Source organism: Labrus bergylta, chromosome 12 (genome assembly GCF_963930695.1).
Source record: "Labrus bergylta chromosome 12, fLabBer1.1, whole genome shotgun sequence".
Taxonomy (NCBI): domain Eukaryota; kingdom Metazoa; phylum Chordata; class Actinopteri; order Labriformes; family Labridae; genus Labrus; species Labrus bergylta.
The window spans coordinates 5,247,394-5,378,491 of record NC_089206.1 but is presented as its reverse complement, the minus strand read 5'-3'; the positions used below and the strand labels follow the sequence as shown (position 1 = coordinate 5,378,491).

At 41.4% G+C, this 131,098-nt stretch overlaps 5 protein-coding genes across 18 annotated transcripts in view; 4 read left to right on the top strand and 1 right to left on the bottom strand.

The window, feature by feature from the left end:
• Nucleotides 1-25,036: 25,036 nt before the first annotated feature.
• On the top strand, nt 25,037-38,016 carry klhl21 (kelch-like family member 21). 4 transcript variants are annotated; one of them, XM_020651354.3, is made up of 5 exons: nt 25,037-25,194; nt 32,404-33,486; nt 34,868-35,273; nt 35,909-35,981; nt 36,160-38,016. In XM_020651354.3, exons 2-5 carry the CDS (start codon nt 32,460-32,462, stop codon nt 36,493-36,495), a joined length of 1,842 nt encoding a protein of 613 aa, XP_020507010.1. In that variant the 5' UTR covers nt 25,037-25,194; nt 32,404-32,459; the 3' UTR covers nt 36,496-38,016. The 4 variants fall into 4 exon arrangements, with proteins under 4 accessions (XP_020507010.1, XP_065817043.1, XP_020507011.1 ...); XM_065960971.1 differs by lacking the exon at nt 25,037-25,194 and adding an exon at nt 31,629-31,786; XM_020651355.3 differs by lacking the exon at nt 25,037-25,194 and adding an exon at nt 31,726-31,879.
• Nucleotides 38,017-38,180: 164 nt separating this feature from the next.
• Nucleotides 38,181-43,603, bottom strand: zbtb48 (zinc finger and BTB domain containing 48). Of its 5 annotated transcripts, none has more exons than XM_065960967.1 (11): nt 43,275-43,603; nt 42,125-42,852; nt 41,701-42,023; nt 41,516-41,621; nt 41,310-41,402; nt 41,113-41,199; nt 40,838-40,992; nt 40,323-40,459; nt 40,072-40,236; nt 39,877-39,965; nt 38,181-39,407 (listed from the first exon to the last, which is right to left on the bottom strand). In XM_065960967.1, exons 2-11 carry the CDS (start codon nt 42,827-42,829, stop codon nt 38,988-38,990), a joined length of 2,280 nt encoding a protein of 759 aa, XP_065817039.1. In that variant the 5' UTR covers nt 42,830-42,852; nt 43,275-43,603; the 3' UTR covers nt 38,181-38,987. The 5 variants fall into 5 exon arrangements, with proteins under 5 accessions (XP_065817039.1, XP_065817040.1, XP_065817038.1 ...); XM_065960968.1 differs by having other exon boundaries at nt 42,125-42,849; XM_065960966.1 differs by having other exon boundaries at nt 43,384-43,603.
• Nucleotides 43,604-43,678: 75 nt separating this feature from the next.
• nol9 (nucleolar protein 9) lies at nt 43,679-51,053 on the top strand. Its single transcript, XM_020651362.3, has 13 exons — nt 43,679-44,018; nt 44,699-45,241; nt 45,587-45,797; nt 45,979-46,109; nt 46,600-46,735; nt 47,378-47,474; nt 47,752-47,849; nt 47,978-48,145; nt 48,250-48,502; nt 48,757-48,871; nt 49,492-49,666; nt 50,308-50,441; nt 50,565-51,053. The coding sequence occupies exons 2-13, from the start codon at nt 44,753-44,755 to the stop codon at nt 50,679-50,681; spliced, it is 2,124 nt and encodes a 707-aa protein (XP_020507018.2). The 5' UTR covers nt 43,679-44,018; nt 44,699-44,752; the 3' UTR covers nt 50,682-51,053.
• A 3,564-nt stretch (nt 51,054-54,617) lies between these two features.
• plekhg5b (pleckstrin homology domain containing, family G (with RhoGef domain) member 5b) lies at nt 54,618-124,680 on the top strand. 7 transcript variants are annotated; one of them, XM_065961195.1, is made up of 22 exons: nt 54,618-54,737; nt 72,153-72,229; nt 97,179-97,320; nt 97,860-97,889; nt 98,686-98,785; nt 99,013-99,073; nt 99,383-99,474; nt 99,563-99,699; nt 101,363-101,529; nt 114,761-114,946; nt 116,162-116,335; nt 117,887-117,985; nt 118,128-118,328; nt 118,779-118,889; nt 118,994-119,143; nt 119,235-119,372; nt 119,459-119,578; nt 119,735-119,867; nt 120,144-120,259; nt 120,357-120,517; nt 121,366-122,358; nt 123,288-124,680. In XM_065961195.1, the coding sequence occupies exons 1-22, from the start codon at nt 54,656-54,658 to the stop codon at nt 123,295-123,297; spliced, it is 3,480 nt and encodes a 1,159-aa protein (XP_065817267.1). In that variant the 5' UTR covers nt 54,618-54,655; the 3' UTR covers nt 123,298-124,680. The 7 variants fall into 7 exon arrangements, with proteins under 7 accessions (XP_065817267.1, XP_029136498.2, XP_065817265.1 ...); XM_065961193.1 differs by lacking the exon at nt 54,618-54,737 and adding an exon at nt 62,694-63,533; XM_029280665.2 differs by lacking the exon at nt 97,860-97,889.
• A 5,776-nt stretch (nt 124,681-130,456) lies between these two features.
• The window catches only part of LOC109996991 (ankyrin repeat domain-containing protein SOWAHC), a 23,200-nt gene continuing 22,558 nt past the window's right edge, over nt 130,457-131,098 (top strand). Inside the window, exon 1 of the mRNA XM_065961372.1 lies at nt 130,457-130,748. Within this exon, the coding sequence (XP_065817444.1) occupies nt 130,616-130,748 (133 nt within the window). The 5' untranslated portion in view covers nt 130,457-130,615. The remainder of the gene's footprint in view (nt 130,749-131,098) is intronic.

Below are 131,098 nucleotides of genomic sequence, written 5' to 3'. Positions count from 1 at the left end.
TGCTGCTTTGAAGCTACAATACAACAGATGAAGAGATGATCTGTGAACAAATAGATCTGCCAGTGAGTATTACACAAGAGCCTGAAGGATTTTATAATAGCATATACACACATGCTTAAAAAAATACTTAACAGAGCGATATCACAATGTTTTTCAATGAGCCTGAGCACACAACGCGGTGCTAAGCGAGGGTGACATCACCCCGCAGCGTGGACGAGGCTCAGTGTAATTATTGCGTGTCCAGGTGAAATATGCAGAGCTGTGTCTCATCCAAACATGTCCTGAATGTCACTGAGACGACGTGTTTAACTGAGGTGCTGTCAACACGACCCAAGAGCGATAGAGTCCACCAGAGTCAATTCTCATCGTCCGCTATCATGCATATCATATTCCATATGCATGTAAATGACATCAGCCTTTTTTCCTAATAAATATTCTTTACAGGTCAACACAATGCACACTCAATATGAAGTAGAGATTTAAAGTGCTTTTCATGGATTATGGGATTCAAAGACATGGGAGAAATCATCATGTCTGTCTTTGATAGATAGCACTGTTTGGTGTTTTATAGTTTTCAGGGTGTCTGCAGGGTTGAATGTTAACTCTTTAGAGACCTTTTTTTAAAAGCACATACAGTGCTATACTTGACTGCATTGAACACGGACGTATAGGCCGTGTCTGAAATCACCCACTACTCTCTATGAAGTGCATTTGCCGTTTTGTGGCGGCTGTCCTCTAAGTGGCAGTCCGGGTTCAAATCCGACCTGTGGCTGCTGTCATGGATGTCATACCCCACTTTCTCTCTCTCTCTCTCTCTCTCTACCTGATTTTTGACTCTAGCCACTGACCGTTCTCTAAATAAATGCATTACAACCTCAAAAAAATCTTAAAAAAGCAAATAAAATAGAATTGACTGAATTTGCAGAGGTGACTTCTAGAAGACGGCTGGAAGCAACCACCTGTTAAACAAAGCAACAAAACCCAAAATGCTGTAATCATGCTTATTTTTACTGTAAAGTTGTTATTTTTAAGATAGGGCTAATGGGTATTGACTCGCTTTTGGATTCAGCCTCCAGTGGCCACTTGGGGAACTGCATTTGTTGGCACATCTGCTTTGGCTTCATTTTTCCAGCCACTGAAGTTCTTCTTGGTGAAACTCAGCAAATGTTGGCAAGCAGCTGAGGAAAAAAAGTTTTCAAGTACGATGGGAACCAGTTCCATCGATTTAGTGGAGAGCTATGTATTGTTCTATTTATTTCTGTTTCTCAGTACATTCCAGTGTGAGAGAAAATCTTTACCAGGGCTGTGTATGGATTCATATCTTCAGACATATTAATATTAACATCATACTGAAGTGTCTTCAAGGTCTGGTATACAACAGGTCATGGGGTAAACAACAAGCAAAGTGCAGTAAACCAAGCTGGTCCCAAGAGCACCTGAACTCACTCAGTTATGCTCCATTTATTATTACACGCTGCAGGTCCCATCAGAAGAACACACCCTGAAACCACATTTCCCAGAAAGACTAAAAACAGAATTAGGTGTTCTCTCTTTCCAGTAAATGTTTGCAACATAAATATATCTGAGATTAATGTTTGATGCATACTTATTAAAAAAAAGGTCACATATTTGTGATTAGGTTAACATCCTCTTAGACAACGCTGAAGCCTCTTTGCCCTTTTGTTCTGCATTTTTAAATTACAAACTGCCTGATCCCTTTCCGACTGACTTGCCTATAATAACATTATATCAGCATTTCCGTAGTTAATGGAAGTTAATGGAAGAACCTGAATAAATAAAGAGTACAGGGACTTATAATCTTCGATCTCAGGACCTTTTCTTAGTGTCTGTTCCAAACGTCATAACTGAACTCAGGAAAAAGGCCTTTAAGTTTGCTGCTCCCTTTACTTGGAACGAATTACAAAAAGAGCTGAAACTTAATGAGCTTCTGAACTTGGATGCTTTTAAGAGGAAGTTAAATGACTTGGAGGCGGATACATCTGGCTGTAGATGTTCTTCCTGATGGATTCGTGGATGATTTTTGACAAACATTTGCTGTTCGGATTTGTTATTTGTGTCTTTTAATGTCTGATATATTTTGTATTTGAAATATTGGCTGATTGTTGTCCGTGTGAAACTCTGTTAATGTTTTGCTGCCTGTCTTGTCCAGGACACTCTTGAAAAAGAGATTTTTAATCTCAGTAAGTGTCTTTCCTGGTTAAATAAAAAAAAAAAGCATACTGGTAGGCATGCATAAAAGGATGAAACAACTACTCCCACACTAGCTTAACAATGAAAGGAAATATTATAATACTGAAGTAAATTCCCTATAGTTGTTAAGGTGTACTTAACAGCACTGATGGGACCTTGAGCTTCTTAGTAGCCTGAGAAAACTTGCTCTGGGTCTGATAGTGCTGACCGAAACTCTACTGAAAAGAAGTGAAAGACTTCCCAGAAACAATTCAATGGCACAACACGTCCATATTCTAGGTGTAAACACATATCTTGACCTGTCTGCAATTGGAAACAAAACCTTTCTGTATGTACCAGTTCTACCTACAACGAGGCAAAAGAAAACCTCTGACTTCCGGAAAACATTCAAACCCAATCTTTTTAGAGGGTGAAAGACCTGCAGAAAACCTGGGTCTTACCTGTGGAATACAAAGCAGCTGGTACCAGTGTTGATGAGATTATTGTGAGATGGCGTTACCTGCCAGGCTGTATCTGTCAGGAAGAGTTAAACACATTAACAGCACTTTAGGTTAGAAAATATGTCTGTCTTTGCGACCCAAAAAGTGTCTTGTTTTGGTTTCCACTGTAATTAAATGAAGCCATTCAGACAGCTGAGGTTGAGTGGATTGCACGGCTGATGATGACTGACAAAAAGCTTTTATAGGAAACTTTTTGGGAAATGCCTCTTTGCTTTGGTACCAAGAGTTCGATGCAAAGTTGAACACGACTCTCATGAAGAATAAGGTATTCACGGTTCCCTATATATTCCCGGTTCAGCTGTCCTCACCCCCCACAGTTTACGACATACGTAATACGGCAAAGAAGAGAAACTGTAACTGGAATTAAATTGTGTTGTCTGGCAGCCTTATTTAAAAATTAATCTGTGAACCTTTATCTGTCTGAATAGGTACTGCAGTAGTCCCTAATGACTCTCAGACACATCCAGATTTTCTGCACTTTTTTTTGATCCAGCAATTGTTTTGATCCAGCAGATGTCGCCCTTGAGCACCAGCATGAAACCAAAACAACTTGCGGTGCGTTGTTGTGTTAGCATGATAATGCTAGCGATCTTTATTATGCTCGTATCTTCACACTGCATGTAAATTTACCTGAAATGAGCGTGATCTAGAAACACAGTTAAGCAGTGAGTACAGTATGTTATTCTTCTTTTCTCTAGTCCCTCAATTAAACAACTTTTATACACGAGGGGAGGAGTCAGCCGGCCGTCCCGGCGATGTAAACAAACTGAAGATAGGACTCTGAAAACTCTGAAAGCATCACAGACAGTGGGACTCGGGTGTTACACCCATTGTAGACAGTCATGACTCACAGAGTTATTTTCAGAGGATAGACTTGATTTCTATTATATTTAAGTGTGAAAAATCGCATATTAAGCCTTTAAATGCACAGAAATAAAGTAGTCAACAAAACAAGAATTTGTTAAAAATCAGCATGCAATAGTTTTGTGAGGAAGAACTGTTCCAATTAGAAAATAGGTTGCTCACCAAACAGCTTTTACTGGAGTGGAAATCATCTCCTGAAGTCACATTTTGAAGTGTGCCACTATGCAACAATCCCAGAAAGTAGGTAAATTCTTCCTTTAACATTAAAAACAAACATATACTCTGACAGGTCGATCACAGCACAGCAGGGCTTACTGCTGCGTGTGCATTAGACTGTAGTTGGGTGCTATACTCGTCTAATCTGAAAGCAAATGAAGGCGGAGAAGATCAATGACGTCTTTGATCTATTGGAGATGGAGAGAGATGTAGGAGAAATGATCTGCTTTGAAAGTTGGACCCTAAAAGACAGTCAGATGTCTTAGGAGAATTTTAATGCCATATTTCCTTTTTATGCTCTTATTCCATTATGTTAATCCAGTTAGCTCTTCTTTCATATGGAATGCACTAAAGAAAATCACCTTGGCCCATGCATGCTCAGAGAAATCAGATTATTATTCTAATGTGTTTGGATATTGAAGAGACACATTTCCAACCCAAAACATCATTGCACCTTTCTAAACTGTAGTCTGTGTAAAGACGAATTCACAAACGTTTGACGGTAATCCAAGACGGGATAGACAGAAAGACTTTGCTTACACATTCAATCAATCAATCAATCAAACTTTATTTGTATAGCACTTTTCATACAACAAATGCATCCCAAAGTGCTTTACATCAACATAAATCAAACAGCAACAACATGACTCCCTCCCCCACCCCTATCCCACAATCCAAAAACTAAGATAAAAATAACTAGACAAGAACAGGTACTGAGGAAACGTTATCATTTATCATTATAATTCTTTAAACAGAAAGACTGTCTGCATAACCAGACCCCTGTTGAACAGCTATCTACTGAAACTGTGTTGGGCTTGGATAGTAGGATATAGGGAGATTAGCATTCTAACATGTTAGACTGAGACTACATTGTAAAAGCATGGCACCTCCTTTAATTAGCAGGTTAACATCTCCGCTCATGTGGCTGTAGACTCGATGGAGCTGTGGGATAACTCACAATATCTGTTTTGACATTTTCAAATACCAGCTACAAATTCTAGCTGTATATATTATGTGTCACTCGTGCTTGTCCAGGTTTACCCTTCAACCTGAGGATTCGGTGGTGGTGATGTTGTTGTTGTTTCTGCTCCATGCTTTTTGGCATTAGCTGCTTTTTGAAGCCGCTGTCAGCCAACAGCTACTCAGTATGGGAGAAGTGACTGAATCCTCTCTGTGAATCATTTCTGCTTGCAGGTGAGTGTGTGGTCAGCTGTTTACCATGGGGTGTTGAGTGAGATCAGATAGGGAGGCTGCCAGACAGAATCTGTTAAAAGATTCAGCTGCTGAGCGTCTGGTGGAGGACTCAGTTTGGAATCATTTCAGCTCTGACAAATATGCATCAATGGTTGAGTGGAAAAGATGAAAGAATGAAAAAGTAGATGAATTGGTTGGTTGTTTGTTCACTTTGATCCAGGCCTGGAAAATGACTTCCTCTATTGGATGGGTTTTCATTTTAATAAATTATACAGACATTCATGGTCTCCAGAGAACGGCGATTACTGGCTTTGGTTGTCGTCTGACCTTTGAGCATACATGTACTGTTGTCTTTTTACTAAATCATTACTGGATGGTTGCAACCAAACTTTGAAAAAGTATTTATTTTACTCAGAGGATTAATCCTAGTACATTGATAATCATCTGAGTTTTTCCTTCATATCCTCAGACTTTGTGATTATTCAGCAAAACAACTAAACAACTTTGGGTTTGCACTTTCTTTTAAAAGAACATTTATGGTTTGTACATGTTGTATCATACTGATTTTGGTGCACTTCTGTTAATTTGCAGATAATGTATGAACAACTATAGTATGGATTGCCTTAAACTTGAATATTCATGGTCTCAAGAGGACAAAGATGACTGCTTTGGCTTTGGTGTCCTCTGATTGAAGCATTCAGTTTGTGACTTTTGTCTTCCTCTTAAATATTGAGACAACCACTGAATGATTGCAATGAAATGTGGACAAATATCCATGTTGTCAGAGAATTCATCTTTTTGTTACTTCTGTAATCATCTGATTGTCCTCCATATCCTCCAATAGATCCGATTTTTCACTTATCCAGCAAAATAACTTGACAACTATGGGTCTTTGTTTTGCTTTTTTAAAATATCTTCCCACATGCTGTATCATACAGATTTTGGTGATCCTCTACTTACCTCAAATGCCAACACAATGTATGCTTTTGTGTCTTCCAAAAAAAATGCTCGAACAACTATTGGATATCTGTAAACCTTTGTTCAGACATTCATGGTCTCCAGAGGAAGACGATGACTGGCTTTGGTTGTCGTTTGGCCTTTTCACTTTAGCATTGAGGTTGAGGCTTTTAAACTGTAATATTGTGACAACTACGGGATGATTGCAATACAATTTGGAACAAATATTAATGTTTCTCAGAGGATGAACCCTAATTTTTTTGGTAATCCCTTTAATGCCATAACCAAGTATATTTTCATGGTTTTGTGAAAAATGTCTGAATAACCATTGGGTGGCTTACTTCCAAGTTAGCCATGCATTGGCTATGAGATACATGCATGCATGTAGTATGCAACTAGCTCATAGCCAAATGGAGATGATATAAAATCCATTTTCTCTCCAAAGATCAGTAGGCAAAACATGATTTTGTTTTCATTCTTTTACACCAAGAATCTAAGTCAAGAAGCTGCAGCATTCCCATAAACTAAATATTATATTATTGTTTTGTATTTTGGTGTATGAAGTCATGTTCTATGCTGTTCATACACATTGTTCAGAATAAATACTCCTTTTCTCGACTTATCCAAAGGACAAAGCAACTCTATACTGATTATCTCCCAAATCATGCAATTAAAGCCTTGTAAACTGAGACTGGAGATTTGGAGGCTTTCGCTTCATGAGCCCCAACATCCCACCCAAAGGACCCACTGCCCCAGGCTGCTTATTTACGGTCTGATGGGTGTGTAAGTTATTTAAGACATTTATATAGCCTCGTATTTAGCAGGTGCTGAAACACAGAGCCCGGAAATCACAGAGTAAATGAGCTGGTTTTCATTCCACAGGAGGAAATGTGATCCTGTCACCACGGCAACTGTACTCTGGGATGCAAGGGGGTTAACTGAATTAAATTCAAGAGGTTAAAGGCCTACAAGCAAAAGAAAATATTCAATATTGGATCAGCAAGGTGTCGGAAACATGGAGAATAACTGTCACAGAACTCAGACATTTATCCAAACTATGGTTCCAATTGGTTAAGGAACTTGAATAGCTTCAGACTTTACTTAAGTGCTATAAGAACAGTTAAGAGACGTAAAGACAATCTGAGCAATGGAAATCAGTGTGACTTGTTCCCACCCAAGGTTTCCTTTCCCTCCGACCTGATACATTCCGCCGAACCTCAGCTTCCCCAAGCATGAAATCATTCAGGCAGAATGATAGGATGTCTGGCTGAGGAGCGGTAGCGTGAGATTCGTTTCTGTTCAGATAAACACAGCCCTCACTGTTGTCTCAACAATCGAGAACACTTTCTATTTCAATATCAAAGTGTACAAGGCAGAAAATAATCACATGGAGAAGCAAACAGGTTCAGCAACCTCCCTAATTGCATTGGATATCTTCGTTGTCAGTCTGAAAGATATGGAAAAAAAGATTTTCTGTTTTGATGCGGCAGTGCCATCACAAACACTTTAAAATTATACCTTTAATGGTTTGTTTAATGGAATGGTTTCACAGTCACAACAAATCACAGGGAATAGACGGACAGAAAAACGAATACAAAGAGGAGTCATCAGGGCGAAAAAATAAAAATCAGGATGGCAGCTGTTCTGTAAACACCTTGCTGTGTAGTGAAGTCTTTATTTACACGATGAGGGAAGGCTGTAATTTCATCAGTTTTTTTATTTTACAACAGCATTACCAAAAGCACTTAACTTAAAAAAAGCGAGAGACAGAAGAGTGACATTAACCAATTTTTAAAAAAGGGATTAACCCAGATAGCATTAAGCTTGGCAATATTTCTGGTGTGGCTAATGTTGGCAGTGACTTACTAAACTTAGTAAAGAGAGACTTTTTGAAAGATGTTCCTTCATTCCTGTACCGATAAAATGCTTTGACAGATATGAGACCAGTTATCACGGCAAACCAACATGGCAAGCAAACGTGTTCAGAACTGAAAAGCCTCTGCATTTTTCTAATAAGCTTCAAGAGCAGAAACGTTGTAAAACTAGGATATATATCGAAGAAGCTTTTTGCAAAATGAAGAGAGGTCAGAAAGCAGAAAGGTTTTAAGATCGATGCAAAGCTGGTTAAACGCTAAAGCGACATGGCAACCTGCGTGCACATCGGTCTGAAAGGCGGCGGGGGGAGACAGCTCTCCCCAATGTTTTTGAATTTGGACAGCAGTACAAATTTTAAACACTTCATGTCAGAGATACATATTGCTCCTATAAAGGCTTTACACTTAAATGTAATATAAATCAAGTATATCCTCTGAAAATAACTCTGTGAGTCATGACTGTCTACAATGGGTGTAACACCCGAGTCCCACTGTCTGTGATGTTTTCAGAGTTTACCCAGTCCTATCTTCAGTTTGTTTACATCGCCAGAACAGCCGGTTGGCTCATCCCCTCGTGTATAAAAGTCGTTTAATTGAGGGACTAGAGAAAAGAAGAATAACATACTGTACTCACTGCTTAACTGTGTTTCTAGATCACGCTCATTTCAGGTAAATTTACATGCAGTGTGAAGATACGAGCATAATAAAGACCGCTAGCATTAGCATGCTAACACAACAATGCAGCGCGAGTTGTTTTGGTTTCATGCTGGTGCTCAAGGGCGACATCTGCTGGATCAAAAAATCACATACAGTATAAAGCCTTAAATGAACATACTGTATATTGAGACACATCAGTTTTCACAGTGCACTGACTTAAAATTAAAGTCGATTATTTCAAGAATAATTCTAACTCCTGATAGCTTGTCTATATCCATAACATTTTCCAAAAAGTCTTGTACAGTCAAATCCTTAAATTTTAAGCTGTAATCTCTCCTATGCACACCGCTCTCCCTGTCCTGCTGTTCAAGGCAGAGAGGCTTACTTCAGATCCTCTGAGTCTGTGCCTTTTCTCTGATGGCCAAGACTTTGGATCAGATCCATTTGAACTGCTAGCTTAGCCTCGGGAGGATGCAACAGAGGCAGCAGAAGTAGTGGAGAGTGACAGAGTAGTGGAGGTAAAGAAGTGGAGACAACACTGATCCACATACAGTAAACAAACAACAGTAGTAGAGCTATATGGAGCTAGTGTTTCTACCACTGCTTCTCTGGGTTGCACTGGTGCATCCTCCATTCTCATTGGCAACAGTTGACTTCTGTCAAGATTGTAGAAGTTAGGGGAAAATAGAGGTCAAAGATTTTCAGATAATCTTTTTAAGGTAAAGTGGTAAGAACTACTGACCTCCTCTGTAAATGGTTTGAGACATATAGAACCAGGATCAATAGACTGCACCTTAGTAATAAGTGGCCAAAGATATGTATGAACTATTACCTTCACCTTATATTTTCACTGATTACCATTTTACTATCAAGGATACAAGTGACCAGAGGTCTGAAGGTTATCCAGAGCATCCAACCAGTAGGAGACCCATAAAACACTGTAGTGGTTATCTCTCTCATCTGGTGTGGGAACACATCAGAATCCCCTTCGTCTAGTTTAACTTACTTATTGGCGGATTTGATTTTACGGAGTAAAGCCTTGAGCAGCTCGACTTTCAGGTTTACAAGATCATAGGAGAACAACGAGATCGCCCAGAAATAAAGAGAACAAAGTGCAAACAGCAGGTTACTTGGATGGATGGATGGATGGATGGATGGACGGATGGATGGATGGATGGATGGATGGATGGATGGATGGATGGATGGATGGATGGATGGACCATGCCTATGTTAAAGTAGAGTTAAGGACGTTGCTATTCTGTTGTGTAGGCTTAAATCCATTGTTAGATTTTAGTTATATTCATCAATACAAACAAAAAAAAAAGGATTCTGAATTCTGTGTTTTTCTTGCTTCAGGAATAAAACCCAGAAGCTGAAGTTTTACTCTGACTCTCTGATGGCTTACTAAAGACTCCCTAAGCATAAAATGTAGTCAAAGACCCCACTCTAAAAGGTTATTTCTGTGGCAAATTGTTCTTTGATTCGGGAGATTGAACTCAGTGGGTCCTTATTGAATCTTTTTAGAGGGAAACTTCTTAAGACTGTAGGATTAGTGTGTTCATGCAGCAATCCAGTAGGCCAGCCTCTGCAGTCAGTGCTCTTTGTTTCTCTAATAATCACTTGAGGCCCTCTCCTGCCCACCAACGCTCGGTAATCTCCATCCGTAATAACACAGCTGCCTCAGAAATGTGGCAGGAGGCAGGAGCCCCCCGAATCTAAGCGCCTTTGGTGAGAAGGAGGCAAAGCTGCTCTTCCAAGACAGGCTCCGAGGAGCATAAGGCTCTCCAGCCCTCCCAGGGTTTAATGTCTTATTATTTTCTGCACACAGCACCGAAATGAACAGTTTTGTCAGCAGGGACGCTTCTGTGTTGGTGTCACTTCCTCTTGACACAGAGAGGGAGGCAGCACGCTGACGAATGAGGGGAAACTGAAAAAAAACCTGTTTTCGATATAAGCTGTTCATTTAGTTGGCATCTTATATCTGAAGATTATTCTGGAGGATGCTGGTGAGGGATCAGTCATGTACTCAGTTCGAATTGAATTAGGCTGAGGATTGGGACTTGAAAACATAAAGCTAAATATAGCATTATCCAATTATTTCTTTCAGCTGCTGTCACTGTCCTGAGGTGTGTCATCGCATCTGTGCCGCCGCTACTGTTCTAACACTCTGACTTATTGAATTTTTTTTTGTTTCCCACAACACTGATGGATTAGGGCGGTTTCTTCATTATAACAACCTGAATCGTTAAAGTCTTGAAGGCCAGACTGACTGCATGTAACTGTATCCCCACATGGAGAAATCATGAAGGAGTCTGATCGGGTTGGATTGACGTCTGCGTGGTGAATTTATATTCATCACTACTCAACCATTTACAAGAAAGTACAACAAAGACCCCTACCTTTAGATATAAATATCACTTCCTCCAATAGTACTGGATTTGAAAGTGTCTAAATCCACACCAAACACAGGTTCTCCTATGTGAAAGAGAAGGGGCAACAACCTGCGGTGTTGAAAAACGTCCTTCACAAATTCATAGAATCATGACATTTTCTAAGAATTTTCCCTTAAAGTTAAGACCAGATCCTGGTGAAAATAAAACTGTATTCACAAAGAATCTTAGCCCTGAAGAAAGCTCCTAAGGTGAAAGACTGTAAGGAGTAGAGAAGAGGACTTTTGAAGGGGTTTAAGAGTTCCTCAAGCAGAGGAGAAAATGGCGGAAAGACAGAGATATGGGAGAGATGTTCTTCAAAAACTAAATGACAGTGAGTTAATTAAACGCTCCTGATTGGATCATGCAGGGATCGTGTTTCTCTCAGAGATGCGCTCACCTACCACTCGTGCACAATCAGAGGGAAGGAGGCTTTAATCTGCTGTAATTTATTTTCCCATACCCGCCTCTTGCTTTACGTTGCAACCCTGGCGCTTACTTTACTTCTAAAAATGATTTTACGCTCATCAACTAAATGAGCTACTTAAAGGCTTTTTATAGGCTATAGGCTTACCCGCAATCACAGAAATGGATTAAACCATATTCCCTTGTTAAAAGTACTAAAATTACCATCATGGCTAATGAACATGAGGCAACAAGTATCGCTATCATGATGTGAAGAGGCTTCTACACAAGTGGGAATGTGTGTTCAAACTTTTTGGCTTACAACTTTTTGCTTAAAATAGTGTTTGTAATTACAGTGTCAGCCTATTTTATGATTAGGATCAATTTTATTGTCTTATTGTGTCCATCATCACCAAATTAGAATTGTATTTATGTTCACTGCTCTCAATAATGTGGAATATGAAACAACAGGTCAAGCCCACCTCCTCACTAAGATAAAAGTTTATGTCCCTTCGTTGCTAAGAGTTGCTCTGAGGACGTTTATTAATCACTGCTATCAATATATTATTTATTAGAATTTTTTTGTGCTCTCCAAGGAATCCCCAGATTGGAAACCAACAGGGGGTTTCCAATCTGACTACGTCCTTGTTTTTTACAGTCTATAAACACACATGCTTTCCTAACCCTGTACAACGTCTCCTTTACCTTTTCAAAATGTAACCTTGAAAACTGTAAACATTGTTGATATGTTGGCCAGTAATTCTGGGTTTTTCATGCCTTTATTTGGTGAAAGGACAGTGGATAGAGTCAGAAATCGGGGGGGGGGGGGGGGGGGGGGGGGGGAATGACATGTGGAAAAGGAGCCACAGGTCGGACCCTAACCCAGGCCGCCCACTCAGAAGACCACAGCCTCTGCACATGGGGTGCGCCCACTAACCACTAATGGAGTGAGTCGTGTCTGACCATGCTTGAATAAATGAATGAATGTATGAATAAATGAAACCTTTATTGCCCCTAGGGGAACTGGACTTGCACCAAGAGCATAAAAACACAATAGAAACAAACACAGGACAGCACATTGCAAAATTGGGGAAAACAAAGTAAAATACAGCATCACATGATTAAATGAAGGATTTCAATAGCAAGTTTAATAAAGTTAAGATCACTAAGTTCACACTGTATGATCAGAGCTTATTAAGCAGCTGAAAACTGCATGGTACAATGGCTGTACCTGCGCCCTGAAATCAAGAGTTCATACCAAAGGGGGTGCAGGGGGTCCACTGAAATCTTGTTGGCTAAATTCAGGGTGTACTGGGCTTTCTCTCAGCGTGCCCTGTTGTTTACAGAGGAAATGCAGACTCAGAGAGCAGAACAAACAAGTAGCTGTGGGAGTGTCACCCACCTGGGGGAGGGGTTACTGCCCTTTGTGATGTCATGAAGGGAAAAACTGTAAACAGCCGGTTTGAGCACACATATTCTGAAAAGTGGAGCAGGCAAAAGACGAACTAGGGACACATATTAGTGTTATAAAAACACAGTAGAGTGTATTTTGCATAATACGTATGTGCCCTTTAAATGGTTTTAGTTCATCTTTATAAATATAATTATTTTTAACAGTATAATCAATTGTATTATTATGATAGGTAATTAATTTATTACGACTTCATGCGTAAATGAATTTTGAATGTAAGCACAGTGACAAAGAGCCTTTTTGGATAAATATTTTACTCATTTATATTCATTTTGGAGAGCTTTTTTGTTTTGCCTGGCCCATTGAAAGAGCATGGCATCTTTTAGGACCGTTGACTGACTGATTAGAGTGGACTTGGAGTGGACAAAATAATTGTGTGAGGCCAGATGACTAATGTGCACTCCAACACTCTCGTACTTAAAAGTCTTGCATGGTGGCGGGGATAATGAAAATCACTTTTCTGCACATAAGAGACTAGTTAGCATCCTCTTGTTATTTTGTGTGACTGTGTCACTCTGTGCTCTGAAGCCCTGGGCCATCTTGCACTCATGCATACATTGTGTGACAACGTGACTAATCGTGCCGAGTTCGGCAGGGAAACCTAAGCCAGCAGATGGATATGTGAGGATCTCTCAGCAGTGACTGGAGAAGTAACAGTTTATCACTTGAGTGAAAAAAGTAGACTGGTATAATGATTAATGAAACCACAACAACATTTCGCTGATGTCTTAGAAAAACTCTGTCTAGGAAACTCCAAACAATATATTTTTCAGGAGGATAAACGGCTTTGATGCCCTCTGTAATGGCAGCATAAACCACCACAGTCATTTTCAATTTGAATAACTGAGCGGCGGTGTGGAGAGGTTCACTGCAGATGCACAGAGAATAGAGGAGATTTTCTGAAAATACAACCTATATTTCTCTTAGTGTGCACTCAGCAAACGCAGATGTGCCAACAGAGGTAATATCCACAAGTCGTGTCCCCACTCATCAGAAGCATATGATTGGATTAGACTGCAGATTATCATGTAGGATGGGCGCACCAGGCGAGCACATAACCATGCCTTCAGAAATTATTAATCACAGAAAACCAAATCTAAAGTGTTTTGTTCCCCTGTGAATGCATCAGCAACTTAAAAAAAATAAAAATAAATCCTTACATATAAGCAAATATGCAACCGCAAGCACAGCACACCAAGACTGATGACTGGCTGTAGAAAATGTGCACTTTTGTGAATTCCTTAAAGACGTACCTTGCAATTTATTGTAAACAAACACAAAAAGAAAGACATTTCCATAACCTGCATTTATATCATCACTGAGACATGACAGGTTTTATAATTACCCTGCACAATTATGTTTTCTCGAGCAGAATCGCTTTAGAGCCAGGAAGACGACATCCGATAACGATCAAGACTCGCATATGACTGGCCATGAGTGTGATGTTATACTTTTCCAATTTAGTTGTTATCTCTCCTGGGAATGTAGTCATTGAGTCAATGACAAGAGAAGAAACGCTCAGAATGTGTCGATGTGTAATTTCAGCGTTAACCATGTATTACATATGAGTCATGGTCAGTGACAACACAATGTTTGACAAGGGGATTTTCAGCCACACACACACACACACACACACACACACACACACACACACACACACAGAGAGTGATAGCTGACTGAATGATGCTCTTCATGAACTTGGTTGACAGCACATAAACAGTGCAGCTTGGCTCATGCAACGTGGAACAACAAATAAAACGAGGCTCATGCGGATCATCTTGGAGCACAGGGGAGACTATTACGCCGCTCCAGCATGTCTCCATCAATACATGATAAACACAACAGCAGCTGCAAGACTTTCAACACTGAACACAAACTCTGCAGTGTTGGAGAAATGTGAAACAGTAGACTGAGTTGTACGTGTCGGACGTAACAGACTCCTAACTATGTAATTAAGTACGCACACAGTTTGCGTCTTATATCACTGGATGTTAGTTTCAATTCAAATTTGAAGAATACTTATTTCAGTTTCTGTTAACACCCTGTGATTGACTGGCCAACAATCCAGGTTGTACCCCGTCTTGCCAGATGACAGCTGGGATCAGCTTCAGCACCCCACGACCAGTACGGTTCTAGACCTCTTTTACTGAGGGGACCAAACTGGGGCCAGTTGTTTTGTCAGAGGGGAACATTAAACCCAGGTGAAAAATAGACAAAGATGATCACTTTAAAAAATATATATATATTATGCCAAATAATAGCGCACCTCATTAAATACCACAACATAAAATGTCATGATTTATATTTGTTTCAGTAACAGTATTTAATACTAGATTGTGAGTCGGGTTGTTAAATCAAATACTGTGTATGTGTTATTAGGGGGGGGCTCTTTCTTTTGGAGGGGTGGCCACAGGGGGGACCTGGACCCTGTTGGTCCCTGCCTAGAACTGCCCATGCCCACGACCCCGAACAGGAAAAGCAGTATAGATGATGGACGGATGGATGAACTTTTCTGAAATGTGGTTTGAATTTGATGTGGCTAAACTAAGCCTTTTATGGTGGAAATATTCAATTCCATCATCTAATCATGCGAAAAGTCAAACAGCAGCTACCCAGTGAGCATAAACTGAAATGAAACATTTAAATTTAGTTGGAAACAGGTTGTGGAATCGATTCGGACAGTCCTAGACCCTTTGTCTTTTCCAATCATTAAGGTGTCAGAAAACACTACTTTGTTTTATTATTTTGATAGTTTTTAAATTTTGCATTGAAAGGGTTGACACAAATGATGATTGTAGTGGCGTTCCTCCAAAACGATTTGGAAGCACTATGGTGAAATAACTTCCATGAAAAATCATAATTTCAACACATTGTGCCTTTCGTGCCCACTCTCCTCCAATTGGCTAGCTCTGTTTGCAGTCGCAGGGACATTTGAGTTTCTGTGTGGGTGTGTCCTTCATAAAGCTGCCAGTGCTCCATTCATTGCTCTAATATATCTGCAGAACCTGACGCCTGGTTCTGGCCAAGTCTCGCAAAATTCTTGTAATGTCTCGTTCAGAACAGCAGTCTGGGGAATACGGAAATGTGTATCTTGGGTTTCAAAAAACTGTTTTAGCCAAGGTTTAGTATGGACATCCAACATCGGAACATTATATGATGTATTTAAATAAGGATCAGCATGATAGATCTAAAAAATAAATAAAAGCAGATATGGAGCACACTGGTAAATACTGAGGGAAGCCGTTAACCTTCATAACTCAGAGTAACAAAAAGTTCTGACACTGAGCATGGGAGGAAGCGCTACATGTAAATGACACAGGCCCTTTAACGTCTTTTCAAAGTGAAAATGCCGACCGGGCATTCAACTGTTTACACTTAGGGTTAGCTTGGTCTGTTGTGCAGCCAGTTGCTGATCTATTTCTGATGGTGGATGTTGTTTGGGAGGTTTGAGCGCTGTACTAATACGTCCCTAGCTAGCGCTAACTTTTACAACAAATAGAAGCATCAATGCCACCTAAGTGCTTAATGTGATTGAGATAGCGAAGCATTTCCTATCCCAACACACACAACGTCAAACGGAGACGATTTATTTTCAGATGGCAGGGCTTCTGCTCCGTCCTCCGATTCTGAATCAGACGACCCAAACATAATGCTTCGGGATACAAAATGCTGAATGTAACATGTGCTGTTATTGTGTTCAGAGCCAACGAGATGTCAATCAAAATGCAATCTGCCACACCAACACAGAATAGAGAAATGGTCTAAAAAGCAAAATTGAATTTTAATCATGGTTCTGAAAGTTTTATTTTCTCCCAGATCTTTGTGAACACTTCATGAGGCTTTCAAAGTTGATGTCATATTTGATTTTTTAAATTATTATTTCAAGCCAATAATCCAGAGGGTTTAAACGTAGACCTGATGTTTTCATTATGAGAAGTAAATGAGCTGTCGATGCTCCTCTTTATGCCACGTCCATCAAACTAGTTATCCGGAGCAAATAAATGGATGTCCCAATGCAACAACTTCTTCAAACTCAAGTACAAGCAGAACGCCATCATTCAGCTGATATGAATGTGCCCAGGTGAATCTACTCAGTGCTGCAGACAGTCATGAAACACAAATTAAGAAGCATGAATAATCAGACTTTTAAAATAAACTTTAGTTTAACCAGCGTAAGCTTTGCATCCTGCCTCTCCGTCCTCAAATAATATGAGTTTGTTTGATGGTCTACTCTGCTAAAGTTTCTATTTTGCTTTTAACCAGATCCAAAAATAATACTCACACTTATTGGACAAGCCCGGGGCCGCCTTATTATTGAGCTCTTCAAAGCTGTCACCCCATCGAGAGGCACCGCTGTGCAACATTCGATGTGGAATTTAATTAACCAAAGCACATTGCGACCTTTGATATCACAGAACAACATAACAGGCTGGTCATTATCACGTGTTATATAACCGTGTTAAAAAATAAAAAATAAAAAATAAAATACATGTGCTCCTCATGCACCGCTCGGCTTTTTGGATTCAAACTTCTGCTCAACTTGACAGTTTTCCTTCATCAGCAGCTCTCCATGTTTATCACAAGTCTGGCTCTTTTTTTTCCCTCTGTGTTATTCCTCTTCATTTTTTCTCAAAGCCAACCCTCGGTCTCTATTGATCAAACTTCTTTAACGGGTGGTTTCTTTTGCTTCCCGTCTCCGGGGAGCTGTATCGACATTAAAAGCTGCAGTCTGTCTGTGTATCAATAATTTACACAGCGACTCTGCTGTTCACCCCCAAATATGCAACAAAGCACGACAACAACAACAAATGCTCATATCAATAACACAGCAGACTCTAACTGCCGCCCGGTCAATTTACTGCTGCGACGTAAGAGGGTTTAATGATCATAGTGTGGACCAACTTTTATGCACTTTACCTATAAATGATACAGAAATGAGTTGATTAATGCCTCATAAAATCAACTTGTTGTATTCCTGTTTGATTTACTCACATCAATCAATGCGTTTCATTATTTATAGGATATTTTTGATCCAAAGTGAAGTGTCCATGAATAATCATCTGAAGACTGAGTTAACTGATGCTTTTATTTAAAATGTATTTTATTTTTTATGTAATGTATTAACTTCCAGCTGAGCTGTTGCTTTTGAGAACATCTCATCGATCTTCTGTCGTTTCAGAGACGCTGTTCCTCTTCCAAGTTTTAACAGAATCACGATAAGAAGTCATATTAATAGAAAAAAATCTAATAATTGTCAGGGCCAATGAAAGACGTTTGATGCAGACGAGGAGCAGTCGTCCTCAAACATCACGCTGGTGCTCTGTTGAAGAGACAGACACCGGAGCTCTGCAGAACGTCAGCTGCTCATTTGTTTCTTTCATGTCTGTTTCCTGGACATGAGTTAGACGTCAACATTTTTGTCCAAAACAATTATTATTGCTTTTGAATTGACTATATGTCATCTCCTGTTCCCAGTCCCAGTGTGGACCATGTCTGGAATGGGTCTGGTAGCTGAAAAGGTGAACTGCCGAGGTGCCCTTGAGCAAGGCACCCAACCGCTAAAGGCTCAGACGCTCTTTCATGTGCAGCCCCCCGTCACTCTGATGTCTCTCCATCAGTGCACCTCCATAGGATCCTGTTAGTGCATGTGTGTGTATTTCAGCCTGTGTGTGTGTAGCATGTCTCAATAACAGAGTGTAAAAGTAATTTAAAATAAAATGTAATAAAACCAAATAAATGATCTTAAAAGCCTCCAGTGAGAGCAGCTCGTTCAGTTTCAGGTCTTTCTGTAATTGGTTTGAAGTAAAGGGAGCAGCAGACTTAAACACCTATTTCCACAGTAAAGTTCAGACTTTTGGACCAGTCAGTAAGATAAGTTCCTCTGGGGGGAGGGGAGGGGGGCAAAATCAACACAAAGCAAAAGTTCCTGACAGGAGCTTTAACAGCTTTACAGGTGGTTCAATTCCTCAGACCGGCAGGCTTCTTTTTCCAGCAGTGACTGCATACTCACTGAAATCTGCCTCCTTGGTTTTCAGAGTTTGCCTGTGGCATCCCCCCCTCCCCCCTCCCTCCTCCCTCCTCCCTGCAGAGGTGTATAAAATAGTAATGACTTTAAAATCAATTCTTAGGCTCACTGGTAACCAGTTTCGAGATTTAAGAACCGGGCCGATGTGGGCTGTCTTTGTAGTTTTGGTCAGAAGTCCTGCAGGTGAATTTTTTTTAAAAGTTTACAGGTGCCTGAAAGTCTTTTCACAAAGTCCTGGCAGAAGTTTTTGGAGTGAAATTGTTCTGGAGACAAAAGCATAAATTTTACAAATCTTGCTTTTCTCCCTGACTTTGGCTCAAATATTAAAGTGTTTATTTTAGTAAAACTATATTTTTTTATAACTTAGGTTGGAGTCAAATCAACTCCAAGGTTCTTCTACTCTGTCATGTCATTAATGTGTTTTCCTTTAGGGGGGCAGAAACCCTGAGCCTCGCATCTTTACTGCCAAATGAATGAATAAATAAATGTTTTAAACAAAAGTTGAAGTGTCTGACTGGAACAGGTAGAAGTGAAACTATATATCCCTTCCTCTTTCTCACTTTTCTTCTATTAATTCATACATTATTCCAAGAAACTCTCAGATTTATTTACAACTCATACAAACAAGTATCCCCATAATACACAAATACCAATCCCAGTGTATTTACGATCCTAACCAGTGTTACAAAATAAATAAGAATACCCCCAAAACAAACTTTCCTCTTCCATATACCTGCCAAAGACATCTGTTTTGTATTTTTTTTGTCTCAATTGATTTATATTTGTGATTTTTTCAGCTCCTCACCCGACCCAAACAATATGAACTTGTTTGCTCTTTGCTTATCCGCAGGTGTTTCAGCACATCCAGATATTTATTTGCATTGTGGTCAACGCTGGTGAAGAGAAAAAAAAAAACGGACGTCTGGCTTACAGAGCCGATTCTGATCCTGTGGAGAAATGAGTCCGGGGGGGGGGGGGGGGGGGGAGTGGGAGAGACTCCTGTTTGTGTTGGAGGAAAAAATGAACAATAAAAAGTGAAGCCTGAAGGTTGCTTGATTGAGCAGAGGACATTGATTCACATGAGTCAAGCGCCTAACCTTTTCTCTTGTATAGGCTCTGTGGACTCACTGAGCAGGGGATGTTGTGATTGTGACTCCAGATAGATGAAATCCCACTTTGCTCCACCCAGAAATCAATGTCTGACTTATGTGGTGCCACCTCAGATACTCCTCCTACCTCTGCTTTCAGACTCCTCTCCACTTCTGCCCCTCCCACTGAGAGATATCATTTGCATAATACTCTTCAGGAATAAAAGAAAATAGCTCCACAATGTTACAAAATCAGAACACAATGTGAGCTTTGTCTGTCTGTAATCCTAATTATAACACGTGTTTGCTTACTCAGTTATGCATCACTGAGACAAACCCAAATCAATGAGTAAGGATTTTACATGAATATCAATGGCTCCTAAATATTTACACTCACTAACAGGCTGGTGTTGCAATCAAGCAGATTCAGAAACTAGCAGTCTATTAATGTAATTAATAACCATAGTTTGCTTACATTTATGACTGTGACTAAATGTAAAAAAAATTGCATATGAAATATTTTTACACATCTGGAATTTGTATCTATGATGCTAACCCGGGAGATGTTCAATGATTTCTCACAAGTTTATCTTGAAGTATGTCACTTCACAAGTCATTATGTCTGTTATGTAGAGGACTTTTACGTTGCATTAGAGACAAGCGGCAACTTCAGGTCTTGAAAAATGAAGCCGATGTGGAAGTGTAAAATCCTGCAGTTTGTCGAGTGGTCCGCTTGAGGCTGGCTCGAAGAACCCCGGAAGTCACATACACACCCCTGTCAAAAAAAGCCAGTTTTTTTTACAGCAGTCCACGTGTTATCCATAGTTAGGCGTGTAGCTGACATGATTGACAGGTGGGCACGATGTAACGGTTTGTCAAAGAGGCTTAAAACCGGCCTCAGCTCCAGCTCTCAGCCTGTCGTTAGGTTGACTGAAAGTTAGGTTGAGACGGCGTTGTAGTAACAGATTAATATTTACAATCGGTTAGAGATGACACAACTGAGTGGCATGACATCAGTTAGCCTACATTAGCATAAACCAATAATTACCACTCAGCACTGCAGGAATAACTGTCCTACAGTAAGACATAGATTTCCCTGTTTGTACATATAGATGAAAAAAAGCTGCATCTACATTTTTAACTTTTACATAAAAACAGTCTTTTTCTCCTTGTTTTCATTCTTTAGGTTGAAATGGTACAGCCCAGGTTGAAACTATAGTAGGCAGGTAGAACTGTAGAAGGACTTTACAAAAACAGATCTGTTAAATAATAGATTTAGAAGTTGCTTCCAGATTGAGGCGTCAATCAAAAGCCTTTGCATACAGGAGACACTTCAGCTGCTGCTGTAGAGTCTGCAGGAAACAGACAGGCTGCGTGTGAAATCCTTGACAATACAAAAATACGTCTTCTTAATTTTTCAGAAGCAAAGTTTGTTTAGAGCCCAGAAACAAAGAAACCCAGAAGTGTTATAGTGCAAAGATCATCTCTTGTTAATTAGTTTTCCACAATTAATTAGGTCGATTGTTTTTTTAGTTTGTTATTGTGAGAGCCAGTGGTCTGCAGATTAGGAGCGTGGCTTTAACATAAAACCATAGAATGTCGCCATCTAGTGACTGAACATGTGTAAACATGCATTTTTCTCTCCAACATGCCTTGTGGTCCCCTTTCTCGTGGGTGGTCTTAGGGTGGAGTCGTAACATGGATTACACTGAGGAGAAGTGAAAATATTGTGTTGAATAGTATCTTTTACTGTAAAAAGCCAAAAACTTTGGGACCCGAAATGAGGAAAGTGGCTCCACTTGTTGATCAAGTTGACTTTATCTCTGCTCTGGTCAATTAATGTTGTGTTTGTTCTTGCTTCTTTTTTTTTACCAAAGCTGCCATTACTAATATTTTTTTCCAAGAACAAACAATGAAATAACAAAGTGTAAGTGATGTTAGTGGCATAGTTTCTTGTCAAAAAAAAAGTCATAAAAAGGGCTCTATTAAAAAACATTGTACACCTCTTCCCCAGCTCTAAACAACAAACAAAAAGGGGGCGGCTGTGGCTCAGTTGGTAGAGTCGGTCGTCTTTCAACCGGAAGGTTGGGGGTTAGATCCCCAGCTCCTGCAGCAACATGTCCGATGTGTCCTTGGGCAGGACACTTCACCCCAAGTTGCTCCCACTGCTTCATCGGCGGCTTATGAATGTGTATGAATCAGATATGTTACTTCTGATGGACACTTTACATAGCAGCCTCTACCATTAGTGTGTGAATGGATGGACATGACCTAGTGGAGCATTAAGGGACAAATATTTCCCTCAGAGTTGTGGGGAAATAAAAAAAAAAGGTTAGAGGAGAGTGACTAGTTTACATTCAACAAGTAGCCAGATAAACAATGAAAAGAAGGGATGATACTGCTCTGGTACAGATGGATGTTAGAGTTTTTAACCTTATTAACTTTTGAACATGGTGATAGTATGTCAGTGTTCTGTTTTTATCAATGCCTTCATTGTCCAAGCTAAAGATAAGCACCAGTTGTTTCCCTTCACTTCCAGTCTTATTTTAGTTTTTTTTTTTTTATGCACGCTAAGCTAATGTTTGCTACCTGTAAACATTTTGTCTTCAAAACTTTGCCTTACTTGAGTGTTTATTTGTCTCAATAGTGCATCCCTGTTCTGTTCAGGACATGTTGTGGGTCCTATTCCAAATGTGTCTAAATCCTAGTGAAAAACTCCTCACAGCTGCATAAGAACAATGTCACAGTGACCCCTTTAAAAGATGTCTGTCAGCAGCTCCCACATCTCCAGATATCCGCCTGAGGGACACAATGAGGGCGGACCGAGTTCAACTGCAGGTCACTCTTAATTACCCGGCGAAGGGGATTTTACTCTTTGTGTTACATTCTAGCCATCATCTCTTTCTTTCCTCCTCATTATCCCCCTCAGAGGGACGGACAGTAAAGGTATAGCTTAATGTATATATGTCCCTCGCTGGGATGAATTTTAAGCAGTTTTATTGAATTAAACATTGTAATAGCCTTAGGTGGATTTTCCCTGCCAGTGCTCTGCAGATTCAAATGGGGTGCAAATCAACTGAAAAAACACAATGGAACAGTTTGTACAGTCTGATGGGGATAGTCTGAATTTAAAGGTCAATTTCATATTCATATGTTGCAGCAGTTTTGTTGGTTTAGGCAATTAGAAATGGTTCACATTTTTAAAACTTCTATTATTGCAAACATCACATCATTCACAAGGTATATTTGCAAAAATAATTTGTTTCATTTCTCCTCAGGGAAAACATTTACTTTTTAAATATGGGCAGTAGAGAAAATAAGTCGGGTTTCACTTTAAATTAATTATCGACTAACACTGCAAGGCAGAGAGGACATCCTGGAAAGATTGACAGAGAAGAAGCATGCACAATACATTGAAACTGAAGCAGCCTGATTGTGTTCAACCTCCTTTTATCTAATTCTTTACACCTCAGTTTTTCTTGGACATCTCCAGCCTTTTTTTTTTTTTTATTAAACCTGGATTTTGACCCGTCTTTCTCTACAACATCACCACAAACAGATGTCTCTACATATAATTGTACAACTTGTGTTATCCTGTCTTTTGTGTTTTATTCATTAAAATTTTTTTTTATCTGAAATAAAATCCTGGTTCTCCTCAAACTTCCTTAAATTAAACAGTGATAAAACCGAGATCCTTCTCGTCGGCACTAAATCCATATTATCCAAAGTTGGCAGTTTCTCCCTCACTATTGACAGCTCCTCAGTTTCCCCTCCCCCTCAGGTTAAGAGTCTGGGTGTCATCCTCGACAGCACACTATCATTCAAATCCCACATCAATAACATTACCCGGTCTGCATACTTCCACTTACGAAACATCAACCGTCTCCGCCCCTCCCTCACCCCCCATACTGCCTCCATCCTTGTCCACAGCCTCGTCACCTCCCGTATTGATTATTGTAATTCTCTCCTCCTCAGCCTCCCTCATAAATCCTTCCAGAAGCTCCAACTGGTTCAAAACTCTGCTGCCCGTATTGTCACCAAAACCCCCTCATACCATCACATCACCCCCATCCTACAGCAACTCCACTGGCTCCCGGTGAAGCAAAGAATCATCTTCAAACTCCTCCTGTACACCTTCAAGGCCATCCACAACCTCGCCCCTCCATATCTGTCTGACCTCCTTCACATCGCCACTTCAGCCCGCTCCCTCAGATCCTCCTCCTCCATCCACCTCACCGTGCCCTTTGCCTGCCTCAGCACCATGGGGGGCTTTCAGCTGCTCTTCTCCCCAGCTCTGCAACTCTCTGCCACCTGACATTCTCAACATTGACTCTCTCCCCATCTTCAAATCCAGACTCAAAACCCATCTGTTCAAGATCGCCCACTCACTCTAACATTTTAACTGTAATTACACTGTCCACAATTCCATTTCTTTATTGTATGCTGTTTTTGTTATCCATCGCTGTTTTTAAAAATGTTGATTGTTGTACAGTGTCCTTGTGTGTCCTGAAAGGCGCTTATAAATAAAATTTATTATTATCATTATTATTATTAAAGATTATTTTAGTCATTGCTTATAGGACTACCCCTCAAAACAATATCCCCTCACTGTTTTTTTTTTTTTATGAAACAAGAGACTGACTTTGCATTTGTTGACCCTTGAAATATAAATGCCTAAAATGTTTGTTATATATTGAAGACAAGTAAAAGTACTTTCTTGAGCGGAGCCAGTTGTTTATAGACTTTTAATGAGATCTGCCAAATGTGCACAGGTTTTAAATGCTGCATTCAAGGACGACTTTTTTATTTAATGCACGCAAGATTTTTTTGTGCGTTTTAATTAGGCTATTATAATTTGTAACCATTGCTGTTTAAGATTTAGATGATTAAGACTCATCTACATGTATTTACAACAGTTTTTATTTCATTTTGTGTCATTGCTATGATTTTTAATACATATTATTCCGCTTATTAGTAGTAGTAATAGCAATGCTATAAATAGTTGTCATGTCATGGGGGCGGTTCGTGGCAGATGTGATATTCAAATTTAACATTAATGCAATGCGACATAATGTGTAGAGACACTGCTATGAGTCATGACTGTATATGTCCAACGACAACTTCGTATTTGCAAAAGATATTTCCGACAGCCCCTGAAGGCAGCCTTCATGACACTGCACGGTATCACTGCGCGGAGGAGGCCGAGCAGAACCGCGGCGTCAAACTTTAATTTCACCTCGATATGTGTGACGTTAACACGCGTTACTTGTTGAATCGTTACAATCCGTTGAAGTCACACACTGGTAAGTTGCTTTTAGCTTGATTTGGTCTGTTTTTAATGTCGTTAATTCTTCCGAACCGAGGGAGGACCACAGGGAAGGACGGTTAGCCGTAACGTTGTGTCCGATAAGAAGAATGACGTCACTAGCTTCATATAAACATGACGATTATTTTAATGTTTTTTTTAATTTTTATATTTGTTAAGTGTCAGTTTACCAGGAAGCTTACAAATACTTATTATGCTGTTGAGACAAATGTTTAGCAACTTCTCTCCAGCTAGCTTAAATCAACTTTCTGCTTTCGCGTAACCACGACAACCGTTGACGTATTACGTCGTTATGTGTGGTAAATACCAAAATACAGGCAGAGATAAACATTTGTCCCAACAGCGTAATAAATGATTTGTCCGCTTATTGGTATACTGACACTTGACAAATACCTGAGCTATATTGAATTGAATTTATTTATTTTAAATGGGGACAATGCAATTTAACATAATTTTAATACAAAGCATGAAACTGATGTGCTGCATAAAGAGTATTTGGTTATTGCTCATTTCCAATTTGTGTCCCCAGTTGGGCCTTTGTGTAAACAAACAGATTAAAATGTACAACATTCAGTTGCATAAAACCCCAGAACACGATATGAGGATACATTAAAATACATGTGCAACAATACAAATGCTATAAACCAGTTTAAAATAAAGTTTGAAGATACTATTTAAAAGTAGCATTTCACCTGTTTTGTAAAAGATTTTAAGTCTGAGATTAATTTGATTTCAGGTGTTTAATATGTTCCAGAGTTTGCAGCCTTTGATGGAGAAGGCTGATTGACCAAACGTAGATCTACCACGTTGTACGCTACAGTTTCCATTCACAGCGCTTCTCGTTCCCCTGTTTCCGTCCTGTCTTTGAACGCATCTGGAGAGAGGTTCACATTTAAATATGATCATTTTATGGCTTTGGAAAGAGAAGAGTGACACAGAGGCTTCCTTGTGCGGTGTTATGACCTGTATAATGCAAATGTTTATCATAGCCACTAAAACAGTTCTTCTTGTTGACAGGAGCAGGAATTAGAGGAATTCAGGGGCAGATGAATAAGCACATTGTTTTTGTATTTTATATTACCCCTGGTGAGACAGAACATGAAAGCCTCCTGGGTGCTACTAAAATGTATTCTGCTCTGCATTCCTAATACAGGATTAATGGACAATGCTGCTTCATTCATTTGGCAGTGTATCCAGACTGTAAGCTCAGTCATAAGAAGTTCTACATGACCCGACAAAGAGTTCACTGAGTTGGTCAAGGACAATTAAGCAGGGTGCGGTAGTGGAAAAGTAGAGCAGAGAGCTTTTATTTGAGTAAAAGCGGGATTAAGACAGCATGAAAATATTCCATCACAAATTGAAATTCCAACATGTGATGACTCTTTGGTTGTGTTGATTTTGGCGACTCCTGTGGACAAAGGGGGTACGCCTTCGCTGATTTTGTCCTGTATGTTTTCTGCAAGCGGCAACCTCCGATGTGGAAAAATGAATCCGATGCAGAAGTGCAAATCCTGCAGTTTGTCGAGTGTCCGCTTGAGGCTAGTTTAGGAAGTATTGGAAGTCACATACACACCGAGCCAAAAAATACAGTTTTTACACCAGAGATGAAAATGTTTACATCCTGGTACAAAGAACAAAATAATTTAGGGCTGATTAGCTCATGTCTCGATCGGCACACACTGTACGCGGTTGAATTTTTATATAATTCATCTGTTTTGATTTTATGAAGGATAAGCTCATAAACAATAAGGCGGGTAGTTGACATGATTGACAGGCAGGTGCAATGTTCCAGTTTGTCAACTGTTTGTATTCGGCTTAAAACCCACCTCAGCTCCAGCTAGTCACCAGCCAGCTTGTTGTTAGTTTGTCAATTGAAAGCTGTACTGTTTAATATAACTGATGATTTATCAAGTATGCAGGGTTTAAAATATTTCAAAAGGTGCTGAAATGAAGTCACTATAACTACATAAATACAAATTCAGTGGTTGTCTGATTTATGACAATGCGTTAGGGCTACATTATATGGAATAGGTTTTAATAGGCCTACATATCCACAGAAAGAAATTGAAAGAGTCATATTGATAAATATATCAAACCTGCGAGCAGTGTAATGACGGCTTTACTCTCTGTACATGGGGCGCCTGCTATTCCAACTGAGCTAAACTACACCCTATGAGGATATTTTATTTGTTGGAATATTGACTTCCGTCTGAAATACACAGAATTGACAGACTGCAGCACTACAGTATTTCATTTTAACTGTATTTTGTTAAAACAATTCAGCTTTATCAAACATTCTAAGTTAAGTAATTTAGATATTGCCCTTTGCTTTTTTACAATTTGGATGATCGTAACATGGATTGATGACGGCCCTTAAAATGAATCATATCAAACTAGTCACAAGATAAATGTGAGTGGCTTGTTTATGATAAAGAGGAAAGATAAACAAAAACATGTCAAACTAATCATTTCAGTGTTTCCCTAATGTTTGCTGTTGTTTGAAGTATTTTACAGATTTACAATGTGCAATCATTTCTTTAAGGACATGGTATGTGAAACATCCCTCCGTCCTCTTATCTGAGTATTGTTGCTGTCAGTATTTCAGGCCCTCCTCTTGTGGGGCATGAGTTGAGTGTGTTGGCGTGGTTGCCTTTTTATGGCCAGGCCAGCCTCAGCTGTGGGGAACCAGGGGTTTATGTCACCCCGCTCTGATGGTTGACTTGGCCCCAGCAGCCTGGAGCGACAGCAGAGAGACCAGCTGTCTCAGTGTTGATGTGAGACTACCCACTGCTGTGCTTGACCACACGAATCTAAGCACAGTTATCTTGCAGAATGAGCCGACATGGTTACAATTAAAGTCTGAATTATTCCACGTTGAAAGCATCTATTCATGTTCTACGTCATGTAGTCATTTGATATTCAAAGCTTTTTACATGCAAAGTAAATGATTGCCAATGATTAATAGCCAAGTTTCTGCAGGGTAATTCTGCAAACAGGGGAGCTATTCCGCAGCTATGATGAGTGATACCGAGGTGATATCAATTCAAAACAGTGTTGAAGTCCATATGTATGTAAATTGTCTCTGATGGTAATTGCAAATTTGCACCAGCAAGGGGCAACACTATCATTCAAACAGAGCGATACAGAGAAACACTAAACATCTTCATGTAAACCGAGCCTGTTGTTGATTTACCCTGTGTACATACACAGAACAGCTTGTGAATAAACACCGCCCAACTGAATACTTGAACTCCTGGACGCCAAGAGTGATTTCAAAGTCATCCTCGCTGTGTATAAATCTAGCGTTTATTTTTATTTAAAAGTTGAAAACTACATTTTCCAAGATAATGCTCATATTTTTCTATTTTCCCCCCAAAAAATCAAACATGTTAGACTTTCTGTCTCGGATGTGGCCTTGATTGCCGTTCGATATGACACACTACATATGTGGTAAAATTATTTATTTTCAGGGCTGACGACTCCTGGAACGGCCGGATCAGGCTATCATTGTGCTTATTACTTGTATTCTGACCTCCTTGGTAGCCTGTTAAAACATCACTGAACGTGGTCTTACATAATTTGTCTGTAGACTCTCTGTCTTGTTGTTGGATGTTTAAACTCTGATAAATTTGGCTCATTTGGTCACTGAAGGCTCACTACAGTATCTATTTACAAGTGTCTGTATGTAGTAAGCCTGCGGATACTCATGTTATGCAGTTCCAAAATACAGATACACATCATCAAATATTTCCAGGAATAGAAATAATCACTGACGATCATGTGGAGTTTAACCAAGGAAGGTACTCGAGTCCTCTACTGTGACTAACATCACTGTACCTCTCTGAGTGTTTTTCTCTAGAATATAATAACTGCAGGTCATGAGGTCATGAGCTCAGAGGAGCTGACAGGTTGATGTTGTTTTGGTACGTGATGAAAGGAGGGCATAGGGTCCCTTTCTCATACTGTATATGTCCTCCAGGTTGTGTCAGTCAGATGCTACCATACTGCTCTCTCTCTGGACTCCTCTCTCATAGCAGAAAGATTGTTTTCACCACGTCCCATCTCGGCCTTCCTGTATGGGTTTAAATTTCGGTCAACTATTTTTAGAGATGATTGTAAGTTTGTTCGATATTTCTCTGACTGTTGGATTTTTAAGATGCTAGGGCTGTCAAGTCACAATACCAAAACTTTAAACGTAGATATGACACTTGTAAGGATTAAACAACATCACTACCTGTTTCAATACCGAAGCATCCTATATTGGGTAATTTTTTTGTTTTAAACACACAAAAATTACAAGCAACTCCTGCACACCGAAACGTTGCCAGTGTATTTTTGCAACTAGAAAGTCTGTTCTCTCTCTTTTGCTCACGCCAGCTTTTGGTTCACAGTATGACTGAAGATCTTTGAGTTTTTTCAAGCATTTGTACTTTTTGATACTATCAATCGTTAAAATAAAAACAAGATTGTTTCATTTCAGAACACATGGTATCACAGTATTGAAGCACTTAAAATGTTGACAACCTCATGAGATGTTGGAAGATACTGAGAATTGTTCTAGGGCCTGAACGATAAGAAATGATTGGGTTCACTTCATACCGATATAAGGAAGAGAAAAAAATGTGATATTGATAACTCAGCTGATATCTTTCTTTGATCTATGTTCGATCTTTAGAGATAGATAGATGTAGATAAACATTTATTGCATTTATCCCTCATGCAGTTATCAAACTCTTGTGAAAAAGATAAAGAATGAAGACATGATGGTCACTCAACTGGAAAATAAGTGCATGTATGAGCATCACCGCTTGACGCTCTGGAGATTGATAGTGCTTGTTGTAATCCATAAATACAATTGTAATATAATGAAACTCAAATGAAATGCTATTTGACTGGTGAATACATTTATGTGTGATAAAATAGCCGATACGATAGTCCCTTTATATACTAATATCGGCCCATATTATCGGCTGGCCGATGAATCGGTCGGGCTCTACTTTGTTCCTTGTGAAAACTTGCTTGAGGACGAATGTTCTAGTTGAATGACTTTTATGAAAGAACATTTTGAGTATTTGTAACAAAGGCCAGTGGGAGTAAGAAATCAAATAGGCAACAGAGTAAAGGGGGAGCTTGTCCCGTCTATGTAAGGAAATGCTATTATCCCCTCTAGCGTCCACACAATCTCTTCCACAGAAGTTCAGATTTCTTTCTTGGAGCAGGTCTGGTTTTGAAGTCCTGTCTGCCCTTCAGGAGTTCAGCCTGATCCCTCGCAGAGCTGTGTGCACCGATGCATTGTTGAACCCTCATGAGGAATTTGTGTTAAGTCCTTTGGCTGGGGGACCTGCTGGGGGCTTTATAACAACCTTTAAGCAAATCTATGTAAGCAGATACCTGTGTATTTTGAGCTGGAGTGATCATCTCCAAATATTGTCAAGTGTTTGAGATAGGCCTTTAAATCAGGGTTGTACTAACTCAACTGCAACTTGTGTTTTTCAGTGTAATCACGTGTATCAAAGTGTGTCAAAGGGTGTCAAAGGTACTTCATGTGTCTTTCCTCCTGTTGACCCAAAAATCTTAAATCCAAAACCAACTTTACTAATAAAAGAGTCATGAATGACTTAAAATATACAGTCTAGGATTTTAAAAATATATTTTAAAAACCATTTCTTTGACCAAACTTAAGTAGTTTTTCCCAACAAATTTGAGTAAGAAACGAAAACTTCAGAGTCTGAACACAAATGTAGGAAAGACAGTAGGGTTATATGTAAGAAAATATTTAAATGAATAGCCATAGCAATGTCCCACAGTCTGAAGTGACATGCTGAGCCCAAACCCGAAAATACTCTGTTAGAAATTGCCTGTTTTTGTGTGATTTTTTTCTGATCATTTTCTTTACAAGTTTTCACCATCAAGCATTTTCAAACTACCTCCACACAAAAAGTAAGTAATAGTAATAGAGGTGAACTGGATTGTGAGTAGTTTCTGAGGTTTTTACCAAATATTTGGTGAAATTACTCATTACTGGCTGCCTAGGACTTCTATTTTTGTTGTCCCATTATCAAAACAGGTATTGATATAAATTAATCTTTACCAGTAATTAATCAGAGAATGAAATTCTGGTATTGTGACAACTCTTTGATACTTAAGACTGCAAAACATAAAAGTCGCTTGATTCGCCTGCAGTTATATTCACTAACCACCAACATTCATGACACCTGTGCGTCTTAAAGGCTCTATTTTTTACAGAATCATTTTTTTCTTTCTGCTTCTGACGCAGATTGCAGAAAGTCATGACAGTTGGTCTTGGCTCTGTGTTTTGGTATGTTTCTCTGCTGATGATGGTGAAGGGGCCCGGGCTCAGCTGGCTTCTCTCTCAAAGACCTCTTACTCACAATGACTGGCCACAGAGACATACCAGTGGGAGTGGAAGGGGGTTTATACTCTCCACAGAGCGTAAGCCCACGGCTTGTTAGGTGTCCTCCCCCCCCCTGCCAATACTGCCTGGAAATGGACACTGCGGGTGTATTTATAGCCCCTGAGCTCAAGCGAGCTCTCTTTCTTAAACACGAGTAAGGAGCTGGTCGTGTTCACCAGAGTTTTGTTGAGTATCGCTGTTGTATTTTCTAGACGCTGTTGTATTTTCCTGTAGAAGAGCTCGACAGGTAGGAAAAGGACTGTTTGGATTTATCAGTAAGCAGCTGTGTGTGATACTACTTAGAGGTATCGTTGTAGAGCTTTAAGACATGTGGCTCTAAGGTTGAAGATTTCAATTTGTTCATCTCTGCTGCGTTCATGTTGTTAACATGATCACAGCAATTTCAAAATACTTTAAGTAAAAGTGTGTAAGGATTCATGTTTGGGAATCGTACACATGCTACAATAGCTGTTACACTGAGTTGATTTTATTGAGTTTTTGAGAGACAGAAAATCGGTCAGTCTCTTTTTTTTTATTTGTAACTTTCACTATTCAAATCTTTTTCCTAAGCAGAAATGTCACGTTAACCTTTGATCTGTTTCTCAGTTTTGAAGGTTCGCTCCTTTTTTAGGGACCAAATGAAACTGATGTAATTTGACAAGATAATTTTTTATATCATTGACCAACAGTTGCTAGATTAGACAATAAAAAGCACATTTAGTTGTTAACTTGTTTGACTTGAATGTAATGTATGTTTCTGGTCTGTTCTAGATGAAAACTTCACTCTGATCACAACGACCAAATATTGAGACACCCAGAGAGGAGAGATGGAAAAACCAGTCCTGCAGACACAACCCTCCACCCTTCCTTTTTTCGACACAGCCCATGCCTTCAACCTGCTGCGGGGGATCCATGAGCTCCGCGCAGAACGCAAGTTTTTTGACGTGACTTTGTGTGCGGAGGGCCGCGAGTTCCACTGTCACCGCACAGTGTTGGCCGCTGCCAGCACTTACTTCAGAGCCATGTTTGCAGGAACTCTGAGGGAGAGCGCGATGGACCGGGTGGTTCTACACGAGGTGTCAGCGGAACTTTTAGGTCTGCTGGTGGACTTCTGCTACACGGGACGGGTCACAGTCACTCAGGACAACGTGGACGTCCTGCTGAAGACGGCTGATCTGTTTCAGTTTCCCTCCGTCAAAGAGGCCTGCTGTGCTTTTCTGGAGCAGCGGCTCGATGTTTCAAACTGCTTAGAGATCCAGGACTTTGCAGAGGCTTTTGCTTGCCGAGGGTTGGCGACCAGCGCTCGCCGCTTTGTCCTGAAAAACATAATGGAGCTGGCTAAAGGGACAGATTTTGAGCGATTGTCATGGAAGCGCCTCCTTGAGTTTGTGTCAGAGGATGAGCTCTGCGTGGACAAGGAGGAGACGGTATATCAGATCGCTGTGCGCTGGGTGAAGGCTGACCTCAAGCGGAGGCTGCACTACTGGCCTGAGCTCCTCCAGCAGGTCCGGCTCCCTTTTGTCAGGAGGTTCTTCCTGTTGGCCCACGTTGAAAGCGACCCGCTTGTTTACCTGTCGCCCACCTGCCTCCGCATGGTCAACGAAGCTCGCAGCTTCCAGTCCTGTGAGTACGACCGCCATGACCGGCCCTGCCACCGCATGAGGCCGCGACCGTCCACAGGACTGGCTGAGATTCTGGTGGTGGTTGGAGGCTGTGATCAGGACTGTGATGAGCTGGTCACGGTGGACTGTTACAACCCTCAGACTGGCCAGTGGCGTTACCTGGCTGAGTTCCCTGATCACCTGGGAGGAGGCTACAGTATAGCTGCCCTCGGAAGCGATATGTATGTCTCAGGTAAGAAGACCTTCAAACACTTCACTAACGAGGTTGTCAAAATTAAAACTATCTAACTTCTGTTCAATGATCAATAGTATCATAACGTACCTAGGCTTTAAATAACACTTCTGATCTTCTGGCATGTTTTGAACCTAAAGTTGCTGCATGAAAGGTAGAGAGAGAGAGGGGGGGGGGGGGGGGGGGGAGAGAGCATCTGATTTTTCACAGGTCTGCAAATACTGACATTTCTCCAGCCATTTTACCGTCTGATAAAGATGCAAAAGTCACGTTTATGCCTTTTAAAAACTGATAGAGAGCAGAGACGGTTACACTGTCTAAATTGCACTAATACAAATGTTATATATATTTGTGCAATTTCCAAAGGAGCTTGCTTGCAATTTCTGGTTATTAAAAACAAGAAATTACCCAATATTGTGTGCCTAGGACTTGTATTTTTGTTGCCATGGTATTGAAACTGTTGAACCAAAATCTTGTGTTTTCGGAGCTCTATCTGATGTCCGACCATTTGACGGAAAGACTTCATAAACAGACGGTGTGATGTGGGTAGAATAGTGTGTATATTAGATATAATGTAGTGTGAACGCTGCAGTCAGTAGATTTCCATTCGCGCTCCTTCACCTTATGAAACGTGCGTCAGGATTATAAATAAACTGCAGCCTCTGCGGCTCCATGTGGGAACAAGGCGAAGTGAGGCAGGACATGGTGTGCTGCCAAAGCACCACAGTGGTGTCATCACGAGCATCTTCATCACCAGCTGACTGGTCGATATATTTGAGAAATGGTCTTATTCTTTCAGTCAGAGCTTGAGTTACTTGCATGACAGCAAATTTAGCCGTGTTGTTAGCTCAGGGCTGCAGGGACAGAAATAACAGCAGAATTGCATAATGTTGAGAGGCAGACAACGTTTTTATATCCTTGGATACAATTTCATTCACAAAGATATGAGATACTTTTTATGCAACTGGGGAGGTTGAATTATACAATCGCTGCAGTTAGACAGATCTGCTGCTTTTATAGGCTCAAAACAGACGAGGTTTTCACAGATGTGTCGTGAAAGTCAGGGATATGGTTTAAGATGTTTTTACCCTGTTTTTAAACATGGAAGGCCCCATATTTTAACAAAACAATCATAATCATTTTTCTGTACGGGCCGATAAATCTTTTCAGAAGTGTTCAGGGATCCTTGTGTAGGTGGATTATCATTGTTTTGTGTTTTTTTATTTTTATGTGAGCTAGAAGATTGAAATACCTCCTGACACACTGAACCTGCTCCTTTGTTTTGTTTTTGATCTTATTGTACATCATGATGTCCGAAAACTCATAATAAGCATCTTCAAAGCGGCGTTCAGTTTTGACACACCATGTCTTTTACCTCCAGGTGGCTCTGATGGCTCTCGCCTCTACGACGGCGTGTGGCGCTATAAGTCCAGTGTGAACGAGTGGACGGAGGTGTCGCCCATGCTGAAGGCGCGCGAGTACCACAGCACCAGTGTGCTCAAAGGTCAGCTGTACGTCGTCGCTTCAGACAGCACCGAGCGATACGATCACGCTCTGGACTGCTGGGAGGCCTTACCGCCGATGCTTCACCCGATGGACAACTGCTCCACCACCACCTGCAGCGGACGCCTGTACGCCATTGGCTCTCTGACCGGAGAGGACACCATGGCCATCCAGGGCTACGACGCAGAAACAAACCGCTGGTCCATGGTGAGCTGTGGACAGATGCCACCCTGGTCCTTCACTCCAAAAACTGTGACCCTCAAGAGCCTCATCTACTTCATCAGGTGAGTTTAAGTTACAAGCTTTATTTACAATATACAGCTGTTCTCTTGAAATGCTACTTAATGAACATGAGGGAGAAAAGATGTTAAGAAATGGCGCTGCCAGCCTAATCCCCATGAAATAATGTACTATGTATTACATAAGTTAACATCTCAACATCATCTCAACATCATCCATAGGTTGTGATGAAGGAATCTTTACTGTGTCATGTTGTCAACTGTCATTCTGATGTTACACCACAAGAGGGCGCCATTGTACTCTCATCATAAACTTTCTTTTTTCAGTTTCCTAAGATGAGTACCGCTTATTAAAAAATAAGAGCACATTAAATGATTTGGTGCTTTAAAAATATAAAATAATTGTTGCCATGTTTCAATCATGTTAAGAAGGTGTGAGTCTTCAATGCAAAGGTTAGAAGTTACAAAAGTTATATAAAGTTCAATTCATTCCATATTTATGTGATTTATCATTACACACCTTTCTGCATGAGTTTGTAAAAATGACTGTAATATAGTTAGCTTTTTAAATACTTAAAAAATGTAGGATATGATTGATGATTTGAAAATCTTTTGTTCAGTAAAGTTAGCATGAACTCATTTTTGCCTGCAGTGTGACTCTGGTTTGTTTCTCTTTGTAGAGATGACTCGGCCGAGGTGGATGTTTATAATCCTCTGAAGAATGAGTGGGACAAAGTCAGTCCCATGACCCAGGTTTGTGTTTCACATATTGTCATTTGTTCGGTTACATGAAGGTGGAAAAATATTTTTAAAGCATTGTTGACAGGAAAATATTTTTGATAACAAAACCTTTGAGTTCTACATCTGACAAAAATTCCATTAATAAACAGAATTAGAAGAGAATTCAATCCTCTTTTTTCTCTCTCTGCAGGTCCATGTTGGAGGCAGCGTGGCCGTATTGGGGGGTAAAATCTACGTTTCTGGAGGTTATGACAACACGTTCGAGCTGTCAGATGTAGTCGAAGTCTACGACCCGAACACCCGTACGTGGACTCTTGCCGGGCGACTCCCTCAGCCGACGTTCTGGCACGGCAGCGTCAGCATCTTCCGCCAGTTCATGCCTCAGGTGTCCAGCGCCTTTGAACCCACAGAGATACCGGAGTCAAACGCCATCCACCTGCACCGGCACCAACGTCACCTAGCGCTCCAAAATCTCAACAACAATCTCAACCAGAACCAGAACCAGGACGTGAACCCGGCACACTGAAAGTCTGATGTCGTGTTCAGTCTCAGTTCTCTTTGTGTCATGACCTCAACGTAACGCTGAAGACTGAGCATGTACAAAGAGCTCCTTCTAATCCACCTGACTGTCAAGCTGATAATTCCTCTGAAGGAAGGTGTTCCTCAGCCCTGTTTGGGCTCAGTCCACGATGGATTCTGTAGACAAGTTTAGGGATCAGAGGCCATTCCTTGCCCTTGATCGATGGGTTAGGAACACAGGAAACATGGGAAGTTAACCAAACTAAACCTCCTCAGGGTTGAGTAATTCTTAATCAGAGCTCCTTAGTTCCAAGTGTTATCAGACCATTTAGGAAATCAAAAAGCGATAATGTCGGTTAAAAAAGCTAAACTAAACCATGAAGGCAGGGGTCTCTCTGCATATATTTCTCAAACGTATTATGAGAAGCACTCGTCCTCGTCTTGTTAATCAAAGGCTGGACTTACTGTGCGGTAGTGTAAAAGTCGAGGTGCAATCAGGAAAGAAGTCCTAAAGTTGGGGTGTCAGCTGGCAGTCGGCTGGTCAAGATGTTTGACATGCCAGAAATGCCCACGAGCGCTCCAGAGCAGTTTTCGGTGCCTTGCTGAAGGGCACCTCGGCAGTGCTCAGGAAGTGGACTGGCACCTCTCCAGCTACCAGGCCAATTTCCGGACTTGGTCGGGACTTGAACCGGCGACCCTCCGGTTCTAGTAGTTTGTTTGGCGTTTACAGCCCCACATGTCCTTTCTTTCCTTTCCTTAAACCATACCTGTGTTTTTGTTAATTTTGATAATTTAGTCCTCTAATGTTGGAGGTTTTAAAACAGTAAATCATAAACAATTTGTTTACATTGGAAGACATGGCAATCACAAACTGATATCCAGCATCATAAACACATTACTCAACAGGATGGGTCGTCTTCCTTGCTGATGATAATTAGGGCATCTCCTTGTGTCGCTCCAGACCTTTAAATCAGTCCACATCAACCTTTAGAACCACCAGAAGAATATGCATGAAGGACTTTGTCTAAGAGATGTATTTAAAGATGTTTTTACATATATTTATGGATATATATTTGTGCTGTGGTTGCTCAAGGTGTCCCAGATGCATCACAGATTAGTAACATACGGTCGTTGTTTGTGGCGCGTCACCGGTCAAAACTGGAAGTGCAAAAAAACATCTCAGTTTGTTGTCATGAAAAACTGTTTTTGCCTTAATGTTCATAATGTTTTACGTGTTGTTGCATCGATGTTTTCTTAGTTTTCATACAAGCTTTTGATTTAATTTTTGTAACTACAGTGATGATTAGCCGTGCATACTGTGTCTGTGCAGTGTTTACAGTGTGGGTGTCAGAAATGAAAACTGCAGGCAGAATCAGAGACTTTGATGAGCTGTTAGCATGTTGCTAATGTGTTTCTTATATTGGACCGTAGTTGCAGCAGAGTGCAAGGTTATTTTTTTTATAAATAGCATGAGTAAGCTGATGCGTTCACTTATAAATCTTTATCTTTTTAAACATACAATCACAAACCTGTGTGGCGTCTTATTTCATAGAAAGGATGTTGTGATGTCCAGAAACAAACTTTAAAGATACTGTCCGCTTTCTGTGAGGAGTTTTTAACAGGTTATAAAATAGCCCGATGTCAGTGCATCTTGATGACATGCAAAAGCAAACCAGACCATCAGGTGGATCATTGATTTCTTCTCTAAGGTCGTTTTATTATTCCCACTGCTGTCATTGGTTCAGTTTACAAAATGCTGTTGTTAACATGCAGAAAAGGGAAAATGTTTCACAGAGTTGGACGTTAGCTGGTTAAAGAGAACGATCAGAAAATAGATAACATACACAGGATGCCAAAAGACAGATGAGCAGCTTCCTGGGCTGTATGCACTGGACTCTTTCTTTGTTGTTAATCAATAAGGCTTGGTCGTGTCAGGAAACAGCGTGGAGCTTCTATAAAAATGTCACTTGGAAGTTTTTACTACTTTAAATGTAAAAACTGGTAACAAGAAATGTTTTAAAGCCAGGCGATCTCTTTCTGCGTGTCAAGCGTTTGTGCAAAGCTAAGCTAAGCTAACAGGCTTCTGGATGTACAGTAGGCTTGTGTTTAACAGAAGTGACATTTTTAGCATTTTGAAATATTTACCAGCAACTTTCCAGCACATTGGCACTTAGATACTTTCCAAAAGTAGGGCACATACTTCCAAAAACCAAAACCGAACACCAGTGAAGATCTGACTTCTTATTCCCCAGATTCAAGGTGATAAAAAGAAGCTGAATAAAAAAAAAAAAGAAACAGACATTTAAACATTCAAGCAGCCAGTCAGAAGCATGCAGTTCCATGTGGAGGAATTCATAGGTTTTTGTCTTGAAGCTTATTCTCTTCTCCTGATCTGTAAGGTCAAGGTTCAAATAACAAGTTTAGTGCTTCTTATGTAGGAAGGAAGTCTTCTCCGTCATTCTGAGCTGGTTGCACAGTCTCTGGTTGGTGCTTTGGTCATCAGGTCTTACTCTCTGATATGTTCTCAACCATTCCCTCCATATCCAACGTGGACTCGTACTCCTCACCGTCCAGCCGTGTTTGCTGCAACACTTCGGGCACAGAGAAACTGTCTGCTGCCTCCCCATGTCCAAGGTTCTGGTTTGACGCCTCCTCCTCCTCCTCCATCACCACCGCCTCCCTCGGCCCGATCACCACCCTCACGACGCAGCTGGAACTGAGACTGGAGTCTGCCGCTGGGTTGGAGGATTCCTGCACGTCGTCAGTCTCAGGGTTGTAGTCGGACTCCTCTGCCATCAGCGAGGGATCTTCTGAAGGACTTCCATCCACGTCCTGCACGATCACGTTCCTCAGCTTCCTCTGCCGCGGGTTGTAGTTCTCAGTGCGTTTGTGGATTTGAATGTGCCGTCGCAGGTGAGCCTGTAGCAGACCGTGTGAATAGATGGAGGGTTTGGAGAGAGTTATTTAAAAAAAAAAAAAAAAAAAGGAGTTGGAGAATTTTAGTTATGTAACAATAAACTCATAAACCGGATTAGTCAGCAATAAGGTCGTCAAGATCTTTGATACTGTGTTTTTATATTTTACATTCTACTAGTGTTTTAGTCAAGACCACACTAACCGAGACCAGAGTGCTCAGAGACATAGACAAGACCAAGACATTTAGGTATCGAGACCGAGTCAAGACAAAGGCAGACGACACAGAAGCATATAATCAGCTGATAAATGAAGAGAATTGTTTTGCAGAACAAGCCATTTGAAGATGTCACTTTGGGCTTTTAAGTTATTTTTTAATGTGTTTTCTGATATTTCACATATAAAACACACACAAAAAATAAATCTGGAAGTAAAAAAACACATCAAATGCAGATGGTGACTTCAGTGAGCGTACCTGCCGAGTGAACTTGTAGCCGCAGTCGACACACTCAAACTTCCTCATGCCTTTATGGCGACGCAGATGAACGCGGAGCTGCTCTTTGGCTGGTGAAGTAAAAATACAACAAACAGACAAATCACGTTTGGAAGTCTGAACCAATGCTTTTTTGTAAACTGATAATGAAATTGCTTCTTTTAACATCTCACTAACCTTTGAAGGTTTTGCCACATATTTGACAGCAGTGTGGGCGTCCTTCCTCGTGCTTGCTGGCTTTGTGTCGGAGGAGGGCTCCTTTCTCGGTGAAGCGCTGCTCACACACATCACAGCTGAAAGGACGCTCCCCGGTGTGTGTCCGGTTGTGTTTATCCAGACTGGCTGCAAGAAGAAAAAGTCAGTGATTTAAGTTATATCTGCGTCAGTCAACGACTAATAACTGCATCAGATCCTGAAGAATGGATCACCTTGTGTCCTGAAGGTTTTTCCACAGAGGTGACATTGGTACGGCCGCTCCCCGCTGTGTATGCGCAGATGCATGTTAAGGTTGTTCTTCTGGGAGAAGGCATGGCCGCACAAGGTACACACAAAAGGACGCTCATTCCTGTAAAGCAGAACCAGAGTTTAAAAAAAAAAAAAAGAAGCTGAATACAGGCTGTCACAGTGTGCTAAGAAAAAAGGATCTCTGAATTTATCCGTAGCTAAATTTATGAAGATCTAGTTCTGTTGGGTGTCTATAAATATGGACAGCATGTCTCCATCTCCATGAAGCCAAAATACCACAGTGATGTGCGCAGACATATTGTGTTGATGCTGTAATTTGGAGCTAGAGTCCTTCCCCTTTCGCTAACCCATCTGTTTACACATGAGGAGGGGTTTATGACCTATACTGAAGCCAGTCAGCAGGGGGAGCTCTGAATATTTTTATATAGTCTGTGTCTATGTCCCTGTAGTCTTGTCAAATAGAACATTTTTACACTACCTGTGAATGGCTTTAATATGCATCTGCAGGCCGTTTCGACTGGACGCTCGATGGCCACACTCCTCACACACAAACGGCTTCTCTCCCCGATGTTTGGCCGCTTCGTGCACACGCAGCTCTGACTTGGTGAGGAAGGTTTTAGGGCACTGGGGGCACTAAAAGTAAAAACGTTTGTTTATGACAGAATGGAAACCCACAGGCATGTACTTGGATACGAACGTGGCTTCATATGAAAACACAGGATATGTTACACAAAGACAGACATTAACACTCACTGCGTTTGGTTTGGGGTGACCGTGGACCTTCATCATGTGAGTCGTCAAGTTTTTCTTGTACATAAACTGTTCAGAACATGTTGAACACTGAAAGAAATGAAGCAATACGATAGAATATTTTAGAATAATTCTGTATTTGATGTATATATACATTCTGTGCTACGTTTCCTCAAAATTTGGAGAGATTTAGGCTTTACCTTGTAGGGCATATTTCCTGTGTGGCTGACTACGTGCACACGCAGCTCTTCTTTTCCATTAAAGGTTGCCGAGCACGTTACGCACGTATAGGTCTGTAGTTATATAACAGTTGATGATGTATTATATATTTTACTTCTGAGACGTCTTACTGCAGTGAACACAAATGTTATTTTCTTGTATTTCTTGTTTTCTCTTGTTTACTCACCTGCACTTTGGTACAGTCTCTGACCTCGTGTATCAAAAGATTCTCCTTTCTAAAGTACCTCTTTCCACATTTAAGACAACCAAAAGGCCTCTCCCCTGTATGCCGCCTGGGAAAACAAAAAACACATTGGCGCTATTTATCTGAACTAAAATTCAAATGAAAACACCGCAGACACATGTGCATACCTGTTGTGGACTTTAAGGTAGTATTTGCTCTTGAAGGATTTGTCACAGACGGGACACCGCACACAGTCCTTCTTGGAGTCTTCCTCCACCTCCTCGCCGTTCTCCTTTTTCTCGGTTTTACTCGTGGCCCTGCGTTTTCGGGGTGTTGACGTGGATGACGCTAAAGAACTTGGCTCTGCAACGGGGACGTACTCCTCATCTGTGTCCTCATTCAACTCCTCAAAATCCCCGACGTCCTCATCATCATCATCCTCCTCCTCTACTGCTCCCTCAGCGACCTGGCCAACGTCCCTTTCATTTAAGTCGATCTGAAGCTCTGTAACCTGCAAAAAGCACAAAGAAATGTTTGTTCTTGTAGTGACATATTGTAACTAATGCCTAACCTATGTAACACATTTTCCTACAAAATGTTCATGTATTCTACCTCAGTTTCAAGTTGCTGGTTTTGGTTTTCCACACCAACATCACCACTTTCTCTCTCCATGGGAACAACTGGAGCGTTCTTGCAGGCTTTTTCTAGGGTTGTATAATCAGTATGAGGACTTTCATCAGTCACCAGTCGCCTTGGACCCTTTACTAACCGACCAGAGCGTGTGGTAGTAGAAGCGGTGCTGGTGGTGCTTGAATTGGCTGCAACTGCAACAAAGCTGGGCTCTTCTTTTGTGATTATGGGCAAGTTCTCTTCTTTAACTAAACAAGACGAGGTTGAATCTGGTGCAGACTTTCTTGGCCGTCCTCTTTTTCGCTTCACCGGAGCAGCATCCCCAGATGATTCCTTAAACTGCTGACAGAGAGCGACTGCTTCTGGGACACACAGGCTGACCGCCGCACGCTGCACCTTGTCCAGGTTTTCAGCGTCCAGGGTAAGATTTCCAGTGTAGACAAAGTTCAGGAGCAGCTCCAGGCCATCGTTTGGGCACTCCTGAAGGCAGAGCTCCGTGCTCGGTGCAGAGGGCATGTTGGACTGCGGATGGAAAAGTTCACTGAAACATGACAGGATGTTGCGATGGGCCAGGTAGACCACTCCACCTCCCACATTCAACACTGCATCACAGAACTTCCCTACTGCCCTCTGCTGGTTCAGGGAGGATAGGACACGCTGTGCATGGCTGCTGTCTGCTGCAGACATCCCTCCTGTTTCTCTAATTGCTGCTGCAGAAGACACAGGAAAATGTGAATGTTTGTAAATCATTACTAGACTTTTTTCACTTAGCACTTCCATGCAACACTGTTTTTCGTAACCTTGAAGTAACTCTATCAATTATTATACTTTATGGCTTGGAATGCATGCCTTTTAACATGAATTGTTCTGTTGATTATGCAATAAAGCAATTATTTTTGTCTAGATAAGGTCACAAAATAGTGAATGTTCATAGTCTAGGAGTCCAAATAATTTGAAATGCCAAACGAATAGAATACATTTTGAGATTCAGCAACAGTCCAGGTACCCTTAACCTGCAGCACTCATGTAATTGAGTCCCAGTGTGCCTTGTTAATGTAATTTAAAGCTACGAATTCTTTAAACGCAGCCTCAAACCTTAAAATTTTAACATTTTGAAGAGATTAATACAAACCTGCATTATCCAGTTCTTTAAATTTAGTAAAAACATAAAGTAAAAAATATATTTTCCAGGAAGAAACACATTTCTCTAAGTTATTGCAAACCCCTTGCTATCTACGCACCTCGACGTTTATTTCTTAGCACACATTTTAAGACGCTCCCTTAGCGAGGTACGAACCGGACAGCTGCATCTTCAACACTCACATCTGCAGTCTCGATAAATAAATAAAAAAAAGACATTCACGCTCTCTTGTTGAAAACACCTGCTTCAAGCGTGCTGTAAATAATTTAAAAACGCAAAGCAGCTACAAGCTCCTTCTTTTCGTTTCTTGTAGGCCCCTAAAAAACTGTGAAAGGAAGTGACGCTAGTTACGCGACAGAACTCCGGAAAAGATTTTTGTTGACCATTATTTTACAGAAAAACTGAACGTCCATGACGTGAAGTTTATACCTGCAAAAATATTTATTAAACTCTTTATGGCCTTTTACTAATTTTAAATATACTGTATGATATGTTTAAATAGTTTCTTACTATTGTTTTATAATTTCTGGGTAAATAAACAAACTCCGGGTAACGCTATAGTCGACCATCTAGAAGCGGCGTCTGTTTGTGGCTCACACATGTAAAGCTAGCCTACTAGCTGGTAACAGTCGGGCCGCTTCTGAAACCTCATGTGGCAAAAGTGAACTAAATTAATTCAGTTTAATTTTTTAAGGTTGGTCTCTTGTGTTCTGCACTTTGTCTGCAGAGTTGGGGGTGAGTTTGTTTTCCCATTTTGTTGTGAAAGTGAAGAGTTCCGAACCTAACGCATTAGAAACATTGTTGCAGCTTTTCACCTGGAAACATTTAAATTAACTAAACTTACCTTTGATCTGCTATCTGATAATCAAGCTCCAAATGAATCTAATGGCACTGTGCAAAAATACTGGATGTTTATTCATTTGCATTCTTTAAATGGAAGAATTATACATTTTTTATTTATTTATTTGTTTGTTTGTTTGTTTGTTTGTTTGTTAGGGACAGTGCATATTAATGAACAGCTGTAAAAGATGCCAGATCATAGCAGAAGTGCGAGTTTCCATCTGTTGCCTCTAGGCAGGTAACAGAGAAATACAAACACAAAGGCACAAAGTGACACAAGACAGTAATAGAGGTTAAAGGTTAAAGGTGGTCACAGACTGTTTGAGGTGTGTTTTGAAGGTTGCATATGTTTGTGAGTCTCTTATTGTGAGTAATATTTACTTCCTTTTGACTGACAGATCAGTTTGAATGTAGTGCGTCTGTGTGGGACCTCACAGTCTCCTCTCGGGCTGTGGGCCCCCGGGGCCGATCCCACTGGCAGACTTCAGCTTTATGAAGTCCTTCAAAGGAGGAGGGAGCAAGTCCGTGCGTACATGTCCTCCCACTTACTATATTTTCTGCTTTTCTTTCTGCAGGCTCCCCCCCCCCTCGTTTACCTCCATAACCTACATGAACGATCATTACAAATCATGAAGGTGAGCAAACCCACGCAGGTAAAAGGCCAGGCGAAATCTCAGAAGTGGAAGGATGTGAGAGGCAAACGCAGCAGGCCTCCCATCACTTCCTCGGACCTCAACTCCAGTCCTGTCATGGCCAAGGTGATCCAGGAGCACCAGGCGGCCGCGGTGAAGAAGAAGAAGAAGAAGCCCTCCGTCAAGAGGTTGAGGAAGAAGGCAAAGGCCGTCTCGGAGTCCAAGAAGAAAAACAACACTCCTCAGCCTGGGTTGAAGAAGTCTCACGCTCAGGCTAACGGAAGCTCGGTGTCACCCGTGGAAAAGGAGTCGGATGACTTACGGGAGTGGAAGGAGTATTCCCAGTACTTTAATAGGAACGGTGTGGAGAGCTCAGGCGACGCGGAAGATGTAAGGCCGGGTAGGCTGGAGGGAGAGGCCCTTCATTACTGTGCAGAGAGAGACGATCGACAGAACCACACTGTCCTCGTCATGCAGGAGAATCAGGTACCAACGCTGAGTCGTCCAGTGTGTACACCAGTCTTATTACAGAACTGATCATGAGGTTTGAAGATGTGATCATTGTGTTATGGGCCCTCCTTTTATGTAGCTCTATTGTTTTTTATTCTGTTGTTTTAAGTGTATGTTTAAATGGTGTTGCATTGTGTTTTTTTAAAAATGCATATATTGCACACACCAGTCACACATTTCTGCCTTTGCATGAAAAGTATTTTCTCTTCTTTTCAATTCTATTCCAGGATATTTTTGTAACGATCTGGAAATAACTGAGACAAATATTTGCCGACTTTAGTCTGTTTCTTTTTCACTGACAGTGATGTTTCTTTCCTGCAGACGCTGTGTTTCCGTGGGAAGTGCTTGTTGACCAGTCTGTACGGTCGGGTGGAGGTGATGGGGTTCACCATTGAAGAAGGCCAGCAGTCCTATCCACTTTTCTCCCCAGCCTCACACTGTCCGCTGACTATTAGAGCTCTGGAAAGCTCTCATCGCGCCAGAAATGACAGAACTGACGCTTCAGTCATCCTAAGAAAGTATCTGTCATCAGGTAAAAGCAGCTCACCTGATGTGTTTGAAGACATTTGTTCGACTTTTACATTAGAGATTTGAAGCTGCAGGTCGGCAAAGCAATCCTGAGATGAGTATTTACAATCCTCTGCGATGTATATTTGTATATCTTTCTGTCCTTAAACCTTACTAAATGTCCTTTTTTTTTTTTTTTTTTGCAGCATCACAGAAGAAGTTGATGAAGCGAGTAAAGTCAAGCTCCTCCATCATTCTCCTGGAGCCCATGGAGACACCTCTCACTCGCTTTCTGTCGAGCTTCACTGACCATAGCGAATTGTTCAGCCCTACAATGGTGAGTGGACTGAGCGTTGTACATAATACTACAGTGGATTACCGTCCAATCACACTAAGGGTGGTTTCACATTACGGACCCAGGCCCAGATCCGAGTACTCTTGATCCCAAATTGTGGTTCATGTAATCAGTGCTCAAACATGGAAGAGGACCGCTATATGACAGAATTCTAAACAGCTCCCATTGTTTAAAAAAACTGCCGTATCCGCACCTCACGTTGACCTCTGAGCTGCAAGATAGATGAGGAAGTAGAAAGAGAGTGATTGTTGGCATCTCAGCACTATCCACACCATCCACAGTTAGGAGGATGGATTCAGCAAGCGAGTGGTTGCCATGATTGCTTCTTCTTCTTTCTGCTTCTTGGTGGGTTTGCAAACCAACTATGTGCACACTGCCACCTGCTGTTAGTAGTGAGTTTGGATTAGACTTTGAGCTCATTCCCAGTTGTGCATGTTTCTAACAGATTGTTTCCCTCCTTGGTTGTTTGTAGAGTGAACTCGTGTCAGCTGTTCTGGACACTCCGCTCAATGGTTTGGGCATGATTCCCCTGGTCAGCAACGTTGAAGGCCTGAAAATGTCAGAGAGCTACAGGGAGGCTCTCAATACAGTGGTCAACGCCTGCAACGGTAAGCAAGAAAGACACACACTTACATCTCATTTCAGTTTTTATATGTCCAAAAACATGTCTGCAGAAGCTTTAATGCTCACAGAGCGAGATGAAAGAGTCAATGTGATTCACTTCTCAACAAGCCTGTGACCAATAAGAAATGATAACTATTGGACATCTTGTCATTTTACTGAACACTTCCAAACATTATTAGCTATGCAGAAGAATTCAGTATTTAATATCGACTTATATATAACGATACTAATATAACATCCTCTAATGTTGCATCTCTCTCATCCATGTGCCACTTATTGCAGTTGAGTGGTTTGTTTTTATCTGTTTTTAATGGATAAAGATGTTGATGATGATGATAAAATAACCCCTACATTTTGAAAAACTTCATTCTGAGCTGAATAGTAAGATCTTTTCAATGAAAATAAATCCTTCACTGAATCAGCCTGCTCGAGAACAGACAACAATTTCTTTAATATATCACTCTCCTCACCATCATGTCTGCAGATTATCATTTAAGCATTGTGCCTGTTGCAGTGGGATTCCTGTCATGTTGCTCTAAAGAAGGCAACATTGTTATTTAATACCTGTGTGCTATAAAAGACAAGACACCACTCACATTTGATCCTCCCTTGTCTCACTCATTCAGGGGACTTTGATGGTTGTGCTGTTATCCTCGTATGTGGCACCAAAAATGTGGGCAAATCCACATTCATCCGCTTCCTCATCAACACCTTACTAAATCAGTAAGTCCTCATTCACACACATTGAATAAAAATCCAGATATTCTGTTGTTTCGTCATGATTATTTGCTAGATTATTCTCAGTAATGCATCACTTTTATCATGATCTCCTGAATATTCTCATCCCTGTGTCTTGACAGTCTTGGTAGCACCTACCTCCCTAACATTACAATAGAGGACATTCAGGAATTCTAGAAGTTATTCTGTCGAACATACGGGATGATAAAATCGTTTCTTGATAGGAAACCTAATGTACATGTGTGTGTGTTTGTGTCTGCAGCACCACCAGTGTAGATTATTTGGAAGGAGACATCGGTCAAACAGAGTTCACTCCTGCTGGCTGTCTGTCCATGTCGACTGTCAGAGAACCACTTCTGGGTATGTTTCTAGCCTCCCGGTCTTTACATCTCACTGTTTAATCTTGGATGATTTTCTTTGCTTGATATTTTTTTATTTCTAGGTGAACACAGACCCCCAAAGTAAACTCATAATGCGTTATTTTCCAGGTCCTCCTTTCACACATCAGCGCACACCAGAGCAGATGATCTACTTCGGTCAGTCTTCATGCGAGTCGGACCTAGACCGCTACCTGGAGTCCCTGAAGTCCCTGTGGCGAAGACGCCCCCTAAGCAGAGAGACTCCCATTATTATCAACACCATGGGCTGGGTCAAAGGTCAAGCTCAGGCTGCCCTCTGCTGCAGCAGTGAAACAATATCCTGAAATATAAATAGAACTCCTTTTAAACACTGAACTTGAGTTTTTGTCGGCTGTCTGCAGGATTTGGGTTTCAGCTGCTGGTGGACATGATCCGCTTCTTCCCAGTCTCACACCTGGTCCAACTCAGCCATGGGGGAACCACCCAGTGTCCCGTCCTCACTCCGGACTTTCTAAGGATGGCACACGGCTACCAGACACACCCACCTGCTCAGACCGCTCTGGACGAGTTTACAGAGAGCCACAGTCCCCCCAGGAGCTACACCCACCTTAACGTACAATCAGACTTTCAAGGAGTGGGTCGCCAAGGAACATCGTAAGTGCCCCTCCCTCAGCCTGAATTAACATCAACTTATTAAAACAGACCTAAAAGTGATGCCTCCTTTTAACCTAAAAGAGTGAACAAGACCATCAGCAACAAGATCCACCATTTCTATATGGTTACAGCAAAGAAATAAGAAGTACAGCTTTCTCCACTGGGGGGCGCCAAAAGTTCCTCACAGGAGTTTTAAATCCTAAAATATTTAATCCTAAACTTAATATGTACACCGTTTTCTTTGTTTTGAACAGGAAACACCAGCGCACCAATGAGCACAGAGAGCTTTCATTGCTGTCCTACCTGAGCCAGCTGCAGTCTGCTGACCCTGGACCAGTTAGACCTCTACACAGCCTCACCCCGTACCAGGTAAATGAGAGTGATTATGCTGCAGCTGTTTTGTTCTAATGAGCACCTAGGGCATTTTCTCCAGAATCTTAACTTTATTTTGATGATGCATTATGGACTGGGATCAAATTTAGAAGGTTAGAGGAATTTAGTGGGACATTAAACAGATATTTGGGGATGTGCCGAGGGACACTTTGAAAGTAATTATTACAAGTGCTCTACAAGCTGTTTCCATATATAGATCCAGATCATTTCTGGAGTATTTCAGGCAGACTGCCCCTGAAATCCTCCTGATCTGATTGTTTACACATGCACCTCACAGCGGGAGACTATCCCAGTCAGATGGGAGTGGGGGGAGTGGGGGGGGGGGGGGGGGATGTCCCATTGAAAACATGAAGTAAAAAGAACAACGCTGAAGTGTTGGACAAAGCAGCTTTTTTTTTTGTCCTTTGCCAAAAACATTCATCAACATCAGCTGTAAATTTAACTCTTCATTGCTCCTGGCTAAGAAAGACTCTTACTTGCATATTATATATTACTTGGGATAAAATCACATATGGTAATTTCTCTGTGTCTGTAGAAGCAACGTGTTAAAATGTGCTAATACGTTTTTTTTTTGCCTTCCTCTCTGTGATTTATAGGTGCCCCACACAGCGGTGGCTTTAGGTGTGACCCATTGTGAGATCACGCCCAGTCACATGTTTTATGCTGCTAATGCCAGTCTGGTTGGACTGTGCTGCCTAGGAGAGAAAATCACAAGCAGAGGAGGGCCAGTCGTGCTATCCCAAGCACCCATCTGCCCATGTGTAGGCTTTGGTACGTATACCACATGATCTTTGTGTCATTATCTTATACTTATCTGACCAAAGATGAAGGTATCACCGTGGTGAAAGAATGTTTTAGAGCTGTACAGAATGACCCAGTGTCTCCAGGATCCCCAAAAAGAACACAAGGGTCAAAGGTATAATATATGAAATTCTGAAAATCAGTATAGAAAAAATCAAATATATCGTATGTAAATATATTGTGGAGCAATAACTCTATAAAAAGAGGGTGAAGACAGGGACTCTGTATCTATGTAGAGACACAATGGGGGAGTTTCAAAGTAAGGGTACACCTGAAGGAGAAACAACAGGCTTTCCAAACTGAAGAAAATACATGTTGTGGTCTAAAAAAGAAAAAGTAGCTAACAACAGAATCAACTTTGAGATGCACGTTGTGGCTTGAAATTGATCGCAGAATCTTGTTTTCAGATGTTGATTAGCACTCGTCTGTGGCTCTCTCTGCCTCACAGGCACATGCATGTTGAAATAGGATGGGAGGTGTGGAGACGGGAGGGGAGGGGAGAGCTGTGTGTCCAAAGAGAGCATTTGTTTTGCACATTAAGCCTTTAAAGGGAACGGTGTCTGTTGGTGAACTGAAATGACAAAATCCAGCGTCATGTAAATGTGTTCTAGGTGTGCTTCGAGGTATTGACATGGAGCGAGGTCTGTACTTGTTGCTGACGCCTGTTGATCCCTCAATCCTCCGTAAGGTCAACTGTCTCCTACTGGGGTCGCTGTCACTGCCTTCCTGCATCATCACATCACAGGTCAGAAAAAAGATTTGCTCGTTCATGCACTGAAAACACGATAACTTTTCACTATATGATGTGATAAACAAACACAATCCAAAGCTTACTTTTCCCTTAATGTGCCTGTTGTCTGTGTTTCAGCCTGGCTTTGAAGGAGAGATGCCCTACATCACAACAGATTACAGTTTTGATCTCACTGGTGCAGGAAAGCTGCGAGTCTTCAAGGGAATGACAAGACAAAGTCAAATAGGGATGTGATTACTTTTTCTACTCGGCACCAGTTTGTTACCCTTCACCCTTCTATACTGGCCTCTCATGCACAAACCAGTCAGAGTTGGCCATTTAACATTCAGAACTGAGTTTGATTTCAAGGATCAGTCTGACAGCAAAAACATCACAGACTCTGCAGGAGGCTGACTTTCTGTTCCTGGACTAACTTGACATGTCTTACAACCTCCGTTTCATCTCATGGCCTCGTGACATTTTTTTGAATTTCACCGTTTTCCGTCTCATTGACAATAATATCACACTTTGTAGTTAAAGCTCTTGTTTCATGCCTCTTCTTTAGGAAGCATTCCAAAGCTGCAAAAAATACAAAAAAATAAAAAGCCACCAGAAATGAAAAGAGAATCGGCTTTTTCTTCAGACTTTGTGCTTTCCTCTCTCTGAATGTTAACTATGATATTAGCTTCAGTCTCATGGACGTTTTAATCGGGTACGCCTGTTGATTATTGCAGTGTAGTCGCTGACTTAAACAGTGGTTTGAACTTTTGTGACAGTCGTGTTATTTGCTAAATGCCCACTGCCAAGAAGTTTAATGCCGTTAAAGCTTTTGTTTTCAAATGTTTAAGTAAGCAAGTTTTGGATTTACAAAAGGAAGGAGCCCATCTAGTCAGTGTTTAGTTTCTATGACAAACATGCTACTGAGATGGCTCTGTATTTTTGCTGAGTAACGCTGTTATAAACTAGTGTTCTGACACTGGCAGGTCAATCAAGATGTTTTGTAAATATTTTTTAAATGTTTAAAATATCTTTAGGCTTATATTTGATATCAGTGACACGATTTGAATAATACTTTGTTTGCTTTCAATTTGACCTCAAGGTGGCAGCAGATGTATGTTTAGTTTTTTTTTTTTTTTTTTTAACAACAGCAGATGTTCGCTTAAAAAAAAAAAAAAAAAAAAAAAAAAAGCCTCCCAGGCAGGAAAAATGTAATAAAAACTCTTCAGACATTGGTCTGTAATACTGCACATCTTTAATGTTTCATATTGGTTTAAAAGCACAACAAGAAACAACCAACTCCATGTGAAGGGCTTGTTACTGCATGTAGACCTTTATACTTCCTAATGAACGACTGGAGGAGGACCAAGTTGTAAACATCCACTCCAGCAGTGAAGAATTGCTAATTTGTTAAGTGGTCTGTTTTAACATCCCTTCTCTCCCCCCCCCCCCCTTACTTGTCTTTGTTCGCTGCTCTCCCCCCCTCCTCTTTATTGAGGTTGGGAGCACACAAACACAACACGGCCACATTTTGGCAGAGTCATTGTTTTGGCTTTGTCAGGTCAGATGTTTTCCCCTAGACCTCGTGCAAACCAAAGAGAAATCCCTCTGTAGAGCTGCCAACAGTCTATACAAACCTGAATGGTCAGACATAACACACATCTGTGAAGTTATTTATTTCATAACAAGCATCGCAAAAACCACAGACTTTTGGAGTGAACGACATTTCCCCTTCCTCAATTTATCTGATGTTGCAGCCGTGTATTCGCAAACTCCAACTGAGCACTCAGATTATGTCATAAAGAGACGGTTAACCTTTCATCAAAGTAAGGAGGACAAAGCCTGGACTGTAAAAAAGCTTTAGCTGCTTGGCTTTATATACATGGACTACACTTAAATATTCCCTACAAGAAGCTCCTGGCAGATTCAGTGAAAATAAAACAGTCTAAAAGCCTTTAACATGATCCAGAGAAAGTATTTAGGGCACCTAAACAGGCAAAGTCGTGCTGAACTCTCGGCTGTGTAGCAGTATTTTAACTGTAAGATTGTGCTGGCATCAAACCCTTGATTTCTCTGAAATACTCCGTGTCACACTTCTGTCAAGTCTGGCCTCCCAAACAAACTGTCCCATCTGTTGCCTAAATACAAATGTGTTGATTGAAATAAAGCAGAGACAACTTACCATTATAACCATTTGAATTCTTATTTCAGTTAAAAACACAGTACACAGATGAGAAACTGCATTTAAACTCAAAGGCTATATTGTTTTTGTTTTTTTGTATCATTCAACAGTTAAATAATTCATCCAAGGCCACAGCAACGAGAATGTCCTGCACTTCTTGGTTATGAGAAGTTGCATTAACGTTTTTCTACAACAAACATCCAATGAATATTGTTATTTTTTAACAGGAAACACTGAAGGCCTTCTGAGGCTCAAGAATGAAAGAGACATTCAATTCAAATTTCAATTCAGAAAGCTTTATTGGCATGAACAATATTGCCAAAGCATCGATACAAAACAATAACAACAGTAATCAACAAATAAACAGAAAAAGTGTGTGTGTGTGTTCAGAAAAGAAAATGATAAATAGAGCAACAAGTATTAACTTTATATACAGATTTACCAAATATTAAAAGTATTTAATGAACATAAATAAAGCAGTGTGTGTTGCTGTTAGGTGGCATTCCCCCGTCACTTCTATGACCGCTAACTTTGAGAGTGCCAACTTTCCCTCATGTAGCTTTAACCTCTGTCCTTCTGCCTTTAATGTAGCCGTTTTTTGTTTTTGTTTTTAAGTTGAAAGCCCACTGTCCGTTTAGAAGTAATGCAAATATTATGTATTGTTTTTTTGCAACTGCCAAATATGTGTTTGGCAACAACAGGAAGCCTGGCAGGTAGCAAGAGGAACACCTGGGGTCTGCTTTGCCAGGTAGGTCATGTTGCTACATTTTTTGTTCAATTCAAGACTTTTCTTCCGCATTATAATGTGCAGTATATATATATAGAGAGAGAGAGAGAGAGAGAGAGAGAGAGAGAGAGAGAGCAGGGGTGGGCAACTGGTGGCCCGGGGGCCACATGCGGCCCCAATCAACCCTCAAGGTGGCCCTCAGGTCAATTTTTATATATCAATTAATTGGAAACATCCAAAAAGAAAACATGACAAAATCTGCCATGAAATCATAAAACCCAGAAATATGTGCATAATAATATTTGATCACTGGTATATGTTGAGTTAAATTTGTATTCATTTTGTACACTCATGTATTCATGAGTCATTTTTGTATCCTACAATTTGGCCCTCTGGCAGTCAGAATTAAATGAATGTGGCCCTTGCTGTGAACGAAGTTGCCCATCCCTGATATAGAGGTAGGCTACTCTACATAGCATGCCCCCCCCCCCCCCCCCAATGCTTTTGTAGTAATATCAGATATAACTTTGTTGGTGATAACAGAAACTCATTGCAAACCTGGTTTTGGATGTTTTTGAATGGACTTGGTGTTTTGGTGTCTCTGGCGCCTCTAGCTTCAGCTCTGCGCCACTTGAGAGACAAACTGCATTCAGTCTTTGTGGATCCAGGTTGTGTGAATGAATGGGGGGGGGGAGCCGATGGTTGACCAGAGAGAGAGAGAGAGAGAGAGAGAGACCGAAGCGGCGGAGAAAATGTGTTCAACTCCGGCAGCACGTTGTCCAAAGTTACTAGACGGAATCCCATCCGCGGATTTACTTCTTTGAAGGCGCACAAGAAGGTTTTTTCCCCCCTCCTCGTAATCCTATTCCCGTAGCGACCGAGCTTCATCAGCAGACGTTTTCTCTGGACGTCGAGAAGATATCTGTTTTTTTCTTCTCTCGCCAGCAACAGGTTATTTACAGCTTAACACGGCGTCCAACTTGCAAGCTGTACCTCGCTGCTTGGTAGACCTGGGGGTACCTTTTTGTTTTTTTTATTAAAAACCTATGGATGCTTTTTTGTGACACTCTTTTTTCCCCCCCGTGCATTCACCGTGATGTGAGTTGCAGCTTTGTGCTCGCCACCGACCAGCAGATCCAAAAGGGCTTCGTGCGCTGCTGCTTTGTGGGGAGGTCGGCTGCAGAAATCGAGAAGAACATGTCATAGAGAAGACTGCTAAATTGAACATTTCTGGGTGATTCCATTGAGTCCACAGCATCGACCCTTCACGCAGAGCCGTGAGGAGCTGCAGGGGGGATTATTCAAGGAGGACTGCATGCATAGATGGTGCCAAACAAGTGGACCATGAATTCAGTTCTGCACAAATCGCCACCAAGGAGCTGGCTCGGGCTCAGATTACGCCTCAGTAAGTAAAAGTCAATAAAGTCAGCTATTGATCCTTTCCATATTCATGCCAGCATCGATACTCAGGCCAGCTGTTGGACAAGTCAGCATCTTAAAAAATGAGTCACCTGAATGCTTTGTTCTGCAGGAGACACTCTGTGTAATTGAGTTGAGAAAAGGGAACAGATGAGCTCTTATGACTTTGATCCTCAGGGCAGCACATCTTTGTTTGATGCTTTCTTTTGACTCATCAGAGTTAAAGGTTGAATTTGGCAAATGACCTGACTCGAGAGTAAATGTGCCAGCTGGAGGCGCAAGTTTGAGACATCACACAGGACAGTCCACTCTGATCTGAAGTTATCCTAGTGATGAAGAGTCTTGGGACAACTCTACATAAACTCAGATGATAGATATCACCTCTTGTAAATCTCCCACGCCAGCACTATTTATTGTATCCCCCCATCTCCCTTTCCCAGATCATAATTCAGATCAAAGCGAAATATTTAGAATTGAGACTTTTTGAGGACTGTAGCGTACAATTATTTTCTTTATCTTAATTAATCTGGCCATTGTGATTTCCCAGAGCACAAGTATACATATTTAAGTGGTTTCAAACCCCCAGACTGAGTGGATTAGCAATTAAAGAAGACAATAAATCACATTTGAGAAGCTGGGAACGGTTCACTTTTTGCTTTGATTATTGACCTACAACATTATGAAATGATCCTAACTGTTGCCGGATAGTATCCTGTTTGATCACTTATCTGTCACTTGGCGAGTTGTTTCAGCTCCAGACCTTGTAAGCCCTCTCCTGCAGGCTTTACTGGTCTGATGTACACAGCGCTGGCAGATCATGGGTTCATACAGTGAGCATGGAGTTAAAGTTGAGCGGCCTTAATTGGTTGAGTCTGGAACCCTTCAGTGTTCCAGGCCACCGGAGTCTTAAGCCGGTCTTAAACACGCTGGTCTAATCTTGGACCAGATGTCTTGTCTGGTCTCTGTCCACCCACATATAAAAACTCAGGACTTTAAATCACAGCTCTTACTCTTTGATCAACTTCATGTTGAGCATTAAAGAGGACTGACGTGGGAAGCCTAAAATGATGCTCTGTCTTAAATTAATGAGTTCTTGAAAGTGTTTTGGTTTAGTTCATAACCAGGCACTTTATTGTTTTATCATTTGGTGCACCAACATGTTACTGTTGGAAAACTGTTGGTATATTTTACTTTACACCACAAGCCTATGATCTCACCACAAGTGGAATGGAGTACCTGTTCTGAAGCTTTCCATCATATCATGTGATCTTCATCAGCAGATTAACTTTTGCTTTGCTGCAATGGATTGGTAGATTCCCAAATTTTCCAATTTAGTTCATTTGTTTTTACCCCGATGTAGTTTAAACTGCGGTTCAGGTTTTTATTATTAGCCTTTAACAGAGCAGTTAAGAAAACAATTCAACATGAAAAGGACACTCGAGTAGTTCCAGAGCTTTTGATCATGGCACGTGATCGTCATTAGCAGGCATGTCCCATTTGAATCATTGACATATGCAAAAACACATTTTCAAAGAAGGGGGGGTGTAATAAGCTGTCAGAGGTGTGTTGTTAGCCACTAGCTAATGGCACAGCAAGCAACGTTGGGTTAATAAAGAATGATCCGGTTTCAATTAGGGCTTTTTTTTTTTTTCCCCTTGTGTTTTCGTCATGAAGGCTGTAATCAGCTTTGATGTCACCAAGGCCCAAAAACTCAGCAGCCAAGAAAATCTGCACAATCCAACTGTACATTAAGGATGTTTTTTTTCTTTCTTTCTGTACATGCAGTTTGGAGGGATCAGTCAGCAGCACAGCGTCCTGCTATTGCCCTGTCTCTCTGGTACGAGGTTACGTTTGAGTCTGTTGCTATGGTTACAGGACGCTCTGTGTCTGTCACTAAACTTTCTTGCGACCCTCAAGTTTCCTTTAAAAAAAAAAAAAAAAAGAATGATTATAAGATGTATGAAAGTCACTTGAACAGAAGTTAATTAGCCAAAGAGGACATTGACAGCAGTGTAATTGTTTGAACCAGCAGAGGGTAACTTCTGTTTTTGGCTTCTCTTGTTTGATGTCAGTAGCTGAAGAACAATGACATTTTGACATCTACAGTTGTGTGACAGCTGAGCAAACACCAATCAGGCTCCAATCTAGCTGCTAAACTTCCACTGATTTATTAACAGACCTGTGAACTGCAGTGCTCTCGAGTGAACATTTGGACTGTTTAGTCTGCCTGCTGCAGCACTCGAGCCTGACTCTGATGGTGTGATCTGCCCTGGTGTGTGTGTGTGTGTGTGTGTGTGTGTGTGTGTGTGTGTGTGTGTGTGTGTGTGTGTGTGTGTGTGTGTGTGTGTGTGTGTGTGTGTGTGTGTGTGTGTGTGTGTGTGTGTGTGTGTGTGTGTGTGTGTGTGTGTGTGTGTGTGTGTGTGTGTGTGTGTGTGTCAGTGATTTCTGCCTGGCTCGTGGCTTGTTACAGTTCAGACTTCCTTCTTCAGACTGTCTTTCCATTGTTCCTCTTTTTCCCCCCGGCACTGATTTCCTTTCTCTTTTCCACTCTTTTGCACTTCTGCCCTTTCCTGACGTCGCTCCGGGTCACGGCTGTCACTGCTTTTTTGTTTTTCTGTCTTATTTTCCGACTGTACTACAACAAAACACCGTGCTCCATGTGCAACGTTGCACGTCACCATCTTTATATTTTTTGCACAACAACCTTATTTGCCTGCTGGAGCTTGTTTGCAATGCAGCTTGTTTTTCTCTGTTCAAAGGCTGCATGTGAAAGCCGTGATGTACTGATGCAATGACTCTCTGATCCTCTTCCTCGTGTCTGATAGAAAGTTAATTTCCTTCCTTGAATCTCATCTCTTCTGTATTGTACTTCCTGTATGTGGATTCCCTTACAGCAGGGAGTATATCAAGGCGCTTACTTTCTTCTATGCACAAACACAAGGAGCATAGTGTACAGTGAACTCCTTTGGAAAAGCCTAAGAAGGATATTGAACATTTGTACTTTGAACACAGCTGTGTGGAAAGCTCTTTATTGGATAGAGAGATGAAGTCTTGAGCCTCTTGAATGTTACCTTTTATTACTCAATGTATTTGACATATATGTGTTAAGATAGAATCAAAACATAATGCTGTCTATCAACGTTATGTAGAACCATGAACAACAGCACAGAAATCACAGAGAAGCTAAAGTTGTCTTTTCTCGCGACCTTGATAGAACAATTCGATCCCAGCAGCTCATTTTTTGACGATAAATCAAATGTTTGTTAAATTTTCATACTTATTAAGTGTGATGTCTCAAGCGAGCGAGCAGACTATCAGCTTCACTTCGCTTAGTTTAGCAAAAAGGCCAAAAAGTGCAGGAAAGTAAAGCTCTGAAGAAGAGGTACTGATGGTTAATATCCATAACACAGCAGTGTTAGTGTGTGTTAAAAAAATACCCATTCTGGTGCTGTAAGGTACTTTGAAAGCTTTGGTTTGAACTGACCCGGGCTCGCTGTTATCTGTATTTATGCTAAGCTAATGCTCTCCAACTTCTCTTGTTACTATGTGCAGAATATGTATAATTCCTTAAATGTTAAAGTTTTCCGGCTGTGGTGCTTTTGTTTTTGTGAGCGAGGATGAATTTCACAGTGAACAGATAGAACAGGTGTTGTAGCTTTCCACACATTATTGTGGAAAGCTACATTGCGTCACGTTTGCTTTTTAGAGCCACAGATGAACTCTTAAACAAGCTCACAGCTAGGGGCCATTTTTCACCCCTTCTGCTGTAGTGTATGCTCTTTTCCCATCAACCCTTTCTTCTTTACAAAAGACTCTCCGAACCCTTGAATAAACAGAGGTAGCGACAGTTACACTACTCTTCAGTCTTCAGCTCTCGTTACCCTTGTTCTCCGCGCTTTGTGTGTAGTTGTTTTTCGTATTTTTATGGGACATTGCTGCTCTAGCAGTAGACATGTTTCTTGGCTTGAAATTTCAGATGTTGTGTTTTTCCCCCTGAGGGCTTTTCTCTGTCCTTGTCCTGCTCTGCTGTTTTGCATCATCATCAGAGAGCGAGAACAATCTGTTGTGCTCTGCTTTGCATTTTCATTCAATTTGCATCCAGAATCTCTTTTAACCTAGTTATCGGCTTGTATGTTCGGTCATTGTTCAGGGTTTATCTCTGCATTTGGATTAAAGCCTAATATGATTTTTTTTTTCCACACGCTGTATGATTCACTTCAGGGATCTCTGTCGTAAAATATACCAACAGTGAGCTGCTCCTCCTCCCTTCTGTGCTGCAGATAATTAAAGGTTACACACACTAATGTTCACCTTCTTTAAGTTGAGAAACATAATGGCAAATATTTATCTCTGAATAGACACGTATAGCCTCCACCCAGGCTAAATGAGTGTTTATGCATATGGAAACCCTCCCCATGACAATAACTGTACTTTTAGGGAATACGTGCTTTTGATTCCTGTCGACTCTGTTATTGGCTTCTCAAAGGCAGCCCCCCCCACTGCAATTTAACCACATTGGTTCAATTAGAGGATTATTCATATGAACAAGTTAAATAGTGGTTGTTTGTCCCTGTTAAATGCTGCTTTGAGTGTGGACACTTTAATGACAATGCATTGAGATTGTCCTGCTGAGACTCTTCTCGCTGAAACATTTGGTTCCTAATATACAGTATATAATCAGTGGTCATGTTAAAATAGAAGAAAGCATACAATACAATACAATACAACACAAAGCTTTGTCATTATACTGATGTGCAACACAACAATACATCAAATTTGACATGGAGTTGTTTTGGTTGTACATTGCATTTTGTTCTAAACTGAAATATCTCAACAACTATTGGAATGGTTCCTATAAGATGGCAATAACGTTTCCAGATTTTGGTGGTTATCTTCTGACATGTCCTCCTGAAACACCATTAAGTTGACTTTTGTGACTTTGGTTGAGTTGTCTGTAACTGGAGAGATTTTCTTTCTTGTGAAAAAAATCAAATCAGTAAAAAATGATAGTTTATTCTAAGTGCTCTGTGACAGTAATGTCAGTCTTGTTAATCTCGGCTTAACTTTGTGTTTAGCGCTTTTTATCTCTTTACTCGCAAATACAAAAATGGTGAATTAAAGGAGGCCAACCAATTACCGGTAATAATCGTAATTTATCAGTATTAAATAGAGGTTGTTGTTTTTTTTCAACTAAAAATGAACTATAAACTGTGTAGAATATCCCAACCTTCACAGTCAGGATGAACTAAAGCACAGTGTGAAATCTTTACATGTCATGTTTTGCCAGACCAACTGATCAAAAACTCAAATATATGGTACCATCATATTGAAAAAAATCGTCATATCAGAAAAGCTTGAGAAAGCTTTTGTTTGCTAATTATCGATTATTAAAATAGTTGTTGCTGGATTACAAACGTTCACACGTCTTCACCCACAAAGTCTTAAAGCACACCAAGTCTTGTTTTGGTGCTGAAGGGTTAACCTCGGCATGTTTGATGGGCCACCTTGCTAAATATAACCCTGAAACCTCCTCCACATGGGCACGCACAAGCCTTCAACTGCACTCCCTCTGTCAACAGCTCACACACTTTTTTTTTTGCCCCTAGCACACACACACTCCGACAGGCTCATTTACAGTCCTGTCGTAATGCAGCCGCTCACACACTCATTTCTCAGCACACCATTAATACTTTACTGAGTGTGATTCTGTTGAGGAGCCAGCTCATTCATGCTTGGCACACAAGAACAATTAACCTGCTATTTCTGTCTCTCGTTAAAATAAAGGAGTATGAATTAGTTATTGTTCTATTGAGGCTAAAAAACTACATTTTCCATATCCAACGTTGGATGTGCTCTGTCCTGACAAATCTATGCTTTAAAAAAGTATGTTAATTCATCAATCTACAACCAGGTGACATTAGCTTAGCTTAGCATAAAGACTGTGAGCAGAGGTAAATGGATAGTCCAGCAACATTATGGACTATTACGTAGTCCATAACATGTTTTGTTACATAACACCACTCATTTTAAGCACCCAACAAGAAATATTACACAAAAGGTTTATTACCATTTAAAATCTTCCCATCTTCCAATAAGTAACCGATGATGTCATCATGATGTGGGCTTGAAAGAGTATGCATTATAAACTGTTGTTGCCATGTACTGGAGGTTAGGTTAGGTTAAGTTAAGATACCATTCTTGTAAATTTATATCAAACAATATCGATACCATGTCAATAAAATAAATAACAAGGCATCCAATATGAGGCATGCAATATCAGACAATTTCTTGGTGCAGGCAAACTCCTTCACATTGTCTAAATTGAACAAATAGGTTGGCAGCGTTATGGTACTGAAACGTTGCCAATGTCTCCAGCAGCCAACTGTTTCCTTCTTTTGCTCACTGCAGCATTTGGTTAAATATATGGCTGAAGAGCTGAATTCTTTTCTAAAAATCCTCTGTACTTTTTTATACTTTTGGTCATTCAAATTATAGCGATTGTATCTTTTAAAACTTGGTATTGTAGTTTAGAAATTCTGACGGCCATTATTGAAGGCAGAGAAAGTAAAAGATTCAATTCCATTATCGGAAAATCTAGAATTCAGGGTTTTTTTGAGCCTAGCACATACAAGAGTTAAAAGTCTCTTATCTATCGATTTTCTTTTAGTTCTACAATGCCAGAGGACCCTTTTTGAGAAAGCAAAATAGTCCAGCTTGATAGATATTAGAGCTGTGCATCCTGATCTAAGAGGTACCCCGACTTAACCATGTTGGAACATTCTCCGTGTACCTTCTCACAGCTGCAAGAGCTCTTCACTTTCGAGTATGAGTTTGTGTTATCTTTGTATTCAGTCAATTCTTAAGTTAATGTAGTATGATTATTTTTTCATTACCTAAATATTTTTTGCATGAGATCAGAGCAAACGCATGCAACACAGTACGAGGCAGGTGCTATCTGGCCTGGTGTTGGCTAAAAAAAGGCATCTCTTTATTAAAAGGTGATCTGATGGATGGTGATGAAAGCGAGGCGATCTAATACCTCCTCTTCTTCCCGCTTTGTTTCTGAAGGAGGTGGAAATTGGCCCTTGTGTTTGCAGCCCAGTTCTCATGCTGCACGGCTGCTCTCTTCATTAAAAGGGAAGCCGCGTGCTCAAAGCTGCTTCAGATTATTACCATATGTCTGCAAAGCCCAGAGCTGAGCAGCAAACCGGCTCCCTTCCTACCCTCTAATTTCTTATCCCAAAATTGGACATGTGGGTCGTTGTGTGTGACAATGTCCCTCCCTTCCCCCGGCTGGTGCAGCACATTCTCACAGTATTTCTTCTCCCATTTTAGATGCGTAATAGCAGAGCATCAGCCTGTAACCAAAGGGGAAATATTATGCCCTGACTGAGATATCTGACTGCGTGTTGTTTTAACCCTTTTGCTGTTTTTTGAAGATATTAAAGACCTTGAACTATCTAGATACAAATCCTAAAGAGTGAACTCTTAAATGGTGTTTCTCATCGTCAATGGGCCAATATGTGCATTGTGCATCCACAGAAATAACTGAGCTCAGTCCTCACAGAGCTGCTGCATTCATAAAAACGCATAAATCTTTCAGGAGACATAAAGAGCGCGGGCACTAATTAATGCAGAAAAATGTCAGCCTTTTACAGTTCGCGTCCACTCTGGATGTAGGAGGAGGTTTTTAAAAAGAGATCTTTGTGTTGCCCAGTCCAAAAAGCCATTGGACCAGATTGCCAGTCCCAGCATGCAACTCACCTCTGCATGAATACAACACTTGTCTGATGGTGTGGGCAGAAAAAGCCCCCCTATCGCCAGGAGATCCTACACAGGGCTTTAACATGAGCAGCTTTTCCTCACACACCAGTTTTGTACAGTTTTGCACCCTCAGCAATGGATAAAGTCGAGGCTCTGGGAAGGCACCGAAAGAGGATGTTTTACCTGCTGGTGGAGATAAGTTTGAAGATTCTTTCAGCAGTGGGGCGTCTTTAATTTGGTCAGGAATAGCTCTGTTAAATGGATTAGATAAGTGCAGCATTTGGTGCTTTAGAGCACTTGCTGGGTGGATTCTAGCAGTGGATGATTAACAGAGGACTGAATAACAAAAGGGTGTAGAAACATTTGGGGTGGAATTATTTGACGTTAGTTTGGTCTTTGTGGAAAGGAGTGGGGTCAGTTATATCACCTGTTATCTACGTAAAACTTGTGTATTAGAGTCTGAGTGTCAGCCTTTAAGTTTCTTCCAGGTTTGGAATCAGTAAAATGGTCTCCCGAAGGCGTAATGGATTGGCCTTGAGGGAAGTCTGCTTGCACATTTGGACGGGCCTTGATGTAGAATAAGACTTGGACCGAACGTTCAAAGCAAAGAATTTTGAGGCTTAGCTGGATGAGGTAATTGTGCAGGTGGTTGGCAGTTGGCAGAGTTTAAAGTCGAGTTGGGCTTGCAAGTTTTCAGAAAGATGGCTGATGTGAAGTGTGTATTGATTGTCTGCAGGAGATCAGAAGCCTGTGCTTTGGAGAAGGTCAGGAGCTGGTTAGACACATCAGTTCCACATGTAAGACAGTGGGGGTGATTTCAGTTCAAGGGTGATGATTTGAAGAGTTAAAGTTTTATATTGGTTACAGAGCTTTAGGGTACTTGTAGAGCTCACTATGTTCCTGTACTGGAAGAAGCGAGGGGCATATGAGCTGGAAGCGCTGCCAGCCTCTCTCACCCAAGTAGGAATGGAGTGCTACTCCTGGTCGTCTTCTCTGGACGTCATCCAAGACCTTTGTGGTAAGATGGGGAACGGGGAGGATCACCTGACTAAGAGGTGGATTTGTGATTGTGTGTGTTTTCTTACAATGAGGCAGGACGCAAGGCAATAGTTTGCCTTTGTCCATTTTATTGTCTTGTTGTTTGCAGAGCTTTCTGGTTTTACAGTTTGAGACTCTGAAGTTGTTTTGGGGAAAGAAATCACAGCACAGCAAAGGATAAAATCAACGGTGTAAAAAACAGAAACAAAAGTGTACATTTTTTACTACCCTACCCTGAAGAGTAGGATAGCCTTTGCTCACATATCTGCTATTCTTGTTGTTTGACTCCTCTAAGTTTGTTTTCCCTTCTCCCTCTCCTCATTTGCACTCATTCGTGTAAACTATGTGAAGCTATTTCTCCTTGTTTGTACAAATTGCTGACCTATACCTTTAAAACTAACACTGACATTCCCATCAGCCTCAGCTTTACTTTGTGTTTTTTTTCTCCTAATTAGCGTATGCTAGCATGCATATACGTTTAATGTGTGCTTGGGGTTAGTGGAAGGGGGGTGGCGTCCGACCTTTCACCTCCCTTCTGCACCTTTTGACTCCAAATGACATCACCGGTAGAATATGCCAGCTCCGGCCACAGGGGTGTTTTGGCTTCACTTTTTACAACGGAAAGAGGAAGAATTGTGTTGTTGATATTAATATACAGTTAACGGTTTGGACAGCCTGTTACATTTGTAGACGTCCCTAGTATTAGTTCCAATTATCTGTGGGTATGTAAAACCGTCAGCGTTAGTCCTTCTTTCATGCCTGGAAATAAGTGAAAAGGCAAACCTTCCTAGTTTTATTTTTTATTTTTAAACAAATGGAAAGTTAGTGTGTAGTTCAGACTCAGTCCACTTAGTCTCATTCTTATTCATCCAGCATGACATGAGAGCTGTTGCGTAACATTTAACATGGCTCAGACATGACTTCACTTTGTTATATGCAAGTTAGTCGTGAGCAGATGACCTGGTTCACTGGCACTTTGGAGCTTAGGATTTTAAGCACCATCATGGAAAGGCTTTTTTTTTTTTTCCATTGCTCTGTTGTTCCGTGGAAAGCACTCTGTGACCTGGCATGAAGAAAACCTCACGAGAGAGGAGTGAGGCAAAACAAGACGAAACTCAAACGATGAAATATTTACCGCTGAAGAAGTAAATAGTATGCTTCCCTGTCTCTTCTGTTTTTTGTTTTTTTTTCCTTGAAATGGCACAAGGGCACTTACTTTCAGCTGTGCCGCCTGACTTATACCATTAGTGAAGGGGAAGTGATAACACAGCGCTGGGAAGGAATGTTCTTCATCCTCTGCTCTATGCCAGCCAGACTCTTGGAAATCCGGCTTCTTTCTGGTCAGCTTAAGGACGCTGCCTGCTGAGGCAGACCTGTTTGGCAGAGACCGAAAAGAAGAATGCCACAGAGGGAACAGCAAGGCTTTGATCCTTACCTTTTCACCATCTTCGTAATCAAGCCCAGAGTTAAGACTGAAAACATTTTCCAACTATCGGAGAAAACTTTGCCTTGAAGATTTTCATTTACAATACCGTTCGTTTCTCCAAAATAGTTTGTGTCTAACCAGCTCCTGATCTTCTCTAAAGCAGCATTTTCTTTACTTAATAGTTTTCAGAACCATTTGGACTCCGCTGTTTTCTCCTTATGCTTTAAGCGCATGTGGTTAAGCATCAAACTAGTATTTCTATGGTGTGCAAGTTTAACGCCACATATCTTGCACTGCACATTAACTTCATCTTTTTTGTCGAAGTACTTCCAGACATCACTTTTCTTGACTGACATGTCGCAGGTGTAGCAGACGGTTCTGTATTCGTTGTGCTTTTGCTTTCAGTGTAATAATATGGTCCTAGAGAGTTGCCTTAGCTGCCGTAGTTGTCTTTGCCGAAATCTGGCTCGGTGTGTACTAAAGCTGAATCTGTGGCCGGAGAAGTCATACGTTTGTTTCCCGTTAATTATTTTCCTACCTAGTATATTCAGTTAGGCGAAAACAAAAAGCTGGGTCACACATGTAACGCTGTATGAGTTCAAGGTTTGTAGCCAAAAGCAGCGTTTGCACAGGTGCGCGAGTAACGAAATGTTACTCGAACAATGGGGTCAACGGCGAGTACTCGAGTACTCGTATCCATCCCTAGTTTTCACCTGATACTGAGATGTGGTTTTGGTGATCCAATCACCAATATACAGATCTAAGTTTAGATGTGAGCTCATCATTTTTTATGTAAAATAAACACAATAAACCTTTGCCCTCATAATAAATATGAGCACACAGTGAGGAACCCTCTCTCTCACACATTGCTACCTCATTCCAATGCTCGTCACCTACTAATATACCTTACCTACCACATGTCCCTCAGGGGCCACAACAACCGCTACAGCACTGCCTTTTTCCACAGACCTAGGATCCATCCATGCGAGCTCCAGGTGTAATGTGAATACTGCCAATACTATCTTTGCTACCACATGGCCCCTAATGACCCCACAACTCAACTTTGAACCGAGATGGGCAGCAAGAGCCCACCCATCACCGGGGTTATCAAGTGGGCACCTCCCTTCAACGGTGATTGGTCAAGTTAGGTCCAAGACGCCTCTGGAAGGTCGCAACTACTCTACCTGGGGTCCGCAACATCATTAAACAGATATCAAACAAATAGTCAATACAAAAATGTAATAAAGTGAAGTGAATCACACATAAAAGGTTGTCCCAATCCCAAAACATATCGTAGCTACAAAACCTGGTGTTGTGACAACCCTGAATTGTAATTTGATATATTTTTACTGCTATCAGTGCTCACCAACAACCACAAGTCTGCATATTGTCTAGAAACTCAGTGTAGAATGTGTAACAGCTCTTAGGAGCACCAAATGAAGAAGTTATGTGTCCTAATTTTGGCTTCATAGAATTCAGTTCATGGGTTTATCCAGCGCTTAACCTCATGCCATGCACTACGTTCACCAAGCCAGCCCACACTGGCATTCCTCAGGTCATACTCAGCCACGGGTTCCTGTAACAGCTGAACATGCTTCTATTTTTCTTTGGAGTTTAGCACAAATTAAGCCCATAAAAAGAATAGTCTGACACAAAAGGCCACACTATTATATAAGAACCAGCTCATACTTGACCAATTACTGTACTTTGACATAAATGCCTTAAAAAATTCAAGATATGCAGTAATCCCCTCATGACCCCTCTTAAATGGGGGACAGGGTATTGAGTTTTTGTCTACTACTTTACAGTAATATAACAGTCATGAAGAGCCCTAGTTATGCATGGAGAGAAGCTGAGTTTTGTTCATTAAATAACCCCAAAATTAGTCAGCAGAATAAAAATGTTATTATTCTTTTGTCTCCATCTTGGAAATTGAATTGATTGTCGTCTGCTCCTCCGCCCCGCTCTGGAACAGTTTACACTTGTTGTTCTGTGGTTTCAGTTAAAACATTGAGACCTCGGGTTTGCTCAGATGTGGTGGAGGAGGGAAAAAGTCAGAGGGAGTGGGTGGGAGAGTGTGTGATGCACATGTGTGTGATTTAACCACTATGGGGGTAAAACAACATTAAACAGGAGGGCTGTGTCATGCCCCCGCCGCCATTGAACCCTCAGCATTAAAAACAGCTGCAACCTGCTCATGTTTAAACGTCTGCTTGCCCAGACTCATTCACCTGTAGAGGAGCTCTGCGGGGCTTCAGACAGAGCCCTTTAGTTTTCAAGATCAGAGTAATCCAGCGCACACCAGGACTACTCAGATTGACTTTAAAGTTGAATGCCATATAAAACATTTGGGTTTGCGCTCCACTCGATTAGCATCAGTTGTAGGTTTTAAGACTTTTTGACTCATTTTAGTTGTTAGTATTCACAAGATGTGATTTCACATTTTAAATATAATGATAGATATGTAAGAAAAAAATAAAATAAATGAACACAAACTCTTAATGCCCGTCATACTAACTTTCTGTATTTTCAAGTTTGATAAAAAGGGTATTTTTTTCTCTCACATTTGTTATCTTTATGCATATTTTTCCAGACCTTGCACTCCTGTGCTGCGATTGGCAAGAACATGCTTGTCTTCAGAAATGATGCAAGTTTTCCGTTGTAAAGCTTTTTCACCCAGGACCAGAACACACCTGTTCTTGTCTATTGTTCAAGTCTTCATTGACTTTAAGTTTCAGCCTAAGCCAAAGTATTTTTTATAAACCTAACCAAGTAGAGTTGATGCCAAACTGTGACTCCTTTAACCACAGAGCCAGTTAGCGTTAGGTCTCAAACAAACTTAGTAAGGTTTAAGAAAAGGATGTTGGATTGGGTTAGAATCTTAAGTCAATATTGACATTAAATATTGGACATGAACAGCAGGCTCCTTAATGAAAGTCCTGTGTGGCTAGAGGCTTCCTAGCCAATTACATTACAGAAGTAGTAGCCAGACAGTTTGATTAGCTTAGTATAAAGAGTAATTCTTGGCCTGTGTCAGTGACTTCCTGGAGTGTATGCTGGCTGTCTGACTTATGGCAAGGCGCTCCAGTCACTACTCTTAGCCAAGAAGAATGAGTTCAGCATAGTACTTTTGTACGGATTTAAAATACAAGAAAAAAACTTCAGTTAGTGAGCCTTGGGAGACTTTGTTGCCCTTCCATAAAGCCAGGCAAGCTGGTTGCCTCCGTTTTAGTGAAATCACCAAAAGTATTTGTTAAAATTTGGTTTCCACAACATTTAACCTTTTTGATGATTGACTTTTGCTTCAAACATTTATTTGTACACAAGGCATGTTTTTCCCATCTCTTTTTTCCCCACACATTTACATCTGTCCATCTATTACCCAGACCCTGTTAATAGACCAAACATCTCTCATGGTTTCCTGACTTTTTCTGTATCCTGATGCCTCATTTATGTAATGTATGGTCTCACTTTTCTTTCTGGCTGCTACACTGCTCGTGCTCATATGGCTATCTCCTTGCCAGGTTTCGCATAATGTATGCCATCCCCGCCTGCCTGCCATCTGTGTTCATCTCTCAGGAGTCTTTCAATGTCCTATCTCCTAGTGAGGAGGTGTATGTTACATTATATACAGGGAGGACGGTTGGAGGGGCTCTCAAAAAACATGAAGTTAAATTAAAGTGAGGAGATGAAACCTGAACAAACAAAAGAAAATACGCTGACACTCCTCTTCACGTGCCACGATCAGATCTCACTAAACAGAAGGCACAGAGAAGCATTCTTAACATTCCTCGTAAAAACGTGGGTAAGGCTTACGGCTAAACTTGTGCTAGGCTCTGCCTCTCCCTGCCTGAACTAGGAGGTCTGGTGAGGCTGTTAGCGAAGTGGTGGTGTAACAGGAGTGAGCACAGCGTGGCATGATGCGGTGAAAGAGAACTAAGTTGAGCTTTTTCTGAGTGAGACAATAAACGGCATCAGACTACAAAAGTGGACAGGTCTCGAGGCCGTATCCAAAAGTACAGATGCAACCCACTGCTCACTAGGGTTTGACCCGCTTGTTCGCTGTTTCTACAACTGTCAAGCAATCGAAGCAATGACTTACTTATCGCGCAAAATGTTACGTCAAATATCAACTTTTGTTCCTTGACCTCAGACAAGTGAAGGCCTCACATTTTTAGCCGTCGACAGTCTATTTCATCCACTGAAATCCCTCTCTGGCTGACTTTTTAATGTTTCCAGCTGACTCGCATTAAATGAAAATCCAAGCCTTGCAAAAAAAAAAAAAAAAAAAAAGGATTCTTGAATTTGAATTTTTCTGACTTTGCTTCATGCTGTTCCAGGCAGAAAGTCAGCATGTTCCCCAGTAGATAAAACATTCATAAGACATGAAAATAAGAGCTTTGTTGTTCTTGTATTGCAAGGTAGAGCTAGAAAGTCCAAAGACTAAAGAAATGATGAGTTCAATCGTTGTGGATTAGTTTTGTGATTGATGCGTGATCAATAGGCGAGTTGTTTCAGCCCTCAATCATTAAACATTCCCGTTGTACTCAGGATTGACATGAAGGAAAAGATGCATGGTTGCATTGCAGTTACAAAGTGAGGAAACCGAGATTGACATGTTGGAATACTTTGTAAAGCTTGCGTGCTCTACTGTGCATCATCTCACTTCTCAAACGTTCCTCTCGCCTCCTTGGTTTTTATTTCTGGGTACCTAATGGGTCTCTGCCCCAGGCGTTGTCTCTCTGGGGTAAGCGAGCCGGCGCAGAGAGCTGCGTGGATGTGATGCTCCACTGTCCCTTTTAGAGTGCAAGCTCATTGTCTGCCATCACGTGTGTTCGTGTATAGTGTGTGCTTGTGTTTGCTTTTGGCTTAATCAGCAGTGCTGAGTTCAGAAATTCCAGTTCATCAGAGAGCGAGAAAGCGGGAGAGTCAGCAAGATATGATCAAGTAGGACAGAAGATGAAGCTTCAGCGGTGACGGAGTGATTTTACAAGACAAAGAAGAGCAAGAAGCGGAGGATGAGGAGAGGCTTGAATTTAGGGCAGGGAGAAATGGAGTGGATTTAAGGCCATTGTAATGTAAAAAAAATATGATACCAGTAGCAGTGCCCTTTAGGTGATACTGATACCAACTTCAACATTAAAATATGAAGTGATGTAAAACCTAGTTTCCATGCTGGCACTATGGCAGACTTCTCCTTGAAGGGGTCATGCTGATCGGCATCTCCTGTTGTTAATACTTTCTATTGAGTAAGTACCTCATACAACCGAGACAAAAAGCTTTCTCTTTAGCTTTTCATTCATACCGTGATCTCATTTGATTGATTTTTAAGGACCAGGCACATTAATCAACATATTTTTGGTAATTGTTGTGACTGTTAAAGCTAGCTGGTAAATTAAAATCTTTACCGGCGTCAGATGTTTTTAAATCATCATAAGAGTCAAGATTCGAGATTCAAGATTTGTATTCGTCACATGCTCATACAGATGTGCGGTGAAATGTAAAGACTGTTCCGCAAGGCCATGCAATAAACACTCAAATTACTAACACACACATATACAGTAAAATAGAAATATAATGTAACATTTAAAAAAGAAATATTTGAATGTACAAAATATAGAATATAGAACAATGTAAACAGTGTAAAGTGTCAGTGTGTAAAGTGTTCAGGGTGTCAAAGTGCAATGTGCAGATTGGAATGTGTGGTGTGTGTGCATCATGTAATCACAGTTCTGTGTTGTTTTTAACTGAGGAGAACAAAAGAACAATAAGTACAAAATGTATACATTATTTTATGTCAGATATCACATGGTATCCCATCAGCCTCAGCTGCTCTGTGAAGTCCTTAGCATGCAACACTAACAGGCAGCACTATTGTGAACATACTACCGTTCCACCTGCTAACCATCAGCATGTTAACATTGGCAAAGCTAGCCTGTTGACATTAGCATTAATCTCAAAGCACTGCTGTGCCTGCGTACAGTCTCACAGAACAGCTAGCATGGCTGCAGACTCTCAGTCTTGTTTTTACTTCCATTGAACAAATTCACTGCAGACAGGGTTGACCCCTTCCCTCCCCAGTGGGGAAGCCATGGGCTCTGTGGTATGCACCAATTACAGTGTTTTTCCCCTCTTCCCCAGCAGCACCCATGACCTGTGAGTGTAGCTGTAGCCAAGTGAATGACTCAAGGTGACTTGTTTCTGTACACCAGCTCCGAGAGGGGCCTCGACTGTCACAGCGTTTTCTTTCATGGTGACAAATCACTGATTAAAGTGGCTTTAAAGTTTGTCCACTAAGTGACTTCATTTTCTAGCAGCAGTGTCTTTTCCTGATGATTTAGTAATGATAGAACAAGTGTAGAGTCATTGAACAGGTCATCTGAGCATGTTGTAAAGATTTTTCAAACAAAGTCCTGTCATTCTCAGAAACTGGAGACACCTTCTCGCCTCCCCCCCCAGCTCTCTTTCTTCTTCTCTCCCCTGCTTGCACGTTCTCCCTCCCTCACGTTTATTCTCTGTTTTTCTCATTAGGCAGACAGATAAATATTGTTGCGTTCAGAGTCCTCCGTTATGATATCTTTATCGCGTGTGTACATGTAGAAGACGTAGACATAAACACAGCCTTTTATCATATCCTGAATGCAGTGTTAGCTGTGCAGTCAAGACGATTTTAGAGGTTTATTTGACAATGGTGATTTGTTATTGTAGGAGGAGAGTACAGTGAGCTTCCCCACGATGAGAGCACTTTCGAACAAAAGCCAGAATGGGGCTTCCTCTTATTTGCTCCATTTTCCTCCTAACTGTTCGGCCGTTACTCATTTCTCTCTGATCTCCTCCCTACAACACACCCCACCCTCTTCCCTCTGTTTACCTTTCCTTCAAGAAATCTCTTTAACCAGACCTCTCTTTTTTTCACTTCATGTCATGGCTTCTTGCTCTCTATGACCGTGTGAGAGTGTTTCTCGTGCTTATAGTCACTCTCCCTCCCTCCCCTCTTTTTCACTCAGTCCTTATATAAACACAGGCAGGGACTTCAGTCTTGGTGTCTACAATATGTTTTTACAGCTTTCCCAAGAAAGGTGTGTTAATGGATGTGCGGCTGGCTGGGTGGCTGTTTTTTTTTAACTGATAAAGGGAGATGTCAAATTGATGTGTGTGTGTGTTCTGTTTCAGATGACAAGCCCGTCCAGGAGGAGGACTGGGTGGTGTGCCAGCACCCTGAGTGTCCCGAGCGCCGGAGGGCCTCTAAGGTAAGACTATCAAGCCTGCGGGTCTACTTAATGAGGGTCTTTGGGGGGGTACAGATTTCACCAACTTCTACGGCAGCAGAGATATTTGTGTGTCTTCAATCTTATTTTCTTAAAGTACCCATGAAATGAAATACACCATTTCATGTTTTTAATCCAGCGTACCTGTGTTAAATGTGAATTGGAGATTTTCCCTTCATGACATCACAAAGGGCAGTAACCCCTCCCCCAGGTGGGTGACACTCCCACAGCTAGGTGTTTGTTCTGCCCTCTGAGTCTGCCTTCTCACCGTCAACAATAGGACATGGAGTGAGAAAGCCCAAGCCACATCCCCTTCCAGAGAGGGGGCGTGGTCAGACACAGCTCATTTACATTTAAAGGTACAGACACAGAAACAGCCTATTCTGAGCAGGGCTGAAATAGAGGGGTTTATAGACATGATCAAATACAGGATCAGAGAGGATTTAGAACAAGAAACTTCACACGCATGTTTCGGGGAGCTCTGAGACTTATCATTTTTATCTTCATATGACAGCAAATAAAACTGTAATTTAATGATATTTGATCATTTTATCTCAACCAGACTCATGACTTCATGTACATTTGGATAAGATCGTGTCCTTTGTTTTAACAAATGTCAAAAAAATACTTGTTAGCATTCAAGTACTCGAATCTAAATAGCTTTACAAATCTTCTCTTTGCCACTAACTCGCCTTTTTATGTTTTTGTTTCTTCCTGTTCCCTACCAACAAGCAACCTCTGGCTTCTTGTTACCCTGACCAAAATCGTATCCTTATCTTAACCACTTGGAAGTTATAATCATCATGATAACACCCCCCCCCCCCCCCCCCCGAACTATACCAAACCATCATCTTTCCTAAACTTTAACCAGTATATTTTTTGTGCCAAGAGCTAACCAAGCGTTCTTTTTTATGCAGCAGTGATTTGCAGCGGGTTTCGGAGTCACTGACAAATTCTATCTTCATGATAGAGATGTCAAGCCAAAACAATTACATGAGTCATGCTTAGCGCAATTACACTCATTTTAGTAATTTACAGGAACCGTCTTAAACTTCCTTAAACCCCTAAGCAACCAGAACAGACACAAAAAAAACAACTTTTTGTCACTTAAACAGGGACTTACCATATAACAGCTTTGATTTCATGATATACACACACCTCTGACACATCCTTGTTGGATGCACCCAGAGTGTTTTGCGTCTCTTGTGTTGCATTAAAAGACACAGTAGGTGAAGCATCGTGTCCCAGTGTGTAGCTGCTTCTCTTCTTTTAGGTGTTAAAAGGGGCGTGTGTGACGGAGCTCAGTGTCGGGCCACTAGACTGTGAAATGATTTATTCCTTTGAAGCCACTGGTTTCTGAAAATGGGAGTCTAGCCAGACAGCTACGGGAAAGTGACATAGTGTCTGTCTGTCTGTCTGTCTGTCTGTCTGTCTGTCTTGCAAACAGAGCTTAGCTTAATATAGATGTTCCCATTGAATCAAGACGTCGTCCCCTGCTGTCCTCTCTGCAGAAACAATAGAGGGAAGATGACTGCTTGAAAAAGACAGTGAATTCAAACAGCACATGGAGAGAGAGAGAGAGAGAGAGAGAGAGAGAGGATGTTATATATAGTATTTCACCATGGCAACAGAGAATAATAAAGTGGGGGAAGAAGAGAGAGCCAAAGAGCTTAACCTGAACTATCCTCACTCTGCTCCTCACATTATTGAATCTCCTGGCCCCTCTCGCAATGACAGTCTCCCTCCTTTTTTTTTTTTTAAAGTATGTGTTTGCAGAGACGTGAATGAGGCAGACGGTGAGTTTCAAGTGTGTGTGTGTTTAAAGTATACCTTTTGTGTTTAAAAGACCTGCTGTGGCACAGGGGGGACGCAGTGTGGGACAAAACATGTCTGACGCCACCTGGGGTTGACATTATTATGTAAGATTATGAAAAGACTTGTGGCTCACTGGGACGTAGAAAACTTAGAAAGACAGACGTTTACCCTTTTTGTGGCGCTCTGTGACGTTCAACAGCTCCTTGTTTATTCTTTCTGTCGTGTTTTTGCTGCAAACAGAAAGCACAACGTTGTTTTAACTGAGCTTTTGATAAGTAGATACAGCACCATACTTACCTCCTATATTAACCCACATATGTTTTATATCTTACATGTACCTGTGTCAGAGGGTAAAAGGGCATCCTGCTCAAATCCATTTTTTTTTTTTATTCCTATTGCACTCAGACGTCTCAGACAAAGGCATTAAAGGTTGTAAAATAACTCGACGTAATCCCTGTCTGTTTGGAAAGTTGTTTAGCAGACTCCACTGACATTCATCGCAGGAGCAGAAAGTGTCAGAGCAGCGGCCTACTGACGGGACTCACGCTGCCCTGCCTTTGTGTTAAAGTGCGCTCCTCTTTTTTCATCTTCATTCAGTTCCTCCATCACAGTTACTTTTTTAGTTGAAGATAATTTTGAGATTCAGTTTAAAAAGTTTGAAGCCTGTCGTGATATTTCTAAAAGCCACTAAGTGAAATATGCTGATAGGAGCATAAATTGGCATTTAAACGTAAACAGTCATATAATCCAATACAAAAGGGAAAACAATATGTGAAAATTACAACGAAAATGGTCTACAGAAAGTATCAAACTGTTCGGTGGTGCAAATCGATTACCTAAAATGTGAAGAATTGAAATTCATCTGTTTAATGCTGATTCGTCAGAAGTGTTGACTAAAGAACATTATTGGCTGGTGTTGGCTTCTAGATTTAACATCATGTTGAATCACTGTTTGGGTTTACGCTTCATTGCTTGACCCTTGAATGATTTTTCTGTCCCAGTAAACTTGAGATATTCCCAGATTTCATCATTTCTAGTAATTCAGAATATTTTAACACGTTGTCTTGTGAAATAAGAACACTGAGAAGGTGAGTCATGATAGATTGGTAATTTTCCGGACTGTTAAAGAACTGAAATGTATTGTGCAGCAAAATATTTTCAGTTTGTGTATTTTTTCATTATTGTTGCTCAAGACTGACACATTCATTGCCTGTAACAGGCTTTAAGCAGCAGGGGGCAATGTCACAGCAACTCTGACCTACAGACCTCACTCTGTTGCTCACTCACTCTGCATTTACTTCACAAGTTAGAGTTATTCATTTTTGGATGAATAGAAACGCAGTCTTTTTTTCTTTCACTTCAGCCCTTCTCCAAGTACAGATTTAGATACATCAAGAAAGAATTCCTACCCAGAATATTAAAAGAAAAACATTAAACTTTTATGTTTCACTTTTTGATTTTAAGTTCTGTGAATAGTGTCTTTGATATTCATGCGGTTTGGCAACAGGACACAGAGCAGACACAAACACAGACAGAGCGAGCGAGCGAGCGAATCACAGGCTGGACAGTGCAGTGCATTTAAACCGTTTTATTCCCAGGCGGGTCTGCGTATGCTCTGCTGCAGCCGTATATCATCTCCTGACGGGGCCGCGTCTCTCTTCCAGTCACAGCATGACGTTCACCTGCGCCATAATTTACTGAAATCACACCAGGTGTCAGCCTCTGTTCTTGTGCTGCCGTAGCTCAGCGCTGTCACCACATTACACAGCAGAACTCAAAGGATAGACTTCTGGAGGCTTAAGCAGCCGATACATGTGTGTCCAACAGGGCTGTCTGGTGTATTTGGATGCTTTATTGTGGGTTTCTTCAAGCCAGCGGGGGTTTTAAAAATCAGCCTGCAGGTGTCCAACGGGAAGGCAATGTTCAGTTCTTGGCTGAGTTGGTGGGATTCATTTCAGATTACGTTGGTTAGCGCTCAATGCTAGTCTAAGCTTGCTTCCTGGATCCAGACACCCACATAGAAGGGTTTATTGCCACTGATCACTCCCCCCCCCCTCCTTCCTCTTTGCTTCTACCCCTGTCTCCCAAATTCCCCCCCCCCGCCTCTTTCAGCTTTGACAGGACAGGACCAGACAAGACAACTTGTAAGGTGTGGGTTGCCTTGGAAACAGGGGCCTCCCAGCCCAAACAGCTGGAGGCAGAGGTCTATTGTTCAGAGAGCTAAAGGATGAGGAGAAGTTTCAGTCAGCTGCCTTCGACTTTCAGGGCTGCTTCTGAAGTCAATATATTCAAAATATAGAAGTTTTAGAAACAATAATCATCAAAGGATGTAAACCTGTTAGTCCGACTGAAATCATCCTTAATAGACACTCGAGCGTATCGATGCTTTCTTACACTCCTTGTGAGGAGACAGTACGGCCTTGAATGAATACACAGAACAAACAGAGATTTCATATTAACATCATGTTGTCTTCGTTCTTTTGTGTTACGTTGTGATATTATAAAGGAGCCATTGTGTCCTCTTCTTCTGCGGGGGTTTTTATACTAATGGAATTGGCACTAGGAATTGTTTAATCAAAGGTTTAAACTTCCTAACATTTACTTCAGTGGGCAGAAACACATATTGTTTGGAAATGACTGTATTTTATTTTCTTTGGAAATTCTGTCATAACTTGTCTTACATTTCAAGGGAAACCTGGCCTCGTCTGTCTCATGCCGTCACTCGTCCCCTCATCCTCAGCCCACGTTGTTTTTTTTCTTTGGCTCCCATTCTCTTCTTTTCTCTTGTTTTCTTCTGTCCCCATTCAGTCACATATCATGAGTAATCCTTGGCTGCTGTTTTCGGTGAAGAAATACTATATTAGTCAGACACGCACATGTGCATGCATCCTGTGGATATACCACAGGATCACCTAAATGTTTCAACCTTTCGCTGTCTCACATGGTATTTTGTAGTCAGTTTTTCGTGGTTTTACAGAATACAGAAGCGCTGGATATTCTGATTTAACCTTGCCTTGTGTTCAGTTGACCTGCTTGGCTGAAAATCTCACCTAAGTGACACTGACAGGGAACTGCTAAGGCTGCTAAGTAAACTCTCTGATTGGGCTCGATGCCCACTTTCTGTATGTGTGAAGGGGTGGAAGGGTGCAGGGTATTAGGTGCTATTTTTTGCTATTAGGTGCTGTTAGAGATGGATTAAGTTCTGGGTGTTATGCAGCGACACTAACACCCTCCCATCAGCCTGATTGTAGTCCATTTTTAAGCCTGCCGGGATTCATCGTCCTGCAAAGGAAGCAGACAGCCTCACAGTATGTATGGACTGTAGATTGATTTAAACCAGCTGTGTGTATCCTCCTAGATTACATGCCTCCTCTTCTTCCTTCGTTTGCTTTGTTGCTTTTGAGGAATATTCTGTTAATGGTCTCCTGGCAGGGATAAGAACCCTGTATTGTATGCTATACTCTATGATTTATGTTCCTTTCTGCCTATGCTTTCTTTCTTTGCCCTTTTTTCTCTCTCTCTGCTGCTGATCTTTCCACATGTATTTCTCACAGCCTGTTTTGTACTTGAGCGACTGCAGACTACAGAGTCTTTAAAATTGCTTTTCTAGGAAAAAAAACAAGTAATAGGAAGTGAGCTCAGCTTTAACTGTGAAGTTGCTGGAAAGTTGAATGTATGAAGTAATGCAGGCCCACAAATGGAAATGGTGGTCTGCGATGCTCTGGTGACTGTGGAGTCATTTAGACATCAGTGGAGCCGAGTTGTTACCTAATCACTTCTCGATGTGAAGCCGACTGTTGAGATGCGCTGGTGTTAATTTGTTTACGAAGGACGATTGACTGTACATGCTCCTCTCCAGCATTTCATGCTCTGCTTCATATTCATGACATGCTCATTCACTGTCAGAAGCTGCTAAGATGAGAACTGACTTCATGAAGTAAAAAGCTCTAAAATCAAGGGATGATATACCGTTACATTCTTAAACAGAGTTCAGAACTTCTGTTGTATGTGACAGAGGGAGCTTAAAGCTGAGACAAGTTCATGTACCAGTGTCAGACGGTACGCTCAGTGTTTATCAGACCGTTAGTACTTTTCCTGTCTGCTGAAGCTTAAAATTATAATTAGACTAATTATAGCTCATATCAATGTAAATCATTTAATATTAATGCTTACCAATTTGGATACTCAGCATACTCAACAGTTTCCAATTCATTTCGGAGTACATTTGTTGCAGCATCTATACAAATGGGTAGATCTTTGTTGTTGTTGTTTTTTAAGAAATACCAGACACTTGGCTAGCTTCAAACCAATGCACATAAATTTGACATTAAGTGGAGTCAAACAGTCAAACCATGATTGTATTAATAATCTTAACACATTTAACTTATTCTGAAAGCATAAAGAAGCATTGGCTGTTCTGAATGGTGATTAAACTCTTCAGACATGTTAGCTGTTCTGTAAGGATGTAATAAGACAAAGCTGATCTTTAAGCTCAATGTCAGTGTTAACATGCACACACTACTCTTACATGTACTGACAACCCTAATGCTTGTAATGTTTACCATGTTCGCCATCTTAGTACCAGAGTATTTAAAATATTGAGGCTTTGAACGGATAATTCAAATTGAAATTTCAAAATAATCAACAAAGTCCCAACAATGTTTTCCTCCGGCAACATGGGAGGTACGTAACTGTTGTAAAATTCAATTCCATCCAATTGTTGTCGGGACTTTAAACTTCAGGCCGTACATGTACATCATCTTGGGACCAAGAATGTCCCCACAAAATTCTCCACCAGTCATCCAGATAGTAACAGATACGTTGGTTTGGTATGAAGCGATGCCCCAATTTGGCAGCTCATGTCGTTAATGTGGCTAAAAACGAATTGGTACGCATGCCAGATACAGTTAATGCAGTGAGGCCAGATTGGTTGAGGAGCCATGCAATGTACTGAGCTGTAACTGTCCACTGTCTTCTTAATGAAGAATCTTAGGTACCGCTTTTTCACTACACTCAGCGGAAGTGGTTTCAAACTTTCAGGGAAATTAGATATTTTTTTGCTCAAAAGAGCGCTTTGAATGAGACTAATTGACCTTTTCCTTGCATTGAAACACATCTTTTGGAGCCAGGATGTGTGTTTTTGTTAACATTTTATACTGATATGCATTTATGTGTGATTCTGACACACAACATACAATGAAGCCTTGATTAAGAGTGTGCATAAAGCCAAGCTTCAGTTTATCGCAATCAGGTGTGTGAATTGGAAGGGAACAGTCTCCGTGCGGTGTTAGACTGACTTTGTCCTGAGTTTATCCACTTTTTGTTTTATTTTGGATGCAGAAATGGAACATCATTTCTATGGGTTAGAGACAATTTGTTGGGGAGAATTTGAACTTATAGTTAACTATTTGTCCACTTAAGATGAATAGTCAAATCCAAAGAAGAAAAAATGCAACCAATGTTGACTAATTACTAAACCCAGAACATTCATCCTATACTAATTTCTCTGACTTGTTTTTAAAGCTTTAGTTAGACTGAACGTTAGTCACTACAACTTTGGTCTTGATTCACTTCATCATCATTTCATTAGGGCCCAGTTCTTTCACGATTGACTTGACTGCATAAACTTTATTAAGGACTGTGTGAGTTTACAGAAGGTTTACTTGTAAGCACTCATTTCTGAGATCTGTTCAATGAAATCACTTCATGGGAAAGACTAAATTGATCATCAGTCTTGCTTTAGTATAATCCCTGTGTTGACTGCCAGCTGGTGTCATCGTAGTACACACTTAACACTTTGGCTGCAAACCTTTTATCATCAGTACAATACATCTCACTTATCCTGTAAAGGTCTTTAACGTCGTCAGCGTGTTCAGTAATTAATCTGACATGATGTTCTCATCTCATGTGTAGATGTATCTTCAATGAAATAAGACTCTTACAATGTGGATGCCAGCCATCCTTACAGGCTCCAACAGGCTGCCAGCTCTGTCTTGTGCAGACACACACAAACACATCATCAGCGTTGAACCAATCATAGAGAAGCGTCTTCCATCCAGCTGTACTTTTCCACCCATGTTGGATGTGATCATCCAGTAAGAGAAGCTGATGAATTTGAGACAGTGACTCAGTTTATGTCACACCTGAGATACTTAAGGGAGGTGACTTAATGAATATAAGAAACACATGTAGAGTAAGTTCTTTTGTTTACTTACTGGGGAAATATGTTGCCTCACTTTTACTTCGAGCATTTCAACAACACATGATGATGATGAATTGGACTTGCCCCAAATACTCACAATAAAAAACAAAACAAACAAACATGTAGAGTTAAAGCGACATAAGGTAAACACCAAACAATATGTGTTTCTCTTCATTGGAATATGTTCCCTTAGATTTAATACAGCAAGCTTTGCTGCTCGCCAAGCCTCTCGTACGTTTGCAACACCGTAATGCAATGTGAAAACAAACACTTGGACACGAGTGTCACACCTTTACGGACGCAATGTGTAAGCACGAGGGCGTAAAAACAGCGGTTATGGCACTGTTTTGGGAACAACAATCTGTGAAGGGCTTTAGTTAAGTGGCCTAACGATACATAATTAGCAGAAGATGGAGATATAATCATAACAAACTGACATGATAACTCTATTAGCCAACAACCGCCCACATCTGATTCATCAGAGCCTTTTGCACAAATGTCGACATAAAATGAAAACAAAACAGTCATATTGTTGGTTAAAAAGGAAAATGCAGCAGGAAAATAGAGTGAACATTCTTTTAGTTTGTCATCTATAAGTAAACCCTGTCGCATTAAACATGGGAAATGTATTCGGTTTTCACATTTATTTGAAAAGAGAAGCTTTTAAACATCTGGCTAAGAATTGTGGGAAATAAGGAGAAATTGAGCGTCCCATCATTCTGTATTTTCTGTGGTCACAGTGGCTGCTGTTCAACAAATGTTGCATAATCAGACTTTAAAGTCTATTCATCATTTATGTATGTACAACTTTAAAAAAAAAAACTTTATTGTAAGAGGCCCACGCTGAGTTTAAGATGAAATACCGACCCAAAATAATGATGTAACGCTGCTGAAATGTGGAAAAAGAGGTTCCTGAGGGTTAGTGGAAAGAATATCTACCATACCATAACAATGACTCTCAGCCATAATAAACAAGCTGGACACTGACTTATGTGCGTCCATCTATACATCTAGACAATGTCCTGTCAGGGAGGTAGAAGTGCTTGTAGGGGGGGGGGTTGTGCTAATGACAGCAGCTCAACCCCCCCAGGAGCATCCCATTCAGGAAGCAGTATGGCAGCAGACGGGGGAACAACAGGAAGAAAGTACCTGACAGACACTCCTATGGAAACGGGTCTTGTATGGGCCGACCAATATAGCCGGGGTTCAAAGACTTAAGAGGAGGCCCCCCAGTGAAGAGACGGATTGAGAAAACAACAACCCCCCCTCCTCTACCACCACCACCTCCTAAATCCATCGCATGCGAAGAGTCTTCTCATGGCAAACCCCTCTTAATTGTTGGTTAGAGTGTTTGGAGAACATAAACAACCGCTGCTTAATGAAATGCTGTGAGAATAGAACAGCTTAGTTAGAGAGGCGATAATAAGGTTTGAAAAATCTCCCATTCAGAACCTGTTATTACGGCACTCACTCTCTAAATCACTCCAAACTGTAGCCAGCTCGGAAACCTAGGAACTTCCAGCTGCAGCTTTAGGGGAGAAATGTTCATATTTAATCCTTTCTCGTCTTCAAGTTTTCTTTTTTTTTTTCCCACACCGACTTGCTCATCATCTTCACACTCATATCATCCGTTTTTTAACCCGCTCCTCTTAAAACTTAAAAGAATTCAGAGCTTATGAGTTTTAGGGGTTAATGCCAAGGTCAGGCATCAAGGGAATGTCACTTTTATTCATCCCTCCCATCTCTCTCCTCCAACAATGGCAGTGTCAATGGGGTCTAATCCTTCAGGGTAATTGCGGCTGTCCACTCTTTTAAATATACCCCCCCCCCCCCCCTATTAAGGCCGACAGTGTGGGGGGGGGGGCTGCGTGGCAGACATGGATTCAACAGGTCGCCTTGTTTTGAAGACACAGGACAAGAAGAGGTGGGGATCCCTGCATTAAATCATCCCCACTCCCTCATCCCCCTTCTTTTACTCCCAAACATAAACCCCTCCTCCTCCCCTTCACAGCCTGGGGGGGTTGAATTGTTTTTGCTAGCGAGCTAATTGTGGGGGGGGGGGATTTAAACCTGGTTCATCTTGGATTAACCCGAATGACAAAAGAACAGAGAGTAGTGGGCTGAGTGTTTGTGGTCAGAGCACCAGACTGTAACAGGACATTACGCTATAAATCATACTTGGCTCTTACACCACACACACACACACACACACACGCTCAACACTAAACTCCCACACACACCAAACAAGGGTTGCAGCATACAATGAAATCCATTATCATGTGTCAAATATTCATTGGTTATTTATGACCTCTAGTTCATGTCATTCGACGTCTATTATGGTCTGACAGATGTCCAAAACCAATAAATAACCACTTAACTCTTCAAGAAAAACAACAAATTCTCAATTTTAGGAATCTAGGAGTCTCATTTTTTTTTTAAACAGCAGTAAGAGTAATTCATCTCATGAAAGTTAGTGCATTAAGAAAAGAACGATTGTCACATGCACAAGATATCCTACCTTTTAATCCTAAATTCTAAAAACCCTGGATCCTACATTTCCCATAATTCAACGAAATAGCATCTTTTCACTCCATCCGCTCAGCCTATCAAACAGCCACTAAAAATCATTTCAATTATTGCTTTATCTCCTGATTACTTCCATGGTTATTAAATTGATATTTTAAACTTTAAAATGGGTAATCTATTTCAAAACTACTCCGAACTTTAAAAAAAGAGAAACAGATGTTGAAGGCTGGTTGAATACCAAGAACCATGATACAAAACCAGCTGAAGATCCTCATTTGATTTGTATTTTTCCAGCCAATTCTTCAAAAATCAGTTACGCAATTCATTTAGTATCCAGACCGTTGCATCACAATTAGTAAGTCCATTAATTATTTCAGCTCTAAACTTAGACTTTCTGTAAAAAGATGGGAAATGCCCAAACACAAGTGCTATCTCCAGTGATGATGTCACAGTGACATCATCATGTTTATTTGAAGAGTCACAATAGTCATTACGCCTCATCATTGGCTGAGGAGAACTTTAACAAGCAAGTTTACTTTGGCGTTTCAATTTGGAAGTTTTTCTCCTCAGGAAGTGATTCAAATGTTTCATAGATTTTTTTCTACTTAATGTTAGAATTAATGAATTGATTAGTCGACCTATTGATTTACCCAGTAATGTATTATAGGCAATTTATGTGTTCTTTAAGTTTTGCTTTCTATCTTCAATTTAAACTCACATGGACTCAGGTGAAGATGCAGTACAAGGTGTTATTATTATTATCATGTTAATGTGGGGATGTTTGTGTGTAGGTTGGGTTTTATCCCCCCCAGCACTTTAAAAGAAACCCAACTGGCCCCTCCTTGTTTAACCTCTGTTCACCTCAGGGCCAGAGTTCAAATGAAGCTCTAAATCCAGCGTTAAAGTTCAGCACAGAAACGTAAAAGAGAGAAAAAAAAAAAGTGACATTTGGTTTAAATCAGGATCAGCTGAAACATCGTCACATGGAAAACTTTACTTCTCAGGGGAGCACGGCTCAGTTTCAGTGGGAGTTGACATGAGTCAGCCGGGATGTGTGCGAGCATGTGGGGGTGTGATTGAGAGGATGGGCGGGGTCTGAGTTGTCTGAGTCTTGTGTTCCCAGTAGACTGCTGTAGTAAACAGAGTGAGACGCTCAGCTCTGTCACGTTCTATCGACCCTCGGCCATCTGTCAGATTAAATCCGACCCTCTGTTTTTAGCCAGAGGATTCCGATTATTTAAGAAACCGACGCAAACGCACACAAAGTCACCTGAAGGACTACAGAGAGAATCTGATTCACGTTGGGACTAAAACTTTCACCACCTGCTGTATATTGGACCTTGGAGATATTGATTACTTCTTCCACTGATGCTCCAAGAGGCTGCTGATACTGGGGAGAGGAGTCCTTCTTCTATGGTAAATCTAATGTAAAGACAACGCTTTGTCTTCTGTCTAATTTTTCTTGTATGTCAGCGCTTCTTGAAGAATTTACCATGTGCAAAAAGTTCGATCTGCAGCAATACATCAAAAACTCGCTCTAAAGATGTCATGTTTCAAGGTTCAATATAATATCCTGGTTCCAGCTTCCTAAATAAAAAGGACATTTTGATTTACTTTCTCTTTTAGGAAAGTCAACAAAGAGTTTGGGGGGTTTCTGATTGTTGGTTTTCGCTAAAGACATCAGAGTCTTATCTTTGGACTCATGGAGTGAGATGTCAGTTTTCCTATTCCACCAATGATGATGATAAGAATCGTAAACAGCTCCTAGAGACTGACAGAATATGGGAGTTCTGAGACGAGAGAGGGAAGAGGAAAATTAATATATGTTAATTTTTGAGCTGGAAGAAACATCTTGTTCACCCATTCTTGATTATGATTACTCAAATGTCCAAGAAGGGCCGTCTCCTAATCTAAGGACTTTACATTATATGTATTGATTATTCAATGCCAGTGTTAGGATAAGTGTTCATATCAGTGCTTATTTGGATAACGTGTTTACGGATAATGATATATCTCTATTATGCCAGTATCCGTTAAACTGAGTAAGCGTGTTTACATCTGGAGAGCAGGGCTGAAATTGGGACTGGATTTAAAAAATAGTTCCCAACATATGCTCGTTATTTTCTGATTTAATTGTTAGATCTATAAAACATCTGAAAATAGGGAAAAATGCTTCAGGGACACACTATTTGTCCATGTATGAAAGAAAATGAAAAACATTTTGGTTTTGGACAGAAGAAGACATTCAGAGAACGTTTTTCCCCCAATGATGAAATAATTTAAAGTTGCTGTTGAGACTGACATAATATGGTGTTTGAGACCATTTAAGAGGGGACATTTGGTGGATATGTCAGCCTTTATAGTTCATTAACGAGCTGGAAGAAGAAGTACCTTTACACTGATTGAGCGCTGATTTTGTAGCAATATTAAAATATCCATGAAGGGACTTCTTATTAAATCTTTAAACTTCACATGTGTACATATTAATTCCTCAATGTCTACTGAGGCCAGTCTGAATAAGTGTTCATCCTTGGCATTATTAGTTGATAATGATATATCTGAATTAGACTCATATCGGCGTGATTATATCAGTCAACTGACATATCGGTCAAGCTGTAGTTTATAAGCAAACGTGTTACTGTGTACAAAGACTCTTTATAAACCTAGAGAGCAGGGCTTATATAGGACTGCTTTTACCATGTGTAATTTACCTCCGCTCATTATTTTCCCATTTAATTGATAGATCTATAAAAATCTCTCCGGATGACGTCATTCAATGAAGAAACACGGTAAACAATTATTGAATTAAACATTAAAATTCTCCATCTGCTGCAGCTCCAATCCCAGAATTCAACATTGACTAACTGGCAGCTCCTAGCTAAATCCTGTCATGTTTTTTTTTCCCCCTGAGTGAGGCTGTGAAGGCAGCACACATTCACATCTGTGCACAGCAGCACTTCTCAGTACATTTTTCCTTGTATGTCTGCATATTTCACATCTGCTTCTCATATCATCTAACCGGTGTACCCTCTGGCACCCACCAGCGTTCAGCTCTTTCCATATTCTTTTGTAATTAGAAGTGGTTTCCAAATAATCAACTTCCATGTCGTACTTGGAGCATTCATTTCCAGTTGAACTTGGAATACCCAGCTCTTCTTTTTTTTTTCCTCTAACTTCCTCCTTTTTTGGTCTTGTGTTCACCGCCCTCCTGTCTGTCTATCTCTCTTTTCTCCTGCCCTGGAGCTATGGATAGGGAGGCTGGTTGCGTCACAGTCCAGCCAACATTGCCTGAGACAGCAGTCAGTACACTTGACTTTGTTAGAGCAGCGAGAGGCCAGCTGCTGGTGAGTGGTTTCTTTTTTTTAAATGTGCTGGTATTGATCATCTTGAGCTAAATGTTGTCAAGCCCGGCTGTGTTTAGGTCTAAGAGGATTTAGTGGCGTTTCTGTCCTTAAGAGGCCGCTTGAGTGTGTTGTTTTTTCTTCACTGACGACACTGTGACAGTGGCATGTGTCATTAGGGTGTCATGTAAACAATTGTGCTTCAGGGCTTTGGGTCGGTTTTGCGAAAGTATCTCTAAAAATCATTAAAGAAAAATGAGACTGCTTTTGCTTTTGCTTGAAGATTCCTCCATGTTCAGTCTAGAAAGAAACAGAGTATTTCTAGTGAACTGTTGCAGTTTTAATTTAGGTTTGGATTCAGCTGAAAAAGCGACCATGTATGCATTTGTCTGAAATCGGTTTTTGAAGATGAGGAGGTAGAAATGTTCTTGGGAAAACCATTGCTGCAAGTTGAAACATACCTTTGACTGGAATGCAAAGTTTACCTCACAGAATAGGAGCTACAGTATTTCCTGTGAGCATGGTTCTTCCTGAGTTTGTCATTTGTTCTGGGGTGTTGTGTGTTGTGTCAGGTGGACCTTTGGACAGTATCTGACTTAACCTTTTGACTATTTGCATAGCACCAGGTTATATGTGATATAGTCTGACAGGGATAAAAACAGCGATGTTGTTGTTGAGGCACAGAATCGATGCAGTACCTGTTCACTGGTGAGTTATTGAAGAATTGACGTCACTACCTTTTATTTTGAGGATGAATTACCAGAGCAGGAAATTAAAAAAGTTGTGTGAATTTAAAGGGTGTTTAATTCTTCTTCTCTTGTAGAGTAAATACAAAAGTGACTTCATAGAAATAACGCATATCTTCTCAATCTCTTTAAGTGTGTAATCTGGGAAAAAACGTCTCCCGCAGGGTGTCACCATGAAGAGGAGGATGACATGTCGAAATTCTACGTCCAGTTACACTTGAAAGTCATTCAACACTGAAAGAAGCGAATGAGTCACACAAACTGATCTGCAGCCTGATATACTTGATGTGATACTGATCTTTACAGTGGGGATTTCACTTAGCAATTCAGCTTTATCATCTTTGCTTTTGATAATATTCAGTTTTACCCTTAAAGGTAGCTGTTACCTGAGAAAGCTAGGATATGATTAGACGTCTGATAGGACAGGAAACAGAAGCAGTAGAAAAAAAAAACAATTTATCTGATTCAGATACTGATGTATTTTCATATCTTTGTAATTCTTTGCGTCTGTTTTTTAAAAGAGGTAAGACATCTGATGTGTTTCAATAGTTGTTCCTCGTCTTGAAATGTCACTGATCTTACTCAGAGACGGTGTTATACTTCAACACTGCCGAAATGTTCTCTCACGTTTGACCATGAGAATAAATCACTTAGTCCACAACAAGTGGCTGCTTCTGCCAAGTAAGAAGAACCTTTTCTCTCAGCTGTCAGATATACGAGTTTGCCAGCATTGACGTGACACAAAAGATAAGACCACACTATTTACTGATGGGCTGATGTCTGTAATCAATGCCGATGTCAGCCTAATGTTCAACCAATGCATTGATGCATCGCTAGCATTAGCCGATGATCATGCATCAAGATCCATTAAAAGGCTGATAATACATTCTTACTGATGTAAATCATCACAATAAACATGTTTAGGTTTATAGTCCAGTCCAACGTCATGACTCAATTTTGACCGATTGTACTGGTTTTAGGTGTGTACATTCTTCTTGGGACAAATTCTTAATAATATTTTGGTTTCAGTTTTATCTGCATATAAACTGTTGTGGAGTAAGCGACCTTTTCTTTACAGCGTGCTTTGCCACATGTTGATACCCGGCTAACAAAGCAGGATGCTAACATTTAGCCAAGGATGTGTAACTTTAATTAGCTTCAGCTTTGACCTTCATAGCATGTATGTAGCCTGTAAGTATATAGTCAGACCCTTTTGCAGGTTTTTTTTGTTGCGACACAAGTGAGAAGGAAACTTAAAGATAATCATTCATGGATTAAACCAACTCACTGAGTGACCATGAATGGGTTTGCTAACTTTAGCCGATCAAATCTTCTCAAATAGTGGTCACTTCATGCGACAAAATGTATCCTTACATGAAGCCAAATCTCATAGTCGAGAGATGTTTGCTTTTTATCTGTTATGATGGTGAATGGCATTATCAAGCCTTGCATGCATAGCAACAAAGACTGAAGGGGGGCGGGGCTACAGCAGTCCGTCTGTTCATGCTGTAAGTATTAGCTCTGGACTTGTAAATGAAGTTGCAATGAGGAAAGTAAATCCTTTTGAAGTTACGTGTGGTTAAATGTCAAGTTTGCCTCATGGGGATCATTATGTCCACCTGCTGTCATTGGTTTCTATCCACTTGCACTAAATGGTCTTGAATGACATCATGCCCTGTTAAACGCCCCTCTTTGTCCGACATTTGATGTCGATTAGTGAATGAATTTACCACTGCGGCTCTTTGATGAGCGTATTTAACATGTGCTTCCCTAACACACACACACGCACACGCACACACGCACATGCACACACCTCCTGGGAGGACGAAACAGAACAAGTGCCTCTGTTTGAGTAACTCCATATGTGTGTTAAGGCTTCAGGTCTACACCAGAATGAAGGAGAGTCAGTTAATGGGGAACAGGCAGACAGGCAGCCTTGTTGCATAAGGTTCGCCAGTAAAAAGCTAAAAACCTGGCTTTCCTCCGCCTCCCAGAGGACAGATGGCAGCAGAAGAAAGTGTGTAGCAGCGGCGGCCCTCTCCCGTGCCACTCCTCAACAGATGCATCATGCATTTATTGAAAAATAAATCAGACCCGGGTCAGGCCTACCCCTGCTCTCCTCTTTTGATCTCCTGCATACTCTCCGCGGGGTTGCTTTCAGTCCCACCAACAGGGCACAGCTAATGGCCAATCTGTGTAATGTTTAGGAAAAAGCAGGCCCCATCCAGAGTACACGAGGAGGCCTTTTGGGGGTCGTGTGCAACGCTCCCTGGAGGACAGCGAAAAATTGGCTCTTAGAAAAAAGGTAGCAAAAGAAAGCCACATGTAGCAGAGTTTGACCTGTCTCGCTCTCTGTCGGCACAGCTTGATGTAAAGCAGGATCGCTCTGCAGGCTTTTAGCTCTTCGGCGACAATCAATCATGCTTAATGCAGTCGAAGATATCGTCTTGTGCTTTGCAGTTAAAGACAAAATGGCGTGTTAACGGCACAGTTGTTTCCTCGTCGGCTTGGTTACTGTCAATGTCTGATTTAGAAGATGCGCAAAGATGTTTACAAGCAATAAATAAAAGCTGCACCAGTTAACAATTAGTTAAAATGATTACATGATGTCTAACTTTTGTTAAAACAATTCATGACTCTGAGTACATTTTAAGAAAAACAAAAAGGCAATGTTCTCTGATTCCAGCCTTTTAAATTTGTTCAAGATATCAAGATTTATTTTTTTTTGTGCCTTTTTTTACATCTTTATTGGAGAGACAGGACTGTGGATAGAGTTGGAAATTGGGGCGAGAGAGAGTGAGGAATGACATGCAGGGAAAGAGCCACAGGTCGGATTCTCACCCGAGGGCTACAGCTTCTACACGTGGGGCGTACAGACTAACCACTCGCCCAACAGCACCCTTTAGATTAGATTTGGAATGGTTTCTTGCCTCCCCTGTGGCTGTGCAATGAAATCTCTGTGGGTTATGAACAAAACATGACATTTGAGGAAAGCATCTTGGTCTTCTCGGGAAACACAAATCAACAAATTAAAACGATTTTCTGATTTTTAGCTGACTGAACAAGCCAGTTCAGCCTTGTAGTGACTGCAAAACAATAAGCTATGAAAATATCTGTATTTGCATAGCACTTGTAAAGGAACACCTGTGTTTATGTAGTCTCTGTACTCTGTACTGCACAGTGTAAATGTATGCACAGGTCAAAGGGTCAGTACAGGAGAGGATTTGACTGTCAGAATGAGACAGCGCTTGTGTCTCTTTCAGTCGTAGACTATGAACCACTGATGATGTGTCCTCCTGTCTGACTTTTTTGGGTCGTCTTTGATTAGTTCGATGGTGCAGAAAGAATGAGTTGCTCTGACCAAAGTCTGTCTGGATTGTTTGACTGACTTCACAGCAGACGCACTATTTGAACAAGACCGTGCATGACTCCGCAGCCCAGTGTGCTGCTAACTGGTGGTTAGCATGAAGGTGTGTCTTTTAGGATGCACTTGAGTATTTTTCTTTCCCCGGTGTGTTTTTTTTTGTGTCTGGAAGATAAACAAACTGGGTTGCAAAGTTTGGACTCGGAGCTACCGTTAGCCGTCTCCTGCAGCCTCTGTTGACTGATGAGGAGCCGTGCTAACGCTAACTTACAGCGAGGGAGACTGTTGCCAAATGATGACTTTCATGTTAGGACAGGACCTTTTCTGTGGGAGTGGATTGATGGTAAGCATTACAGTTGGCCCATATAATTAAACACAGTGTAGCTGGATGTACACCGCAGTCTCAACACAGACTGAAGTGCAATAAGGCTTTTCTTTTTAGACAGACGTTTGGCCTGAACAATACAGTCAGAGCTCCATTGGACCAAACGGTTTTTCTCCATTGTGCCCAGTATAGAGCATTAGCTCAGCTGTTGCGCTTTGTGTTGATTCAGGTTGGCTTTGATTCCATGTTTTCTATAGTTTGTGTGTGTCTGTGTGTGGAGGTTGATGATGGCTGCCCAGAACAATGCCAAGGGAGTTCAGTTTGCTCTATGGGTGTGGGAACCATGGCAACAAACAGCTGTGTGTGTGTGTGTTTCAGTGCGTTGTGTGGGAAAACTCCAGTTTTCACAATATGTCAATAAAAGATATTCCCTCATGTTGTTTCTGTTTTGCTGCAGAAATGTACGAGTTGTACATCAACCGCTTTCCTCCTGAACCAATCCTCACACCTCCGCACTGTGATGCTCTCATCTGACACATACACACACTTCATCATTAAACACAACACAATAAAAACACCATTAAATCTCCGGGAGAACAAATTTCCTCTCTTGGCCAGTTCTGCCTGTTAATTCTCACCTATGATGTTATTTTACTGTTCAACCAATCAGGCAGTCTCTGTCATGTTGACATTATTTATTAAGGATTGTTCTCCAAAAGAAAAAAACAAGTCAGTTACTCACCTAACCATACCCGTGCCACTATGTCAGATAACATTTCAGGTCTCCTTGAGAGAGAGGTTTTTCATATCTACTATATCATTTTGAATAAAGCAAATTTTAAGTTTAGAAAAGGCATGAATGAACGTTTCTGGAATAGTTCTACTGTCAGGCGCTTCAGACTCTGTGTTCATGATTCCTAAATACCGTGTGCTGATTTGAGAAGGGGCAGAAAAAGGCAAGAAGAGTGGCAGATAGGAATGTTCAGTGACCTTACACAGTGGCATGTGAGGGAGGTGTGTGTGGAGGTTTGGGGGGGGGGGGTGCAAAATAAATTTCAAGTCTTGTGTTGAACTCAAAAACATTGTTTGAAAACGCTCCCAAAAAAAGCACAAATCTTACCTTTGGGAGCTTTTCAGCAGAAAGGGCAAAGGAGGGCAGAACAACATCCCTCTGTTAAATCACAGACCCTGAGTGAACTGTGTTTTTACAGACCAGTAGAATAAACAGAGTGGTGCCTCTTCCCCCACAGAAACTATCTCACTTTCTGCATCATGTCAATTTCAAGGGAGGTATATTTCATTCTAAGTGTATCAACACTGCAACAACTCAAATCGGTCAAAATATCTTGCAAAAGTATTATAAGTCACCTTCACATGAAAAGTACAGATAAACATCTTATTTTCAAAATATTGAAAAATGGCTTTAGTTTAAGATATAATCAGGGATTAAGATTTATTTTCATGCTGTCAATCTCTGTCAAGTTTTAGTCAACGATCAAAGGAAATCCCATTATTTCTCTGACGACACACAATGACAAGAAACTACAGCCTACAGCACACATGCCCTCTTCTCACTGCGGCTCTGACCTGATGCAAACAAACACACACACTCATGTGCACACAGGGATGCATGCTGTTGCATAAGCTCTAGGTGCGCTCTGGCAGGACAAGCTGTAACCCGGGAGAATTCTTGGAGAGGGGGCGGTAATAAACAGGCAGGAAGTCCTTGCCAATGAAGTTTTGGCTTTCCCAATCTATGAATGTTATCAGTATATTCTTGTCAGTGCAAAGATCATTACTGGGCAGATTGTCTCTCAGCTCTTTTGTGATGGATGGGCCTTGTATCACATAGTCAGATCTGTAATCTGGATTTTTTTTATCGTCAGCCTTTCCCTCAATGCCTCATATAATTCCATACACCGACAAAGACTGATTACCCACCCATTTTCCAGCCTGCAGAGATGTGGCAAGCCGTCGAAACTGATTTAAAACTGTCCCCAGGAGCCAGAATTGTGATGGTGGTGAGGACGCTTCTGCCAAATTTAACTGCAAGCCTGTTACTCTAAAGCCACAAACTCCGTCCTTAATTATAAATCATGTTGAAGACATTCGACTCCCAACGTCATTTTAACCGTTCCAAGCTTTAATGTCTTTAGCATCAGCTGTGCTCTGTAAAGCCGTCTGTTTAGACCAAAGCAGATCAAGCTCTTAGCGTGTGTCAGTGGCTGCACTAAGTGTTGTAAAGTGTGTTGGAGCGTCTTCAGATGTAGCGTGCCAGTGTTTGGAGGATTAAGCGTTAAGGTAATAATCCTGATTCACCTCAGGAGACTCCAGTCATCTTCTTCCAAACAAGAGCGGCTTTATTACAGCTGCGAGGCGAGCAATGCTGCTCATCGATGACACAGCCTTGCAGTGGGCAAGCCGGTGTTTGCAAGTCCATGTGTGTGCGTGAGTGTTTGCAGGATGTGTGGAAACAAGGGTGCATAAGCATGTGGCACGTGGCAATGGATGTGATAAACCCAAGACGAGGGCCGAGGGGCCCGCTGGAGTGTGATCTCAGCTGTTCTGCAAGGGTGTGTTTGTGTGTGTTTCATCTATAGTCACTCTTGTTATACCCCCTGAACCTCCCTACTAATCCAGGGAGACGTGAGAGCAGGCATGCAGGGGGGGGGGCGCATGCGACACACGCTCACATGACACATGTTGTCTTGAACACATTCAGTCACTCGCGGTCCGAGGCACGCATGGCCTCCTGTCAGCTGTTTGGCACGGTCTCTCCCTCCTCTGTATTGTGTTGGGAAAACTGAACCAGAGCCGGGATAAAGAAAGTCAGGTCATACTCTTATCCGAGTATCAATCATCCGTCTCATTGATAGGAATGTTGAGTATTGCAAGAATCCCATGTTGCACATATCCTGAGCTTAAAGGCGGTTGTTTTAGCTGTATTTCACCAGGTGTCTGTCAAGAATGTAAGATTAAAAGCTTTTCTCCGTTTTTTTTCTTTGTGATGTTTTTTAGTCTATCTCTTCTTTTTTCCCATGATGCGCTCGTTTGTCTTGGCTAAAAAAAAACATCAGATAATTTTTCAGCAGCTTTATTCGCAGCAGGAATGCGAACGCCCCGACTCGAATGGCGAGGAAGGCCTACCTATCTGAACTATTGTCTAAATATGGCAACTGGGTCTACTTCTTGGGTTCCTCTGGCCGGGCCACTTGTCTGCACACCTCCCGGAGAACATAGCACCTCTGTGCGATGGGACATTTGACTCCTCCGCAGCAAAAAAGCGTGCAGTGAGCACATGCATTGGCGCTGACTTCAGAGGAGGAGATGTGGGTGATGTTGTAACAGATTTCTGCGACTTGTTTGCGTTCTGATGAAGCTGTCTGTCTGTGCAGTTGTGGTCGTCAATCTGTAGGTTAGGCTCTGTGACTCAGGCAGAGGTGAGACTCTTCCATCCTCTGAATCCGCGGCTTCTCAGACGTCATGGACTGCAGCGATTGAGAAATGGCTTTGTTTCACAGTGTTCTCATTGTTCTCCTCGGTCATAGTCATCACACAGAGAGCACAGGACTGGACAGGACCCTCTCAATGTTTAAATAAATAAATAAGAAAATTGCAAAATTAGTGAAATCTTATGATGCTTGGGAAACTTTATACCTTTACATACTTGTAAAAAAAAAAAGACATATCATACCTGAAGAGTAGAGCAGGACCAATTTTGTGCCAAATGCTCAAGCAGTACTTGGAAAGTGACCTGGCTCCTCTTCAGCTTTCATATTATGGTCTGCACCGGGACTCCAGTTCCAGACCTAAATCCAGACCTAAATCCAGACCAGGATGTATATCCTGTGTGATAGGCAATACATCTGCCAGCTTATACATTGATCGGGCGCTTCTTTTTGATTGATGTGCCAAACTTGCCGATTGATCAAGTTCTCTATTTACACTTCAGTACTAGCATTTGTTTGAAGTCCTTTTTGTGACCACCTAGTAAATGTACGTAAAATAAGTAACCGAGCTCATTGTGTGACATTGTTTGCTTGCCTTTCTCTGCTAGCCATGTAGCCTACAGTCATATTTTAAAAGGCTGATGAAGAGGACAAAGAATTGAACTTTTGAGAGCTGAGGGACCAAATTTGAAGTTTTTTAAAAAAGTGGTGGAAATCCCAAAACAATGAGCTGAAAGACTGTAAAACGCTCCGAAGCGTTTCAGAATTCTTAAAAGCTTTAGCTCACTTTATGTTACGAAGGAGCCCTCTCACATTCAAGTCATCACGTGACCTTTTTTTGGATAAAGGTTTTCTACAATTTTGCATCTTTGATTCCAATCAGTATTTATCACCCTGTAACACTTTGTTATACTGTGCCACCATGTTCCCAGATTTCAGCACTTATTGAATTCAAACAATTCAATTATTAGAGGTTTAATTGAGTTGTGTTTGAGTTAGCAAGGCCATTCTCTTCCCCTCTCTGACTCCTGTCTCTCTCTCTCTATTTTAAACCTCCCTCATGGCCTTTGGTCGGGGGCTCAGTCTGGGTACACTGATCCTTGGTGTATGTGCGGAAGGGAGGAGCCGGTGCTGGTGGTGGCAGAGAAACAGAGAAGATAGGCACAGGGAGGAAAAAAGAGGTGAAGACCCAGGCTTGCCGAGCTCAAAGCAGGGGCTGTTTAATCTCCTCAGGACCGTCAGATGGCTTTGACAGAGCGCAGGCACCAATTAGCCCGCAAGATTAGGGGGGCTTTGTACTTCTGAAAAGCTTCTGGACGGACTTTTTTTTTCCCCTTCCTGTCTTGGGTTTATATCTTTACCGGGACTCCTCACCCTCCCTTAACCCCTATCCCTCCCTCCTTTCCTCCCTCCCTTCTGTCCTCTTCCAGCCCTGCAAACCAACCCTTTCAAATCTGTGATTATACCTGGCTAGACATTGAGAGGAGTGGATTAATAAGGCAGATCATTAGCCTCAGCACGTTGCAGAGTGAGCGAGCGACCCAGCGAGGGGGCACGTTGGATGTTTATTGGGGTCCTGGGTGCCTGCTGGCATGGAAACGGAGCTGGGTTGCAGGAGTGGCAGAGACTCCTGCTCCAGTCTGCAGAATATGATGGTACCAGAGAGACAGACCTTTTTATTGAGCTGTTATTTTTAGCTCGAACTTGTGACACTGCATATGCATGGTTTGCACCAATATATCTACTGAAAATGAGCTTGTATAGCAGTGTTTTGTCAGGGGGTGGCGTCTACTTCTTGCATATCTGTAGTTGTTGTGTTTACATGGAGGCTGCATTCCCTAGCTTGTGCTCAAACCCCTGTTGAGCACCCATATTTACTCACATGCACAGGCACACTGCTCCTCCTGAGCACAAGGAAACAATGACAGGAAGTACATTAGCGGGACCTCCATTGTATCTCCCCTTATATCCTCGCTTCCTGAGCCGACAAGAGGGTGGAGTGAGGTGTGGTGGAAGGGCACTCTGGTGCCACCCGGCCCCATGGTGAGGTGAGGGAGAGAGCAGAAGGGTGGGTAATGGGGGGGGGGGGGTCGGATCTGTCTGGATTGTAATCCTGCAGCCTTCTGCCGCCTGTCGCCTCGGCTGCAGACCATTGTAGGCCGTTTCATTGCCTCATTCCCTTTGGTAGGAATTTAGATTATGTAAGGGTAAGCTGGTCTCCGGTCAGCGCACGAGGTGAAAAAACTAACTTTAAGTCAATTAGTTGTCCTCCCACTGAGGGGGGGACAGATGGTGGAGAAGTGGGAGTCTTCAAACCTCAGGAATGCTGGTGGCAGACTCTGTGGTCATTTAATGACGGCAGAAACAATAGAGGCAGGGAGCTGTTTATTCTAAATGTGTGGGACTGGTTTGCCCTTTTTATTTGGCTCTGCCTTTTCAAATGTTTCTGTAATGCAGGGACTTGGTTTGGAGCTGTTCTGATACTGATACCAGGGTTGGAAACGCCAACTTTGAAAATCTCCATAATAGCCCTTGTTGCATCGCTATTATTTACTCAAGGAGAGATTTGGATGTTTAGCACTTTACACACAGAAACTCCTGAATTTTCTACAAACTTTCAGGACACTCTGCCCCTGAAGTCCTCCTGAGTTTTGTGTTCACATTTGGTGGAGGTTGTGACAGAGTCCGTCGCTGTGATGACATTTTTTGCCTTTATATCAATGCTACATCATTGTGCTTATTCCGCTAATATAATGGTAGGGGAAACACTGAACATGCTATTGTCAGTAAAGAGTATGAAGCAGCTTTATTATACGTGCACGTGACCGCAGCAGTGACAGGACATATTTATACCATCACCCACGCTCGCTCACTCGTGGGGAGTTTTCCTGAATATTTCCTGCTGTGTTCACACATCCGCTCATCCTGACTTTGTTCAGAAACTTTACAAGAGAGCCGGCCGGTAAATTCCAGGTAAAACTTGGATGAAACGTTTGGCTTGGTTGTGTTCAGCTCAACTCAAAAATATATCAAATAAGTTTTGTACATTTTGAAACACCTTGAACATCAATTCTTTCCATGTCTCATTTCTACATGATTAGCAGCAAAGCCTCCAGCTGCGAAATAATTGTAATCATTTTCGTCTCTCTGTCTCCTCTTTTAGGTGTGCCACCACCCAGACTGCCAAGACCTGAACAGCAAAAGCCCCCTTCACCTGTGTGAGTCATGTGACTCACGCTTCCATTCAGAGAACACAGACAACATGCACTTTGACCGGCACCCCCGATTTGACTTACAACCTCAAGGTATTTCACTGTCCACTCTTTGTTTCTCTCTCAGTGATGTCATACCCATGACCTCATCACAGGATTGCACTGTGTGAACATCAGTGTCTAAATAAGGAAGATCTGTACAGCAAAATTTTCTTTCTTATATTTATTGGGAAACGTATGATTATTAAAAAGTATTTCTACTAGGAGATGAGAAGTAGAGAAAAAGATGTGGTGCTCCAGGAGAAAGATTTTAAGTTTATGGACTGACATTAGATAAATAATTCACAGCAGTGCAAGAATTTTAGCACTTATATCGTGCAAAGACTACCGCCTTCGAGCAGGAAGACTGGGTTCAACTCCAAACCCTGCACTTTGCAAAATGTCATTCCACACTTTCACACCCTGTTTTTGAAGGGATAAAGCCCCCCCCCCCCCCAAAAAAAAGTATTTCCCAATACAGCTCATTTTTAGCTACAGTAGTTGGGTCAGTATTGTGGGGAGATATTCATTCACAATTTTCAGGTTTAACAAAGAAATGAACTGAAGTTGACTGTGTGTGGCCATTTTTGCAGTTTTCTTCTGTCACTTTTGGAATGAGCAAGGTAGGAAAGACGTTGGCTCTCTGATTCCTGCCACAAAAGCTCTGATTTTGTCATACATTTTTAAGTGGGAAGAAACCTCCCTCGGTGGGAACACGATGCAAAAACCCATTTAAATTGCTTCATAAATCCGACATGTGCACAATAATTCAGAGCTCTGGAACCAAGCTGGCGATAATCTCCGAGATTTCTGCCTTCACCCCCAAATCAAACTGAATCAAATCAATCACAGCAGCTTTAGTGGTACTCAGGGCCTCACAAAATATGGATGATCTACAGACCTCACTGTTAACGTTTCTTACTGGAACTACTTTCTAGCCTGTTGATGATAAAACAATTCAGAGCAGCTTTTCTAAGCAACGCTGTGGGCCTACAGTTGACTCCTGTCTACTACCTTTTATTTCAATCTATGTTTTGGAAATTAGCTGAAAGAAAAATATGCCAAGTTGGCTTTTAGCAGCTTTTTTTTGCATTGTACTCATGAATTTATAGAAAACAATCAATGGGTTGTTTATATACCTAAGAAATCCTAAAAATGAAGCACTTCCAGGGCAAGTTCAGGAGTTACACAGAACCTCTTTTTCTTATGTTTCTGAAAGTCGTTAAGGAGGTTTATTTATCAACTGATTCATGTAAATACATGTATTTTTAGATCGGGTGAATGCAGAAGTCTCAAAACCTGTAAGAATAAACATTCTGTCTTAATTTGGCTGACCTGACCAATTGAAATCTTCAATAAAAGTTTGCCTGAGCTGTGATCCAACAGAAGGAATGACTGCTGTGTTTTTGTGACCTTTAGCCTCCATCCTGGCTCGAAACGTGTCCACGCGCTCCTGTCCCCCGCGCACCAGCCCCCCCTCCGACCTGGAGGAAGAGGATGAGGGGAGCAACGACCGTGGGTGGGTAACCCCCTCTGTGATTCCATCCCTACTGTTCTTGTAGCCATGCCTGTCCTTAGAGCTCTTCTCTTGCTGAGCATAAGTTGCAGCCCTGAAATGTACTGTATGTCTTCTGACAGATTTTGATCGCATAAAGTGGTAAAAGTAACTTTAAAGCAGGCTGTTTCTCATATGTTAAGTCTCAGAGTGTCAGAGGTGTGATGATGATGTGTGTATAAATGTTTTAGGGAGCGTAAAACAGGGGGGATGAAGTTGGTGAAAAAGAAGCCACGGAGACGACACACTGATGTAAGTAATCAGACAGACACGTGGGCTGCATCGTGCAACATTAACACCCATGATACTACAGTTTCATTTCTGTTCCCTGAAAGACTCTACTGATCTCTGCTGTTAAATGTAGAAGCATCTTTTATGTGTACAAAACAAGCAGACACATGCATATGACAGCAGCAACCTTTATTCTGTGCAACAGAGATCAAAGATGATGCTCTGTGTAGTCAGAAGGAGCCCCCCTGTGGATCCTCTGAGAGCTCACATACAGCGCGAGCAGCTCCACCTGTGTAAACTAACAGTGGGTGTTTTTTCCCCCCCCTGCAGGACCCCAGCAAGGAGTGCTTCAGCCTCAAGTTCGATCTCAACGTGGACATAAACACAGAAATAGTACCTGCAATGAAAAAGAAAACACTGAGGTAAGAGAGCAGCCATGCAGGAATGTCTTGTAGGTAGTTTGAAGTGTGTTGTCTCTAAAGGTTTTGTGTTGTGTGTGAATGTTTGTAGAGAGGTGCTGGGTCCGGTGTTTGAGAGGAACGGCATCGAGCTGTCCCGGGTCGACTTGTTCCTGGATCAGTCCAACACGCCGCTGTCCCTCAATTTCGAGGCCTACCGTTTCGGAGGACACTACCTCAAAGTCAAAGGTGAGGACAACACGTGTGGCCCACACAGGACTTTTCTGCACAGAATCAGCCCCTTCTTCCTCCCTGTCTGCATCATTAAGGGACATCCATTACCAACTGGTGGCCTCTTTTTAGGCTTCAAACTGAAGCTTCATTAAATATGGAGGGATACCAACGAGTGGCCTGATTTATAACTACAGTCTGATTTCTGCTGCAGACAAAAAATGTTTCTGTAATTTACCAGAAAGAGACCTGCCAGATCTGAACAGTGACACGTCAGGCATAGAAAACTCTTGTCTGACAGTTGTTAACAATAACTAGAACATGCATTATAAACTCCACTGAAGCTCTCCGTTCACAAACACGAGCACAACATCAGCTCAAAAGATTCCCTTTTTGTTTCTTTCTGTGGGCTTTGGCTTGTATGTTGCTTATATGTTTTAACTTTAAGCAGGAACAGTCAAGTGTGAGATGTTGAAGTGGTCAGAAACGACTGCAACATTTAATCTGTTCAAAAGAAAATTGAATCAAATTGTTTTGTGTAAAAGAAATATGAATGTGTTGCGGCGTGATGACAGCAGAGATTCCTTACGGCGCTGTAGCAGAGTTGCACTTGCACTGGGCTAGAGAGCTATTTTAAACTTACCTGAACACAAAACAATTTTCTTGTTGCTGTCAATATTTAGCTTACCTCTTGACCAATACAGTCATACTTATGCTTCTAAAAATGTCCTCTGTTCAACCAGTATATCCACAATTTCCCAGTTTGGGATCAATAAAGTAATTCTATTCTATTCTATTGTTTTCTATAATATCAGGTGGATCCACAGCGCTAACATTGTTTCATTTGACTGATATCCACACATACAGTTTACAGTGTTTCGAAACAGCCCACTGTGAAGAAACTAAGACAGCTTAGTTTTAAATGTGTGAGAGGACTGAGAGCAAACAAATATTTAAGAAATAGTTCTAGCAGCTGTAGAAGTGTTGATCATGATGATTGTAGCCCTCATTGTCTTGTGACTTTACAGGCGTGGTGCGTGTTAGACGTCATGATACTCTTATCAGTGTTCGTCTAACAATGACTGAACAGGACAGTTTCCTCTCACGCCTCCCGTGTCTCAGAGCAGGAGGGAAAAAAAGTGGACGGTGTGATTATTAAAAGTTATCAGAACCACAAGTGAAACTGTAACATGTGCTTCAAAGATTCCCATGAATCTTAGAAACACGTCAGTAGCACGTCTGCCTGCTTTTTCCTCCCATAATGCTTCAGTGGAAACTGTTTATGTTTCTGGATCAAAGGGCCTTTCAGACCTTCCATAAAAGAGATCCTGTGTCGTGACTAATCACTATTCTCTTGAAAGTGTCAGCCTCCAAACTGGCACCTCCTGACCGCAGTCTGGAGTTACAGAGAACCAGACGGAGGTTATACAGTCCACACCTGTTTACCCCTGTGGGTGAAGGGTTAAGGGACTTCCAAAAGGATGATGACAATTATTTTCCCTTTTGGTATTTCAAATAAACAGCATTTTTTTTTGTGTGTCAACAAGAGATTGCATGATTCATAAAGACTTTGGTTCACAGTGAAGAAGTCACAGGGACTCACCAACTCATTTCATTCTTAAAACATTCTCTTTGCAAGACAGCTCAACATCTTTTTTTTTCTTCTCTTATCTCCGTGTAGCACGGGCAGGTGATGAGCTGAAGGTGGAGCAGAGTGTGAAGGACATGCGGTCTCTCAGTCTGCCCAACATGAAGCCGTCAGCGGGTCAGAGCCCCTACATCCTCAACCCGGGCACTGAGAAGGTGGAGCACGGATCACTGGGACGCAAAGAAAGCATAGATCTGTTGGTGAGTAATTAAATCAGTAATTAAACTTCACGTGATGCTCCAGCTCAGACTCATCAAACCAACACACATCATCCCTCTATAAACCACACACACACACACACACACACACACACACACACACACACACACACACACACACACACAGACACGGACACACCCAGTGACTCGCACTGCTTTGACACACCTTTTTCTCTTTTCCATAACCTCACCTCCTCTTCCTTCACTCCCATGAGGCCTTGTGTCGTATCTCATGATAATCCCATCATGATCTCATTGTTTTGCATCCCCTTTGTCTGTCCAGTGGAACCCTGGGAATGTATTTTTGGATTTCCTTTTCAGTGTTCTGCTGCCTCTGTGTGTGTGTGTGTGTGTGTGTTTTGTGTGTGCACATTCATGTACGTGCCTGCCAGCCTGCCCTGTGCTGTGCTGCAGACTGATCCCCTGAATCTCATATAATGATGAGTTCAATCAGGAACACTGTGTGCCACTTCAACACTTCCTGCAGCCAGAGGAAGTGTTTTTATATTACCGACGAAAGATGTTGAGAGGCCGACTGCAGGGACCCGATCCAGCAGGCTGCCAAACACAGGCCATGGAAATAGAGCAGACGGTCATCAGGTTCATGCTGTGGCATACAAGGACCTTGTTAAAAAATCCCTCTATGAGTCTGGAGTCTCAAAGATGATTATTTAGCATTGAGACAAACTGACAATTCTTAAGCACCCGAGCTGCAGCTAACAAGTTAGTTGTATCTAAGGTTTTTTAAATATGCTATTAAATTGGTGACAATTGTCAGTTATTTATTGTCATGCCCTCCGTGGTTACGGCTGTCTTGCACATAGTCACTCCACACAAATAATTGCTGCAGATTTAACCCAAAATTTCGACAACAGGGCTTCAAATTCAGACAAAATAAGGCTTCTCTTCTCAGGCTGTTGACCTGTCACGACTGTTAGCCGTTTTTATCTCCTGTGGCTAGCTATATTAGCTAGCTTTAGCTCCATGATTTGGATACAGACAAAGACCAATGGCTGACTTTTGATGGTTGAACTCTTTAAAAGGTCATTAAAGATGCAGGTAAGGGCTTTATTACATATGCACTGTTGGTTTAAGACTGTGGCTAAAGCTACATGTACAACGCTAACGATCAAAGGACGTGGATCATAAAGGAACTGCATTGTTTCCTCTGCCGCAGTAAAGCTTATTGTTAGTCATATCCTCATCCACGTCTTTTAAAATCAACAAGAACAATCCCCCCCCCCCCCCCCCCCCCCATTACAGCCTTGTGTTTGAAAATGAACGAGACAAAATGCTGCCACAGTCTGAGCTGTGGTTTCTGTTCAACACATCATTATATATGAACACTTTTAATTTTATTGTGAATTGTTGAAGAGTAACTCAACTTTGAATCATCATAGTGATGATTCAAAGTTGCTGCTAAAACGTTTACTGCTTTGGAGGACGCGCGAGCAAGTGCGGGTAGATGGATCACTTAATAGATGAATGGGGCGCAGATGGCCTAGAGGGTAGGTCGCACCCCTTGTACAGAGGCTATAGTCCACTAAGCAGGCTGCCCAAGTTCAAGTCTGACCTGTGGCTCCTTTCTTTTTTTTCTTTTTTTTAAATACTTTATTGCAGGCTGTTTTACTTCATTACAAGTTGTCATATTTCATCACAAATTTTGTTCATCCTGGCACATTTATATATATATATATATATATATATATATATATATATGTGTATATATATATATATATATATATTTTTTTTTTTAAACATACAAGAATACAACATGAATAAAAAGATAAAGAAATAGAAAGATAAAAATCCAAAGAAAATGTACGAAGAGAGAAAAGATAATTAAATTAAGATTTAAAAAAAAGATAAAATAAGAAAAAAAATTAATAATAAAATTAAAATAAAACCATAAATAGAATGGGGCAGGGGGAGGGGGGGTTGTTCCTTCACTACTCTCTTAATTTAATATACCTGTTATTATTCCACTTTATCTGTTTCCTTTATCCATTTACTCCAGGAACACATGAATTCATCTTCTCTGTTTCTTAGCCTATACGTAATTCTGTGGCTCCTTTCTTGCGTGTCATTCCCCTCTCTCTCTCTCTCTCCCTGGTTTTCTACTCTGTCCATCGTCCTATCAAATAAGCACAAAAAGCCCAAAATAATTAAAAAAAAAAAAAAGAAGATGAATGTTCTTTTCTTGAGTAATAATATGTCAACAGGTGTGATGACTGTTCAATCGCATTCTGGAGAATTCACAAAACAAAAAACAGTAATACGCTTTCAAAACCTCCCTGTTTATACCCGGTGCTGTCTTGTGCATCTTATGTGAGCAAACTAGATCTCCTATGTAGTATTGATGAATTTGTCAATCATAAAACTGATGGCTAAAATAAGACTTTGCATCAGAAGTGTGAGTCCCCCTGACGCGCACATGATCAGGTTCTTCACAGAGAACAGTAAAGAACAAACATGTGCAAAGATAACCTGTTAGTTTTACTTCATGGCATGTCTGTTTCTCTCTCTTACGTGATGCATTCGCTGATTGTAACAGTTAAAAAGTGTTGACATCGCTGATCATTGGTTGGTTTGACATTGTATCAGCTCAGACACACGTTAGCTCATGAGTTTACAGACTGTATTGCTTGCCTGTAACATATCCGTGGTCGTTAAATGCCCGCCTGAGGCTAGTTTAGATCCTCTTGCAGGTGAGTTTGTGCACGTGCACACATGGTAAACAGACTAATGTTGATGTCATCAATGCTTTGGGCAAGGAAACAGGTAGAGGCCGGGTTCAATAATTTGCCCTTCCATCTGTGCGAGACGTCATTAGTGTTAGTCACCAAGCAGAGAGACGTAAACAGAGGGGGTTGCTGGGGCAGCGGAGTTGTAGTCATACACTATCTGACCTCCTGTTGTTGAGTGGAGAGGTTGAGCTTTCTTTTGTTTGTGCCATAACACAACCAGCACTGTGAGTGTTGTCACAGAGTTTTACCAAAGCATGTCTCTGTAGCCACACTGCACGTAGTGACTTGTCAGTTGTATCGGCTGTGAATGTGGAAAGGGTGATGTCATTTCACTGGCAGGCCTCTGGGGGGCAGTAATGGAGCGTGGTGCGTCTTTTAGATATCTGGTCAAATAAAATGAGCATCTGTCAGTGTTGTTCTTGCTGCTGCACTCTGGAGTTACAAAAGTTCTTTTTGTAGAGCTAAAGCAGTCAGTTATGTCATGGTCTAGACGTGTTGCACCTCATTTTTCGCCAATTTTGATTGGTTGTCATTTGGATGTTTGAGCTTCTCTCTAAGGGGAAACATTTCTCTGGGCTCATCATGAGTCTAAAGATTATTACATGTGTGTACAAGCAGGATTTTGTGTCATATATCTTATGAAACAGATTATTACACAGAGATTAATATATTTAATGTCAACATTTAATAAATAAAAAAACACACTTGCTCCAGCTTCTTAAATAATAAGATCTGCTGAAGTGTTGGTAAATGTGTACTGGGAGAGAATATATCATCATATTTTTGTTTTGGGGACTTTGACTGCTGATCAGTGATCAGACAAAACAAGCCAGATGAATATCCTCCTGAGCTCCTTGTGATTGTGATTTCTCACTTCATGTCTGTTTTTTCTTATTGACCATATCCATTGAAATCATTATATAACCAGATACAGCCTCACTGAGTTAAAAGATCAGAGTGACCTGGCCAATGGAATTGTTTTATTCCAAGAAACATAGAGCGGAGTGAACACTGGTACTCAGCTGAACACATCTAATTCCTCTGTCTTTGTTAAACCATTTGGTAGGAGTGACTCCTAAATCATTTCAGTCTTGGACCTAAAGAAGCAAAGCTCATGAAAGCCTGTTGATACTTTTTGTCTTTAACAGACTCGGCAGCAGAAAGCCTGTGATCTGTTTTTGGGTGCCAGCCTGTGTTTTATGAAAGCTTGTCTGGAGGACAAAAGCTCCACTTGGACACGCGGGCGCTGAGTGCCGTCTTTTGGTTTCTATGGCAGCAGCTTTGGCACTCACTGTAGAACACATGTGTGCCTGCTTTTTTTATTTTTTTATTGAATTGAGAGCTTTTAGCTTGAAGAAGTTGAGGCGTTTGCCCGGTGACTGGATTTCTTCCTTGGCATCACGGTGGCTTTTGCCAGTCTGCAGAGATAGACACTGCCAGGTTCTGTCCTTTCTCTGCAGAGTACTTCAACTTTACGATCGCATGCATGTTACATTTTATGGGCCCTGGCAGCGCTGTGATACGCTGTAGAGCGCTTTGATGATCCAGATTGATTATCCTGCAACAGGGAGCCTCGGCCGCGGCTCTGCGATTGGTCGAAGACGCATTCCGACCTCGCTCATAGTTCCCATAAAGCACCGCCACCCATCTGTGCCGCACAGTTCTTACACCGTCTGCAAATAATGTGTCCTTTTACACTCTTGCAATATCAGCCGTATATTATCTGTTATAAGACAAGGTCAGGTCAGTGTCAGGTTAGAACATTACGTTAAAGATAAAACAGCAAAGACAAATTAAGCAACCTGAATCCTCCAAGCATTGCATCAAATCCAATCCAGCAAGTCAGTAGCTTCAATGCATGTTAAATGAAAAACAATACAGTCTGATAATTATAAAACTAAAATTAAAGCCTAATTGTTTCCCGCCTTAGACGCTCCGGTATCCGTGACTCATTTTACCTGTTTGCTGTGCTGAAGTCATTTGTCCCTGAGATCCGGGCTCAGGATGTTTTTGCTCAATATGCAGCGCAACATGACGTCAGGTCTGAGTAAAAACAGAACTGTAAACTGTATACATAGGGGACAAACAAAAATTGTGTTTGCATTATAAAAGTATTTAGTGGGGGGGAGGGGGGGGGGGGGTCATACAGGAACAGATCAGTCACTCGCTCCTCTCTCCCGATAAATGAAACTGCAAGTTTTACAGTCGTCATAAAGATAATGTGACAGACTGGGACCGTGTGGTTTCCAGTAAGCACCTACAGGGACATTGATCCTCACTCTGACTGTTGGACCTTTTTTTATGTAACACGCAATCAGTTGCCATAGCAGCATGAATACAAGAGTGAAGGAGCGGGACATTTTCTGCAAAGTTAATAAAAGCTTTGCACGTGTTTTATCTTTTAATTTCCTTTGAATACTTTTCTTACAAGACATTGAAGAGAATGACACCACAGTTTGTAGTCCGATGTTTTTGGCTTTCCCAGAGGGTTCAGGACGAGTAATGGATCCACCATATGCGTCTGTGCTCCCTGAATACACTCATTAAGTATACTATAATAACTTGATTTGTAAAGCAACTTCTTTAAAAAAGTGAAAACATAAGAGCTTGTTTGTTTTTAGAAAAGCAGGATATTTTAAGACAGCCCCTTAAGTTGAATGGTACTATTAGTTAAGATAAAATAAGATAAGATAAGATATACTTTATTCATCCCAGCAGGGAAATGTATGTGATTCAGCAGCCAGCATACATACAAACACACAACACAACACATATATACAACATATACCACCCATACAAAAAAACATGAGCCCACAATACATAGCCAGGATAAAAAAGTGGTATGGATGGTCCATGTGCATAAGTAGCTGTTACTGCAAATATACAGGTGCAAAATACAGTTTGATATATGCAGCTCAGGCTAAAGTTTAAAAGTTTAAATGTCTTCTGTCCTTACTTAAAGGGGAGTCGTTATAAAGTGCAATTGCAGTAGGTCAAAAAGTATTTTTAAATCTGTCCTTTTTGAAGCTTAGCTGCCGTAGCCTCCCACTAAAAAGTTGTTGGCCTATTATTAGGCACTAAACCATGAATCCATCAATTTAAAAAAAACAAACACCTGTAGATGCATCAATAATAAAGATCAACATTAGTTGCAGTATTTTTTTCTCCAAACTGTATTCATGTATGATGATTGTATTCATGTCTGAATTTCAGCTCACACAACGCACTCAGTGTGTGTTTAGTGTAGCAGGAAAGAAGACAATGGCAGAAGCGGATTATCATTATTTATTTCCTCTTTCTCAAACGGGGTCAAACACTTTGTACTCTCTCTGCATTACACAACTGTGGAGGCTGGTGTGTGTGTGAGTGTGTAGTCGTCCCTCAGCCGGCCTATCAGACGACTCACAGAGAGGGACAATCACACAGAGGGTCTCTTTGAATGACAATGGCTGAATTAGCCGTGTTTAATGTGAAGAGGTGAAGTGAAACAGGAGGACTCCTTTAATACAGGCGGGACAGTGTGTTAATAGAGTGAGAAGTATCGGTGGTTGACTTGTTAATGTGTCGGGAATAAATCAGAGACATGGCAAGACCAATGACCTACACACCTGATTATATATTAAGATTTAATATGGAGATAATTAAATAACAAATGTGAACATCCTAGATCCTCTGATTAATAGGGCCGATCATAATTTGAAACTAGAAACAATTAAAATACTCCGTTTATTGTTTCAATCAGACTGAAAAGGAAAAGGAAAGTAATCCCAGAACTCCATCCTGGATATTGATTCATTTCTTTGTTTGAACGCCCGCCATGGGAACAGTTCAGGATTTTTGACTTTTGGTTGGATTTAATGACAGTTTAACGTACTCTGCTAAATGTGACTGATCTATTCAAATAATCAACAGTACTTTCAGTTGTTCTTGTGTTTGTCATCAAAACGAGCCTTGAAGGACGTCCTGAACGGTTTCAATGGTGTTTGTTATTTACTGACTTGTTGTCTTCTGTGATTGTACTGTTGATAATATTCACTGTGTGTTTGAGTTGACCAGCTGGCAAATTAGTTTTCTAATCTAATCGAAGACGACCAAAACACATCATACGGTTTAATAAGAAGAGGTCTACATGGGAGTTGTGGCAGGATATGTTTTCAGTTCTCAGTGAGAAGGCATATCCTTTATATGTTCACTAGAAATATGATGAATCAGCACCTACTGCTGCTTGGAAGTTGTTGTTTTTTTGTTTCTGTTTTATTGTTGAGCAAAAGAAAAGTGAAATCAACTTTGATTTGAACCTCTCCAGTCTGAGAGTTGTTTAATTTCTTAGTTTGACACGACTGTAAACATTCAATATGGGGCGCCGACGGCCTAGCGGTAAAGTTGTGCCACATGTACAGAGGCTACAGTCCTCCAAGCGGGCGGCCCGGGTTCAAGTCTGACCTGTGGCTCCTTTGCTGCATGTCATTATTAACTCTCTCCGCTGATTTCCTGCTATATCCACTGCCCTATCAAAATAAAAGCCCCATAATACATCTTTAAAAAAGAAAAAACTTTCAATATGTTTTTGACTTTCGACTATGAATTTGAGTGCAAGAGAAACTTATTATTTCTCCTCCATATGTTGTGGGAGGAGCAACCTGCTGAGAAGGCTGAGGAGGTTTGAAAAAAACAAAGAACTTCCCCGTGTGCCTGAAGGTGGAGATAAGTGCAGGAGGAAAACACACCTTTCTGATTGTTGTGTGTGTGTGTGACTGTTGGCCCGCAGTGCAGAGTACCTGCAGGATCAGACACACACTCGCAGACACACATGATGCTTCTCTGCACTTGTGGTTTCCTAGCAATGGATTCTTCCTGACTTTATTTTTTAGAAATACCTTTTTGCCTACTTAGATTTGTTTTTTTAAATTATCATCTCATCTGAGCGTTTGGGAGTTTTTGTGTCCTTGGAGAATGGTTCGTTTCGGTCGCTTGACGTCCTGGCACAGCTGGGACCTGCTGCAGGTGGACTCAGAGATCCCTGAGGAGCCTCCTCATGACACCAAATTGTCACAGAAAGACTATCAGGTGAGATGTTTGCTCACAGGTCTTATGTGTGAAACGCAGGCTGATTGTGATCGTTACTGAAGGAGTTACTTTGATCCAATCAGACTTTTCAGTGTAAACTGCAGATTTAGCACGGCAAGCATGTGAAACTTGATTTTGTGATTTTGTTTGTGTTCATCAGGCCAATGAAGGCAGCAGAAGCTTTTTGATTTGTGTGTTTACAGTCACTTTTTTTTCCACCACCAACAAAAAAAACTTTTTAACAACATACTAAATGAGATAGTCATCAATGAATGAGCCCAAAAAAAACCACACACAATATGAATAAATGAAAGGAAACACAAGAAACAAAACTGATGATAAGAAAATTAAAATAACCTAAAACTTATAAATAAAAGACAATATCACATTAATTATGAGTTGACGCTTTACAAATAAAGATTGATGAGTGTTAAATCTTTACTTTAAAAAGTGATCATCAATTTACAATTTTTTTCATTTTTTTCAATTTCTTCATTTCTTCACTTTTCCCCCCCCAGCTTATAAATGTGAAAACTTAAGGCTTTTTTTCCTTTTATTACATGCTAGTAAACTAAATATATTTTGGTTTTGGACACTTTGTCTGCACAATAAGACGATATATTTAGAGGATTTGTCAAGAAAATTCAAAGGTGAGAAGCTCCACTAATATCTTTTAATTTAATGCAATCTACTGAGAAAGTTTAATCATCATCCTTTGTGCTGATTTCATTGATCTTAGCGCTCTCCTGAAACATCAGAGTGTGAGTGTGAGTGTGAGTGTGAGTGTGAGTGTGTGTTTGTGTATTGAGTGACGTGTGACGCTGGCTGATATCTCATTACATTCACTGTTCCACTCATGATGGTTCAGTAAAAAGGAGCAGTGACACCTCTTTACACTGAAAGAAGCTTCAGTCTCTGCTCAGGTCAAAATGTTCAATACTTCCATACTTTCAATTCCACAGATTTTAAAACGATACCGTCTGCTACTTTAATGATCGATATGGTATCCAAAATGACAGACGCTTAAAAAGAAAATATGTATGTTGGCAACTTATTTGTGTAATTTGGACAGTGTGCAGGAGTTTCTCTGCCTCTTTGGTAATTAAAAAAAAGATTCCCCAACATTGGGTTCCTTGGAGTGTGTTTTCGTTGCCATGGTATCGACACTGTTTGATTTTTTTTTTTTATAACAGTTGTATCATAGTTTAAATTCCTAGTATCATGACAACCCTAGTCTGTGCTGTGTTGGTCAGCGGGTCTAGATTATCAAACCTGCTCTGGCCTTGAAACGTGCAGCATGTGATGTTGTTTCTGTTAGTTGCTATTTCCTGGTGTGTGTGTGTGTGTGTGTGTGTGTGTGTGTGTGTGTGTGTGTGTGTCCGTCCAGGCCCTCAGGAAGGTCAGTGTCACTCTGTTTTCCCATCGTTAATCAACCCACCTGATCAAGGGGACTTGTTATCAGTGGACTAACATAGAAGCAGTAGCAGGGGGCAGAAAGAGATGGGGGGGGGGAGGGGGGGTGATGTTTGACTGTGAGGGGTTTCTTTGCTCTTTCTTTGTCACCACTTACTTTTAATACAATCCGGTCCCGTTTAAAGATTTTCTCCTTTCCAAGCCAAGGTTAGCGCCACAAAGCTCTGCGATAAGATAAGAGCTGTGAGGGGCTTGATATCGTTAGCCTGACTGCTCCCTCCCCTCCTCTTTACACACCCTCCACACAATCTCCCAGAGAGAGAGAGAGAGAGAGAGAGAGAGAGAGAGAGAGAGAGAGAGAGAGAGAGCAGCTTTGTGAGGGGAGCGCTCTCTGCCCTCAGCTCTGACTGACAGGTTTACACAGCAGGCACAGGGGCAACCGTGTAAACGTAATTAGTTAGGCAGACTCGACCAAAAGCTGCTCGGTGTTTGTCTACGTCTGAAATAAAAACTGTGTCAGTGTTTCTACCTGCAGCAATAAATCCAACTCTCACAGGAATGAACAGAATGTTTTACAGTTAAAATAATTACGACACACTGTATTCTTTTATTTTTCCCCCGGGTTTTCCCCCACACACATTTGTATGGCTTCATATCTAGACATCATTTGTATGAATTCTCTGTACGCTGATTTAATGTTCCTTAAATCAGCGTCTAAACATGCATGGAGGCCATTATCTTCCAGTGTCTGATGAATTCAGACTCACTCTCCTCTCCAGGCGTTCTTGTTGCTGACTTGAGCTTATCCGCGGTGCAGCGTCCTCATGAGCAGCATATTGAAGCGCTGAGCGATGCACGTAAACAAAGGGGATTTCCCGTTCGCTTGTTATCAGGGCATTCCTTTTTCGCCTTGTTTTGGCCGGCTAGCTTGGCATTGTTTAAAACGTCTCCAGGACAAACAGTGATTCTAGATAGCACAAAGAATAGTGGACCCACATCAGAAAGAACAAAATAATGAAGTGACACACGGGTTTGTAGTCGCTCTGTGATTGTCTTGGTTTAATTGGGATTATTTCTTGGAATAAAAGATGATATTGGATAAGTTTGTGAAAAGATGGCTCTGAAAATATGATGTGTATTCACTCAGAGTGATTGTGTTTTTTTATTTAAACGCCTGAGAGATTTGTTTTGCCCCTGAGGAGTTTTTGGCCCTTTGGAGCTCCAGGGTGTGTGTTGTGTTTGGGTGAGGGAGCTCCCTCCAAGCTGTCACCCTGCCTGACTCCACCTCCAAATATTCAGACCAGCCTCCTTCTTCCCTTCCCTTCTTGTTTTTTGTTTTTTTTTCTTCCGCCCTGGCCCTGCCTCCTCTTTCCTGCCCTGACACAATGAGGCAGGATCCTCCTGGTTGCTATGACTTCAGCCCAGTGTCTGCATGAAATGCTACCACTGGCTGTTCGGGCAGCAGGACAGGACAGAGACACGTCCCAGGTTCAAAGAGACGCTGCTGTCGGGCACGGCAGGACGCGACAGACTGACACCGCAAACCCGGACCCTGTCGGCTGGAACGGGACGTTTCAACGCCGCGTGAAGTTCAACGCGGGTCTCTTGATGCTGGAGTAACGCGGTGGTGTTAAAGTTGTTTCGCACTCAAGAGTTGTTTGGACTGATTCAGCATCTTGAACTGTACGGGACACGACGGCTTGGATGTGAACGAGGGAGGACAGAGAGAGAGAGAGAGAGAGAGAGAGAGAGAGAGAGAGAGAGGGGAGGAAAGAAGTTGAGAGAGCGCAGCAGCTGGCTCCAGAATGAGCTGCGATCCATGAATCCAACTGAAGGATTAGGATGGTTTTTGTTACTTTTGACATGCCTCTGGCTTCAATGGTGAGCATGGTGGGAAACTGCTGGTAGCTTTCATCCCTGTGTCTGTTTTAATTACAACTTCCTGGCCTTGTAGATTAACCACTGTCTTGATTTGTAGTCCATTTTTGATTTGCCTTTGTACCAATATCAAGTTTGAAATGCTGAACTTCTAAGAAAAGCTGAGTGTTTCTTCAATTTTCTGTCTTTATAACCTTTAAAACACAGATCTTTGTGCTGACTGTTCTAACAAACTAACAAGGTTTCATTTCGCCCAGCCGTGTGTCACTTGTAAGCACAGGCGTTCCAAACTTTCCCTGTTTGTCCCACGGGGGCGTCTGGACGCTTCCTGACACCTGTGTCCTTGACCACTTGGCCCTAGAAAAAGCCCCTTCATTTTTGCTCCATGATGGTTTCAGTCGAGTGTCTCTTTTTTTTTGTTGTAAAGCCAAAGTGTTTATTTGCAGTGAAGTCACTCTCCTCCCTGGTAATCATTCAGGAAAAAAAAAAAGATAAAAAGCTGTTTGAAAACCTACAAGACCCCCCACTCAGATTTACTATCTTGTTATGCAACCCTGCGCGGACCCACTTGTGTGCCTTTTAGTCCAGATCAGTGTTTGCACAAAAAGGTCTGGGGGTGCTCTTCCTAAAATGGGAACCTGAGCAATGCAGAACAATTTGACCAAAGCTATTCATAACATTTACATTTCACTCTGTTATATACATGCCACAAGTAATGGAAGGTGTTTACATCTAAAGGCTTGGCTGTCTGGAGGGTTTGAGAAGAATTCTGTTACAGGAGAGACGTGGAGAATGAGTGGATTACTCCTGAACTGACTCAAACGAACTCTTCATGTGCTCATTTTTAGATACTTAACTGTTCAGATAAATCAGGAATCATTCTCATCACAATTTCCCAAAGCCTCTTCAAACCAACACAGAGCTTTAATTCACAGACGTACACGTCTATGTTCTCTTTAACTTTGTTCTAGTTTTGATCCCGGTGACGTCAGAGATCTCCTTTAACAAGAGAGACCTGGCAGCAGCAGCAACACACAACCAAAATTTCACTTTAGGAGATGAGAAGAAAAACAGATCAGCTGAAACATTTCCACTCAGACAGCCAACAGTCAGAAGAGTTCTCTCGACATTTTTAAAACAATGACAAAGAAATGCTGCAAATCTTTACATCTGAGAAGCTGGAAACTGCAAGGGTTTGACATTTTAGCTTCAAAATGACTAAAACAATGAAGAAATAAACTAATTATTTATAATTAATTAGGCTTTGCAGCTCTAATTAGATTACTATTCTTGTGGAAATTGCTAATTAAGTGTATTTTGTGTGTGTTGGGGGGGGGGGTCAGAACCACTTCTTCATCCACATCTTCACCTTTGTGTCTGTGAAGCCAAACAGCCAGAGGCAAAGGTGTTTTGCAGGCATTGTGTGCGTGTGTGTTTGTTAGTGTGCGGGGGGTGATCAGCGGAAGAATTTCATTGGAATGGTCGCTCAGTTTCAGCAGCAGCAGTGTCAGTGTCCTGGAATGTAAGTTCCTCATGTCAGTAGTTTAAGGGGGGGTCGGTGGCCTGAGTGACTCCCCAGCAGCAGCAGCAGCAGATTCCTCGCTCTAACGGCAAAAACAACTGCTTCCTCAGATACTGACCTGGCCCTCTGTTTGTTTGCTTTGCCGCTGCTCATAAAGTGAGTGTGGCCGCTCGCTGGTGCCCCCGCTGACAGGCTGATAATAGAAAAAAAAAAGAGGGGAACAATGGGGCAGACTCGCGCCTTCTGTTCTTATGGAACAACCTCGCGCCCCGCTCCCTGTGATGTAATGATGCATTCAGAGCAAGGAAGTGGCCGTCCTTCCCGCTTCTGTTTGTGTCTGCTCATCAGGACGGCTGTAACGGGCCCCGCTGATGTCATCCCTCGCACAGAATTCCCCTCTGATTTCCTGTTTATCCTGATTGTGTACATTTCTCTCTTTCCTTCATTGTCTCCTTCCATCCGTCTGACTGGAAACTTCTGGGCTTCCCCCCCCTCAAGAGATTACCAAATAACTTAGCTAGTGTCACCTCTTTCATTTTCTTTTCTAAGTGTGTAAAGTTGATCCTCTTTTTTTTCCCCTTTTCAGGGACAGGCGCGGCGGAGGAAGAACATGACTGAATTCCTCGGGGAACCGAATATTCCCACCCCCGATACTCTGGGACAGATCGGCGGCTCTCTGCCCGGCATCGGCGCGGGACCCGACAACTGGAAGAACCGCGCCGCCAGCCGCTTCAGTGGCTTCTTCGGCTCCAACACAGGACTCTTTGGCAAGGTAACAACCGATCAGGCAGAAGTGAACGAATGAGATTCAAGAGTGCTGCTTTTTTTCCTGTTGGGCGATAAGACAGCAACTTATCAGTCGGGGGCGAGTGTGTTTTGCCCAAACATGCAACGTTAAAAAAACCAAACAGAAACAAACAGAAACAGTAGCAGAGGAGCAGTGGGAGGAGGTCAGAAGGCCAGATCCCCCGAGTCCTGGTGAGGTCATTTCCCTTCAACGTCTCCTGACTTGTTGGCTCATGCACTTTCCTCCCAGCAGCTCAGGAAAGGAGGAGGTGGAGGAAAAGGACTCACTCAGCTCTGTCGAAGCTTGAAGGCTTTAAGGAATAGTATTAAATTATGGGAACACTAACTTCTACTTTATGCAGATGACAGCATTCATTGTTCTATGGTGTGCTAACTCAGCCTCGCAAAAGGAAGGAAGGAGCAGACTCCCGATATAAATTAACATAAATAAGAAATCCCCAAAGTGTCCAACGTTTTCTTTGTCTACTTTTAAACAAAAAGAAATCCATTTCATTCTTTTGTAAAGTAAAATCACACACACACACACTCCCTTTGTTGTCCTTTTCTTCTGAGTTCACACTCTGCAACAGTAGCAGATGTCACACAGAGACAGTATCTGTCAGTCACCTGTCACCACCGGCCTCATCTCCATTCACCCCGAGTGTCTCGTTTAACCCCTCCAGAGCCAAAGTTCCTACACCAGGTCCAGGACCTCCTGCACCCTCCATAGTGTTTTTGCTGAACAACTGTCAGCCTCTGCTTTCACCCAACTCTGAAAGGAGTGCTGAACTTGAAATTTGTTGTACATGAACGTTAGGTGTCACGGTCCATAAACCACAGGTCCGTGCACCCCCCCCCCTCTCCTCCCCACTCTCCATGCTGCAGCTTTTGCCCCCACTCCCCCCTCTTCTATTGTTAAAGTGGTCTCAATGCACAGAGCTCATTTTCATAACTACATCAGGCCCTGCAGGCTGAACAAAGGCTTGAATAGGAGCTGCTGTTGGATTTAAGAATTAAGGCGCCAGTTAGGACGGGATTTATATGCTAATGCATGGACTCATCTTTCACTTACAGTTTGAAGTGAACAATAACTCAAACACAAAAGGGCAGTTACTTTCAATTTTCGCTGTTAGTGCTCTTAACCTCATTTAAACTACTAAAGACTTGTTTTTAATTGAAATCGTTCTGTTTCTGTTTACAGGAGCTGGACCGTCTGGAGCAGCTCCAGAGCAAGCTGCACACCTACACGCAGTGTGGTTTTCCCAAGGTGCCGCGGCAGCTCTCCTTCCACCAGGACTCGTGGGAGGAGGAGAAGGTGGAGGAGACCAACCTGGTGATGGAGGACAGTTGGCAGAAGCTGCTGGACAACTCGGAGGTACAGAGCACACTGTTAACATTTTTTATAATGAACTCACAGTAGTGTGACTGATGATTTTTCCTGTAAGTCATTTTAGGAGATGTCTTAATCCCTGCCTAGAAATCGAACAATTACCAGCAGCTGCACCACACTAAATGTATGTGAATATCTTCACAACATTAAGAAAGCAAAAAAACCCTAACCTTGTCACTTCTCTGACCTTTAAGCTTTTACTTGAAGTGTCACTCAGTCTTCTGCCTCGGGGCATGTCCACAGTTTTAAACACTCAGTTTAGTTACGTGTACACAGAATATAAACATGCCGGCATCCTGCTTCCTGGTTTGATTATTTATCTTTGTCACACCGGCCCCGATGCTCCTTGTTCCCAGAATCATGCAGCTTCAAATGTGAAACTGCTTGTCAGATACTCTGCATACCAACGTGAACGATAAGAGCCATCGCACGCTGTTAATGTTTATTGAATTTATCACACAGCAGAGCCGTAGCACTGCTCAGCTGCTGTACATCATGCTGCATGTTCTCCTCTGATGACAACTTATATAAGACACATTAATGACTCCCGCTGCTGCTAAACTCCACGTGTCACATAATCAGGTTAGAAATGTCAGTTAGCTTCCTTCATTACATAAAGTCAGTTCAATTCAAATCTCCATTTGATTCAGATCACTTCATCTCATGGTACTCAATAAGTGTCTGCACAAATACTACACTTAAGAAGTAACAGGACGCAGAAACAAATACAAATACATCATGCTAAAGTGCATAATTTCTAATGACAAGTTTTTAAGTGCCAAAAAAGGCCTCACTGCATTTTTACCACTTTGATTTTTCAGACTTTTCAACAACAAACTGAAGCGTGTAATGGCACAAGATGTGATCTCATACCAATATAGATGGGCTGAATGGAGATCTAACTATTTAAATTGTATACAGGCATGAACATAACATAAACAAATACATACAGTGACTAATGTATGCATGACATCATGTCAGTTAAAATAGGATTTATCTGGTGAGGACTCTTTTTAAGCAGAGGGAAGATTACTTTTTTTTTTATGTAATATTTATATTTTGTTAAATTTCTCCTCCAAATCTCAACATAAAGGACAGAAGAGAATAAATCCATACATTCATTATTCTATAAAGTCCATGAAGTGCATCAGTAACAGAAGACTCTTTCATCACCAACCCATACCTCTCTCTTTACCCGCTTGTTCAAACGTTTCAACTTTCTCTGCATTTGAAATGTTCATCAAACATATGGCAGGTATCATCACCAGGAACCTCTCAGCCTCTTTTCAAGCCCTTCTTTCCTTTTCTCATTATAACTGTGTTTCTGTCATGCTCAACATTCAGTCAACTCTTTTGAATATGAGCTTTTGTGAAACTCATGTGCTGTTTATTTGTCTTCTGCCTGTTTCAAACACTTCTCACACTGAGCAGTATAAGATGGTCAAAAGATAAAAGTCGTGACAGCTGTGATCAGGAAGAAGAATGGTTGTATACGCGTGTGATTTAATCATATGATGTGAATGTGTTTGTCTGCAGACTGTACTGACAAGGCGACAGTTCCACCAGCAGGAGGCGATATGGGAGCTGCTGCACACAGAGGCCACATACATAAAGAAACTGAGAGTCATCACTGATGTAAGTGCTGTATCTGCTGACACATAAAGATGCTGATACGTGTTGTGTAAGATGAACTCACGTCCTCTGGACTGAGATATGAAGAGACACAATGAACAATGAAAACTCTTATCTCAAACTTGTTTTCCGTCTCTCTTCGCAGCTGTTCCTGAGTGGGCTGCTGAACCTGCAGGAGAGCGGCCTGCTGACGGAGGTGGAGCCCTCCAAGATGTTCAGCAACATCCAGGAGATCATCTGCCTCCACACGTCCCTGTGGAACCAGGTCATGCTGCCGGTCCTGGAGAAGGCGAGGCGGGCCCGGGCTCTGCTCGACCCCACAGACCTGCACCACGGCTTCAAGACGGTCAGTTGAAAAATATATTCCACCTCCGAAGGCTCAGTGCTATCGAGAAACCATGACTTCCTTACAGTCATTGTCTTCATAAGTCAGTGCCAGATGAGTGGTTTTAATAACTGAGTTGTTCCAGTATGGATTATAAACTGAACCCAAATGAGATCCATCAACAAAACACAGAACTATCTCTTCATAGATGCAGGTTTTTAAAACAGTAGCTTTAATTTCCGCAGTGAGTTCAGGATCAATCAGAAATGTTCACTGCTGTAAGACACACCCACCCCCCCCCCCCCCCCCCCCCCCCAAAGTTCCTTTTACTTAAGACCTAAGACTTAAGGCCCTCCAAAGGTTCCTGGTCTCTTGGTGTAAATTTCCTGTGATGGAAACGGGATGTAACAGTGTTGTGTTGATGTTCGTCGTTTGTCTGATGCACGTCTGTGTTTGTGTTTGCGTGTTCAGTTCGGCTCCAGGTTCCAGCCGTACATCCGTTACTGTATGGAGGAGGAGGGCTGCATGGAGTACATGCGAACACTTCTCAGGGACAACGAGCTCTTCAGGACCTACGTCACGGTCAGTTCTCTCGCTTTGACACTAAGTACTCCAAACTCACTCCTTTTGTTTGTTTTCTGGCTCATTAGATGTTTAATTTCCCGTCTTTGTGTCGCTTCATTCAGTGGGCGGAGACTGATAAGAAGTGTAACCGTCTGAAGCTGGCCGACATGCTGGCAAAGCCTCACCAGAGACTCACCAAATATCCACTCCTGCTGAAGAGCATACTCAAGAAGACGGACGAGCCGTCCGCCCGAGACATCGTCAACAGCATGGTGAGGACGGAGAACATGCGTTTACTCGCCGCCTTTAACTTCTTAAAAACCTTCAGAATGTGAGAGTATTTCTGTTCTGCTTCTCCCTAAGGTGGCTGCAGTCGAGGGCTTCATCAACAGCGTGGACTCTCAGATGCGACAGCGTCAGGAGCGACAGAAGCTGGCCACCATCTCTGCCCGCATTGACTCCTACGAGGCTGTAGAGGGCAGCAGTGAGGAGGTGGAGAAGGTGAGGAATGATTTATGAAGCTCCGGTGATTTCTTCAACTTCAAGTGGGGATCCAGCTTCACGCTTTCATCTTTTTTTGTTTCCAGATCCTTAAGGAGTACAACCGCTTCGACCTGATGGCTCCCATGAGAGGAACGTCACCGGAGGAGACCCGACAGCTGCATCTGGAGGGAGCGCTGAGGATGAAAGAGGGCAAAGACAGTCGGGTAAGTCTGACTCACTCTTTTTTTTTTTTTGTCTTTAGACCCCCAAACATCTGGTTTCTCTCATCGGCTTTTGCAAGTGGCCTCACGTTTCACATAAAACAGTTGGCGATCAAAGTGTTTTCTGTCAGACCTGAGATGATTTGATGTCTTCTACAGATGGACGTCCACTGTGTCCTCTTCACTGACCTGCTGCTGATAACGAAGCCTGTGAAAAAAGTGGAGAAAATCAAGATCATCCGGCAGCCTCTCCTCATTCACAACGTCGTCTGTAAGGAGCTCAAAGACCCCGGTGAGTGATGACAGGAAGACTGGGAGTCAGCTGTTGTTTTCAAATTATACTAACATGTGTATATAAAAAATACTAAAGCTGTAAGTTTCCACTTTTGAGAATCTTTATCAAACCAAATATTCAGGATTTAAATTTATGAATTGATTCCCGGCTTGTACATTTGATGGATTTATAATTTCAGTGTGAATAAAAAGCTGTAAAAACTCCCTGAGGTTTAAAAAGATTCTAAGACCAGTGGTGGTGATAATAATCATTCATGTTGTTTTTTCTCTGTAGGCTCGTTCATCCTCATCTACCTCAACGAGTTCAAGAGTGCCGTGGCTGCCTACACTTTCCAAGCCAACAGCGCCACCCAGGGGCGAAGCTGGATCGATGCAATCTGCAACGTCCAGGTGGGAGAGCCACTTCATGTCTCTGCAATAAATGTTGTCTGAGAAAAAGAGATGAAGAGACAGCTTTCTTAATGTTTTTTTTTCCGCCGTGCTGCAGAATCAGCTCCAGAGGCTCCGCACTGAGGAGATCCTCCGACAGAAGAACAGACTGAAGAGATGTTCTGACCGACTGGAGGAAGAGGACGAGGAGGGAGAAGAGAGCAGCAACTCCACTGCCAGTTCCCCATGTCTGACGCACAAAGTGCAGCCCAACTCAAGGTACTTCGAAAAACGGCTAATTACTTTGTTGTCTGGGTCAAATAAGAAAGAATTTGACATTTAGCTCTAGTGGAAGCGTATGTGGACGTATTGGCTCAACGTTTTGGGAAAGCCTCCTGACTAACTCGCTACAGGATATCAAAAGATCTTTACTGTATCATATGAAAAATACATTTTCAGAGGGCTTTGACTTCCATTCAATATAAAGAGAAGAGTGGTATTGATCTTCTCCTGTGTGTTGTTAAGAACAATACCTGTCAGGAGTAAAAACTGATTCTTGCAATCGTAAAACACATTTTACGATTCACATCAGAAAAGAGCAACTTCAACCTTTTCTCACTAATTTGAATTGAATGCCGCTAACGATCTGTTCTCAATGCAAGTGAAAAGATTTAATCAACACAGTCTTAGAGAGTCAGCGTAGCCTCAGGATTACAGATTTGTTGGTTCTTGTACTAAACACCTTCTGGTGAGCTTCAAGTTTGTTGTTCTTGTTACCTGCCAATTAACCCTCATGCATCACTAAGGACATTTTTATCCATTTGGTCAAATTTTACCGCCATCAAATATTGAATAATTATCAGGTCTGTAACCCTTTAAATGCCAGAATCATGTAATCAAACTGGCATTTAAAGGGTTAAATTCCTGATATATATACTCAATATTTGATATTTTTGAGCAGGGCTGGAGTTGTTTAAGAGATTTATGCAAAAAAAAAAATAGAAAAAACTATTAATCTGTTCTATTTTTATAGCATTTTTTTGTAAGTGGACATTTTTGTACTTAATGACTTAAGAGGGTTTTAAATTAAACTGATGCCTGACGGTTAACCTACCATCTCCTTTCAGTCAATCGGACGGCTCCACAGAGACTCTGTCAGTGATGGACATCGATGAACCAGGAGGTCTTCAGCAACCTCCCGCCGCCAACATGAACCTGCAGGGAGCCGATAAAACGGACTCTGATGAATCTTCTCCCCTTTCTGAAAGCTCTGAGGTCCAACAGTCTCACAGAGTCCACTCCAACGTTTACTCGGAGACGGGGCCGGACGGCGAGGAGCTGGACCCCCAGTGTCGCTCCCTCTCCATGGACAGCGCCTACGGGACCCTCTCCCCCGAGTCCCTCCTGAGAGAACTCCAGCCTCAGCCGGGTCAGAGCGAAGGAGAGGAGACGGAGGAGGAGGAAGACGGAGGATTAGAGGAGGCTGATGAGGAGAAGGAGGATGAGGAGGAGGAGGATGCGGCCTCGCTGGGGTCTCAACTGTCTGTAATCCAGTCGTCTAAACCTCGGCGGCGGCCTCACGTTCAGCCCCGTCCTCACTGCCTCCAGAGGCTGTCCACTCTGACTTTATCCCGCTCCGAGGACAACCTGCTGCAGCGTCTCTACGGAAAGACCTTCACCCACAAATACTCACTCAGCGACGAGCCTCAGGACCAATCAGAACACAGGGACACAAACTCGTCACCTCTCGCACACAGTAAAAGCATGTTGGAGCTCGGGAAGAACTGCCTGGAGATTTTCTCCAGCGACCTCGACCAGTCAGACGACAGCCTGAGTGTTAGCATGCCCACTGACAAACTGTGTGCCACCCTGAGGAGGGCGGAGGCCAGACGGGGGCAAAGGGCAGCTGCAGGACCAACAGGGAGTAACACCAGCTCCGACGGGGAAACGGCTCCATCTGGTGGGCTCGATAGGAAAAAGGAGTCAACAGCCACCAGTGATTCAGGGGAAATGTCACCAAAGAAGAGGAAGTCACAGGCTCAGCAGCACAAGAAGCTAACGCTGGCTCAGCTGTACAGGATACGCACCACTCTGGTCCTCAACTCCACCCTCACTGCATCGTAAGTCCACACCGTTATTAAACTGGGTTTTGAATTTAATAATTTTGAAGGAAACATTCAAACACAAAATGATCAGTTCTTTTCTTTTATCACTTCTGTGAAGCAAACACAGACTCTAGTCAGGCTCAGAATTAACTCACAGCTAATGAATAGACTTCAGCTGTCTAATTTGAACAGAATCAACTTTAAAGCTCAACACTTCACATGCTGTTTGCTTCATAAAATCTCCAAAAAGAAAAAGCAACTGGACAAGATAGAGTCCAGCTTGTAACGCCCTCAATCCACATGTTTGACAGCTGTTGTTGATTTTTTTTTTCTGATTAAAATAATGTTATTGTCAGAGCTGTACAGGTGCTGTGAGGGGGATTTTCTTACAGAGCAAGGCTAGCTATTCCCCCCTCATAGTTTAGATTCAATTACATTCAACTTTATTGTCATTGTGCAGAGTACAAGTACAGAGACAACGAAATGTATTTGGCGTTCTAACCAAAAAAGTGCAAAAGAGCAACAAAGGTGCAGTACAAACATGAATAGGCATAAAGTGCAATATGGTAGTGAGGTAATACGGTGTCCTAATAGACTTTGTTTTGTGGACTCCTCTTTGAAAGCGTCAACATTTAGTAACTTAAAGTGATAATGTTTGGAGGACAGAGTTCACACTAGATTGATTTTCCTCTAAAAACATCATGGGATATTGAAGAAGGAGTGGAAATCGCAATTGAGACCATAAAGTCGTCAGGAAAATCTTTAATGAGGTTACAAAAAACTGGTATCCTCATTAAAGAGTATCCTTAGTATTTACTTTTCAAGTGTTCGTCCCAAAATGCTCCTGTTTCTTAAATTTATAGAAGTGTGCTTCTAGATAAAACATGATCCTTTCATCTAAGAAGTCTGTGCATTAATGTCGTTTTGTCTTTTTTCTCTCCCAGGGAGGTATAACCGCTCCAGCTGACGGTGGAAATAAAGGAACAACACTTGTTTTGCTTCGATGGACTGAAATAGTTGAGACACAAATGCACTCTCTCTCTTGCGGCCCTCTCCCTTCCTGTTGGTGTTTTGGACACTGATCGTACCACTTTTGCATTTGGACAACAACAATCCTATTTTGTGCTGTTGCATTGGTTTCTGATTTTTTTTTTGGATTGGAAGGGAGAGGCGGAGAGACACAGTAACTGCTTGCACTTTGCAACGGAAGTAGCATAAAAGGAGGAGGAGGAGGAGGAGGAGGAGCTGGGACTTTCTAAATGTGGACCATCCCTGCACTCTGAACCGGAGAGGAGCTGAAATCTGCATCCCCCTCCGAAACCTCAAAAACGAGGGACGCTAAGACTTGAAAACGCTCTCTCTACACGAGGAAAAAACAGCACCCGGGACTTCCTCCTAATATTTGTACTGCTCCCGGTTTTGCTTCAAGAAAAGAAAAAAAAATTGCACAGTTATCTTTGTTAAGTAGAAGAATCACTAAAAAAAAAGGAGTGAACTTACATTAACAGTCACGATGAATTTGAGTTAATTATTGGTTTGTGTACAGACGTGTGTGTGTTTGAATGTGAATGTGTGAATGAATGGGAAAAAAAAAGGTCCTTTAATTCCTGACTGAACCAAAACTGATTCACCATCTCCTGTGAGCATGCTAGCACACCCAAAGAATAAAGACCTACAGAGCAGAAAGAAGACAAAGTGCACCCAAAGACACAGACTGATGCCCCTTGATACGTGGAGCTACTATATCTGAATAATGACTGAAAACGGTTGCATTAAGGTTTTTTGTGGGGGGATTTTCCTGCACTATTCACACCCTGGCATGAGTGTATTTTCTCTCCCGAGGCCCTAAATGTTTCAAACCGCTCGCACAAAGTGTACATGTCACACCCCCCCAGTCAGAGTAAAAAAGAACAAGTTTTGGAGCACGTTTTGCATTTCTCGTCTTTCTTTGTGATGGTGACACTAACAAGAGGTTGAACAAAAAAAAAAAAACAGTTTGGGTTGATCGTTTGTACCGAATGAATCTGCAGAGCTGCTTTTTTCACCCAGGAGATCGTAACATTTCTCAGATCAGTGATTTCTCTCTTCCAAACATCGGCAAACCAAAATAGGTTAACTCTGTTTACTTCTTTAGTTTTTTTTGTTTAAGTGTAATATTTATTATGCCTGCTATGTTTTATATATATAAGATATTGTTTATATTATTTGCTTCCATCATCTGTACATTCTTTTTTGTTGTCGATGTAGTCTTAATTATTTTTGCCAGGCATGAATGTGCTATGAACCAAAATCATGACTTTAAAAGTGTCTTACAGAAATAAAAGAGGCTGAAATACATTACGGTCCCTCTTCTGATGGTTTCATCCGTTGTGCTGTGAGCGGAGTGTGAATGATATTAAAAAAAAAAAAAAAACCGACATGAACTGGTCGCATGTCTCTCCTGCTCTTGTTTCTTTATTTTAAACAAAGATGGTGTAAGAAAGTCGACATCCAGAGTGCAATCAGAGTCCTGAAAGCTGTCACTAATGATGCATGTGATAACAAGTTAACTTAAGTTTATGCCCCCTCTTTGATGAACAAAATACTGTTTGAGGTATTTATTTATGAAGTTACACAGCAGTCATAAGTTCAGTGTCCATTCCAGGAATTCAGAGCAGATCAAACATCTGCTCCAGCTGTCTCTTTCTGCTTCTCTCAAAAGTTTCAACGTGCTCACATCTCAACCCCAAAAACGTCTACATGTGCACATCCTGCAGGGCCGAGCGAGCCTGCTGCTGCTGCTGCTGCCGGCCCGCTCGAACTTCATGGCCAAGGTGTATTTACAGGTGATTATATCAGCTAATCGGTGGATTACAGCATGTTGAGTCCACACAAGCCCCGCTAAGCTGAAGGGGGGAAAGACAGCGGCGGTCCTGTGGGATTTTCTCTTTAATCTGGTCCCAGAGTGCTGCAGGGCCCCTCCTCTTCTCACATCTGGCCTGCGGGGATTTACTCATGTAATCCTCGATTTTAAAACAATTTTATTATGCCTTATCGCCGATACACTGGACTTTAATTATTAAAATGCAGCTTTCATTGAGCGGTGAAGTAATTACACATGCTTGATCTATTAGCTTTAAATATGGAAGTAACGAGGCTGCGGTGTGGTGGGCTGAGGGTGTATGATCGCTGCAGGACTCAGGCTGCACAGTATTCATGTTTAGTAATAGTTGATGTAATATAAGACAGGAACAGGATGTAGTCTGTGAGGTGCATTCAACCATTTTCCAGATTGACGGTGAAATAAAGTTCAAAATGTGGGGGAAAAAAATGTAATTACCTTTTTTATTCCAAGACTTCTTTTCACTGAATTCAGCATATCTCTGCAACCAGAAGAACATCATGAATGATCTGGTCATCAAAGTAAAGACGACTGAAGAAGTTAATGTAAAGGTTTAAAGATTCAGAGTGAAAAAGTGAGTTTGAATGGAACATAACTGAGAGATTTACTCAACAACTTTACAAAACTGCACACAGTAAAAGTAATTATCCGTCCTTCAAATGATGCAGTTGAAGCTCAAACCTTGGAGAAAACCAAAGAACAACATCTTAACTTAGTCTGTGCCGCAAGGGCGTGTCCAGATTTCGGCCACAGGTGGCATGGGCCCCTCCTTACAATCTTATTGGCCACCCCAAAATCCTATACAATGATTGGCTATTTGCCTTGCCAGAATAGGAATTTATATTGTAATCCACAATTTAGGCTGTGCAGATGTTTGTTTGCAATTTTTTAAAACATTTTAAGTTGTGACTTTGGACGTACATATTTGTGAGTTCTTCAAGAATTAATGAATGAATTGCAATGTAGACAGATGGGATAAATAACTGCTTCTCATTCATGTGTGCACACAAACTTCAGGTCACCCCTGCACAAGTCACTGCCCCAGCTGGGTCACCCCTTTACAACAAGTCTGGACACGCCCCTGCTGTGCCAAAACAGAGTCTGTGCAAAGTAAGTCAGACTTAAGTAAAGGCATGTTCAGGAGGAATCTGCTCATTAGGACACATTAAGGGTCTTAATGCCATGTGTGTCTCACTGTTTATCTCATGAAAGGTAATTTCTTTATTTGCAAAATGTCTGCTCTAAACATGTGCAGAGTCTGAGGTTTCAAGTTTTTATGCAACTTTTTACAAGAATCCAAAAGTTCAGGCGAGCATGTAGGTACCATGTGTCAATTAGAGTCTGCTCCCCTTATATATAAATATATGAACAGATATTCTTTATAGTTGTGTTTTCTTTTTTAATTATTTTTGACTTAATTTGTGCTTTTATCTTCCTTACTAACCACGAAGCATCTTGTGACTGCTGTCAGTTTAAGGTGTAATCTCCTTGCTTACTTACATTTTAAAAATGCAACATTTTGAGACTTTAAACACTTCTTCATCGTTAATATCATTTCTCAGTGCAGCTCTCTGCATGAGGTCTGCTGGAGTTGCACCCTGCCTGCAGCTGGGGGGGGCATTGGAGGGGTTAACACCACCTGCTGTGGCAGATGTCAAAAACCATGCTGTAAAAAATGTCCGATTATCACAAAGGGGCACTTTAGCAAATCCTGATTATAGGAGCACTTTCATTTATTAAACGCTGTCAATCCCCCTGTACTCTCTCTGAGCACGGATTAAAACCAGGTAGACACCATTGTCTGTCCAAACAATCCCTCTTTAAGCTCCGGCTGCTTCCTGCTGCCCTGAACAGGCCCGGCTGCCCGGCCGCCTGTAATCTCACTAGGGGCTTATAGGTCACTACAACCAGCACACATTCCCATTCATCAACATCATCCCTCTCTACGGGGCCGAGGTGATTGGATTTAGGACATGTTTTACAGGGGCAGAAAAAAAAACCACAACAGGGAACTAAAGCGTGTTTACAAGAGCGCTGCTGTGAAAAGGCTCGTGTGGTAGAGCGGCGGCCATATGGAGTGGATAACCCGGCGAACATCTGCCCTCCATCAGTACCACACACACACACACAGCCATTAAACTGCTGGTTTTGACCTTCACATGGTGCACAAGAACATCTGGCCCCTCTTTTGACCTCATGACCCCTGACAAAGCACCGACGCAGGCAAAGTAGCTGCAGAGAAATCTTTTCTAGATTAGCAAAAATGTCAGCACAGTTCACAGTTTCCACCAGATTTTAAAAAAAGGCAGGTACATGTTGGAGGAAATGAGTACTTTAGATTTGACCATAAACGCACCTTTTTTCAGATCTTACACTCAGGTAAGACTTTGAACTGAACAAGAAAAATCTTTTTTGTAAAACTGAGTTCTTCATCTAGAAGAGGACAAAACCAAAAGTGATGCTAAAACATTGTTTGGATCTTATTAGCACATGAAATGCAAACAGACCAGGGCCAATTCATCATGGTTTCTTTGATGGTCCATGCTAAACCCTCGTACTAAGATTCATGAAAAGTATGTATATATTATATGTAAGCCGTCAGTTCATAAAAACAACAACGTACTGTATCTTACTGCATCCTGTCTTATAGTACTGTCGCAAGTTGTACCGTATCATACAATACATAATCGTATCGTATTGTACAGTACAGTCTAGTATTGTAACTTATCTTACTGTATCTTATCTGTTGTCCTTTTGCCTTCACTTCATTTATCGCCCGGCTCTAATGATCAGGAACTTTTCTTCTTTAAGAACAAAGAGAAAATTGTCCAAGCAAAGAAAACACAAAAAAGTCCAAACTGTGTTTTTATTGTCTTTTCTAAATCTATAATAAATTAAATATTTGCATCTAAATAGTAAGCTGTCACTATTGAATGAATTACAGTCCAACAATGTCTTCTATAGTTATGTATCAGCTGCACTGCATTTTCTGCAGGAAGACAATTAAAAATAATACTACTTTATGTTTCTCAGATACTTTTTTGCATTCATTTTTGTCCTTTACATTTTGCAGAATGTTAAAAAAATCCTTCCTACACATAACTGAACCTTTTGATAAAGTGAATCATGGTCGATGCGTTCACAGGCAGGCAGGCAGCAGAAAGGTGATAATGTATTACCAGCTGCTCTTTGGCATAAATTCATTCCACAAAGACGCGGCATATGCTGGTGGATCAAATGTCTTTATCCTGGTAGAACTTGTGTTGTTCTCTAAATTGAAAGAGCATAAGGTCCCACTTTTCACGCGACAATGCAAAGTCCTCACCTCAATAATTGTATCAGCGTGTAAGGAGCTTACTGTAATTACAATATTGTCTTCTCAGGGCCGCAGCCTCAAACATGAAACACACAAATCACCCATTTTTTAAATTAAATGGAAACTCGTCCGCAGAGAAGCAACACCAGGGCGGGACGGAGGGATTAACGTGTAAGTCTGGTACATTTAATATTTACAGAACAATCACACAATTAATCTGACAACGTGTTGTGTGTCTAATACCTGAACTGACTGGACCTCAACATTATCAGGGCTGTGCACAGAGGGGGGGAGGGGGGGGGGGTGTTTATAAGTGTCTGATCCAAATGTAACCCATCAGGCAGATTTTAAAATATGCACTTTAATCAAAACCAGCATGTTTTATTATCGAGCCTCTCTGAGTAAGTGTCTATAGATGTAATAGTAGAACGTGTTTATTTATAAAAACCCCACCTAAAAGTTTACAATTTAGCCAACGAGACATGACATGAAGTTTATCCAGCGGTTGTGTTTTACTTCTGAGAAATATAACAGATATGAATAAGGAAAGAGGAATTTATTTTTATCTTATCTCTTGTTATCTCAAGCCAAAGAGCAGCTGATATATACAAAATATGAAAAACACCTACAGTTGGTGGTTTAGGGAAGTTGGTGGTCCAGAAAGAAGCAATCTCAGTCAGGATTTCGACACTGCAAAACCTCAAATATTATCAAATGTTTTTGTCTAATTTAGTCATGTAAGCCACATGCATAATTTCAAGATCTTAAAATCTTTAAAATAAGGCCTGTGTTGCTCTTAATGAGTAAAGATAGTCGCCAATGCAGCATCTAAATTGACATGTTTTGACATAAGATTTATATCAGGAGTTGTCAGGTGAACGTGGCTTATATTAAGTACTCTTTGACTTTTTTGTTTTGCTAACTGGCTACAAAAATCAGGCTTTGTGTGCAACAATTGCATCCCAAAGTATAAGTTCAGAAGGCTCTCAGAAGGGAAAACATTCATCCACAGGGCCGACATAAACTGTAGAGACAGACAAGCAGCCACACACACATTCTTCTGTTTTTCCTCAAGTTTAAAAACACCAGACCGGACTCACCTATCAAACATGTTTCACCCACATTAACCTGGACTCTGTTATGATTAACAACAACCATCATCAACCCTCCTAAAGAAACCACAAACACTCTGAGGTATCTGAGGGATCAGAACATTAACATGCACTTTAACCAAAAACACCTTCTAATAAATGTTAGCCTCATTGTGTGTGTTTATAGATCTGAATGAGGACAAAGAAACAACAACAACAACAACAACAACAACAAAAAAGACACAAAACAACATATGTAAAAATGTAAAAAATAAACCAAGTAATAATAACTAACAAGTCATATAAGGGAGAACATGCAACAAAAGGTACAATCATGTTATATTTGATACCAATAAGTACAGGAAATGTACTGCAGTATGTAAAAATAAATATGCATGCAATAATGCATTTATAATAATAATAATAATCCATTAATATATAATGAATTATTCTAAAATAGATCATTTTGCATGATTAGCATTTGTACTTTAGATATTATATTATAAAGCTGAAACTTTTGTGATCATAATTTATTAGGAGAATGCATGACTTTTATGTTACTGAGCTTCCCTGTAGTGTAAAGAGTTTTAGTACTCCCCAAACCATTCAACACATTTTGAGAAGAAAACTACAGGAGGCTGCAGATGAAAAGTAATCTTCTTTAGGAGGCCTTGTGCATCCTTTAAGTCAGAGGTTTTGCACCGTGTGAACAATATCAGCGATAAAAAGCTGAAGCTTGAGACGGATTGAGACTCCATCGTTGTGCAGAGCTTTGCAGCCTGTGAACACAAGATGCTGAGGTGTCTTTAAAGGGTTAACAGGAGGAGGCGCAGCAGTGGTCAGCTCGGCTGCTCTGGGTGGAGTGAACTTTTAGAGACAATGTACTATAACAAATTAGCCAAGAGGACTACACTATGGCTGAGTGAAAAACACTCAGCGAACTGAAAACACCTCTTAAAAACACAAAGCAGGTCGACAGCTGAGATGAGTGATGTGAGTGAAGACGCGCTGCTGGATTATTTCTACTGCACCGGAGGCAACTCAGGCAGAGTGAAAAATGCAGAAATACTGAAGACATTTAAGCCTTTTATTGGCCACAGTGACTCGCAGTTGCGTGGTAAGTAAAGAGTCCTTATATCCTGGGGTTAACTTCAAATATAATCGCTTAAAAAAAAGAGGAAAATGTGAAGTAAAAGCGCGGCATCAGTCGGTACAGCGGGATGAATATCCAATGACCTCGTGTTTGCCTGACACTTCTCTCATTTCTCTCGACTGTTTGTAAAATGATTCATGTTTTTCTAAGAGCTTAACATTCCCCAAGTCTGTTTAAAGAAAAGGGCTTTAATGTCCTCTCATTGTTCCCCTGTTTGTGGAGCAGACATCTGGTTTGCATTAAAAGCCCCCCTCTCTTCTACAGCGCTACACTTCCAGCAGCAGGAATTGTGTCATTTCCTCCTCCAGGCTTTT

Coding starts and splice junctions, on each gene's coding strand:
- klhl21 (XM_020651354.3), top strand. CDS start 32,460: ATGGAAAAACCAGTCCTGCAGACACAACCCTCCACCCTTCCTTTTTTC. Junction 35,274..35,908: donor AGCCTCATCTACTTCATCAG/GTGAGTTTAAGT, acceptor TTCTCTTTGTAG/AGATGACTCGGCCGAGGTGG. Junction 35,982..36,159: donor AAGTCAGTCCCATGACCCAG/GTTTGTGTTTCA, acceptor CTCTCTCTGCAG/GTCCATGTTGGAGGCAGCGT.
- zbtb48 (XM_020651336.3), bottom strand. Junction 41,403..41,515: donor GAGACTGTACCAAAGTGCAG/GTGAGTAAACAA, acceptor ATATAACTACAG/ACCTATACGTGCGTAACGTG. Junction 40,460..40,837: donor CATATTAAAGCCATTCACAG/GTAGTGTAAAAA, acceptor TCTGCTTTACAG/GAATGAGCGTCCTTTTGTGT.
- nol9 (XM_020651362.3), top strand. CDS start 44,753: ATGAAGGTGAGCAAACCCACGCAGGTAAAAGGCCAGGCGAAATCTCAG. Junction 45,798..45,978: donor AAGAAAGTATCTGTCATCAG/GTAAAAGCAGCT, acceptor TTTTTTTTGCAG/CATCACAGAAGAAGTTGATG. Junction 47,475..47,751: donor ATCAACACCTTACTAAATCA/GTAAGTCCTCAT, acceptor TTGTGTCTGCAG/CACCACCAGTGTAGATTATT.
- plekhg5b (XM_065961193.1), top strand. CDS start 63,410: ATGTTCCTGTACTGGAAGAAGCGAGGGGCATATGAGCTGGAAGCGCTG. Junction 72,230..97,178: donor AGCGCCGGAGGGCCTCTAAG/GTAAGACTATCA, acceptor CTCCTCTTTTAG/GTGTGCCACCACCCAGACTG. Junction 97,321..97,859: donor ATTTGACTTACAACCTCAAG/GTATTTCACTGT, acceptor CCATTTTTGCAG/TTTTCTTCTGTCACTTTTGG.